At 40.5% G+C, this 144,179-nt stretch overlaps 6 protein-coding genes and 1 long non-coding RNA gene across 11 annotated transcripts; 2 read left to right on the forward strand and 5 right to left on the reverse strand.

The window, feature by feature from the left end:
* Positions 1-9,878: 9,878 nt before the first annotated feature.
* LOC307004540 (interferon-inducible GTPase 5-like) lies at positions 9,879-11,112 on the reverse strand (the record flags this gene model as incomplete). Its single annotated transcript, XM_079623858.1, has 1 exon — positions 9,879-11,112. The coding sequence occupies one exon, from the start codon at positions 11,110-11,112 to the stop codon at positions 9,991-9,993; it is 1,122 nt and encodes a 373-aa protein (XP_079479984.1). The 3' UTR covers positions 9,879-9,990.
* A 34,313-nt stretch (positions 11,113-45,425) lies between these two features.
* On the forward strand, positions 45,426-52,409 carry LOC307004239 (uncharacterized protein). Its single transcript, XM_079623340.1, has 10 exons — positions 45,426-45,695; positions 47,571-47,761; positions 48,079-48,199; positions 48,327-48,433; positions 48,547-48,609; positions 48,901-48,984; positions 49,116-49,253; positions 49,460-49,680; positions 50,437-50,596; positions 52,245-52,409. The coding sequence occupies exons 2-10, from the start codon at positions 47,572-47,574 to the stop codon at positions 52,379-52,381; spliced, it is 1,221 nt and encodes a 406-aa protein (XP_079479466.1). The 5' UTR covers positions 45,426-45,695; position 47,571; the 3' UTR covers positions 52,382-52,409.
* Positions 52,410-53,901: 1,492 nt separating this feature from the next.
* Positions 53,902-84,353, forward strand: LOC307004198 (uncharacterized protein). Of its 2 annotated transcripts, XM_079623295.1 has the most exons (7): positions 53,902-54,014; positions 55,147-55,294; positions 75,071-75,466; positions 80,374-80,730; positions 81,636-81,920; positions 82,629-82,645; positions 82,940-84,353. In XM_079623295.1, the coding sequence occupies exons 2-7, from the start codon at positions 55,210-55,212 to the stop codon at positions 83,792-83,794; spliced, it is 1,995 nt and encodes a 664-aa protein (XP_079479421.1). In that variant the 5' UTR covers positions 53,902-54,014; positions 55,147-55,209; the 3' UTR covers positions 83,795-84,353. The 2 variants fall into 2 exon arrangements, with proteins under 2 accessions (XP_079479421.1, XP_079479420.1); XM_079623294.1 differs by having other exon boundaries at positions 82,629-84,352.
* On the reverse strand, positions 69,303-70,131 carry LOC307004018 (putative nuclease HARBI1; the record flags this gene model as incomplete). Its single annotated transcript, XM_079622959.1, has 4 exons — positions 69,303-69,442; positions 69,537-69,648; positions 69,745-69,860; positions 69,930-70,131. 4 exons carry the CDS (start codon positions 70,129-70,131, stop codon positions 69,303-69,305), a joined length of 570 nt encoding a protein of 189 aa, XP_079479085.1.
* Positions 72,075-73,647, reverse strand: LOC307004090 (uncharacterized protein). 3 transcript variants are annotated; one of them, XR_013798911.1, is made up of 5 exons: positions 73,530-73,647; positions 73,266-73,442; positions 73,114-73,175; positions 72,480-73,031; positions 72,075-72,381 (listed from the first exon to the last, which is right to left on the reverse strand). XR_013798911.1 is itself a non-coding variant. In XM_079623039.1 (5 exons), exons 1-4 carry the CDS (start codon positions 73,591-73,593, stop codon positions 72,945-72,947), a joined length of 390 nt encoding a protein of 129 aa, XP_079479165.1. In that variant the 5' UTR covers positions 73,594-73,647; the 3' UTR covers positions 72,075-72,770; positions 72,923-72,944. The 3 variants fall into 3 exon arrangements, 2 of the variants coding, with proteins under 2 accessions (XP_079479165.1, XP_079479164.1); XM_079623039.1 differs by having other exon boundaries at positions 72,075-72,770; positions 72,923-73,031; XM_079623038.1 differs by having other exon boundaries at positions 72,075-73,031.
* A 5,935-nt stretch (positions 84,354-90,288) lies between the features above and the next one.
* Positions 90,289-91,960, reverse strand: LOC307004364 (uncharacterized protein). Its single transcript, XM_079623506.1, has 2 exons — positions 91,704-91,960; positions 90,289-91,199 (listed from the first exon to the last, which is right to left on the reverse strand). The coding sequence occupies exons 1-2, from the start codon at positions 91,839-91,841 to the stop codon at positions 90,783-90,785; spliced, it is 555 nt and encodes a 184-aa protein (XP_079479632.1). The 5' UTR covers positions 91,842-91,960; the 3' UTR covers positions 90,289-90,782.
* Positions 91,961-118,499: 26,539 nt separating this feature from the next.
* Positions 118,500-133,305, reverse strand: LOC307004734. 2 transcript variants are annotated; one of them, XR_013799125.1, is made up of 4 exons: positions 133,141-133,305; positions 119,109-119,324; positions 118,861-119,017; positions 118,500-118,614 (listed from the first exon to the last, which is right to left on the reverse strand). It is a non-coding gene; the product is annotated as an uncharacterized lncRNA (long non-coding RNA). The 2 variants fall into 2 exon arrangements; XR_013799126.1 differs by lacking the exon at positions 133,141-133,305 and having other exon boundaries at positions 119,109-119,398.
* Between the last annotated feature and the right edge of the window lie 10,874 nt (positions 133,306-144,179).

Raw genomic sequence — 144,179 nt, forward strand, 5'->3', positions numbered from 1 at the left:
TGTAGAGGCTTGCACAGGGCGCTGGATGGGGTGCAGCAGCTGTGGCGCTTTGGTAGGGATTCCTATTTGTCGGTCACGACATACGTCGTAGTGACCGACTGATAGGGAACGTCTCGGTTACGTATGTAACCCTCGTTCCCTGAAGGAGGGAACGGAGACGTATGTCCCGTCGCCACATCTGCTGCCGCCCGCCGGGGTGGCCAGGTTATCAGGCTTGGCTCCTCAGCAAAAAACTACAGTGCAATCACCAGCTGCTCGTTATATACCCGCGCTGCGAGGCTGCGCAGCTGATGCAAATGATTGCACGCCAATGTGTATTGGCTTGTTAAGTTTCACTCGAAGTAGATTGGCTCTCTAGCGAGATTCCTATTTGTCGGTCACGACATACGTCTCCGTTCCCTCCTTCAGGGAACGAGGGTTACATACGTAACCGAGACGTTATTTGCCTAAACAAGCCTGACACCAGCAACAGACTGTCACTTGATGGCACCCTGTCATCTATCATGACAATGGAAATGAGCAGCCTTGAACCCTGCTTCAGATATGAGCTCCTGCGGAGGTAGTGAAGCAAGCCAAAACTGCCACTGTGGCAGTTGTGTGAACAGGCCTAATGTGTGAAAATTGTGTGAACAGGCCTAATGTGTGAAAATTGTGTGTTGTGGTTTTCTGGGGAGGTGGAGTAACTATTATGTGTCCCTTTTGTTTTGAGATTTCTTATTGTTTTGATGTTGTTGTTTTACATGTTTGTTATTTAATCACCTCTATCTTTATTTTTTTTATAGTGCAATCAATAAATTAGTTGTACATTTTAAAAAAGCGTTTCCATTCTATTATTATTATTTTATTTGTTTTGTTCATAAATCAGGGTCTATACTAAGTAAACAAGGACTGACATTTTTTTAAATAAGGGTTAGGGTTACCAACATTTTTCTCAGCACGCACTGAAATTTTACAGAGTCTCACTCCAGCCAAAGTCCCGAAGTTGGCAACCCTGTATACATTGATCATCACTCAGTGAGTTATTGTGTTAGACACATCACCTGCATCACCTACTGTATTTTTGTTTGTATTTAGTGAGCGTAGTTTATATTACGGTACGTTCACACGGGGCGTGAGCGTCAACGCTTCCCATTGACTTTGAATGGGTGACGTCAAGCGTTGCCGAAATGAATTGTGGATCCGTCGGCGGCGCTTCACTGGCGTTGCTCGCGGCAGAAGTTGAGAATTTTCCAACTTCTGCCGCGAGCAACGCCAGTGAATCGCCGCAGGCAGAAGCGTCAGCCAATCAGGATCGCTCTATGCAAATACAGTAGCCAGGCGGCAGCCAATCACGTTCATCACGTTCATCCTGTCATTCCTGTCTAATTTCATTGGCTGACGCTGCTATGACCATGGCGTCGTGTCAAACTTCAGCCACGCCTTCCGTCAAGCGTTGACGCTCACGCCCCGTGTGAACGTACCGTTAGGGTATCTCTTTAGACTGAATATTTTACTTTCTTCTTTTCCTTTTTAGTTAGTTTAGTCCTGGATTATGAGTTATAGGGTTATGTTCTTATGATTTATTTTATTTGATTGCCACCCAATTCTTCTTTTCCCCAGCCTGGGTATCTTTTTGTTCTTTTCTTTTGTGTAAATATTATTGCAAGTTGTCTTGGTTTATGAACCGCTGTATTATTGTAAATAAACACTTGTTGATTGCCTTAAGCGCTTTGGTCTCAGTTGCTTGCATTGACATCGGTCCGTAGTCAAACTCAGAAAGTTAATGTTATTCCCTATACTCCTTAATAACTGCAGGGGACGTAACACTAAGTTCTACCACTCGACCACAAATTTTCTCTCTGAGAAATGCCCAGAAGTTCGGTTGACCATCAGTTAAAGGGCAAGTTCGGTATTTTACACTTAAAGCCCTGTTTACAGATCGTATCTGATGAAATGAACGGTTAAGAAAAAAATTTGGACACATTCTCCTGTCCCGAGAATTTTAGGTTTATTTAGCTTTTGTGGACCTATTTTGCCAAACGCGTCACACCCGTGATTCTTCCGTTGAGAGCTTGAATAATAGACACTCTAATGTGTATGACGAGGTTACCATCAAAAGTGGGCTAGGCTAAGTTACTCTCGATAACAGATTTACCGATCATGAAGTAGCCAATTGCTTTAAGATTACTTACCGATCTGATAACTGGCCATTCAACCCCTCTGGCCTAGGACGCTTTTTCCAATTATGTTTCGGGACGTAGAAGAATGTCTCGATAACAGGTGTCCTGAGCAAATCCCGAACATCACGATATGTGACAAGTCGGCGAGACCTCGGTTTCGTCAACGGAGACGTTTAGATTCTCCATCCACTCTGTAACCAGTAGGTCCCATTCGGTGCAGCACAAACTCTCCTCTTCTGTAGACATCTGTCTACACTTTCGACAGGAACACCACCAAGTGCCTGTAAGCCTTGAGACAGCAGCAGCTTCGGCAACAGGCGTAACACTGGACTCCGTTGTCAACTGCCGTTCAAACTCTGCCTTTCTTTGCAGAAATTCCTCCTCTGAATATTCAGGCTCAAACCTGTAACCCTGTCCATCAAAATCGATCTCAAAACCGACTCATCCTCCCATATAAATGTCTCGGAATCCATTTTTAAGTTGACACAGATAGCTTCGATCTTGTAAAAATGTTTAGATAGGTTAGCCTGCGATACCGCGTCCGCGACTGCATAAGACTACAAAAAGCATACAAACAAACCCATTTCCGTTTCCCGCGGCGGAGTAATACCGTACAGCACACAGCGAATCCAACTTAATGGAGTTGGACAAAAACTAAGATAAAACCTGTTGGAATGCATCTTTTTCAGCGATTGTTGAGTGCACATACCAGTGAACACCCCTGACCACTCGGTGAGTTTCACGTCTTTGTAAACGAAAGTTTAATGTGTTTTAGGAAGGAATCTTCCAGTGCACATAGACAACCATTGTGGGGGTGGGGGGGGAAAGCAAAATAAGCCTAAAATTCTCGGGACAGGAGCATGTGTCCAAATTTTTATCTTAACCGTTCTATTTCATCAGATACGATCTGTAAACAGGGCTTTAAGTGTAAAATACCGAACTTACCCTTTAAGTGTTCGCTCACACGAGAGAGAGCGCTCTTCATTCGTCTTATTCCTCAAAAGAATAGTAAAAATAATCAGCATCATTGCACCTAATTTATTTTCACTGACTGTGAGATAGGCATATGATGGTCTTTTGGTGTATTTTTTGTTTGTTATCGCGCTGCTCCCCCGAGGAATAGGCTTCTGTTGCCCACTGACATCTACAATATTAAAAATAGGCTATATTGTTGTCATCTCTATTTTTTACTTTTTATTCTATTTTTCTGTTCTAAACGTTTTTTTCTATTCTGTTTAAAATGTACTTTTACATATAACATTTTTGCTTTCATTAAATTTAACCTAATATGCATATTTTAAAAAATCTTGTTTTTTTCTTCTACGTTTTTTCTATTCTGTTTTGTTTGTTAATTTTTTTTTAAATAATGAAAAAACATTTTTACAAGACCTTGTGCTGTGTATTGTTTTTAATAAACAGATAGCATACAAACAGAGATATATAATTGTTGACTGTTCATTAGGGCTGACTTCTAATAGTCGAGGATTCGACAATTCGATTCGGAGAGGTCTGATTCGACTATGAACCTCATGGTCAAATAGTAGTTTATGATGCCCCCCACCCCGAGAAACTTCGTCTTCAGGAGGCACACGCGCGCGGTCTCTTGCTCTCTCTCTCTCCCTGTCTGCGGTGCACGCGCTACGCAGTTTGGAGCACAGTCTCTGTCTCGCGGGCGCGCTCGCTCTAGATTCCGGAGATTATAACTACTTCGTGGGCATCAGTGAGCCGCTATCAATATGCGGGAGACTCCCGGAAATTCCTTAGGGATGTCTGTATTTATATACTGAAATAATATCGGCATTATAATTATTGATTTTTCATTAGGCTATTTTTTTTGGTGCCCCCTCAGCTCTTGGTGCCCTACGCACAGCGCGTAATGCGCGTGGTGGGAGCGGCGGCGCTGAGTGTTATGTAACCAATGAGCAGCAGCACACTACATGCCTAACGTCCGGACCGCATTTGTTAGCATTTACGGATTTATTGGCTCACAATGGCTTCTAAAAAATCATCAAAAGTGTGGGAGTATTTCGAGAAGGTTAAAGATGATGACCCAAATAAAGTTAAGTGCAAGCTGAAGGCTGCGCGTGAAGCGTCTCAGCAACGAAGACATCCTTTCCTTTTTCTTTTTTGCTGCATGTGCACTTTCTGAAGCCCATTCGATTATGACTTATATTAGGCCTATGTTTATTTTCGTTGTTGTGCAATTGTTTTTATTTATTCAGGCAGGCTTATTGTATTTTGAAAAATTTTTGACATTTTGGACTAGTGCCAGGCTTTTGCGCTAAGTTTAATTTTATTTATTTATTTTATCCCGATTCCCGAGTGTGAACTGTGAATTAAAAGCCAAGAAATAGGTTCCTAAATGAGAGATAAAGGCATGTTTTGGCACGTTGTTGTTTTAGAAGCCAATTTGTTCCTATTTTATGTGAAATTTTCTGATGTTTGATATATGTGTGATATAAGTTCATCTGGCTTTAAATGAATAAAAGGTATTTGTTACACACCATGTTTTTCTAAAAACAACAACAACAACAAAAAAGTTTGACTATCAGTCGACTACGGCAAAATCTAACGAATCAGATTCAACTATGAAAATCCTTAGTTGAAAACAGCCCTACTGTTCATACAAATAATAGTCTATATGTATGTATACTATGTAGACTATAACTTGTATATGATCGTTTGTTAAAACAACATTAACCAAATATTCTTTATTTATTTAATAATAAAATTATTACTTTATAACATGCAGTTTCAACTCCACCAAATTTTAGGTTGTTTCATTATTGTACAGCAAATGTCAATAGCTCTTCTTTTTTTCATGTTTGTTGTAGGCTTATTTGGAAATTATCATAGTTGTAGTATTTCATCCTTACTGTTAATTGACATTAGCTCCACTTACATTTCAAAATGCGGCAATTTCTGCTGTTTAGCACAATGTCCCTCTGCGCCACCTGGCGGTCATTTCACAAATGACTTGGTTTAAAAATGCGACTGGTTTCTTTTTGCCACGTTGCCTTTGCCGCGGCGGTAATAGGCATTCTTGGTTGACGACTGTGGTAGATTTTTCTCATTTCCCACCTGACCTAAGTCTACCTGCGTCTCGTCTACAATCAACGTTAGTTTTTTATAATATTTATACTCTAGCGCGTCAACAGTCGATGTCGGCCGAGTCCTCTAATCCTATACTCTAGTGCGTCTCCTCATCGACATCGGCTGAGTCTCCTAACTCTATACTCGAACTTACTTGCTGCACAGCAATAATAACTGACAGACTTCAGACAATGCCTTCAAATATGCTTTAATCACGGCCGGAGGATCTCAGACAAATTCAGAGAGAATCCCACCCGCAAAAGGAATACAACCGTTTTTATAGAGAGATACAACCGTTTTTATAGAATAGGAGAGACACAACCGTTTTTTATAGAATGGCGAAAATGACATGAAACATTACATAATTTCCCTACAATTTGATTGGTTCTTCATAGGCAAACCCCTTCTGTTACTAGGTAGAAGCAAATTCTGTTTTTGTGATTACTTCATAAATAACAAGTTTTCTGTCACATCTGTCTAGTTTCATTTCCCCTATATGTTAATTATACACTCAAAGTCACAAGTTTCCAACCAAAGGGTTTAAGAAAACATTTAAGATTCAAAGGCATATGAATGTTATTCATGCAAGAAAAATAAATGTTAGTTATTATTAATTAAAAAATCCATCACACTACCAACTGTATACAGTATGTCTCAAAGTGTGAATGCTCTTTGTAAACTGTGGGAAAGTATTTGATACCCAAGGTTTGTGTGCAATTCAAAAACAATGTTTTGTCTTAAACAAATGAGGACCACACTGTTCTTGGAATTAACAATATGATTTTTAATTGCCAGCATCACATAAAAATTATAGTTCTTGTTAACAAACTAAGTAAAATGCAATGAATGATATGAATTAAATACCATCACCAACCAAAAAAGTCTCTACAGATTTGAGAAATATGAACACAAGGCATCTCTTGTGGCATTTGACATGGTGTTTGAATGAAGAGGATTCCATTCACAGGTATCATTTTCTTCATGAACATTATCATCATGTTCCTCACTATTAACTTCACAAAAAATTGTGAAACGCAACATGCTGAGATAATAGTGTTGACGATGACGACTACGTCAAAGTGCCGGCTCACCATTGGCTAGCTCCTGCGTCAGCATCCCACGCATGCGTCGTGGTCCTCACGTGAAGAGCATCAGCCAATGGTAAGCAGGCAATCTGACTTAGAACTTGGAAGCGCTGCATTAGCATTTAATACATGAAAAGCGTAGCAGAATGACACAGACATGAAGAAATTGTTGAATAAAGTAATTATTTTTTGGGTGGGATTGCGCACAAAAAGTATTCTTGTCGCTTCATAACATTACGGTTGAACTGCTGTAGTCACATGGACTGTTTTAACAATGTTTTTACTACCTTTCTAGGCCTTGAAAGTTGCAATTATGTTGCTGTCTATGGAGTGGGTCAGAAAGCTCTCGGATTTCATCAAAAATATCTTAATTTGTGTTCCGAAGATGAACGAAGGTCTTACGGGTTTGGAACGACATGAGGAAGAGTAATTACTGACAAGAATTTGAATTTTTGGGTGAACTAACCCTTTAAGGTCTGCCTGAGGTGTTGTCCTTTTTTCCCTGTTTTGTTTTGTTTGTTCAGTTGGAACTTCAATAACAAAAATCTCAATAAAAATATTCAATAAAAAACAACAATGGGAAAAAAAGTGTTATCAACTAATTAAATAGTCATTTGTTCCTGTATACAGTTTACATTCATTTTAGCATCTATTTTAAAACTATTAAGTCAGTGGTAATCTCTATTTAGCATACAATCTAACAAACAACATCCTATGATTTAGCCCATGACAAAAGCAGAATTTGCATACATGCTCTATAAGAAATAAACTAAGTAAACAGATGTATTTCTAAAGCCCGGGATACACTGCATGATTTTCGCAATCCTATAAGATCATTACAAATCACACTGTACGACATGGATATTATTAAACATGGGTACAACATGCATGTAGACTGTACGATGATGACGCGTATTGACTCGTAGGCTACGATGCAAGTTTCTATAGAAGAATAAAACATTATCAGCATGCGGTTAACAAAAAAGACCAGGATGAATCACACTTTGGCAGTTGTAGTTTTTATGTGTGCTGAAAAAACCTTGAAAGAGGAAGAGAAAAGAGCTTGAGATAAGCAGTTTTAAGTTTTAGCGCTGCAACAGCCCATAGTCCTGTTACTAGGAATTATAGTAGCTTGTAGTACTACCACAGTCCTTAGGGGCTCCTAGCTGCTCACCTCCTCTAGCTTATATCCAAGTGAAGTAGTAGAGGAAGGGAAGTGTTATGGTGCGTTCACACCAGACGCGAATAGCGTGTCAGGCGCTAGTGATTTCAATGGTAAGTCAATGCAAAGACGCGTTATGTGCGTAAAAAATTCCTGCGGCGCGGTAGACGCGAATACGTATCATTCGCACGTCAAGATCGCGCGAATTGAGCGCCTGCCGCGTTTATAATGTAATTTTAAATGTTTGGCCTCAATAAATTATTTTGTAATGACTAAATGCCCGCGTGAAAGAAGGAATGACATTGTTCAGATGTTAAAGGACAAGTTCGGTATTTTACACTTAAAGCCCTGTTGTCAGATCGTTTCTGATGAAATAGAACGGTTAAGATTGAAATTTGGACAGATGCTGCTGTCACAAGAATTTTCGATTTCTGTGGTAGCACCCCCCCCCCCCCCCCACCTCCACAATGGCTGCATAGGTGCACTGGAAATATCCTTCCTAAAACGCATTAAACTTTCGTTTTCAAAGACGTGAAACTCACCGAGTGGTCAGGGGTGTTCACTGATATGCTCACTCAAATATCACTGCAAAAGATGCTTTCCAACAGTTGTTTTATTGTAGTTTTTGTCCAACTCTATTGACTTGTTTTGGATGTGCTGTGAGGTACGGTATTACAAAAACTACGATAAAACCTGTTGGAAAGCATCTTTTGCAGAGATTTTGTGAGCATATCAGTGAACACCCCTGACCACTACGTCATTAATGTATTTTAACTTATATGTTTCATATAATAGAACCAAAGCTATAGATTGTGAATTTAAACATTTCTCATTTACCAGCGGCAAACATCAGGAGGACTAGCCGAGGTAAGGCTGTTCCAGGGGGGTTACATGAGCGCTGAGCGCCCGGTGATCGCCTGGATTGCACAACTCCGAAACCTCAGATACATTTTTAAAAATAGGTGCTATCTTTATAAATAAACCTTTAAACAACTACATTCTCGACTGAACAACTCTTAAAACTACATTTTGTCACACAATAACAGTAATATTTTTAAATTTCACGGCCTTTCTTGCAAACAGACCACCGCCTAGCACTTGCCTCTCCCAGAAGAAGCGGATTTCGCCTCGGAATGCATTCAAAATGTTCAAGCGTCAAACTAGACGCGGTAGAAGCGAATTTGACGCTCTATTTGCGTTTGGTGTGAACGCAGCATTAGGATAGGAGGAAGCATGGGCTGCGTTCGAAACCGCATACTTCCCTACTATATAGTAGGGGAAAAGCAGTAGGCGAGCGAATATGTATGTACAAATCCTTAGTATTCATAAAAGAGTAGGCGAGTGAAAGGAGTAGTATGTCCGAAACATCAGTATTAATAAAAGAGTAGGGGAGAAGTTCCCGGATGGCTTACTGCTTCCGCCCAGATTCTCGAGTGCTCATCCGATGGATGGATACTTTTCTATCCCATAAGGCCACGGGAGAGGACACGTCATCATCACGATATCATTAAGGATAAAACTGTTAAGTAAGTACTTATTGAAATGAAGTACTTACTCGGTGAGTATGCAGTTTCGAACGCAGCCATGGTTTTCAACTCTGGCTATCAGCTATACTAAGAGTCCAGATTGAGAACATTTGTGTTTCAAGCTTAATCAATGTAAGTGTTTTCCATGTTTTTTTTTTTTTTTCTCAGTTGGTTTGTTTGTTTTCTGTGTCGATCATATACAAAGAGTTGGAAGTTGTTTTACATGTTTAACCTATGCTGTTGGTTAGCAAGCAAATGCCCTGTTGTATATCTTGTTTTAGAAGGACTCTTTCATATTAGTAGTTTGAATACTATCGTTTGTCATTTACGGAACTGTATATCATCATCATCATCATCTACACAAAGTACGACAGACATTTTACAAAAGGACATGTGCACTTCTCAATAGATAATGGTCAGATAAGGTTTTTTTTTTTTATCCATTATTCTCACCTGAAACTACATTGTTTTCCATTATGCCAACTGGTGTCGTTCATACAAATTTCTATTTCATCCTCTCTTATTTTTTTTATGGCAGTTATAACTTTACAATAATAATTTTGTATAACTCACCTGTTCGCTTATTTGGATTGTGTACAAACTTTATTTCAGATAAACACTTACATTTACTTCTGTGGAGATATCTCCTTAAGCATGGTTTAATATTATTTAAAGTATATATATTAAGCGTGGTTGGTGGGCCCCTCCCTTAAAATTCAGACAAATACACTGTGCGATGAACATGCTGAATTTCTGACACTGTCAGAAAATTATCTTAGGCTATCTTTGGACAACGACCGTCTTTGAACCTCTCTCATTGAACGACACAGGACCACCGACTAGGAGCCACGATTGTTTCACGGTGGCAATCATTCGTCTGGGACAGGTGAAAATCATGCAGTGTATCCCGGGCTTAAGACCCCAGACATTCTTCAACAAGACGTGTTCAGGCCAGCTAGCAGTTATTAGATTGTGTCCAGCCCAGCTACTTTTCTGATTACTCGAGCAGTATTTGCCAGATCATTTAATCCTTCTGTCAAGAGGTACTGAGTCGAAGCTAAGGACAATCCTGCAGCAAAAACACTGCCCACACCTGGAAAGAGACTGCACAAATCTGCAACGGTGGACATTGCTACGACCGAAGCACCAACATGTATTGTGGTCACTTCTTTTTTTTGGATGGCATTAGCGAACTTTGATTCGGCCCGATATTTCAGCAAGGGCATGTTCACTTTTTTTGAAAGCCTTTCCAGTGATCTGTCATCCAAACCAAATGCATAATAGCACCTTAAAAGGAAAAGAAACGCAATGGCTGCATCACACGCTACTGATGTGCCCGGCACAGGGATCACTGTTAAACCAGCAGAAGTAAGAGATGCAGCCCTGATAAGCGCTTCAAATGACTTGATCTTCTTCTCAAGAGTTGCAGCAGAGCACACTGGCCAAGCTTGAAGAAGAGCAGCTCGTTTATGGTCCGGAAGATCATCTGTGAGTCTGTTTTGAAGCTTTTCAAAATCATATTTCCCGAAATCAACGGACGATATCAAGAAAATTTCAGCGGTTTCCAGTTCATTCAAGCTGCTCACACAGTACTTTCTTATTTTGTCAAGAACTTCCTGCTCATTAAATCCTGGTCTGTTTCGCTCTTGAGAGATGTCGTTGTCAATCTTGGAACGAACAAAGTGAAATTTTTTGTTCCGTTTTCTTATTTCTTTAGCCAGCATGATGTCATTCTCTGTGAACCTCTCTGAGTTAAGGATAATGAAAAAATCATAGGTTTTAAATTCGACGGATTTAATGTATTTATTTGCTTTGAAATTTGGAGTTCCTATTCCAGGCAGGTCCCAGATTTTCACATTTGGCATTGTAGGATGCTCATACATGGTAGGCTGTAGTGTAGTTTCTGTGACACCAGTAGGTGCTGCTCCAACGGCATAGTCACTTAGGCCTCGAATGAGATTCACAAAGGAGGATTTCCCAGATCCTGTCTTTCCAGTCACAGCGATGTCAAGTGAGACATTTAAAAACTGGCCAATTGTTTCTTTCACTTTTGCTGCATTAGACACAGCACAGTCTTGAGCTGCCATGTTTTAAACTGCAAAAGTTATAGAAGTACCTTAAGCATTACTTTATTCTTGAAAGTTGAATGTAAGAATATTCATAATTTCTGTTATTACCGTATTTTCCGGACTATAAGTTGCTAAACTATTTTTTTCATAGTTTTGCTGGTCCTGCGACTTATAGTCTGGTGCGACTTCAAAATTAATTCAATCTGACTGAGATAAACCAAAAGAAAAATTTTCCGTCTACTAGGGCTGGGACGGTATGGATTGTTTCTTACCGTGGTTGAAAAGCAAGAAATTATAGAAATATAATTTTTGTATAGAAATAAACCGCTTTAAAATATATTTTATAATCAGAGGATTTGCCAGCATGCAGAATTCAGCACTGAACAAAAAGTCCGCTTTGAGCCGTGAGGGGAAATGCTTCTGATTGGCCATTGCATTCAAGAAATCAACACATATGTCTGTGATTGGCTACATCGCTCAACACTGCAAAAAGAAACTCTGGCCTGTGAATCGTTTCCATTTTGTTTTAGCTGTTCTTGTTGCTTTTCTGCAACAGATGAATAACAATGTATTTGTTTGTATATGTTTTATTCATGGATATTTCTATTTAATTGTTTTATTCTCCCGCGCTCGCACTCGGTCATCAAATCTAGTCCCGCGCCACACGTCTCTAGATCAAGCGCCCGGCCCGAGTATAGCGGCGGGAAATATCGGGTTCGGGCAGAGAATCTAAGCTCTAAACAGGACAGAGTAACGCGACGGATATTTTTCATATATATTTTGTTGACGACGTAGTTAAGGCGGCAGGCGTGTGTTGCTTAGGCGGACGCCTTATTTCCAAAGTGCTGCGGGAAACCCTGTGTTATGTTAACATGCCGGACACCTATTCAGCCTGTTCTTCTGTGTTCTGTTGTGGAGCTGAATAACTTGCCTTTCCAGATTAAATGTCTGTTCTTGGTCTTGGATTTTGTGAAATAAATTTCTAAATTCTAAACTTATAGTCCAGTGCGACTTATATATGTTTTTTTCCTCTTCATGAAGCAATTTATGACTGATGCGACTTATACAACGGAGCGACTTATAGTCCGGAAAATACGGTACAGTAATCAACAGTTTTCTGTAGTGTGATCCACATTCAACCCTGATGCTCCTTGTTTAACAAATGGAGTCAGCAGAAAGCATTGATGCATTTAAAGGCAGATAATAACTTATTTAGGATGTACATTACAATTAAAGTGATCAAACAGACATAGCATTTGATGGTTACAGTATACTGACCTTTTGAGTGGAGAGCTTCTAACCTTTTTTTTCTTTTTTTCTCTGCCCTGTCAGTGGAAAGTAAAACCACGTTTCATAAATTAGACAACATTTATAACGGGTCAGTTTACATAAACAGCACAAAACTACCATCACTACCACTAAGGGTCAACTGATGCTGTAGTAAACCCACGATACGTTGCAGAACCAGCTCGGGGTCCTGACCCCCCTGACAGGGTTTATTTTTATTTGATTTTTGTGTATTCAAAAACTGTATCCACACTGTAAAAAAAAATCCGTAAAATTTACGATAAAAAACTGGCAACACTGTTTGCTAGAAATTTACAGTAAAAAATATGGTAGCGACATTTTATGTTTTACGGTTTAATTAATGAACTGTTTTTCACCATTGCATTTTTACTGTTAAAATCACAATCATTTTTTACAGTGCATTGTGGTGTGCTTTAAATTATATATGGGTTAACTGTAATGTGGTGTCAAATATTGGCTACATAAAGAAATGTTGAAAGTGACAAATCATACAATTACATTTAATAAACTAAAATAGTGTAAATTTAAAGATACTTGGTTGTTACTCTTCATGAGAGACATATTACTTGTATGTCTATAGTTACCTTAAATTCTTGGTTCCAGCAGTAGTGAGACACCTGGATGCTGACAATATTTCTTTGCAGTGAGGTTTGAGAAAACAAGTTTACAAGGAGATATAGAGTCTGACAATCCTTTTAATTGAGCTATGAGCTGCTGTAAAATTATTAAAAGACAAATGAAAACCAATTAAAACCAATATGAAACTAAATATATACAATTATATATCGGTTATATATTATTATCTAGTCATATAGAGAGGTGAATTTTGAACATACCTTGAACTTTTTCAAAACATATAGTAGATTTCCATAAACTTGTGTTCTCTAACAATTAAAATGTAATAATGCCTTTAGTTCCTGCTGCTGATTTTGACAATTGGTCAGCTGCAGCCTAGCGATCTTTTAAAAGGTGAACGGGGTGGGCCGTCCACCAACGGTTAGGGCTTGGCAAAGCCACCCTGGGGCTTTAACTGTTGTGGGGCTTTCCCGGGACTTTAACTATTCAATGAACTGACCTACTTCCTTGTCTCCTAACAGCTGTTAATACCAGGATCTATTAAATATATCCAGCTGCAGCCCTGTAGTGCCCAGAGATATTTCAGGACACACAAAGCAGGAGGCAGGAAGTGAAGACAGACCATATGGTTTAGAGCAGGTTTTGTGCCACCTATAGTTTTATTAGTGTATTTATTTAGTTCGATGTATATTTTATAAGCTATTTGATGGATATATCATGGATTTGATAGGATTTATATATGTACAATATTAATAACAAAACCTTAATTACTAAAAATGCTTGATTGACTGATATAAATATGTACTTTCAGATCATATCAAATATGAATGTATATTAATGCAAAAAGATGGCATTTTACAAAGATAAGCTGTTTTGGTGGAATCATTCATATACTGTATATATATATATATATTTCTAGCCAATGGCGATTCTATTTCCAGTGTGTGTGTAGAGAGCTGTGCTTTATGGTGAATGTGACTTCATATGTTTATAGAGTCAAAAAATTTTTTTTCTACATTTGAATTGAGATTGTGTGAAAAACCTGGGACTTAATTTTCTCTGGCTTAGTTGCTTCTGATGAGGATCCCTGGAGAAAACATCTGAGACCCAGAACTCAGAAATTTTCTGGATTTACATTTACTTGTTATGTTTCTTTTGTTTTTGTTCTTTTTCTCTTTCTCTTCTTCTACACCGTTTTGTGACCAGTACATTAAAATACATTTTGCAGTCAATAAAACAAGATTTTTATGGCTCTATGAATGTCAGTTTTTTTCTTACTTTTGCATACAGCTTTGGTTATTTTCTACTGGGACTGTTTCACCTCTCAATCACTGTAAATAAACATCACACCTTATAGGACTGGGAGGATTGTCATCATTTTTGGAGGTGATTTGTGTGTGTGTGTGTGTGTGTGTACCCAGTTTCGCCTGACAGCGGGCCTGCGAAGACACGTCTCACAGCACTGAATGAGCATGTCCCTAAATGATTAAAAATGGGTGTGACTTTGTGTCTTCTTTCAAGATGTCATTCCATCTGTGTGTTTCTATATGTGTGGCCCGTCTGACAGCCACGGTCACTGCCTCACATGTCTGGGTCATAAGCACGCTGAGGTAGTGTTTGTTGATGAGACATATACCCACTACTGGAAGGAAGTGGCCACTGGATCCTTCAGGAGATCAAGACACACTGAACACATGAACTCATTCTGAGAAATTCTGGCTTTTTACTGCATAAATACAGAGACACACTACAGCTCAACTACACTTCAGTTTCCCTGAACTCACGTGATTCTAGTTTCCTGGTTATTTGGGTGAAGTGTGCAAAACAGGTGTGTCTGTAAAGCATCTTTCTCATTCCTGGTCCCACACACATTGTGTTTAATCAGTTTCAGACACACACTCAAAGAATAAAAGGTAAGAGAGAAGCAAGACAACACCCTTAATAGTTCAGTAATTCTGTATCCTAAATACTACACTGGCACTGCAGGACTGAAAACTGTCCAGTTCCTTTAAGGCACCATGAAATCAAAATGGCAAATGTTGGCGAAAAAGATGCGTCTTCAGTAGTTTCTTGGAAATGGCTAAAGACTCAGCAGCACGGTTTGAGACAGGCATGTCCCTACAGGCACAAATAAAAAACAGATATAATACAAATGAGCAAATGATAAAGCTTGGGTTGCTGAATATTCGATCTCTTACTTCAAAAGCGCTAATAGTTAATGATATGATTTCAGATTATAACCTAGATGTGCTGTGTTTGACAGAAACCTGGCTAAAACCAAACGATTACATTGCTTTAAATGAGTCAACCCCACAAGATTACGGTTATAAACATGAACCTCGTCTGAAACGCAAAGGAGGAGGTGTTGCTGTAATTTATAGTAATATTTTCAAAACCACTAAGAAATCTAGTTGTAAATATAATTCTTTTGAAGTGTTGGTGCTTAGTGTAAAAATATATAGTGTAAACGATAAATCACGTTTGAAAATTCTACTGGCTACTGTATACAGGCCACCAGGGCACCATACAGACTTTATCAAAGAATTTGCGGACTTTCTATCAGAATTAGTATTGGCTGCAGATAAAGTCCTTATTGTTGGTGATTTTAATATACACTTAGATAATGAAAAAGATGCATTGGGATTGGCATTTAAAGACATTGTAAACTCAATTGGAGTTAGACAACACATGTCAGGACCTACTCATTGTCGTAATCATACTCTAGATCTAATACTATCACATGGAATAGATGTTGATGCCGTTGAAATACTGCAGCAGAGCGATGACATCTCAGATCATTATCTAGTCTCGTGTAAATTACATTTAGCCAAGGCTGCAAAGCCGACTCCGTGTTATAAATATGTTAGAACGATCACTTCTGCCACTAAAGATTGCTTTATCAATAATCTTCCTAATCAGTTTCATCATCTCAGCATCCCAGGTAACTTAGAAGAACTTGATATTGCAACAGAAACCTTTAACTCTCTCTTTTCCAGCACTTTAGACACAGTTGCTCCGCTGCGCTTAAAGAAGATTAAAGAACATAGTTCAACACCATGGTACAACGAGCACACTCAGGCCCTTAAGAGAGCAGCCAGAAAAATGGAGCGCAACTGGAAGAAAACAAAACTAGAGGTGTTTCGGATTTCATGAAAGGAGAGCTCGATTGCTTACAGAGAGGCTTTAAAAGCTGCTAGATCTGCTTATTTTTCAACCCTATTAGAAGAAAATAAACATAATCCTAGGTATTTATTTGAAACAGTGGCTAAACTAACGAAAAAGAAAGCTTCAAGCCCAGAAGTTTCCAAGAAACACAGCAGTAATGACTTTATGAACTTCTTCACTTATAAGATTGATAATATCAGGGACAAAATTATAACTATGCAACCGTCTAATACAGTATCGCATCAGGAAGTGCATTGTAGTCTCCCTGAGGGAAAATTTGATTCATTCGTTGCTATAGGAGAGGAAGAATTTTGCAAACTCGTCAAATCATCTAAATCGACAACGTGTATGTCAGACCCTATACTGACTAAGCTGCTGAAAGAGATGCTTCCAGATGTCATAGATCCTCTTCTTAATATCATTAATTCATCTTTGTCTCTAGGATACGTACCAAAAACCTTTAAGCTAGCTATGATTAAACCGCTAGTTAAAAAACAGCAACTTGATCCTACAAAACTAGTCAATTACAGGCCGATCTCTAATCTGCCATTTCTGTCAAAGATATTAGAAAAAGCAGTATCCTCACAACTGTGTTCTTTTCTTGAAAGAAATTATATCTGCGAGGATTTTCAGTCCGGATTTAGACCGTTCCATAGTACCGAGACAGCTCTCGTTAGAGTCACAAATGATTTGCTCTTATCATCCGATCGTGGTTGTATCTCTCTATTAGTATTACTTGATCTTAGTGCTGCATTTGACACCATTGACCACAACATCCTTTTAAATAGACTCGAACATTATGTTGGCATTAGTGGAATTGCACTAGCATGGTTTAAATCATACTTATCTGACCGTTATCAGTTTGTAGCAGTAAATGAAGAGATGTCTTATCAATCACAAGTTCAGTATGGCGTACCACAAGGCTCAGTACTAGGACCACTGCTGTTCACTCTGTACATGCTACCATTAGGAGATATCATTAGGAAACATGGAATTAGCTTTCACTGTTATGCCGACGATACTCAGCTGTATATTTCTTCAAAACCTAACGAAACCTACCAATTCACAAAATTAACGGAATGCATAGCTGATATAAAAAATTGGATGACTAGTAATTTCCTACTACTAAATTCAGAAAAAACAGAGATTCTAATTATTGGACAAAAAACTTCCACACGTAATAATCTAGAATACTGTCTAACACTTGATGGCTGCTCTGTTAAGTCTTCGTCGTCGGTTAGGAACCTGGGTGTGCTCTTTGATACCAATCTTTCATTTGAAAGTCATGTGTCTAGTATCTGTAAAACCGCTTTCTTCCATCTTAAAAATATATCTAAATTACGTCATATGCTCTCAATGAATAATGCAGAACAATTAGTTCATGCGTTTATGACCTCAAGTCTAGATTATTGTAATGCTCTACTGGGTGGTTGCCCTGCACGCTTAATAAACAAACTACAGCTGGTCCAAAACGCAGCAGTTCGAGTTCTTACCAGAACCAGGAAGTATGACCATATTAGCCCCGTTCTGTCAACACTGCATTGGCTGCCTATTAAACATCGTATAAATTTTAAAATATTGCTGATCACTTACAAAGCACTAAATGGTTTAGCTCCGCAGTACTTGAGCGAGCTCTTAACGCATTATAGTCCTTCACGTCTACTGAGATCTCAAAATTCCGGCCAGTTAATAATACCTAGAGTATCAAAATCGACTGCTGGCGGTAGATCGTTTTCCTATTTAGCACCAAAACTTTGGAACAGTCTTCCTAACATTGTCCGGGAAGCAGACACACTCTGTCAGTTCAAATCTAGACTAAAAACACATCTCTTCGGCCTAGCATACACATAATGCATTTTAGACTTCTATAATTAGGCTGCATAGTTTAGAACAGCCGGGACCGGGAACACTTCCCGTAAATCCTGATGTACTTGGTACATCATAAGAAGGATGGCGTCTACGCTAATATTAGTCTCTCTGTCTATCCTGAGGTTTACCGCTGTCCATCGGAACCAGGCCGTATCCAGATCTGATGAAGGACCAGCGCCAGGACACGACAACGCCGCTGACCTGAAGTGTCAACCAGTCTCTCCTCCTCTCCACTCCGTCTTCACCAAACCGGAACTGGACAAATACTCTGATTCATTCTGACTTTGGACCTGTAATGCTCCTGAATCATAATCATACACTGTTCGCTCATTGGCCAGAGGAGAACTGGCCCCCGACTGAGCCTGGGTTCTCCCAAGGTTTTTTCCTCCATTCTGTCACCTGATGGAGTTTTGGTTCCTTGCCGCTGTTGCCTTACCTTCTGGCTTGCTTAGTTGGGGACATTTAATATTCAACAATATTATAGATCTGCCTTAAAGGTGGACGATGATGAAATTGTTTTTTGTATTATTTTCATTTTATCACTGTGAAGCTGCTTTGATACAATCTGTATTGTAAAAAGCGCTATATAAATAAAGGTGACTTGACTTGACTTGACAGGCAGGTCATTCCACCAGCTTGGAACAATCAACGTAAAGATCCGTGAACATTGGAAATTATAACATTATGAATTACATTACATTAAACATTATGGTGAATGACTCTAACACCATGTCCTAAACAGACGTGATGCGATAATATTCCAGCGATAAGCAATTTGTCTGTCCACATCAGACGTGATGCGACTTCGAGATGTGACAAAATTAATCAGAAACCACAGCCAATCAGAACAGCGATCAATGGGCTCTCACAGCAAGGGCACGGCCCCAGAGATTAATTTTGATGGAACTCGCAAGGAAATGGATAAGTACATAATCAAATTCACAAATATTACACAATTATTTAAATACATACTGAGTGTAAGGATGCTGGAGCTGAAAAGAGGTCAAGCGAGGTGGATCTATGTGCGAAGGGTTTATTGAAGATACAAACACAAGCCAAAAACAAAGGGAACAGAACCATCTACAAGAACAGCAAACATTTACTGTGTAATGGAACATTTTTATTTTCATTGATCTTCAACAGATCAATGAAATGATCTAGTCACTTGGACTAATGTGAGTCACAAGTTTCTATGTCCGTATTGTGGTATTTGAACGAGAGATATATCTATGTTTGTATACCTGTGGGAGTGCCTAAGTGAGACACTTTAGGAACATCTGGGAGGGGACCTTTGACACTATGTGAAGTCTAGTGTTAATTTCGTCAGACGAGACGAGACGAAATATGTTCGTAAACGACTTTTTTTTCCATGACTAAGACGAGACGATGACGAGACTGCACTACTGTTCAAAAACGCTGACTAAGACTAAATTAACATGCATTATTGTTGACGAAAAAAGACGAGACGAAAATGTTTTTTTTATAAAATAAAAAATAAGATAAAATCTCTCTTCATTTTCGTCTACAATCGTCTCTGCTTTTTCATCAGCTGTTACGCCTTTAAAATATTCCGAATTAGTTCGCGCTGTTGCAAAAAAATAGCCTCCTGGAAGTTCCGGGAGTCTCCCGCATATTGATAGCGGCTCACTGATGCCCACGAATTAGTTAAAATCTCCGGAATCTAGAGCGAGCGCGCCCGCGAGACAGAGACTGTGCTCCAAACCGCATAGCGCGTGCACGGCGGAGAGAGAGCAAGAGACCGCGCGCGTGTGCCTCATGAAGTATCATCATGAAAAAAACTCAGCACCGGGGTGCACCCCAACCTGAAACGTCTTCCCGCGCCTTTGTAACTTCAGTCGTCTGTTGGGCCCCAGCTTTTGAATTGTGTTGGTTAAAATAAAATACTCTTCAGAACAGGTTCCTCATTTGTAAATGTGTCTCCTCAGAAATTGAAAACCAGACATGTTTAACAGTTGCATTCAACAAAAATCATTCAACAAGTGTATTTTGTCAGGTTCTGACATTTAACCAATATTTGAGATATGTGAAACACTTTTATACTGAAATGTTAATCAGAAATAATCTCAGTAATAATGTGTTATTAAAAAAAAAAGACTATTTTTTTTTACTAAAACTTGACTAAAATGAAAACACTTTTAGTCGACTAAAACTTGACTAAGATACCTTAAGTTCTCTTTTGACTAAAACTAGACTAAAATGATGAGACTTTTAGTCGACTAAAACTAGACTAACAAAAAAAGATATGTGAATGACTAAATATGACTAAGACTAACAAGGACATTTGGCACAAGACTAAGACTAAGACTAAATTAAAAATAGGTGACAAAATTAACACTAGTGAAGTCTCAGTCTCTATGGTTTTAAGAGGTTTCAACCCTGGGGTCGTTCAGAGGTCCTCAATAAGTAGGAGGTCTGTTTTAGATCCTTTGTCTCGGGATCAAACAACCTCTGCCGTTATCTTGGTGGGTCTCGAGCTGTGCCATCTCTGAACCAATCAATCTTTTCCAAACTATCTAACGTTGACAACGTTCTTCCTTTAGTTGGGCTCATCTCTTTGAAGCTTGCATGTTTAAAAGGCCTTTTACATATGAACGCCGTTTTGGATTAAATAAAAGGACAGTCAAATAAAACACGTTTTATCTCCTGTTTAGTTGGTAACACTACAATAAGATACCATTCATTAACATTACTTAATGCCTTATCTAACATCAACACATTGAGTGAACAATATATTTTTACAACATTGATGTATGTTTGTGAATGTTATTTAATACAAACACTTGATTGTTCATGAACAGATAAAACTTTTGATTTTAAAAATGTATTAGTAGGCTACATTTTTTAATTACCCCAAGGAGAATAACTGATTCAGTGTATAACTGTTGTTAGGTCATTTTATCTAATGTTATCTAACAAATGGATATACACTTTAATATATGCAAATTTTATCTAAATTAGCTTTGGTACCGAAATTGGTACCGAGAACCGTGGATTTTCACAGGTATCGGCACCGAATACTAAAATTTTGGTACCGTGACAACACTAGATCCAGTAGTACGAGTACGATCCGGTCGGTATGTGGATACCGCGTGGCGAGATTTTCCCTCCGGGAAAGGAGGAAGGATCCTCGATTTCTTTATTGGCATATTTCTCAATGTGTGCTAGAAGGAATGAGGAGACCATAGCCGCCAGGCTCGTACAGGAGACGGTAACTTCCCCAGAGATGGTAGGTTCGATGCCACCGAGACGCCATCATGGACGGAGGAGGAGGAGGAGACACAGCCCGTCTTACCAGTCAGAGACTGTTCACGTCACGTCTGCCCAGTCAGAGACTGTTAACGTCCCGTCTGCCTAGTTTGAGACAGATCTAGAGATGCCCATTTGTGGGGCCGCCAAGGCAATGATGAACTATTTGGAGCGTCTGGCTCGGATCCTGGACAAGCCAGTGTCTGCTGTTCCAGAGCCGGAGCCAGTGTCTGCTGTTCCAGAGCCGGAGCCAGTGTCTGCTGTTCCAGAGCCGGAGCCAGTGTCTGCTGTTCCAGAGCCGGAGCCAGTGTCTGCTGTTCCAGAGCCGGAGCCAGTGTCTGCTGTTCCAGAGCCGGAGCCAGTGTCTGCTGTTCCAGAGCCGGAGCCAGTGTCTGCTGTTCCAGAGCCGGAGCCAGTGTCTGCTGTTCCAGAGCCGGAGCCAGTGTCTGCTTTTCCAGAGCCGGAGCCAGTGTCTGCTGTTCCAGAGCCGGAGCCAGTGTCTGCTGTTCCAGAGCCGGAGCCAGTGTCTGCTGTTCCAGAGCCGGAGCCAATGTCTGCTGTTCCAGAGCCGGAGCCAGCGTCTGCTGTTCCAGAGCCGGAGCCAGCGTCTGCTTTTCCAGAGCCCGCCGTCACGTCACGCCCGCCGAGCCTGTTCCTGAGCCAGTGCCCGTGTCTGTTCCTGAGCCGGCGCCCGTGTCTGTTCCTGAGCCGGCGCCCGTTGCTGTTGCCGTTCCTGAGCCGGTGGTGTCTGTTCCAGTTCCTGAGCCGGGGGTGTCTGTTGCTGTTGCAGTTCCTGAGCCGGGGGTGTCTGTTCCAGTTCCTGAGCCGGGGGTGTCTGTTGCTGTTGCAGTTCCTGAGCCGGGGGTGTCTGTTCCAGTTCCTGAGCCGGGGGTGTCTGTTGCTGTTGCAGTTCCTGAGCCGGTGGTATCTGTTGCTGTTGCAGTTCCTGAGCCGGGGGTGTCTGTTGCAGTTCCTGAGCCGGGGGTGTCTGTTGCAGTTCCTTAGCCGGGGGTTGCTGTTGCAGTTCCTGAGCCGGTGGTGTCTGTTGCAGTTGCAGTTCCTGAGCCGGTGGTGTCTGTTGCAGTTCCTGAGCCGGGGGTGTCTGTTGCTGTTGCAGTTCCTGAGCCGGTGGTGTCTGTTGCAGTTCCTGAGCCGGGGGTGTCTGTTGCTGTTGCAGTTCCTGAGCCGGTGGTGTCTGTTGCTGTTGCAGTTCCTGAGCCGGTGGTGTCTGTTGCAGTTCCTGAGCCGGTGGTGTCTGTTGCAGTTCCTGAGCCGGGGGTGTCTGTTGCAGTTCCTGAGCCGGGGGTGTCTGTTTCTGTTGCAGTTCCTGAGCCGGGGGTGTCTGTTGCTGTTGCAGTTCCTGAGCCGGGGGTGTCTGTTGCAGTTCCTGAGCCGGGGGTTGCTGTTGCAGTTCCTGAGCCGGGGGTGTCTGTTGCTGTTGCAGTTCCTGAGCCGGTGGTGTCTGTTGCTGTTGCAGTTCCTGAGCCGGTGGTGTCTGTTGCAGTTCCTGAGCCGGGGGTGTCTGTTGCTGTTGCAGTTCCTGAGCCGGTGGTGTCTGTTGCAGTTCCTGAGCCGGGGGTGTCTGTTGCTGTTGCAGTTCCTGAGCCGGTGGTGTCTGTTGCTGTTGCAGTTCCTGAGCCGGTGGTGTCTGTTGCAGTTCCTGAGCCGGTGGTGTCTGTTGCAGTTCCTGAGCCGGTGGTGTCTGTTGCAGTTCCTGAGCCGGTGGTGTCTGTTGCAGTTCCTGAGCCGGTGGTGTCTGTTGCTGTTGCAGTTCCTGAGCCGGTGGTGTCTGTTGCAGTTCCTGAGCCGGTGGTGTCTGTTGCAGTTCCTGAGCCGGTGGTGTCTGTTGCAGTTCCTGAGCCGGTGGTGTCTGTTGCAGTTCCTGAGCCGGTGGTGTCTGTTGCCATCCAAGGGGTCGTCTTCGTCCTGGTCGTCGCCCGATGGACTGTCTGTTTCGCCCTGGCCGCCGCTTAAGCCGTTCCCCCTTGTTCCTGTTCCCCTCCATGGACCTGGCCCCCCATCCCACCCCCTGATCCTCCACCTTTCCACCTCCCGCCTGGACTCTTGTTTTGTTTGTTTCTTGTGGTCTTGGAGCGTCTGGTAGCCGCTCCGTAGAGGGGAGGTTATGTCACAGTGTCTGGTGGTTCCCTGGGTTTAACACTAGAGGTCTCAGTTTTCACGGTGTCTAGGCATTTTCACTACATTTCCCATAATCCTGTCTGTCACTGATTGTTCATTTCCTTCAGCTGTTTCTCGTCACCTTGTTTGCACTTGTGTATATATACCCTGTCTGTTTCAGTGTTTGTCACGGAGTCCTTGTATATTGTCCCCACACTTCCGTTCATGTCTGTCTTGTGTTCTTTGGACTGCCTTTTGATTTCGACCCTACAAGAACACACATTAACACACAAGAACTATATACATCATGCACACACACACACACAAACACATGCTGTAAGAGAACTACAGAATACATAGCTTTCCTTTCCCAAAGAAACACTGAACAAATAGTAGGTATAATGACCTACTATTAGGGTAATATGTTTTACCAATCAATAAAATACATGCATCTTTCATGCATATGTCAGGTGTAACATGACACTCGATCTGTTTTTCAATCCTGGTCTGACTCAGAGTTGTCATCATCAGATAAGTACTGTTCATCTGTTACGCTATCATCATCTGATTCATCTTCCTCATCCCTGCCACTCACAGATTCAATGATATCTGCCAATTGCTGTGGGAGAACACATCCCTCATACCACAGAGGCTCAATCTTTTGGTCAACCAGTGTCCAACCATGTCCATTGCAAGCATCAGGGATGTCAGGGTTGGCAATATGGGCCACCTTCCATATTCCAACCTGGTAATTAACCCTCCTGATGTGTTGCTCTAAACTCCTCCCACATGGGGGAAGTGTAGCCAGGTCCACATTTCTTGAGTGGGCTAGATGCTTGTCATCTTTGGAGCACAGCTCACTCATTCGCAAGAAACGCAACTCATCAACACTTCGTACTCGTGGTCTACTAAACAGAGCACAGGTGAACTCATTGAGGAGATCAAAGAGATCCCTCGGTACAACCCATGTGTCTCCCAGCCTGGCAAGAGTTTCTCCAAACTTTGGCATCCTAGAGAGGGTTTTCAATGGCCTGACTTTGCCTAACCCCTTGAATGCACTAGTGGTATCACAACCACTGAAGGCGTGAAGTGCCATTAGTGCTGTCAAATGCTGCTGAGAGTAACTACGAGACATTTCACTCACATCAATGAGCCTTTTCTTGTTTCCTGTGCCAGTGTGAAACATAATATTAAGTCTGACATTGCGAGAGCATAGTGTAACAAGATGAAAAATATGTCAGTATCAGGACTCTTAACGACAACATTGCAGTAGTTTTTGTCTCTGGCAAAGTCACAGTAGAGAATGACTCTAGAATCTGTCTCTTCTTGGGTAGACTTAAGGCTCAGGACTTCTGTTCTGCATGTTGAGCTGCCATCTTCAGACGTTAGCAGATATGCTGTTCCTTCACAGGTTATGATCACTTGTCTCCCATGTAGCTTCCTGGCATATGAGTCTTCACTCCAAAGGCGGGTGAGTAGTGCAATAAATTGTTGCTTGTTTTCATCATTGGCGAGGAACTGTTTCCAATCTGCTGGCTTTTTGGTATTTTCACCTTTTATGATAAGCTTTTGACCACAACCCCTCCTCTGTCTTTCCATTGTTTTCACAGAATTGGGGAAGTAACTATCTGTGCTGAACACAACATTGCCTGTCTTTGGCATCATGTCAAACACCTTACTACATATCTGTTTGAAGTTGCCTGGTACCTCCTTCAAGAAGTAAAAGTTGGCATTTCCATCAATAATTACAAGATTTTGATCTGTGGATGGTAGGGCAGCATCATTAATGTCTTTTACCAGGTAAGCAAATGACTTTGACTTATCTGTTTTGGACAAGAAACCATCAGCAGTGCCTATACTGTACGGCACAGGAGTCAAGGGGTACGTGAGTAGTTCCCTCATGTCCAATTATAGACCTTGCTGTTGGGACTTCATAAACAACTGGAAAGCAATGTTCCCTTGCTGCTGATACTGTATTACTTTGTGTGTTGTTGTTGTAACTTTGCTCTTTTTGTTCATGTCCGCGAAGGTTTTGAGGCCAAGGCGCTTGATAGGCTCAAAGAAGTCACAACCTTTTTCAAGGCGTGTCGCAATAAAAACATCCTTGGCAACCTTGCCTGCTTGTTCAGCTCTCAAAACATCTCTTTGGACCTCAGCAGAAACAGCAGCACCAGAAGAAAGAATAAACAAGTTGTCAGTGCTTCCCAACTCAAAGGGGTTAAGGAAGCTCTCCACCGCCTCAATTGTTTTTCTCACCAACTTTTCACTCTTCAACATCTCAGCTGGACGAAGCTCATGATGCTTGGTTTCTGCAGCTGTTCCAGACAGCATGTCAGCCATACTGAGGGTTGCATTAACATACTGAGATCTAGGATGGGTTGTTCGTACCCAACGTTGGTAGGCATCATAATTTGTCAGAATTCCTGACACACCAAAAGCATTTCCACCAGCACCCCCATGAGATTTAGCATGTCGCATGAAGGTCTCCTCCATAGTTTTGTCTACGGCGCAACGGTTACCTGGAATGAAGGAACGTGGAACGCTAATAGCCCCTCTTTTCAACAACTCTGTGGCTCCAGGATGTGACACTTCAATGTTCGCAATGAAGATGGAGAAGTAAGAGAGATATCTGGCATAATTCTGGCCTCCAAAGCTGAAAAACAGGTCTGCCATAAGGTGCAAACACTGAGCATAAAGGAGAAAATCATTATGTTTCACTGCATGGATGAGAGACAGTACCAACCAGATGTGGTCCATGTAAGATGTCCACAGCTGTGCTGTCTTCCCTAGATGTCCAGCTTTTACACTCTCTCGAAACTGTTGATATCCTTCGATGTACTTCTGCAGTGGAACATCATTTCTTGTTGCATCTAAGGCTTCTTTAGAAGGAGCTTTCAGCAGTTCATCTAGTATCCCCTTTGATCCCTCTGGTAATTGAGAGAATACTTCTTTCTCTCCAATACTTGTGAGGTATTGTGATAGGAGAAGTCTTCCAAGACATTCCAATACTGTCTTATGACAGTGGAGTGATCGGTCATACCATGTTTACCAGTAAGGACACCTTGAAGAGAACCTGATGCAATCAGCCCAGCTTCCAACAAGATATCAGAGAGACCCGATCCATCCATTTTCTTGCCCACCATCTTCAGATATGCGCAAGCCAGATGAAATGTACCAATCAATATTATGTGTTTGTCATACCTAGGTTGATCATTCCAAATCAGGTGATATGCTTTCATGCATACCCCCAAGTTGAATGTTGTAACAACATACTGTTGTTGGATTTCTGCTGTGGCCTCCTCTGCGTATCGAAGGCATTATTTTACTGTCTTGTAGTCTGTAATTGGGCTTGGAATAACAGGGTAATAATCAATTGTTGTCAGACTTTCAGGGGTTCGTCCTGTCATTGTGATGAAACCTGTCCATCCTAGAAATTGTTGATCTGATTTGCTGCATGCTGTACGGATCAAGACCCACAGAAAGTGCTTCATGGTAGCATCTTGAAGAGCCCTCTCACCATCAGGAATCACTCTTTGGTGTATGGTTATTTGAAGACTTTTCCGTTGTGTAATATAGCAGTCAGGAAGAGCTTCAGCTGACTCCTGCTGAAAAGAACGTCGTTTCGTTTTCCTGGAAGTGGATGGAATATCGATACGGACTCCGCCATGGTCCTACGGCTTGCCTTCTATGTCCTGTAACATAATGCCATGTGCAGTGTGAATTGAATCCATTCCAGTTAAGTTGTTGAGCAACTGATCAAAATTATCAAATTCTGAGTGTAAAATGGAAGGGGCTCCTGGTGATCTAATGATTTGTGTAGACAAAAGACTGATTGTCTCAGCCACAGTCTCAGCAAGTGCAGTTTCCAGTTCAAGGGAGAATGTATAATTCTCTGAATGGCCCAATCGATTAAATAGGGTAATTAATTTTTCACTCCTGAAAAGGTGTCTAAGTGTCATATGAGCATATGCTATTCGAAGTTTCCATTCTCCATTTGTTGTGCCGCGACATATGTCTTGCCCTATTGAATTCACAAGCCTGTTCATTTTGCACATATCACATGACACAAAAATGTCTCCAAATTAGATGGAATTACAATGTTCATGCTTACAAGATCCTGGGCAGAGGGTGGCCATCTCAACTCATCAGCTTTTGCAAAGCTTTCCAGAATCTCCTCATGTCGATAATGGCCAGTCTCCTGGATCATGTCTTTGCAACCAAGTTCATATGCACACTGCACTAGGTTTGTAATGTCACTTAGTGAGTTGTACACAATGTATGTCGAGAAACGGCCTTTTTTGTTTAGCTTGCAGAATGCCACCTTTTCCTTGTATTGTCCATGTGTTTCTAGCTTAGCTTTGAGCTTTTCCCCACGAAATTTGGGATTGTAGCTATGTAGATTTTGGTCAGATCAGTAAATTTCATCATTTTGTTGCTGCCGATGATTTTCTTGTCAATTACTTGAGATACAGCACCAAATGCCTCACCATGCGCTTGTCTCGAACAGAGGGAGTGGCCAAGAACGATGACGTTGAGGTTGTGCGCTAGTTTGAGTCGTCATACGTCATGACCAAATGTTAGCGATTGGTTATGGCAGATCCAGAGTGACTCTAGGCAGATCCAATAGTTTTAAACTTCAACAGAGTACCCGCCTTCAAGGAAGTTAACGCTTGTCAATGAGAGAGGCCAGACTCTCTGTACAAATTAAATGTACAAGAGTCTGGTAGAACCAGGCTAGGCCAGATGAGCCTGTCACGTTCTGTCTCTGTTTCCTTCTACTACTTCGCTGTCATCGTTAACCTTTCAGTTTTGTTACTGTATTCTGTTATTATCTACCTTCACTACAAGTCGCATGATCCTCTCCGACTTACACCTGCACTCACTTCACCATCATCCACACCTGCCAGTCACCATCATCACAGCTGTCTGTTATTGTCTCATTTTCTTCTGTGTACTTAAGTTCCTGCTTGTGTGTTATTCTGGGCCCGGTCTCGTTTGTGTTTGGTTGTGTCTACGCTAAGCTAAGCTATTGTATACCCTGTGGATCATTAAAATTGTATTGGAAATAGGGCTGGGATAAACGATTATTTTTTAAACGATTAATCTAGCGATTATTTTTCCCGATGCATCGATTAATCTAACGATTATTTTCCCCAGTCCGATTCGATTTCGATTATCGATTATCTGCCCATTAATTGACTATAATAGCAATTTATACATGTTGATTTACATGTCTGAATAAAAAAAAACATGAATTCCTTAACATTGCAATAGCCTATATGTTTATTGCTCTTAAAATTCCAAAATAAAACATTGTACAAGTGCATGCGTTTCTTAGTCAGAGGTAGCATTCAATAAAACCTTGATTAAATATCAACAAGTAGGCTAATCAAATCCTATGTGTGTAATATAAAGATTTCAGATTAATATATTCGTTTTCCTTAAAATTTGAATTAACAGAACAACTTAAACACTTTGCAGTTTGAATGATGTCCTGTAAACAAAATGACGGAGTATGTTTTTGTTTCCACTGTTCGATCGCGCCTCACACTCACACACACACACACACATAATTAAACACTCTGCGACTTTGCGATCGCGCCTCTCTCTCTCTCTCATACCCCTTTTCCACCAACAAGAACCAGGTGCTGGTTCAGAGCTAGAGCTAGAGCCGGTTCGGAGTTGGTTCTACTGACGGTTCTTCTAAGAACCGGTTTGCCTTTCCACAGGCTAGAGAGCCAAAACAGAGCCAGATCTTACGTCACTGTGTATACATCTCATGTTGCCCAGCAACGCTAGTGCGGCAGCGCCAAACAAAAACACACCAGGCTTGTTCGAGATGGTTCGGCTTCTCGCAGACCGATCGCCGCGTGACATTAAAGCACTGCGAAAGCGATCCAAAAGCACAAGGAGTCGTATGCTCTCCAAACACTCCCGGAGCTCTGATCGGTCCGCGCCGCTCCGATGCATCTCGAACAAGCCTTACATCAACAATGGCGTTCGTTGCGTTACTATTGATGCTCAGGGCTTTGCGAAACTACATCGGCATCCAAACACGGTGAATCCAACGCGTTCGTGCAGCTCGCCGTACCTTGCATAGACGGAGATTACAATCGAGCAGCTATTAGCTCGATTAGCAGCTATTTAAAAAATGGCGGTCACAAGTTTCTTTTCGTCTTGTTGGTCAGGGTAACCCCGCCCCCAGCCCCTGACGCAAGCGGTTCTTACTTCCAGCCCAGCAATGTTTTGGTGCTACTTAAGAACCACTTTTACTGGTTCGGAGCTGGTGCTTTGGTGGTCGAAAAACAAAGAACCGATTTGAAACTAGGCTCTGGCTCCGAACCAGCACCAGCTCTGCCTTGGTGGAAAAGGGATATCACACACACACACACACATAATCAAACACTCTGCGACTTTTCGATCGCGCCTCTCTCTCTCTCACACACACACGCGTACACAAATATAATCAAACACTCTGCGACTTTGCGATCGCGCCTCTCTCTCTCTCACAGACACACACACACACACACACACACACACACACACACACATAATCAAACACTCTCAGACTTTTCGATCGCGCCCGCGCCTCTCTCTCTGCCGTGGTGCTAGAATGGAAGGCCATCTCCATTTTGCAAAGACGACATATCAGGGAATTGTTTCCTTTTTAATTAAAGAATTCCCACACTTTAGAGGAACGAGTGCGTGCCGCCTTGCACTTCTGAAAGTCTGAGGAGCGAGTGGTGTTGCTACTACTCTCCGACGCCGCCATTTTTGTTTTGGGTCTGACGAATCGACGTGCATATTTTGCGTCGACGTATTTTTTGCGTCGACGTCATCGATGACGTCGACGCGTTGTCCCAGCCCTAATTGGAAACCTTTTCATCTTCATCTTCATCTTCGTGCTTTCATCACCTGAGCGACCGTGACAGAAGACCGGGCCAAGACGTACTTTATGGATACAGCGTCCATTAACATTGCCCCTATGTGGGGCGACCGACTTCTAGATGAAGGGACAATTGTTATTTTTCAGAATGGCAGAAATTTGGAACAGTATGTGGAGGTTATCCACACCAGCCACTGTGCCGCATGTGATGACGTCTGCCTGATGGAGGGATTCAGGTGTGGGCTGGATGATGAGTTCCGCTTCGTCATACCCCAGGGAGATCGCGGCTGGACCCTGGAAGGCTATATAAATGTTGCACTATGGGAGAGTGGGTCCGCATATACAGTGGGCGAAGCAGAGGACAACAGCAGACATCTCGCAGCCTGTCCTACCGGATCTTCAGGTCACGCCTCCTGTCTTCTTCCAAGATCCAGAGGAAATTGATTTAATTGATTTCAATCTGGATCCCAAAGTCCTTCGCGTCATATTTGCAGAGCCTACGCTCCACACCAGCCCTGCCGAGCCTACGCACCACGCCAGCCCTGCCGAGCGCACGCTCCACGTCAGCCCTGCCGAGCTTCCTTCACCGCTTGTCCCGTCCTGCCCAGAGCCTTCACCGCTGGTCCCATCCAGTTCAGAGCCTACGCCTCTCGGCATGCCCATCGAACCTGCGCATCACTTCAGTCCTTCAGAGCCCATCCCAGAATTCCCGCCCAGCCTCCCTCTCCCTCTCACCGCCTCTCATCTGCCACCTCTCAGCCCTTCCACCGCTGCCTGACAGCCCCTCGGCTCTTCCTGCTACCTTCGGAGATGTGGAGTCGCCGTGGGTCTGCCGGCCTACAGCCTTAGCCGGGTCGGTAGATTCCCGGTCTCCGTCTCCAACCTCCTCAACCACTACTCCGCCTCAACCCATCAGCTCCACCTTAACCCATCAGCTCCACCTTGGCCCTTACCTCCCTCAGCTCCACCGTGGTCCTTCAGTTCACCAGTTCCGCCAGGCTCCCTCGTCCCCCCGGATTCACTTTGGTCCTTCGTTGATCTTCCCTCGCCTCTGGACTTCTCTCCTCTGGCTTCGCCTCATCCCTTCGTCCCCCCGGCTCCCTTGGAGTCCTTTCTGCTCTTCCTTTGTCCTCAGTCCCTCTGTCTCCACCGCGCCCTTCAGTATCCCTGCCTACGCCTCAGTCACCAAAGCCGCCGGCGTCGCCTTGTCCCTCTCGATCCTCTGCGTCCCTGGCCGCCCGAAGGGCCGTCTCCTCCCTGGCCGCCCGAAGGGTCTTCTCCGCCATGGCCGCCCAAAGGGTCTGTGGATCATTCAAATTGTATTGGAAACCTTTTCATCTTCATCTACGTGCTTTCATCACCTGAGCAACTGTGACAGACACGTAATTCCAACCTGTTCCAGTATTAGGCCGTTGGAAAGAATGAGCCCGGCCCACGTCCGCTTTAGCGGATCTGCGCCAAATGCTAATGAAGACCTGGCCCAAATACTGGGTCTGGGTATAGATTATTTTCATCTACAATATGCTATACATTCAGATTGGTATCCTGAGACAAATAGCATCGTAGTATTCAATGACATTTCCAAAATCCACAGGACCTACCATTAAGCAAATTATATTCTTGTATCTGTTACGTGCATTTGTGAATTATTTTTGTCCATGTAATATTAGCATGCATTTCTGAATCGCAATGTGGATTTATATATATATATTTATTTTTTTATTTTTTTTGGACAGTGATGGAAAATGGTAGCCAGCAAATCTGCCATGGTTGCAAGGAGGTTGTTTGCCCACCCCCTACCAGGGCACCTCACACCTTCAAGTCCCCCACACCCTCTGTTGGTGATTCTGTGAAGCCACACAGAGCTGGAACTCCCAGCAAGCAAACCAGAGGGAGGTCTCATTCTGTACTGGGGAACAAAAAGGTCAGCAAGTGGCTGTGCCATCAGAGGCTGATGGCACAGAAAGGTGGAATGACTGCAGTGTGGAGGATGACGTTCCAGCGCTACCAAATTTCCTTCCAAAACGAAACACGGGAGCGCAGCTTGTAATGGACAGGATCTTTTCCCCTTTGCAACTCTGTCAACTCTTCTTCACAGGCTCTGTGGTGGACACCATTGTGAAAAACACAAACACCTTTGCACAAATGAGGTTGGAGGTTGGAAAACATTTCCTTTGAATGCAGGAACTGTATTCATACATCGCACTTGTCATCTACATGGGGCTCCTCGGTGCAAAAAACATGATCGATTACTGGTCTGGTAAAGAAATTTACCGCTTACCCTTCCCAAAATCTGTCATGTCCAGGTCCAGATTTCAGGCCATTTCTTAGAACCTGCATCTTTGCGATCCTGGGGATGATAGAGACAACTCGAGAAAAGATGGGACTGAAGCCTACAACAGACTTTTCAAAATCAAGCCCCTGTACAACAACATCATCTCGGCATGCAAAACATACTTCCATTCAGACAGACAGCTAGCAGTGGACGAGAGGATGGTGGCTTCAAGGGCGCGAATCGGCATCAAGCTGTACATGAAAAACAAGCTGACCAAGTGGGGCTACAAACTGGAACTTCTTCGTCTATGAAGGCAAATCTTCCCTGGACACTGGAAAAGGGCTCAGTTATGATTCTGTCATGCAGCTCCTGGATCTGTCACTTCTAAGCAAAGGCTACCAGCTTTTTATGGACAACTTCTACACAAGCCCATGCCTTTTTATGGACTTGCTCACGAAGAAGACTCTGGGGTGTGGCACAATACGCACCAACCAGCAGGGCTTCCCCAAAATCAAGGCAAATGACATCAGTCGCAGAGCCCAAAGGGGAACCATACGATGGCTCGGAGACGGTAAGCTTCTCTTTGTAAAGTGGATGGACACACGAGAGGTTACAATGTGTTCAACAATGCACAAGGCGTATGACGGTGATGAGGTCCTCACGCGTGTCAAGAATCCAGAGGGTGTATGGGAAAGGCACAGAATCCCGATTCCAGCAGCAGTGAAAGACTACAACAAATATATGGGAGGTGTGGACCTGTCAGATGCCCTCTTTGAGTACTATAATGTCCTGCACAAAACAACGAAATGATACAAGACTTTTTTTTTTCCATTTTGTTGACATTGCGATGGTAAACTGTTTCATTCTTCACCAGCACCTCTTCAAATCTCAGAACAAAAGTCCTCTCAGCCAAAAGGAATTTCACCTCTCAGCCACACAGTCCAGCACCTCAGATGCCCCAGAGCCATCCGCATCCACATCTCATGCCCCAAAGCCATCCGCATCCACATCTCATGCCCCAGAGCCGTCCGCATCCACATCTCATGCCCCAGAGCCGTCCGCATCCACATCTCATGCCCCAGAGCCGTCCGCATCCACATCTCATGCCCCAGAGCCGTCCACATCTCATGCCCCAGAGCCGTCCGCATCCACATCTCATGCCCCAGAGCCGTCCGCATCCACATCTCATGCCCCAGAGCCGTCCGCATCCACATCTCATGCCCCAGAGCCGTCCACATCTCATGCCCCAGAGCCGTCCACATCCACATCTCATGCCCAGAGGCGGACAGAGTTCACAGCTTCATTACTTGAGTAAAAGTACATATACCTCTTGCTAAATTTTACTCGAGTACAAGTAAAAGTACTACAGTCAGATGTCTACTCAAGTAAAAGTACTGAAGTACTTGTTTTTAAAAGTACTTGAGTATCAAGAGTACAAGAGTACATTTTCTAAATATTGCATTACTACTGCCACAGTGCTTACATTTATGTACAGAAACGTCCTACATGGAGTTATGAAAAATGTTAATACCTTGGAGAATGTAAAAGGAATTGAAAGTAAAATCAAGTCATTTTCATCTTGCCTTATTTAAAGGGATAGTTCACCCAAAAATAAAAATTCTATCATCATTTACTCACCCTCAAGATGTTTCAAACCTGTATGAGTTTCTTTCTTCTGTTGAACACAAAGGAAGATATTTTGAAGAATGTTTGTGACCAGACAGTTGCTGGACCCCATTGACTTCCTTAGTATCTTTTTTTCCTACTATGGAAGTCAATGGGGTCCAGAAACTGTCTGGTCCCCAACATTCTTCAAAATATCTTCTTTTGTGTTTAACAGAAGAAAGAAACTCATACAGGTTTGAAACAACTTGAGGGTGAGTAAATGATGACAGAATTTTCATTTTTGGGTGAACTATCCCTTTAACATTAAATAAAGGCAATACAAGGCAATAGCACAATGGCAACGCTCTGACAAACCTCTGCTAGAGTTTTAATGGATTTTTTGCACCCACATTTGAACCTGACTGTGTTAAACACACCGCATACTCAAGAACATCACAGCAAATGCTCAGCTTACATTAATGTGTAATATCAGAAAAGAATATTCAGCTAACAATTGTGTGTACATGTGAGTTTCTCTGTTTTTTCATCAATCAAATCAATAAATCTAAACCAGCAAAGAAGGCAATATAGCAATGTTCTGACACACCTCTGAACCTCTGAAAGGTGATTGCTGATAGGCTGTCCCAATCAGTGGCGCCTGCACAGTCCAGTCACGTTTGAGAGGGAAACAACAAATTGAGGGTTTCCGAGATTTTTCTTTTTTCCTTTTTAGAAGAAGTAACGGGTACTCAGTACTCACGGTTATGGATAGAAATGTAGTGGAGTAAAGAGTACAATATTTGCCCCTCAAATGTACTTGAGTAAAGTCATGAGTACTCCCAAAAAATGATACTCGAGTAAAGTACAGATCCCTCAAAATTGTACTTAAGTACTGTACTCAAGTAAATGTACTCCGTTACTGTCCGGCTCTGAATATAAGTAGGCGAATTGTGACCCAGCCTGAGTTTTAGGCAGTGATATCACAGTCTGGCTGCGTCCGAAACCGCGTACTTCCCTACTATATAGTAGGGGAAAAGAGTAGGCGAGCGAAAAAGTATGTACGAATCATAAAAGAGTAGGCGAGAATTACCTGGGTGACATACTAATTATCGCGAGATTCGGACGTACGTATACTTATAGTGCGTTCGAATATGCCTACTTTCCTACTATATAGTAGGCGAAAACAGTACGTGAAAGAAGTACGTTCGAAACATCAGTATTCATAAAAGAGTAGGCGAGAAGTTCCCGGATGGCTTACTGCTTCCAGCCAGATTCTCGAGTGCAGACCGATGGGTAATCTTCTATCCCTGGAGGCCATGCGAGAGGATACGTCATTATCAAACATCACAGAGATCAGCGACGCGCGGGTTTCAAATGTGAGTAAACACGGTTCCTTGTGTTAAAATTAGGGATGTCATGATCAGGTTTTTTTGCCCTCGAGTCCGAGTCATTTGATTTTGAGTATCTACCGATACCGAGTCCCGATCCGATACTTCTATAATACGTAGGCCTACATAAAAAAAAGAATAAAGAAGAGCGAAAAAACAGATCCAGGATGTTCCTTATTTTTTATTTAATTCACCTTATTTTAACATTCAACAACTCTGTTAACAAACAGAGCACTTCTGTGAGGTAGCTTAAACAATCAAGTAATAAATAACATAAATTCTTCACTTTTGGTGATGTCAACAAAGTGATGTCATGCAGCACGCGTTGCTGTTTCTGTGTGGAGTCAAAAGGGTCTAACTCTGTGCCATCGCATAACTATAGATGTGTTAAAAAATAATGAGAATATTTATACATTACATTAGGGCTGCACGACATTGGAAACAAATTACATTGCAATATTTTTTCCCCAACGATATCTATTGCGATATTGAGAGCCATAACTCCAGGCTAAAGACAATAATTACCATTCCATCATGATATTAATAATTTCACTAATAAGCAAGCTTCATTAAAAGTGACAAAAAGGTCACTTAATTTTTTATTCCAAAATTAGAACATTTCTGTAAACACAAAAGCAGAACACATTTTTGAATAAAACAGCAGCTTTACACCAACCCCCTGATTGGTTTACAACAATATAACTTAAAATAAATATATTTTTTATAAAACAACTTAAGATTTTTGGTTCACAATCTTTTAAGTCAACTTTTCTTAGCCAAAGTGCCAAAGTAAAACAGTGTTGGTGTTGGTCATCATAATCATATGAAATAAACAAAATGATATAAAACTTGAATATATTTTGTATTAAATCTTCTAAACAGATTAGAGAACATGTTTCTGTAAACAGAAAAGCCGAACACATTTAAACAGCAGCTTTACCGCCTCTGTCCGCGTCGCCGCTCCCACCACGCGCATCAAGAGCTGAGGGAGCACTAAAGCAATTGCCTAATGAAAAATCAATAATTCTAATGCCGATATTATTATAGATACAGACATCCCAAGTCTCCCGGAAGTTCCGGGAGTCTCCCGCATATTGATAGCGGCTCACTGATGCCCGCGAATTAGTTAAAAATTTCCGGAATCTAGAGCGAGCGCGCCCGCGAGACAGAGACTGTGCTCCAAACCGCGCAGCGCGTGCACGGCAGAGAGGCAGAGAGGGAGAGAGAGCAAGAGACCGTGCGCGCGCCTCATGAAGTGCGTAATATCTTCCGCTGGTGCTACTGTGCTACTACCCTTCACATCGCATGTTCCGGCGATGTGACTATCGCTCACTCGCACACCGTGATGTCGATGTTAAAATCGAATATCGTTCAGCCCTACATTACATATATATCCGAGTCCTGATCGGGAGGTAACGTCCGATTCCGATTGAGTCTGAAACCACGTGATCGGGCCCGATTTCCGATCATGTGATCGGATCTGGACATCCCTAGTTAAAATTGCATGTGTTAAACTACTATAGAGTAAACGTTTTAACTGTTGAAGGTGTAAAGGAGTTACTGTTGAAGGTGTAAATAAGTTAGACAGTATAGTATAGTTGTGATTTTGCTGTAAAAACACGTTTCATTATGTAGCCTATAGCTCTAGCTAGGGGAGCTCCAGTAAGGACACGTAAGTTACATCTCTAAAGTGGATTTACATAAACCATAAACATCTTAAAGACGCTTATTTTAAACGTCTATTTACATCTGACAGGAACATATTTTATAAGTATTGCAGAAGAGCACATCACAACATGAAATATACATCTGAGTGGTATGTGCATGTGCTATTATTGTAGAAGAAATCTATAAAGTAACTAAACATAAATTGTATTTGTCCATTAGTACTGTTGATAAATTGAGGAACATGTATGTTGGATAAAAAGTTAAAACAACCTCAAATTGTAAATGTAGTGTTGAGCTCATAAATAACAGAGGTTATGGGAGTCTTGTCTGGATGTTACAGGGACAGATGAACAGATGTGTGTTTGAGGGACAGAAGAACAGATGTGTGTTTGAGGGACAGATGAACAGATGTGTGTTTGAGGGACAGATGAACAGATGTGTGTTTGAGGGACAGAAGAACAGACGTGTGTTTGAGGGACAGAAGAACAGATGTGTGTTTGAGGGACAGAAGAACAGATGTGTGTTTGAGGGACAGATGAACAGATGTGTGTTTGAGGGACAGATGAACAGATGTGTGTTTGAGGGACAGATGAACAGACGTGTGTTTGAGGGACAGAAGAACAGATGTGTGTTTGAGGGACAGAAGAACAGATGTGTGTTTGAGGGACAGATGAACAGATGTGTGTTTGAGGGACAGATGAACAGATGTGTGTTTGAGGGACAGAAGAACAGATGTGTGTTTGAGGGACAGATGAACAGATGTGTGTTTGAGGGACAGATGAACAGATGTGTGTTTGAGGGACAGATGAACAGACGTGTGTTTGAGGGACAGAAGAACAGATGTGTGTTTGAGGGACAGAAGAACAGATGTGTGTTTGAGGGACAGATGAACAGATGTGTGTTTGAGGGACAGAAGAACAGACGTGTGTTTGAGGGACAGATGAACAGACGTGTGTTTGAGGGACAGATGAACAGATGTGTGTTTGAGGGACAGATGAACAGATGTGTGTTTGAGGGACATGTATGAGTCCCTCCATCACTCCACCGGCCCTTATGAATCCCTCCATCTCTCCACCGGCCCTTATTCAATTCAATTCAATTCAAGTTTATTTGTATAGCGCTTTTCACAATACATATTGTTTCAAAGCAGCTTTACAGAAAATGCATTTCAAAAATATACACACAAAATACAGTTAGTTAATCATAAAATTTAGGGCATAACATATTGCCGGCGTTGGGTCGTCTCTTCACAGGCGTCGAGTCGTCTCATCACAGGCGTTGGGGCATCTGAAGTCTCCATGAGAAGCTGGATACATAACTGGAGCTGACGAACTCTATTTGACAGGCGTCCCGAGATAACAACAAAAAAGGCAGATGGGAAATAATTAGCGTAGCTGCTGTTCTTAATATGAATGCATTTGATCTAATTTAACTGTAGTATAAAAAGGTATGAGATGCATCATGTGAATGCTTGGCTAAAGAGATGCGTCTTTAATCTAGTTTTAAACTGGGAGAGCGAGTCTGAGCCTCGGACAATATCAGGAAGGCTATTCCAGAGTTTAGGAGCTAGATGTGAAAACGCCCTCCCTCCTTTAGTGGACTTAGATATCCTAGGTACGACCAGAAGCCTCGAATTTAGCGATCTTAAAGAGCGCGATGGATTATATGGCGATAGAAGATCTCTTAACCCCCTGAGGTCGGCAAACGCGCGGGCGCGTTTTGCTCGTTTTTTTTTACATAGCAGCAAAATAGACCTAAATACTCCGTCGGTTTTGGTCATACAGACTTAAGAAATATGAAAAAATAAGCTGTTAAATGTCTACTTTTTTATGTGTCCACTTACAATCGAAATAAAACATTGTGCTTTTGTAAAATAAAGAAAGTAAACAGGGAGTGCTTTATGCCTCTCCGTCTCCGTGAACTTTTTTTCTGAAGCACTTCTCTAAACTCAAACAAAACTCAGCGAATACTATTCACTCAGACATGAGCTATATATCTCTATAATCATTTAAGTGTGTAGTTTTAAATTATCTAATTCAAATCTAAAACAAATATTCTCTGTTTATGTAATCTATATAAAAAGAGCGAGAGATCAACTGTGCTCATTATCGTTCTCTCACCTCATTACTCCGCTAATGTGACACGCCCATCGAGAGCGCGCGCTATTCAAACGCAGATAATCTGGAGCAACACATGCAAACCAGTCAACGCCCACAACAGCTGGACAACACACTCGCTGTGAGGAATAGCTCTGCTAATAATATCGTGATTATCCTGGAAATTTTACCTCAAACGTGCTGGAGTAGCCGAACAACGGACCCAGCTGCAGATCATCAGTAAGTGCTTTGTTCTAATCGCGATATGAAATGGTGTCTGTAATCCGCAAAAGACTGTTTAAATTTGAATCGCGTTTCTGTGTTTGAATGAATGAACGGCACACGTGCATGCGTTTGTTTACTAACGTTACAGCTCGCGCGTGTCTGTGTTTGAATGAATGAACGGCACATGCTGTTGTTTACTCCAGCTCGCGCGTTTCTGTGTTTGAATGAATGAACGGCACATGCTGTTGTTTACTCCAGCGTTTCTGTGTTTGAATGAATGAACGGCACATGCTGTTGTTTACTCCAGCTCGCGCGTTTCTGTGTTTGAATGAATGAACGGCACATGCTGTTGTAACTCCAGCTCACGCGTTTCTGTGTTTGAATGAATGAACGGCACATGCTGTTGTAACTCCAGCTCACGCGTTTCTGTGTTTGAATGAATGAACGGCACATGCTGTTGTTTACTCCAGCTCGCGCGTTTCTGTGTTTGATGAATGAACGGCACATGCTGTTGTAACTCCAGCTCACGCGTTTCTGTGTTTGAATGAATGAACGGCACATGCTGTTGTAACTCCAGCTCACGCGTTTCTGTGTTTGAATGAATGAACGGCACATGCTGTTGTTTACTCCAGCGTTTCTGTGTTTGATGAATGAACGGCACAGACGCATGTTGTTGTTGTTTAGCATGTCTGTGTGTGAATGAAATATATTGCCTACTGAGATGAGTAAAAATCGACTGAATACGTTGAAATAAAATGTCTTTGTATAAGCAACATTTTAAACTGCAAATTAACATTTATGCCCTAATATAGGCTATATTATAAAAGACGATATGTTACAGACGAAATATGAAAGACAACATTTCGTTTTGGATAGATTATAAAGTTTGTAGGCTACTGCCACATCAAAACCTAATTTACAAGGTGCAAACAAAATCTTAAAAGGTCAATATAAGCCTTCTCTTTAAATTATTTTTGTGTTTTATTAGTGACAAATTTGGGGAGAGGATAGCCTACATAATCCAAAACTTTCTGAAAATACGAATGAGAATTAACTGCACAATTACTAGAAATGTTTACCTTGGATATTATACAATTTGCAAGCATAGGCCTACACAGTTTGTGGAAAAATACACTTTTTTTTCAAGATGTTTCCAACTCTGAACCAATTCTGTAGATGTGTGTGTGTATGTATGTTTATATATATATATATATATATATATATATATATATATATATATATAATGTGTGTGTGTGTGTGTGTGTTGTCTTTGCATTCTTTGCATTCTGTGTGGCTCAGTGACACACTCAGTGAAATGCTCATTAGTATGCAGCATTAGCAGGTCGTCTTTGTCTCCAGGTGTGAATGAGGACATTATTCATGACCTTGTTGGATCATTCACGCCCCCCTGCATATTGCCTTTCCAAACAATAAGTGTCTTACAAAATTTAAATCAATCTATTGTTTAATGTGAACGATTAGCCCGGATGATTTTCAGATCATTTTGAAGTAAATACTCTAGCCGACCAGATCCATTAGTCAAAAGTATTGTGGGAATATGTGAAGTTGGTCGTTTGTGGTCTTATATCAGAACATTTAAGTTTGAGTTTTTTGAATAACCACGCATAAATAATATTCTCTCAAAAATGCAAACATGTACATACATGTTGCTCACATATTATGATAGTCATGTTCGTGCTAAATAGAGTGTAATTACACCTTTGCCATTAATATGTTTATAAGCAACTGAAAAAAATACAAATATCAGGTCATGTCAAAACATCTCAAGGACCCCAAAAACACCTTAGACTCCAGAGGGTTAAATACACAGGAGCTAAACCATTTAGGGCTTTATAGGTCAGTAACAATACTTTGTAGTTGATACGGAACTTAATAGGTAACCAGTGTAGAGATGATAAAATTGGTGTTATATGATCATATTTTCTTGACCTAGTAAGAACTCTAGCGGCTGCATTTTGGACTAACTGTAGCTTGTTTACGGAGGATGCAGGACAACCAGTTAATAAAGCATTACAGTAATCTAGTCTCGAGGTCATGAATGCATGAACTAACTTTTCTGCATCAGAAACTGATAGCATATTACGTAGCTTAGCAATGTTTCTAAGGTGGAAAAAGGCTGTTCTTGTGACATTTGAAATATGATTTTCAAAAGACAAGTTGCGGTCTAGTATAACACCCAGATCTTTTACTGTAGAGGATAAAGTAACAGGACGTCCATCTAGATTAAGGTTGTATTGTAAGAGGTTTTGTGGGCAGTTTTTTGGACCAATCAGTAATACCTCCGTTTTATCTGAATTTAATTGAAGAAAATTACACGTCATCCAATATTTTATATCTTTAACACACTCTGTCATTTTAGATAATTTAGTGTTATCATCTGGTCTTGATGAAATATATAATTGAGTGTCATCAGCATAACAGTGGAAACTTATTCCATGTTTTCTTATAATATTACCAAGTGGCAGCATATAAATTGAGAATAGCAGAGGGCCTAACACAGATCCTTGCGGCACTCCATAATTTACTGACGTTATCTTTGATTTTTCCCCATTTAAATGGACAAAATGGTAACGGTCTGATAGGTACGATCTAAACCAGCTTAATGCCTGTCCCTGAACACCAGTGTAATTTTGAAGTCGATCTAAGAGTATTTTATGATCTATAGTGTCAAACGCAGCACTAAGATCGAGTAAAACTAGTATTGAGATACAGCCTTGGTCAGAAGCTAAAAGTAAATCATTTGTAATTTTAACCAGCGCAGTTTCTGTGCTATGATGTGGCCTGAATCCTGACTGAAATTTTTCATAGATATCGTTTTCTTGCAAGAAAGAGCACAGTTGAGCAGACACAACTTTTTCTAGTATTTTAGACATAAATGGAAGATTTGAGATGGGTCTGTAGTTTGCTAGGTTATTTGGATCTAATTGTGGTTTCTTAATAAGAGGTTTTATAACTGCCAGCTTGAATGTTTTTGGAACGTGACCTAAAGATAGAGACGAGTTAATAATATTGAGAAGAGGCTCTTCCACTACAGGTAACACTTCTTTCAGTAGTTTAGTGGGTATTGGATCTAATAAACATGTTGTTGGTTTAGATGCAGTAATAAGTTTATTTAGCTCTTCCTGTCCTATAGTTGTAAAGCGCTGTAGTTGTTCTTGAGGGGCGATAATTGAGGCTGAATCATAAGACGCTGTCAAAGATTGTACATTTACAATTGTGTTTCTGATGCTTTCTATTTTCTCAGTGAAGAAATTCATGAAATCATTACTATTAAAATGTAACGGAATATTTTGTTCAGGTGATGTCTGTTTATTTGTTAATCTAGCCACAGTGTTAAATAAAAACCTTGGATTGTTTTGGTTATTTTCTATTAGTTTGCGGAGATGCTCAGCCCTGGCTGCTTTTAGAGCCTTTTTACAACGTGACATACTGTCTTTCCACGCGATTCTAAAGATCTCTAAATTAGTTTGTTTCCATTTGCGCTCTAAGTTACGAGTTTCTCTCTTGATAACATGCGTAGCACTGTTGTACCATGGTGCTTTAGTTTTCTCTCTAACCTTTTTTAATCTAATTGGTGCAACAGTTTCTAATGTACTAGAGAAAATGGTGCTCATACTGCTAGTCATTTCCTCTAGCTCATCTGTTTGTTTGGGTTCACTGAGAAGCTGAGATAGATCAGGTAAGCTATTCAAGAATCTATCTATAGTAGTTGGAAGGATTGTTCTGCCTGGTCGATAACGCGGCGCAACATGACACATTTCAGCCGTACGTAGTATGCAAGTTACCATGTAATGATCAGTGACATCATCACTTTGCGGTATAATATCTATATCGGTTGGATCGGTTCCATATGATATAAATAAATCTAGAGTATGATTAAGACGATGAGTGGGACCACTAACTTTTTGCTTGACCCCAAAGGAGTTTAATAAATCTGTGAACGCAGCCCCTAACGCATCATTTGTGTTATCAACGTGTATGTTGACACGTCACCGTCCTAGGTCGAATTACACTACTCGAGTAACTGTATTTAAATAGGGAAAACGTGGAGGTGTTTGGTAGCTTCTCTGCTTGGCCCCTATTGAATGAACTGGGCTAAGCTAAGTGCTATCTAATGTCGCGGAGCGCCAGAGTGATTAAGTGCACGCACTGAGACGAGAGAGGTATGTATCAACTCGTCTTAGTTAAGGGAATAACATAGTTTAATATGAAAAACCGGTAGAGTATCCCTTTAACGAGATTTGGCTATAAAGTACCTACTCTTTTAGCGCTCGTTAAGGAAGTACTCATTGAAATTAAGTACCTACTTATTGAGTATGCGGTTTCGGACGCAGCCTATGTGACTATTTTTCGGGATTCTGATTGGCTAACGTGGGTTTGAGCTTCTCGTTACACTGCCACCTACAGGTTTGGCATGCTCTTGACGGCATATGCACGGGTTTGTGTAAACTAAAACTTTTCTGAAAACTGACAGGTGTGCACAATGTTATTTTTGAAAACAGAGAAGGGGGTGAAATGTCCGTTTATGAAAATAACCGGCCACGTATAAATCTCAATAACTTTTCTTTAGGTGGTGATATCAAGAAGATTATTTTTTTCCCCTTTTTACTGCCACCTAGTGGAATCAAAATAAACTTACTGAAGGGACATAGACAAAACAGGTCCAAAATTAATTAAAAAAATATAAATATATTTTTAAAATATATATTATAAATATATTATAAAAATATATCAAAATATGACTGTTTATGTGTTTATCATAACATTGTGAAAAAATACAATAAAATATATGCAATATTCCACCACTGTGTTACAAGTTTTCTTAAAAATGAGACATTTTACAATTTCAATTCATCAATTTACTCCAATGTATGTGGGTAGGACGCTCTTTTAAATTCAGATATGCCTAATTCTCTAAAAAATCCAAAATATGTTGCAAAAAGTGGTTAATTGATCGAAGCACCGCAAACAAAATGGCGTCTGTTACGAGGGTTTGGTTTATGAGATCTTTGTTTTCAGTGGGCGGAGCTTTTCCCAGACAGCACGTGCACAGATTTTTTATTAATTAAATTCTCAGCTAAGGATTAAAAAATAAAATAAAGGGTATAGGCCTGTATAATTTCGGTGTGGCGGGATTTTATGCCTAAACTGTTCATTTTGTTTTATTTGTTTTTGCATTTGACCAGGCATTCTCGTGATAAGCAGCAAACTCAACTTAATTTCAGTTATTTTATTAATTATTATCATTTGTTGAATGCAATAACTGAAATAAACCTGTATAAATGTGTCTTGGACTAATGGTGTGTTCTTAAAGTCTTGTTAATTTATTAAATATAAGCAAAATATGAAGAAGAACCCAATTGTATGTTCACAAAATATTTTTATTTAGCCTACAATACAGCAAAACATCTAACAAAATCACTTTTAGATTAAACTTTTAACTTTTTGATTGAGAAGTGAGCTTGTGCTTATGCCTACACTGTTTTATTCCTAATTATATTTTTCATTTTTTAGGTCAATGCCAGAAAGGCTACCTTGTACCTTATGTTGTGGCCCCGTAGAAGCCGTTTTTGTAAAAATAGGCTAACGATTGCGTCATAACCACTCGACTCTGTCGCACAGTCGAGAAATTACCGTATAGACCGGTGGAGAAGCTCGCAAGCAATCGGGGGGACGTGTAGGCATAAAGTCTGATAAAGTCAAGGGAGAAGCCCATAGAGTCATAAAGTTGCTCCTGCTGCTAGCTCATGGACAGCTAATGCTCACACTCTCCGTCTCTGCGAGATTCGGAAGGGATGATTCAGGTTGCTCACGTCACATCTACGTCGTCAAGCTCAGTTTGAGCCTGCGTATATACCCACACAGCAGGAGACTCCTATGCGGATCCGCGTTCAAGTCGCCAAACCCGCGCGACTGTCAAATTCGTTTTGGCGCCGCCCAGAGGATCAGCTCCGCCTCCGGGAGGCTCCGTAAATTCTACTGTCAAACAGCGGGTCCTGAGCGGACCCATATCGGATGCTCGGACGCGGACGCGCCTTTTACTGCAACGGTTGGACTACAGTACGTCACCAAGAGCCGATATATCAGTCGAGAATATTTTTGCTGTGACAAGGTTGTGTTGAACCCTCTTTTGAGTAAGTATATTGATTTATTGATATATTGCGACATTCACAGTTAAACATTGGTTTTTAAATCACTTTATACTAATGATTGTAATGACGTTGTTTGATATTGGGACAACTTAATGTTCAGCTAGCTGTGCATTATTAAGTTTGCATTTTGCCAATTTTGGTCTCATGTGTGTGTGTCTGCCATCCTCTTATATAGGCTAATGAAAATTAAGTTACAGCATTTTAATCACTTGAGTCGGTTCAGACAACTATGCCGCCTATTTGAACGTCAAACTCAAAAGTGCGGGCTTCTGCTAATGTTAGTTATACCGTCTACGTTACATTGAAACCATACCTTGTGAACATTTAAACATTTCTTGTGTCGCCTGGGGTCTGATAAACAGTAACGTTAAGTTAAATTAATCAAATTCAGTGTCCACACGGGACCCGTGAGTGGGGATTTCATGTCACGGCTTTCGTCGCTGTTTGTCACTTTCCCTATAGGCAAATGTTTATATTATAATATATTATATACAATATACTGTTGTTATTTGGTTGCCATAACTTCGCGAGTGACGACGTCTTGTCACTGTTCTAGTTGCTCGAGGGAGCGGATGACATTTCGCTTGAGTTCAGTTAGAGCAGACAGCTCTGCAGAGTCGTGTAATTACGACTTTATGACTTTTCATAAACAGCGGAAGGACACCTAATGACTTTTATATTAATTACATTTATTCATATAGCAGACGCTTTTATTCAAAGCTACTTACAAATGAGAACAATAAAATCAGTTAAACGAACAGTAACAATATACAAGTGTTATGACCTTTCTCAATTAAATTTGTGTTCCGAGAGGTCTCGTATTACGGGAAAACTCCTTTTCTCGAGAATATTGAAGCCAATTTTTTTGTGACGCAGTAAAGTTGCATAGCAGACACACGAGCGTCTAGAGCGGTCATTGGTTGTGCTGCAGCAAATGCTGCACGAACCTATGGCGAGGCGGCTCAGACGCTTGAGCCAATCAGGGCACTTCCCGCCCTGGCACGTCAGAGACCGCCTAAATAGAGAGCCTAAGTCCCTCCCCTTCCGGTCAACAGCCATGGGACCTCAATGGCGAGTGACAACAAATATTTTAATCTTGTTTGAATTGTGCCCTAAATTACACATATGATGTTTTTCAATTTAAAAGATACATTTTAAAGTCAAGAAAGTCGCAGTAATAAAACGTAACAGCACCGCTGCTGGAAAAATTTCTAGGGGAAACACTGTATGTATATATATATAATTATTTAACAAACATTTACACTCATTCATAAATTATATCTGGGTACAAATTTATAATTTCAAATGTAGCTTAATGTTTGCTTTTTTGTATCATGTCTATGATCTTCGTTACTTGATTTATATTTTGTAAAACCTTTTTTAATAAAATAATTACTGATAGAAGTAGGCCTTGTTTATTTAAATAAGTAAAAGAAAATTATATAAATTGATATAATAACTTATTTGCCTGGCTAAAAGCGGTATCCACCTCCGACTTCTGGTTATTAACAGGTTTTATTGGTAGGTATGGTCAGCTCAGCTGCTGATTTTTCGCAGAACCCCCTCTCATGACATAATATTGTTACAAATCAAATCCAACGTTTCAAATCACAAGGCCTGTTATACATCAAACAAATATTAGGTCTTCCTATGAAATTAATACCTATTTTTTAATTGTTAAATAAATACCAACTTAATATAATTATTTTTAAACAAACTAAGGAAATGTCAAAGCCAAGCAGATAGTCCACGAAGGACACGAATAATTTGTATACACTGTACACTTGTGCATGCTTTAGTCATGTTATTCCTTTTTGATGATTAATAAATACCCCTTTTCTTTCTTTCTACATTAAGGATGCCTTTTCACCTAATTGAGTTCCAAGCAAGCAAGGACATTGCTGTTGTTCCAGTTGATTGGCATGATGATGGGATGGTGTACTGGCCCAGCTTTAAGAGCACTGAACGGGTGAAAAGGGCAGCCGCTAACAATGAGAAGCATGAGCCAAACTGGCCAAAATATGACGTTAAGGTCGTCAGAACTTGTGGTAAGCCAATTCATAAAACTCTTGTTTAAAAATAATTTCATGGTTGTTTCTCCTTCTGCTTGAAATAACGTATTATTTCTATGTTCTGAAAATGCCCATGAAATTGTCTTTGCCTTGCATTGTTTAAAATATTCCATATATATCTACTGATGCTATTCTTGGTCAGGTCTCTTTTGTAAGAGATATTTTTGTGTTCTCAATGAGACCAACCTGGTTAAATAATATATTATTATAATCATCATCATCAATAATAATAATACTCTGTGCAACTCTACTGCTAATTTGAAACTCATGTTCATTTTAACATTAAATTTTAGACAACTACAAAGACGCCATTAGGCTAATGAATCAGTATCAGACCGGCTGCAACACCTCTGAGCTACAGTCTGACGCAGAGCAGGAGGGGGAGCTGCCGGAAAAAAGATTCAGGAAGCCAGTGTAAGTGTGTTCTGTTCTGTTTTGTTTTTGTTATGTTTATGCAGTAATAGGAAGGTTATTTCCCGTAACATTCAAAAATAGACCAGAGATGCTTGTACTATGTATATTTGGCAATTTTTTTTAACAGCCATCATTTTGGAGACTCTGATGAGAGTGAGGAAGAAAATGGTGACTTTACATCTCTGAGGATGCCTGGTGTATCAGCTGAAGCCTCAAGCCAATTGCACTGGCCGAGTAAGGAATAATCTCTTAACATCGAAATAACATATCATAATATTAATATTAGAGATATGGTTAACATTCTTAGTGCTAAAGATATTCCCCTCTCCTTGTATCCATTCCTTCAGCTCCACCATCTCGCCGAGTGCCAGGCAGCAGAGTAAATTCTCAACCTGGAGAAAACTGTCTAGGTAAACACTGTTCTCCGAAATAATATTGAATACAGTGGCCCCATCAATATTAACACAGCAATGGTCACTCTGTTTCAAATTAATAGATTTAATCTGCATTACCATCTCAGATTTTCAATGTCAATCCATTCATGGGGTTGAAATAGGTAGAATACCAAAATGTTGAAACATAAATTCATGTTCAGCATGACCAGAGATTTTTTGTTTGCCATTGTTTGGCCCTGTAGCTTGCAGCCTTGCAGCCTACCATGGTTAACAGATCACAGCCATTTACCAATTTCTCTCCCTTAGCACCTGACTATGGGGCAGGACAGCAAAACCCTTTACCACCTCAAATCCTTGCACCTGCATTTAACATGCGCAGAGTTACTCAAGGTAGGGACTGATTTCTGAAATATTAGTGAATAGAAAGGCCCCATGTGTATTATCAGTCATGGTTAACAGATTACTACCATTTAATAAAAAATGTCCCCCTCTCACACACCGCTCACCTCACTATGGATCAGGAACGGCAGTCCCTCCACAACTCCCTCCACCCCCCGCACCAGCCCTCAACATGCGGCCAACAGAGGAAGCCTGTCCAAGCCTGACATATAGACCAACATGGCGAGGGGGAAGAATGGCTGATACCATTCCCTGCTCTGGTGAGCAATAACTGACAAATACTAGAGGGTCATTCTGTGCCAAAGATTTTGGAAAAAACTCCCACAGCCATCACATATTTTCTTCAAACTTTGACAATAACTTTTGTCATTAACTAATATCAGTATTATGAGTAATGAGGATAAACACTGAAACATTATATATTTTAATATACTACATTTTAGCTATATTTCATGTTTGTCAACAGCGGCTGAGGTCCACATCCTTAGCCTGCTGGAAACCATCAAACAACAACAGGACCAGCTTGTGGCAAAGGTGAACTACCTCACCAGCAGGCTGAACAGCACCCCGGGGCCAGATGTCGAGATGCCTGAAAATATCCAGTTTCCCCTGGAACAATTGGAGGCAGTGGAGGCATTCGAAATCTTTTTAAAAGAACCATCAAATGGCCCAGCTCGACAGAGAGTGGTGAGTTTTCTTATTTAATATGAATGGTGCCATTAGGTTTATTGATTGTCCATGATTATTGCAAATATTCTATTGAAGCAGTGGTAAGATTCTGTCTGTGAGCGACAATCTCACTGGTTTGACATTAGCCGCGTTTCCACTGTCGGGCCAGGGCTTTAAATGGGTCGTGCCGGGCTAATAGCCTCGGAAGTGACAGTGGAAACGCGACTGGCCCTGGCACGCACTAGTCTGGCTCAACCCTGGCCCGACAGTGGAAACGTGGCTAATGTGTTTAAAGGTGACACATGAGGGTGTGATCCAAGTACATGTTTCACGAGTTCACACTTACAATTAGAGGGGGTAAAGATTAATGTGTATATGGCGTGCTGTCCGGGGGGAGGGCTCCGAGCTCAGAGTTCGGCCCAAACACAGAGTACTACTCCCTCCGTATGTAAGTAGTTAGGACTATAAGTGTGGAGAAGGGGGGGCAGAGGGATGCTGCTAAACTGGCAATGGATTGAGGTGAGACTGCTGAATCTATACACCTCTCCACCCATGTTAATTATCTGAACGTGCTCCTCCCGAACTTTAATAAAACATTATAAGATTTTTTTTCTTTAGAGAAAAAACTAGAAACATAGAAGTTTTCTATCTTTTTCTACATTTCTGGACGCTTTCAAAAGGAACACAAATATTTTAAATGCACCTTTAAATTCAACTTGAGCTTAGAAATGTTTACCTTGCTGTCTATTTAAAAAAGATGTCTTTGCCTTTTAGATTTCTTCTTTGGCCACCATTGGAGGCCAGGATGTGAAGAGGGTGACCTGGAACATCCTGGGCAGGATCTTCACAGATGAGGTGTCTCATCAAATTAATTGGAAGGGGGCTAATAACAAAAAGTCCTTCAATAGGATGACAACAAAGACCTTGCTTTTCAGTAAGTATATAATTCAAAGTAATATTAAATATGTTGGAAGTCAATAGTTTGTAAATGTTAGGGCAGCCGTAAAAATCACAGCAACTATCTTCCCAATATGACAGTGTAGCCTTTTTTTTTAGACTGGATCCTATACCATAGACTTTTTGGACGTTTGATGTTCTCTTTTGAACTTTATAATAACGTTTAGTTGTATGTCATTTATAAGTGGTTAGTTATTGATGAACGAATCATTTAGAGAAAGGAGAAGTTCTGCTCTGTGTGTCGTTGTGAAGATCTGTATTCCGCTGTTGCTGTCCTGTGGTAAGAGAAGACTCAGTTATTAACTGCTGGATTCTGTACTCACCATTGTTGTTCTATGAACAGAGAGACCCCATTGTTCCTGATAAAAGGATCTAACGTTTGATGTGTAGAAACTGGGGCGATACAGCTTTTAACACGCTGCAGCGCTCCCTTTGCGTGCTGGCTTTCGGCTCATTCAAACCAGCAAATTTGAGACGAAACGCGCTTCAGGTGTCTTTCACTTATAACGAAGTTATAGTAATACATAGCTTATACATTTTAGCAAGCTAAACTGTTTTTAGAGATAAAACTATTTACATTCAATAATCATGAAAACAAATCTCAGATAACGGTTGACTAGGTAACAATGTGTAATTAGACCAAAGGTTCATTTTGCGCCGGAGTTCTCCTTTAATGGCAGTATATCGCAATATATATTTATTTGACATTTCTAATTTAAAGTAAAAAAAAAATTGTTTCATCAGTCATCTCCATCTTCAACTGCTGTGGCTTGGTTACTTAACACCGCGTGGCCAAAATGATCTCGTCGCCACGATTTATCACGTTCCCACGAAGTGTCTCGTGGCCACGACAAAACTAAGTGAACCAAACGTCCCCTCCCGGTTACCATCTATCTACAACAAGCTAACTTACCTGATTTAAAACACACATGACATGCCAACTTGAATTGAGATGTCTTCATGACACAGCTTTCCTGACGATGTCCCTATCCAACCTCAAACTTGTTTTGTACAGCTTAGGAAATTCCGACACACACAGTAGAGTACTAGTCGTTCATCCATTTTGATTTCCGTGCTTGTTTGGATTCCCCAATTCTATTGGCCGCGTTGGCAATCGTCACAATTCGCAGCGGCAAAAGTTGAACTTATGGCTTTCGCTTGCGCTTTTCGACGCAGCAACAAAACGTCCTTACGCGGCGCAAACAAGTGAAATTATTGGGTTTTATAGCACAGCGGCGCGCATTCCGCATCCTGTGTGAAAGGCCCATGACACATAGCTGTGGTGCGCGAGCTGATGAGAGAAAAACGCGCAGTGGATTGAGCGCGCAGCGGCACAGACGCACGAGCTGATAAAGCCACATGCCTTTAAGTTTGTTGTTTCAGTCGGATGTCAATGGCAAAGAAAATAAATCGAGGCATGTAGCTTATTATTAACGTTACCTGACGAGAGAGAGCGCGCGTGCAGGATGCGCTCGGCCAGTTCGCGCGTCTGTCCCGCTGCGTGCTCAATCCACGGGGCGTTTTTCTCTTATCAGCTCGCGCACCAAAGCTATGTGTTACTATATTTCGTTTAATATTCCACCTATACATACCATAAACATAAACATATCTGTCTGTTTTATTAGGTGCTGTGAGGAAAAACACAGTGACACGCTCAGCCACGGATGCGGAGGTCATCAAGCACGCCATCAGGTGGTTCAACCTGGCGGCAGATCGGGCAACGAGGAGACGTGTCCCGCCTCCATCCACACAAACTGAGTGATAGAAGTGATTCAACAATAAAACATTTTTATTGAACCTCTTGTTGTTCACTCCCTTTCTGATAGTTTAGCTGTGCATCGTGCAGAATTTCATTGAAGTTGTAGCCTAATAGATAAAATATTTTATGTTTGCACCGACCTTGGCCTATTAAATTAGGTTGACTGCAAAATGAATGTAGATAAGCCAAGCCAACATATACTTAACAAAAATGGCATAGCCTTTAATCTACAACTTTTCATAAATGTAAATGTCAATTTTATATTTCCATTGAGTAGTGATTACTTTTGTACAGTAAATTTATGTCTTGTATTGGAACTTTTCTGTTAGGCCTATAAATATTGTTAGGTTAAAAATACAAGGCAATTCAATGCAGATTTTAAGCTTAAGGTCTATATGCTGTAGTAACCTAGGTTACTTAGGCCATAGTGATAGTTTTGGTTTTATCCTATAGTTTAGTTAACCATGTTTTATCCTAGCCTACAGTAAGAACAGAAGGGATTTTAAAAATTAGATAAACGGGTCCAAAATGGACCCGGGCCAAATGAGCCACTATTTTTTGAGTCCGTTGCGGGTCCGCGGCGGATGTGTATCAATAATCGCGGATGCAGAGCGGAGGCCGTACGGAGCCACGGCGGGTCCACGATCCGCCTTCGTTGCGGATCCGTCACTGCGCGCAAGTGGACGCCGATACGGGTCCGTTTCGCGGGTCCGTTCCGGAAGCCGCGATACCTCCGCGGCCGATCCGCCGCGGAGTCCTTTTGCTGTGTGGGTATATATATATATATTTTAAATTGGCAAATGTATCCATATATATAATCAGACTCTTCTAATTATATTGAGATGATATATTTTTTACTTGTAAATCACATTTTTCATTGTGTGCATTTTAATGAATATTATTATTCTTTAAAAAAAAAAAGTATATATATTATTAATTATTCCATCAACAAAAACAGAATTTGGTAAAAAAGCTTTTTCATCATATGCACCAAATGTCTGGAATGAACTCCTTAAATTTAGAATCAATATTCATATCATTCTATAGATATTGATCGATATCATCTATTACTATTTTTAAAAACCTTTTAAAGTTAACTTTGATTGAACGGTGTACTTGTTTTTAAACTAGGTACCCTTTTAAATGATATGTTTAATATAAAATGTTTTGTTTGTATATGTATAAAGATTTGTTGTGTAGTATGACATGTTTTGTCCTGTCTTTTTTTATTTGCAACTTTTTGGCCGACTATCTTGGCCAGGACTCCCTGGGAGAAGAGTTATAGTAACTCAATGGGACCTTTTCCTGGTTAAATAAAGGTTAAATAAAAAAAAAAATGCTGGTATAAATGGTTTTTGCTCCCAGACTTTCAAGTTTTGCCTTTTAGAAAGAATCTTAAACTCTTTCATTAGTAGTTCTTAACATGTTAAATACATCAATGGACAATATGTATTTCACAAAGAAATCAAATCGTAACTCCTCTAGCATCTATAATATAAATGTTCTGTGCACTGTTGTGATTTTACACAGCAGCGTGTGAACAGGACTTTTATTTTGGTGTGCCGGTGTGACGTCATAAGGCTGCGTCGACCCGACCGTCGAGCTCCTGCATCTGCTGTGATTCGGCTGAAGAAAGGTCTGTGTTTTAAGCGTTTTAAATCAATCCAACCAGTTCAGGCAATTATATAGTTTTTACAAACGCTAATTATTGTTGAATGAAACATTGAAATACTTTATTTCACATCGATAAACGTTATTTTTATGAATGAATCGAATTGGCACATGAAAAGACAAGTCTCATTTCGCTCCCTATCTCGTGAATAAGTTCATCAAAAACGCAAACTCAGACACTGGCGAGCAGTGATGGAGAAACAGAGTATTATGAAACTTAACTAACGTACACAAACATCTGTAAATGATCGCTTTTACACATCAATAGCAATACCAACGTTTTCTTGGAAATGTAAAACACAAATGCCTAAATATGTAATGTCTGTATAGTTTTGAGTTCTTTAATTAGTTTTTAGTGTTACTTTGGAGAGTTTTTAGTCTAATCAGGTCATTTAAGTCCATTAATTATTGAGCTATAATATGACAATACTAGCCATTTGAATTATAGACAAGTGTAAATGAACAAAATTGAATACTTTGTGGCATTTTAAATAGTTAAAAAAATACTTGAATATTAAACATTTTAAATTTAGCACAATTTACATGTATTAATGGCAGAATTTTATAGACGCGTATTTTCAAACAGTGGATTTTTTTCTGATTTTTTTTATTGCAAATATTCAGTTTTTAAGAATACAACTTCAAGTTTTCAAGATGAAGAAATAATGAACCTCAAATTCCAATATTCTAACATTTAAAACGCATTAATTCAGATTATACAAAAGGTAGGTCAGAGGTCATCCAGACCGAAGAGTAGAAGAAAACAAAAAAGTAATAGAAGAAAAGTAGAAACGGAGCATTTCGGCCAATTACAGAGCTACGTACGCAATGCTTAAACATTTATATGTTAGGTTAGCGTTCTCCGCACGTGAAACATTTGTCTAAGCGGTCTCTGGTGTTTGCTTTGTTTTAAAGTGTATTTGATGTGAAAGTGATTAGCATGCCACCGTTTTATTCAGCTGTTATCGAGTCTGTGCACTTCTATAACTGTCTGGTTTGGGTCAGCCTGCAAATCAGATCTAAGACTGCAACAGACTGTGTTTAGATAAGTAGTTTGGATAGTAGTAGTAGTCTTTCTGTATTCTCTTCTTAAACAGGACAAACACACAGAAAAACTCCTGGTGAATCGACTGAGATCCACGTGACACACCATTATAAAGATGGCGTTTATTAAAGAGGAGAGTGAAGACTTCAAGATTGAAGAAACATTCAGTGTGAAACAAGAAGAAACTGAGGAACAAACAGGTCGGTTTCATTCTCAAATTCTCGCTTCATTCTCAAAGCTGAACTCAGTCATTTGATCCTTATCAAAATGTCCAGCTCTACAGAGTAGGGATGGCGAAAACTAAAAAAATTCTTGACCGACCACCGAGCCTCATTAGCCGGTTGAAACCGGTTAACCGATTAGTTTAAAATGTTACGCTATTTGAAATAACAGCCATTTCGAACCGCGCCTGCAATTTCACAACTCTGTCGCATCTCTCCGCCGCTCTGCCTCCCGCTCACACACACACACACACACACACACACGGCGCCGGTGTTGTGCCGAATTTACACCAGCGCCGCCCTTCCACTCAAGTCACTTTTTAAAAATCCCCAACAGCGTGAAACATGAGTCCCGCAAACGCGGCGCTGAGGAGCTTGTATGTAATCGGCGGACAAATGGCTCCTTAGTTTCGAAATTGTTTGGATACAAGGTGATCGAATAGAAAATAAAGGCGTTTGTCTAGCATTAGAAGCTCATTTGAAACATTGCCGCGGCTCATTTCAGAAAATGACAGCTCCGAACCGAAGAGACGCCGCTTTAGTTTGAGGTAGTGCTACAGATGGTACTCAACCAGAATGAGACTTTTACCGCCGCCGTTCCCGCGGCGGTAAAATTGCGGGTGTGTAGTTGCTGGCTTTGACCGCTAAGAGGCGCTACAATCGCAGACTTTGAAAAGTGTCAGTTTATTCTCTCTATTGTGTAATCTGCCGCCGCGCCGCGGCTCATTGAGAGTGTTTGAAATGTGTTAAAACAGATCAATTCAAGTTAAACATGTAGTTAAATGAATTCATATAATCACAAGACTGAAATTAAATGTAGGCCTAATACATTTAATAAATAATGAAAACATTTCAACACAAAACATTGCAATAGAAAAATATTAGGCTACATCAATGAGGCTTTGCAAGAGCAGTGTCTCATCAGCGGACCGACGGTAGTGCAGTGGACAACGCAACAGCACGAGCTTCACGGAGCTTCAAACGATGCGAGATCGAATCTCACTAGCTTTGGCTGACAGCGTTAGTTTTACCATTCTTGATGCTTAGATGGGTAACTGTTTATTGAAGTCAAGCGTTTTGTTTAATTATCAATGGCACATTACAACATACATTTGCTACATCCCAGTAGAGCCGCTGCACAGACGACAAAACTGATGAAGGATGATTATCAGCCGATCGTGTCAGAAAATGAAAATGACGAAGCTATCTTTAATCTGCTAAATTATTGTTTTGTGAATCATCCACGAAATTGAGATGACTGACAATTGATACCCGCCATAGCAAAGGAAGAAATTTTTAAAAACAGATCCTGGACATTTCAAGGTTTAAATAAAGTGTCGGGGCAGTTTATTTATTTAAAACAGGGTTGCATCGAGTTAGAGTTTATTAAGTAAGAAACAGAATCTTATTCTTGCAACATTTTAAATCTGTATTGCCAAAGAAATTGCAGCTAAATAAACAATTAAAACAGTAGGCTAGTCTACAAAACGAAAATAGTTCAAAGCAACATAAATTAAGATTTTCTTTGCTTCTCTCGCGCTGGATCTCTTTTATTTTAGTTTATTTAGTCTCTGCACTGCGCGCGCCGGGTCTCTCTCGACATTAAACGAGATTTCAGGGTAAAACCCCATTATACAGCTGATAATACTGATGTCGCTGTGTGTCATCCAGACAAATCACGAAAAAAAAACTGTAACATGATTGAGTCTTGCTTCAAACAGAATGCCTGGTTGAATTCACCGTACAATAAAACGAGGTGGATCGCGAATAAGCGCTCTGTATCTGCTGCTCACATGCATTCGTTTAGTTGGCAAGAACGCGTTTCGTCGATAGTTCATGTTTAGATAATGCCAGATTGTTGACACACACACTGCTCAAACATGTTAAAATTCTACAAAACCAGTTGAAACAAATGGATTGAACACTTCAACTGAAAGTGTGTGTGAAACCCCTTTAAATACAATACATAAAACTACAATATTTATAATTTAAGGGCCTACATTTGGACACATCGAGAGATTTATCTTTAAAAGTATTTTGCCTTTGCCTGGTCATCAGACTCACTCTGCATATGAAAGACGGAATATTAACACCTCCTGAACCCCCAACCCCCCACAGGCTATCCGAGTCTGAGACAGACTTAAAACAAAGAGAAGTCGCAATTCACACTTAATTCTAGACATAGAATTAGGCTAGTAAAGTGTTGATAATGAAATAATTTAATTATTTAGGCTACATGTAGGCTAATAGGCTAATATTTCTGTCATAAAAGTTTATTAATAAACATTTAATTATTTCAATAGGCTAATTGAAGAAATAAAACGCTACCTCGGTTTGGGCAGCTTTTTCCAAGCAAGCCTAAATACAAACGCATGTTAATTTGTTCAAACGCATGTTCATTTGTTGTCATGAATACAATGTTCAACTCAATGTTAAATTCCACGGCGATCTTTGGATCCTTACAACCAGGGTGCGCGATTTGTGAATTATCTATTATTATTTTTTTAAATATAAATCTCGAACCACAGTGCTTTGTGCTGCTGCTAAACTAAATAACATTTATATAATATTTATGAACTTAAATGAAACAATATCGCAACATTTCGACAAATAAATTATCTGATCTATTTTTACAATTTAATTCAGGGCGATTTAGCCTAGACTACATTTAATTATAGCGAGATTTTCACCCTTGTCCGTTCATCATTGGGAAGCGCTCACAGCTTTTGAGTAGATCCTCTGCACCTCTCGGTTTCATACGGATTACCTAATCAGATAACATTTATTAAATATTTAGACATTTAAAAGCTTTAGACATAGCCGATTTCTTATCGTGACTGAGCGGAGGAAAGTGGCTTTCGGTTCATTTTTGTGACGCGCAGTTCCCGAGACAGAGACGACAGATAAACTTTTGAATAAAAGTTTGAATATGAATACAAGTTTACAGTTTTGAACGATGTAGGCTACTCTACTCTGATCTGTATGACTAAAAAAACTACGGAGTAGCCTAAAGGGCCTAAGTTATTATAGCTGTCTGTTATGAGAAAAATAAATCCAAATGAACGCGCAGCCGCGTCTGCCGAACACTAATTCAACATGCCAGAATAAAACCCGACTTTAGAACAATGGATAGCGCCACTCGGCGTGGTGTGCCAAAATACTTAATTATAAACTTCAATATTTCATTCAAAATAATCTCAAAACGCTTTGTGACATTTTGAAAGCCGTGCATGCATTAAGGCACTGGAACCATGAACGTAACTGAAACTGGTTCTGATTTTATTGTTTGTCGTTTAAACGTGCCTGTTGCATATCTTTATTTTATATATTTTAAATGGTCTATTGGTGAAGTAATTTATAGCATTGGTTACTGTGGAGGGAGGGGGGATTAAAATAATTCAGCAGAAGCAGGGATTTTTAGACCAGAAGGAAATCCCCGTCCCCCCTGGCAAATCACACCTTGCTTAAAAACATGTTTTACAAACTCTATATGAACCAAAAAAAAGGCTATCCTGTATAAAAAAATGTTTTGTTTGTTTGTTTGTCTGCATTAATAATAGGCTATGACATGCATTAATAGGCTAATACAAAATGTACAATAATCTTTGTTTGTACGGAATTCGTGCCCGTGTCATCCAAATGACCGATACGTAAGTTCTACCACTCGGCCATGAATATAGGCTAGGCCTACTCATTTAAAAATGCCCGGTTTATCCAATCTGTTCCAGAGAAGCGCTCATCACTCTATCGTCTCATTCCTCAGTTGAGTAGTAAACAAATAATCAGCTTCTTTGCACCTAATTTATTTTTGTTCGTTATTTTTGTTATTATTATTATTTTATCACGCTGCTCCCAACGGGCAATAGGCTTATGTCACCCACCGACGTCTAGGTTACAATATGAAATAAAGGCTATATTGTTCTCGTCTCTATTTTAAAATTATGATTCTATTTTTCTGTCCTAAACAATGTTCTATAGTAGCCTATTTCATCTGTTAATTGACATTAACCCCGCTTACATTTCAAAATACGGCAATAGCTGCTGTTTTGCACAATGTCCCTCTGCGCCACCTGGCGGTCATTTCGCGAATGACTTTGAAATGCGACTGGATTATTTTTACCGCGGTAGTTTCGCCGCGGTGCCTGTCGCGGCGGTAATAGGCATTCTGGTTGAGTACCATCTGTAACAATAATAAAGAAAGACGATGATCATCATCACCTTATCTGATACCACTGAAATGTATTTGTAATGTATTTTCATATTTAGCACTGTATCACACAAGTTGCAACTTACGTTACATCTGTGTGATTCTGTTTGGTGAAATGGTCCCACACACACACTACTATTTTCTGCACGCTTCCTCCTGTCGTCTGCCCTGGCGCTAACCTCGAGTGTGTTAGCCTGTAGCCTTTACTTTCTGCAAACCTTGTGAGCGCGCGAACCCAAACGCTGTGACCTCGCGCCAAATGTTTTTAATAAGTACAAACCACTGTCTATGGTACAAACGGGCGAGTTATGAAAGATTGAGTGAGAGGGATTTGTTCACTTCACACAAAAAGATATTGGAATGAGATGCTAACTGTAGTAGCGTTTAGTCCACTGTCTATAATAGACTAATTTAGAGATCACTTTTTTTTTTTTTTTACTGACTGCCGAAAACTTTGATCGGTTAACGTTGATACGGTCAACCATCGGTCAAACGGTCATCGGTTAACATCCCTACTACAGAAATGTGATATTTTTGAAGAATGTCCTCAGTGGCGATTAATTATTTTGTTGACTCGACACTGTTTTATTTTGCACTCCGCAAGCTGTGTGAAAACTAAAATGTACAGTCTCTGCTCAAATTTTTATATCTAGCTGTGTTTTTATTAGGGATGTCAATTTTCACAAATTCCCATGATCGATCGTCGTTTAAATTAACAATCGATTAATCATTAGCCTTAATGCTGCAATATGCGTCTGCTGCATTATTACGGCCAACAGCGTGACAGGGTCGGCAAACCTGCTCAAAACAATGTTCCTCACCAAATAGGGCTGCACGATTAATCGAAAAAAAATCACGATCTCGATTCAAACATAAATGCGATCTCATTTCTTAATGATGGCGATTCACTTCCGTGCAGTGCTTAATTTGTAAAGTGGGAGGTCCCGGAGCGCTATTCTATAAATAGGCCTATTCTAAAAGATGTAGGCTATTATTAATAATAATGTTATTTCAACACAATATCTCGTTATTTTGAAATAATATGTGTGCGTGCATCTGTAAATCCGGTGACACGTGTATTGATTTTTATTAATAAACAAGTGTTTTCTCTGAAATGAAAAAGTGTCGACTCGGCTTCAAAGATGAAGTTGACGATCGCCATCTCCGTGTGAACGCGCTTATAGAGAGAAATGCACATAAGCCTAATAATGGATTACTACATAATCAGAGAGTAGCCTTCTTTTTTCGTTTTGAATTATTTCGTTTAAAGACATTTCAAGCTTTGTGTATTTGGTGTATTTGTCATGTCTGTGTGAGGCATACACTGAGTTTCGTTAAGTTAGGATGTGCTCTAGTTTACGTGCAAGTGAGCGCGCTGGCGCCTCCGTTAGGCTATATTTGTTTTGTTGGCCTATTCATTAAATACAGGCAATTGGTTGATGAAAAATTGATTAAAATTAAGATACAATTTATACAAAACGAAATTCACTTTAAAGAAAGGCTTTCTATAACAACTTCAACGGTCAAAATCATGTCTGACCCGCTCCATGTCTCATATTGCGCATCCTATCTTACTCGGTCGTGCTGTTCACTTTTCATAAATCAACATAAATGAAAAAAAAAACATTATAATATTTTAACAAATATGAAACGCGCTTTTTTAATGGCTACAACAGTATAGTAGGCCTACATAGCCTACTCTCTATTTGTACAAATTTCTGCACATTAATTTAATTCTGAATTTTGCACACACAAGTTGAAAGGCATTTGTTCAAAAAAAAAAGTTCACGGATAATTGTGCATGCATTTATTAGCCTAATCATTATGATACTAAAATCCTAACAAATAGCCTAGGCTATGTACAAAAAATCAGATGAGCCCATAATATGAACGAATTATTTTCTTTAAGGGGTCTAAAATAAAGAAAAGAGAGTAGAGACGATTTTTTGTTACTCCTGCAGACCTGCACTTTATTATACTGAATGTCCTGTGTTTTTTTGTACTTGAGTGCAATACATTTTGGTTTAAAATAATGAGAATCGTGTAAGAGAATCGTGATCTCAATTCCCATGGAGAATCGTGCAGCCCTATCACCAAATGAATGAGAATGGTTTTTAATCTAATAAAGGGCTAGATTGTAAAATGTTTCGATGTTATTGATCATTTAATTATTTAATAATCAAATATAATAACTACTAATACAACGCGTCACCACTAGGGATGCATAACCATTAATCGCAATTAATCGTTTGCAGAATAAAAGTTTTTGTTTACATCATATATGTGTGTGTACTGTGTAAAATAATTATGTTTATAAATACACACACATGCATGTATATATATTTTAAATATTTACATACATTTTTATATTTAAATATAATTTATATTATAAATACTTCTATATATAAATAGATTTTTTTCTTAAAATTATACATGCATGTTTGTATATTTATATATGCATAATTATTATACACAACACATATATGATGTAAACAAAAACTTTTATTCTGCAAACGATTAATTGCGATTAATCGTTATGCATCCCTAGTCACCACCGCCGCCTCAGATGCAGAATGTGTGACTGTGGACGAGCTCTCCCTGAACACCGCACTGAAGACGGCAACTAAACTAAATGCATTCACAACGGTTTAATACAATAGTGTTCTCATGTTATGTAATATGTCAGTCCATTTAGTCCTGCATTTCTGTTTGAGCTGCGCGCGCTGAATGAAGGCTACCGTTAAACTGGAGCACTTAGTTTGCTAGCGCGTTATTTAACTCAAAGAAACGCATCCTATATGAGATTAATCCAATATATTCAAAATAAACAATGATTTTGGAAAATAATCTAATTGCGATTATTTTTACCAATATTGCGATTTAATATGCGATTATTTTTTAAGCTCTTTATCTATTATATTATTCAACAAACACAAGCAATAAATCATTGTAAAATATGGATGGGAATCTTTAGGCACCTCATGAGCCGATCAACTTTTATTTATTAATTAATCTTATTAATAAAACTTTAAATACTTTTTTTTAATTACATATGTAATTATAAGTAGGCTACTTTTAAAAATAATTACACATTAAAAAACAAAATTAATACAGTTACATGTTAATAATTTTAAATAGGCTATATAAACGAATAGCTTAAAAACATAAAAGCTATCAATAACAAAGAGGAGAAAAAACATTACAAGCAATAAACAGAGTGCATAAGATGTGGTTTGTCCTGTCGGTTTAATAACTTAAGACATAACTGACTGTTTACATTAAAGCTAGGGTAGGTAATGTTGGAGAGCTAGCCAGATTTGAAAGTGGCACCTCTTCTAAGCTCCGCCCCCTCCTGTCAGTGCTCCGTCCAAAGCTACGCCCCCCCACTAGACATGTGCCGATTTTCGGTAATTCGATAAATCACGATAATGAATATACACGATATTGTTATCGTGGGCACTTCAAAATACCGTAAAAAATAATAGATCCGAATTTTTATTTTTAGAACGTGCATTATAGCTTATTTTCCATCAACCGCTTGAACAAACACTGCGTATATGCTGCGCAGAACACGTGAGCGCACCCGGATGTAAACAGTGTTCACGTCACATGTAGAATCACACTGCACGCAGTGCGCGCCACGGCCACTGACGCCGCATTCAAATTCTCACATGAAGAAGAAGAATGGCGGAAGGAGGAACGCTGCCGACAATTTATCCCCCTTCAAAACGGGTAAAGTCAGATTTTTGGAAATATTTTGGGTTCCAAAAAAATGCAGAGGGATTGCTGATCAAAGACAGTTTCCCTTTGTGTAAGACATGTGGACGGAAAGTGGCTGCAAAACAAGGGAACACGTCTAACATGTTCGCTCATATTCGTGACAACCATCCACTGCAATTCAGGGAGATAAAGGATATAATTGTTCAGTTTACTTTTATATTTTATATTGTTTTATTTGTATTTATTTGTATTTAAATGTTTGAGTTACTTTTAGTTCATTAAAAAGTTATTAAAGTTACTAAAAGGACAAAACTGAAGTTTGTTTCTTTTTTTAACCTGTTTCTCTTGTAAAATTACAATACCATGATAAATGCTCTCTCAATCGCAGCATGAAAAAGTGATACCGGCACATGCCTACCCCCCACAAACATGAACGCGCATCCACATTTGGAGTCAGCTGCATGTACCTACCAGTGATGCGCGGGTTGATCCAAAATGAGCGGGTGCCTGCGGTCACCCGCGGTTACGAGTCATCCAAAAATATTTTTAATGATATTCGGGTGCTCGGGCACGAGACATGAAGGCATCTGATTGGTTCTTTACATTCGCACCGAATGGCAGTGATTGGTCAGAGTTTTTACTGTCCTACAGCTGCTACAGAGGTCAGATTTTTTTCATTCCTTTTTCTGAACACATAATGTATTGACTACTATCAGAATGGAAGGACCATTTCACCCAGTATAAAAAAAAATGTTTCTGAAACAGGATTACCTACCCTAGCTTTAATTTCGCGTCATAACAAATTTTGAGATGCAAGTAGATTTAACCACGTAAACAGAGTCGCTCACAGCCGCATGTGAGAGCGCTCTTCACAAAGCGGGCGTGAGTATTTGAAATTGAAAGCATCAATAACATCAAGCAAGCATCAAGCGTCATGGCAACTAACTTTATAATGTTATGTAATATGACAGTCCTCCCAATAGTCATTATTAGTCGTGCAATGCCGTTTGAGTCGCGCGTGCTGAAGCTGATCACGTGCACTACAGCGTTAATTCAAGGGATGCATCCAATATAAGATAAATCAGATATAGAGGCATACACAAAATAAACACAATATTACACTTACATTTGCACAAAACAAAACGCTGCGAATGAGCACGCAAACTTATAGTCATAATGGTGTAAATGGCGCTCGCTTTGTTTCGCGGTTGAGCAGCATGAACCTGCTTAATCGATGATCGAGAAGTTGTATCGATTAAATGTATTATCGACAGTTAATCGATCGTCGATTAATCGTCAACATTCCTAGTTTTTATAGAGCGGCGCGGACCGATCGGAGCGGCGGGAGTGTTTGGAGAGCATATGACCCCTTGTGCTTTTGGATCACTCTCGCAGTGCTTTGATGTCATGCGCCGATCGGTCTACGAGACGCCGATGCATCTCGAACAAGCCTGGTGTGTTTGGCGCTGCGTTGCTGGGCAACATGAGATGTATACAGTGACATAAGACATGGCTATGGTTCTCTCGCCTGTGGAAAGGCAAACCGGCTCGTCAGTTGAACCAACTCCGAACCAGCAATAGCTCTAGTTCTGAACTAGCTCCAGATTCATGCTGGTGTAAAAAGGGGGTATTAACCCTCTGGGGACCAAAAACGCGCCGGCGCGTTTTCCTCGTTTTTTTCTCACATAGCAGCAAAATAGACTTAAAATACTCCCGTCATTTTTTTGTCATACAGGCTTAAGAAATATGAAAAAATAAACTGTTAAATGTCGTCTTATTTATGGGCTCACTTAAAATCAAAATAAAACGTGCTTTTGTAAAATAAAGTAAACAGGGTGTGCTTTCTGCCTCTCCGTCTCCGTGAACTTTTTTTCTAGTGCACGTCTCTAAACTTAAACAAAACTCAGCGAATACTATTCACTCAGACATGAGCTATATATCTCTATAATCATATAAGTGTGTAGTTTTAAATTATCTAATTCAAAACTAAAACAAATATTCTCTGTTTATGCAATCTATATAAAAAGAGCGAGAGATCAGCCGTTCTCATTATCGTTCTGGCAGCTCATTACTCTGCTAATGTGACACGCCCATAGAGAGCGTGTGCTTGATAATTCAAGATAATCTGAAGCAACACATGCAATCCAGTCAACGCCCACAACAGCTGGATAACACACTCGCTGTGAGGAATAATAAGATTGTGATAATCCTGGAAATTTTACCTCAAACGTGCTGGAGTAGCCTAACAACGGATCCAGCTGCAGATCATCAGTAAGTGCTAATCGCGATATGAAATGGTGTCTGTAATCCGCAAAAGACTGTTTTAATTTGAATCGCGTTTCTGTGTTTGAATGAATGAACGGCACAGACGCATGTTGCTGTTTACTACAGCTCGCGCGTGTCTGTGTGAATGAATTTAGCTTTTAGCAAACTATCTATATTGCCTACTGAGATGAGTAAAAATCGACTGAATACGTTGAAATAAAATGTCTTTGTATAAGCAACATATTAAACTGCAAATTAACATTTATGCCCTAATATATATTATAAAAGACGATATGTTACGGACGAAATATGAAAGACAACATTTCGTTTTGGATAGATTATAAAGTTTTTACTGCCACATCAAAACCTAATTTACAAGGTGCAAACAAAATCTTAAAAGATCAATATAAGCCTTCTCTTTAAATTATTTTTGTGTTTTATTAGTGACAAATTTGGGGAGAGGATAGCCTATATCCAAAACTTTCTGAAAATACGAATGAGAATTAACTGCACAATTACTAGAAATGTTTACCTTGGATATTATACAATTTGCAAGCATACACAGTTTGTGGAAAAATACACTTTTTTTCAAGATGTTTACAACTCTCAACCAATTCTGTAGTAATATATATATATATATGTGTGTGTGTGTGTGTGTATTGTCTTTGCATTCTTTCTTGTGGCTCAGTGACGCCTGAATAAAAATGCTAATTAGTATGCAGCATTAGCAGGTCTTTGTCTTCTCAGGTGTGAATTAGGACATTATTCATGACCTTGTTGGATCATTCACGCCCACCTGCATATTGCCTTTCCAAACAAAAAGTGTCTTACAAAATTTAAATCAATCTATTGTTTAATGTGAACGATTAGCCCGGATGATTTTCAGATCATTTTGAAGTAAACACTCAAGCCGACAACATCCATTTGTCAAAAGTATTGTGGGAATATGTGAAGTTGGTCATATGTGGTCTTATATCAGAAAATTTAAGTTTGAGTTTTTTTGAATAACCACGCATAAATAATATTCTCTCAAAAATGCAAACATGTACATACATGTTGCTCACATATTATGATAGCCATGTTCGTGCTAAATATAGTGTAATTACACCTTTGCCATTAATATGTTTATAAGCAACTGAAAAAAAATACAAATATCAGGGCATGTCAAAACATCTCAAGGACCCCAAAAACACCTTAGACTCCAGAGGGTTAAGGGATCTGCTGCTAACATCTTGGTGCCAGATACCACAGCACACCTTCAGGGGTCTAGTGAAGTCTATGCCTCGACGGGGCTTGTTTGGCAGCAAAAGGGGGACCAACACAATATTAGGAAGGTGGTCATAATGTAATGCCTCATTGCTATTATACATGCATTTTAAATAATTTAAAGGGCTATTGTTTGCTTGGGTCTTTTTTTTACCACAACAAATTATGAGATTAATCGTCAAAATAATTAATCAATTAACAAGATAATGTGATGGGCCTAATGTGTTACACTGGGCAGGTGAAGGAAGGAGGAGCAGTGGATCCAATCACAGCACTTTTATTTATCTTAAAGGCCAAACAAAAACAATGAGCATTTGAGAACAGGGGCCTGTTGCACAAAACTAGGATAAGGGATTAAGCCAGGATATCTTGGTGATCCTGGCTCAATTGATCCGTAATCCGGTTGCACTAAAGCTGGATAGGGGGCAGGAGGATATGTTATGGTATAAATTACCATGGAGATTTATTCTGTGGTGCTAGCCTGCTCCAGACCAGGCTAAATTCCAGGATCTATTTAATCTCATCCCTAATGTCAGTCAGCAGTCCCCACAAATGGAAACCAATAGTTATTTCACTGCTCACTATACATTATCACATATAACTAGACCCACTGTCATTATTTAAACGTTTGTGATCATTAATTTCAATCATTTTGGATAAATAATGATTTTTAGATGATGTTGCTATCATTAGATAATTTACAGTTTCCCATAGACTATAAGGCTATATATAAAATGATAGAATATTAGGGCCACAGAGGGGAAAAAAAGACAAGTCATAATATTGTAACCAGTTGTTTTAAAGGAGGACAGTTGTTAAAATGACAGATGTGGGGCATTTCGTGAAATTGTACTTCAGTATGGTTTCATAAACAAAGACATGCTGATGTACCAGAATATTAAGTATCACATTGTCATAAGTATCAAAACTGTAAAAAGAATATGTAGCTTTTCTGCAGAAAGAACCAGCCTCATAAATTTATGACTTTATCCTTTTTCCTCAGTGTGGCCCTAGTACTCTGTCATATAAACAAATACACATTTCATATGAATATAAAAACACAATGTGTAACATTATGTTCCTTTATTGAATAAGGACAAAACAAAGCAGGTAAACCATCAGCTCCTTTCGAAACTGAAGTCACAGTTACTCTACAAGATGGAAAGCACAGAATCAAAGCATATTATACTATTATACACATACTAACTAAAATAATTCAACACATATTGGTCCCTCAGCAGCCGACCACTGTCGTCATCAGGGAAGATTGCCGGATTGTCCCAGTCCATGGCTGGTGGCACTCTGGGGGCCCTCTCCTTCCTCAGGCAGGCCACATTGTGGAGGACAGCACAAGCCACAGTAATATCACATGCCCTAACATAGGGATGGGCGATATGGCCTAAAATCCATATTGCGATATACATTGCAGCCTCTTGCGATAACGATATATATCACGATATATATAAATTATAATAAAACCATTTCAGAACAGGTTACACAGACCCTAAGGAAAGCCAAAGGCTTTCTTTTAAAGAAAGAAAGAAACAGTGTACGTAGTTTTGAGAACATTTATTGTGCAAAACTGTAATTATACAACATAATGTTGCAGATAAATAAAATTCAAGAACACTAGCTGCAGAGACTTTAAGTAGCCCTAATGTTTATATTATGGCTAGCAGCTTATGAAACCCCAAATTCACAATAAGAATATTGTGAAAAGGTTTTCATAAAGCTGTAAGCCATAATCATCAAAATTATAACAAATAAAGGCTTGTAATATCTCACTTTGCATGTAATGAGTCTATATAATATATTAGTTTCACCTTTTACTTTTGCATGATATTCTAATTTTCGAGTTTCACCTGTATACAGTACGTCAACTAAAAAAAATGCTTCAAGTATAAAAGTTTATTTACAGTAGTGCCATGCCATAGACAGTAAAGTGCAGAACAGTGCAGAAGGCACTCCAAATCAAATGTAGTTTTAGTTTGCCTATTTTTTTAAAGGACACAAAAGATGCAAAGAGCAGAAAAACTGATGTCTTCTCAGTTAAAAAGCAACACAACAACGAATCTTAAAATCGGGCACACACAGAGATGATGTGTTTACACCACTATTTTGTGAATATGCGCTGGTATTCAGTGACATGTTTCGTGTTGAGGTGGTAGAACAGATTAGTCGTGTGTGTTACCGTCGGACGACTTAAATCCGAACCAAGTCCAAATAATGGATGTTGCACCGATCTTTTTCACCAGCGCCTCCGTTTCGCTTTCAGCCATGTTTACTTAAGATGACGACGAATATGATGCATTTCAACCGGTTGCAGCTTGTGGCTCTAAATTTCGCGGGTAGATTGCATCATCAACATGCATTATCGCGATAGTGCAATAGAATTAAAATCTCTATCGTAGGCCAATGTTGTATCGTTTATATCGCATATAGTTTATATCGCCCATTATTACCCTAACAGGGCTGACCCTTAATTTGTGAAGGCAGTGAAAGCGTGCCTTCAGGAGGCCAAAGGTCATTTCAACTCTGGTCCTGGTCCCTGGTCCTGGCATGGGCATGGTTGTAGGCCTGCTGTGCTTCCTGGGGGTCTGTGAAAGGTGTCAGGAGAAAAGGCTGGCAGCCATACCCCCTGTCTCCCAGCAACACACCAGAGAATTCACCTGTCAACACAAAATCTCATCATTACTACCTCATAAACACAGTGATATTCTTGACACAGCCATGATGGTTATAAATAGGGGTTGTGTGGCTTACCTTGTGATAGGCACTGATAGATTTCAGAGGCCCGAAAGATTCTGGAGTCATGGACTGAGCCAGGCCATTTTGCCACAACATTGCTGATCACAAAGTCAGCATTGCAGACCATCTGAAATCATAAGATGAGGAATATTACACCAATCAATGCACATCACTGGCAATGCAGAGTGTTCGTCAAAGGACAATATCAAAAAGTTATGTTCACCTGAACATTAATGCTGTGAAAGGATTTCCTATTCACAAAATCGGCCTCATGGGCACCTGAGGGGGCTTTTATCCTTATGTGTGTGCAGTCCACTGCACCAATGACATTGGGGAAACCTGTCACACAAAGTAATGAGTATCCTACTATGTGTTAACAGTTGTCCTGTAATTTGTAGGTCCTCTTACCTGCAATCCTATAGAACTCCTCTTTGATGTCACAGAGTCTTCTGTGGCCAGGGATGGAGATGAAGACATCTGCTAATGCTTTGATAGCCAGACACACACTCCTTATTGTGCGGCAAATTGTGGCCTTGTTCAGCTGTTCTGCATCCCCCACTGAGTACAGGAAGGCTCCACTAGCAAAAAAGCACAAGGCCACACAAACCATTTGCTCCACACTCAGTGCATGGCTCCGTGCAGTGCGGTGCTTAACCCCCTGGGGTCGGCAAACGCGCGGGCGCGTTTTGCTCGTTTTTTTTTACATAGCAGCAAAATAGACCTAAAATACTCAGTCAGTTTTGGTCATACAGCCTTAAGAAATATGAAAAAATAATCTGTTAAATGTCTACTTTTTTATGTGTCCACTTACAATCGAAATAAAACATTGTGCTTTTGTAAAATAAAGAAAGTAAACAGGGAGTGCTTTCTGCCTCTCCGTCTCCGTGAACTTTTTTTCTGAAGCACTTCTCTAAACTCAAATAAAACTCAGCGAATACTATTCACTCAGACATGAAATATATATCTCTATAATCATTTAAGTGTGTAGTTTTAAATTATCTAATTCAAAACTAAAAGAAATATTCTCTGTTTATGTAATCTATATATAAAGAGCGAGAGATCAGCCGTCCTCATTATCTTTCTGCCAGCTCATTACTCCGCTAATGTGACACGCCCATCGACAGCGCGCGCGCTATTCAAATTCTAATCTGAAGCAACACATGCAAACCAGTCAACGCCCACAACAGCTGGACAACACACTCGCTGTGAGGAATAATAATATCGTGATAATCCTGGAAATGTTACCTCAAACGTGCTGGAGTAGGCGAACAACGGATCCAGCTGCAGATCATCAGTAAGTGCTTTGTTCTAATCGCGATATGAAATGGTGTCTGTAAACCGCAAAAGACTGTTTATATGTGAATCGCGTTTCTGTGTTTGAATGAATGCACGGCGCATGCTGTTGTTTACTACAGCTCGCGCGAGTTTCGCTTTTAGCAAACTATCTATATTGCCTACTGAGATGAGTAAAAATCGACTGAATACGTTTAAATAAAATGTATTTGTATAAGCAACATATTAAACTGCAAATTAACATTTATGCCCTAATATATAGTAGGCTATAAAAGACCATATGTTACAGACGAAATATGAAAGACAACATTTCGTTTTGGATAGATTATTTATAAAGCTTATACTGCCACATCAAAACCTAATTTACAAGGTACAAACAAAATCTTAAAAGGTCAAAACAAGCCTTCTCTATAAATTATTTTTGTGTTTTATTAGTGACAAATTTGGGGAGAGGATAGCCTACATAATCCAAAACTTTCTGAAAATACGAATGAGAATTAACTGCACAATTAGAAATGTTTACCTTGGATATTATACAATTTGCAAGCATACAGTTTGTGGAAAAATACACTTTTTTCAAGATGTTTCCAACTCTGAACCAATTATGTAGTAATATATATATATATATATATATATATATATATATATATATATATATATATATATATACTGGTATATATATGTATGTATGTATATATGTGTGTGTGTTGTCTTTGCATTTTTTCTTGTAGCCACAGTGACACCTATGAATTGCTCATTAGTATGCAGCATTAGCAGCTCTTTGTCTTCTCCAGGTGGGAATGAGGACATTATTCATGACCTTGTTGGATCATTCACGCCCACCTGCATATTGCCTTTCCAAACAAAAAGTGTCTTACAAAATTTAAATCAATCTATTGTTTAATGTGAACGATTAGCCCGGATGATTTTCAGATCATTTTGAAGTAAATACTCTAGCCGACAAGATCCATTAGTCAAAAGTATTGTGGAAATATGTGAAGTTGGTCGTTTGTGGTCTTATATCAGAACATTTAAGTTTGAGTTTTTTGAATAACCACGCATAAATAATATTCTCTCAAAAATGCAAACATGTACATACATGTTGCTCACATATTATGATAGCCATGTTTGTGCTAAATAGAGTGTAATTACACCTTTGCCATTAATATGTTTATAAGCAACTGAAAAAAATACAAATATCAGGGCATATCAAAACATCTCAAGGACCCCAAAAACACCTTAGACTCCAGAGGGTTAATCCTGGGACCCAGTAGTCTGCATAGATACCTGATGCCATCTGCAGAAAACCTGTATCTTTCATATAGATGGTCATCAGGGAAGGCCAGTGGGTCCAACCGGTCCCTGAAGACCCTTTCTCGCCTGAAGGCTCTCCTCAGCACAAGTGCTTCTTCATCCACCACATCTCGCAAGAATGGGCATGCCATTGTCAGAGCAGAAAGGAACACACAATTTTGGGCCTTCATATAGGCTAGTGGCCACACCTGGTGCTGGGGGGGTGGGCAAAAGAGGGCGGTGCCTTATAACGATGACTTGGTTGTACTGATTGCTGGGAAAATAAAACAAACCTTAGAAAGATGCCACAGTTCTGTGTGCTCACAATAAGAGCTCATATGTCATGGCTCACTTGACTTTACGAGAATATACCTAATTTTTATTTTGAGCTGTGTCATCTTCTTGGAGCTGGGGGAGGAAAGAAAAATAATGATTAATACATTTGTGTTACAGTTAGCATACAGTGTACATTGAAGGCATATCTCACCTCCCTCTCAAGTTTTTTTTATTTCAAGGTCCAGTTTCCTAATTGTCCTCTTTTTTTATTTCGGACTCCAGTGCAAGATTTTCCATCTTTTTGTTCTTGTACTGAATGTCTATGTCTGCCAGTTCTATTTGGCGCCGGAGGTGGTTGCCATACAACTTTCTGATAGCTTGTGAGCTCTGTGAACACAATACAATTAGCGCAGCTGGAATTTGGCAGGATGTGGTGTCCTTTTATTAATACGCACTATGTTGCCAGGCTGGTTTTCCCACTGTATAGCATCTGGGTCCTGTAAAAGAAATTAGATTTTTTGATTTTGATGAGGACTCACCATTGTAGAGTAAATAGTACTTTCACAGTCTTCTGGAATCCAGAGAGATGGTCTCCTCCTCCTCATCGTCTCCATCATGTGCTGTTGCTGCTGCACTGGGGCCTTCACCCTATCACATTTAATCGGATTCATATTGAAGCTAGTAGACAAGACATGCCAGGCCTACAGTATGCCTTTGATGGAGTACTCACTGGATCAGCATCGTCTGGTGCTTGTGCTGGTGGCTCTAACAGGAACACAGTGCTGCCAGACACTGCAAGGCAATAGGTAAACCAAAGTCAGACAGTCCAAATTGATTCAATATGAATGTGGTTGTATCCCATGTAGAGATGGAAGGACATACCTTGAATGAAGCGGGTGGCATCTTGGGAGGAACCTATGCTCGTCTCTTTCCCCCCAGGGATCCCCTCTAAGACGGGCCTGCCTTTATTTAGCTCCAAGGCCATGTCCTCTGCTGGGGTAAGGTCAGCCTTTGGTGACCCACCACCCGTGCCTTGTCTGTGGGTATTCTTTTTCACTGCTAAAACAGTACAGACAATGTGTGAGCAGGCACCTTCTGGGTACAATATATGCTTGTGCTTTGTTAAATATTAGTCAGGGACCATACCATTCTGCAGAATGTTCTTGTATTTGATTTTGACCTGCTGCCATGTCCGTTTTGGCCCGTTCATGTTTAATCTACATCACACGCACACACACACACACACGCAAACACACACACACACACACACACACACACATTCTTTATCACAAGAACATTTAATGGAGTCACACTGCAAAAAATGACTTGGTATTTTTGTCTTGTTTTCAGTAAAAATATCAACAAAAAAAAATCTTAAATAAAGATGTATTTTCTTGATTTGCTAAATGACCTAGCAAAATAAGTATAGTTTAGACAAATATAAACTTTAAGTAAATGTGTGCTTAAAACAAGCAAAAAAATTAAAAATCTGTCAATATAATAAGAAAAATTCTCTTGAAATAAGTTTACTTTTTCCATAAACATTTAATTTTAGAAAAGTTCTCTTGTTTCACTGGCAGATTTTTTTGCTTATTTTCCTAGGTAATTTTGCGATTTATTTAATATTTAAGATTTTTTTTTTCCTGAAAACAAGACAAAAATACTAAGTAAGAAAGACATTTTTGCAGTGCAGTGAGCAACCGACCTTGGGTCCTTTGAAAGGCGCTATAAAAATTAAAGTGATTATTATTATAGCTCATCTATTTATTCAATTAAATTTTATTTATATAGCACTTTTCACAATTGTTTCATTCTGTCGAAGCAGCTTTACATTAATAAAAGCAGGAGAAACACACAAAAAAAACGGTGGACAACATAAGAACAAGTACAAGGGCTAAGATTAAACCGTACTGAGCGTAGTAACGTTAAATAATAATGTAAGGCTTTAATAATAATTTATCATAGCTTTATACAGTGTGATGGAGTTACTTTACACAATTTCACTCATATCTGCAGTGCATTTCAATTAAAAATTTAACCGTTTCATAATTACAGTACAACTGCGTTTTTGGAGATGTGAATTAAATATTTGAAATGTAATTGTGATGTTTCAGCGGAGCGGTGAGTGTGTAATTGTGCACTACTTACGCATTCAGGCGGTCTGCAATACTTTGCCACGCTTCTTCTCTTTGCTTTATCACTGTGGCGGTGTTGCCTTTCTTCTTAATTATATATTTTACCTCCTCGTATGCCTCCATGAGGATTTGTGCTTCCGACGGGGAAAAGTACGCGGCTCTAGTTGCCATGGTAAATCAGTTAATCTGTGATCTGTGGCGGGGTCTATTTGAGTGAGCCGTGAGCGCGCACCTATCCAGGATTGGTTTCACCTGGCTTAATGAATCCGTGTCTGCTCATCCTGGCTTGGTCTTTGTGCAACCAATTAAGCCTGGACGCACATGTTTTGGCTTCATTGAGCTCAGCTGAGTCATTTATCCCGGATGTCTTAATTCTACTTTTGTGCAACAGGCCCCAGGACTGAAACTAGGGGGCTTAAATACATGGTGAACTCCAGTACCGTCGCACAGTGAAGAGGACTCTATTTTTCTAATATTAGATCTGAATGGCAGATTTAGGATTGGCAGCCATCAAACTGCCATTAACTTGTATTTGTCTTTTTTTCTCTTTAGACCTGATGGCACTGAAAGAAGAGAATCAAGAACTGAATGAAATAGAGGAGAAAGATCAATATAAGAGAAATTTCATGGATGTAGAAAAATCCATACAGACTCAAACGACTTCATCACAAATAAAAGTTCAGAAGACCGAATCTATCAGTAACTTCACCTGCCCTCAGTGTGGAAAGAGTTTCAAACACAAACCTGACCTTAAATTCCACATGAAAATTCACACTGGAGAGAAGCCTTTCAAATGTGATCAGTGTGAAAAGAGTTTCAATCAGAAAGCAAACCTTAATGCCCACATGAGAGTTCACACTGGAGAGAGGCCGTTCACCTGCCAAAAATGTGGAGTAAGTTTCACTCAAAAAGGACACCTTGATTCCCACACAAAGAGCCAACACTCAGGTAAGAACTGTTTTATATGTCATCAGTGTGGAAAGTTTCAGACTTAAAGGTCCCATGACATGAAATTTTCACTTTCTGAGGTTTTTTAACTTTAATACGAGTTCCCCTAGCCTGTATGTGGTCCCCAAGTTTCTAGCTCATCACGGCAACATTTTATATGATGGGAATAGATCTAAATACTTTAAAAACTTCTGACGATTCGTTAATCTCGATAGATGTAATAGTAAAAACGTATAATAGCTGTAATAAAAGTATTCGAGAGAGTTTCACATGTAATACGTAGCTATTTCATATGCAAGCATGTCAGCCAATCACAGCAGTGGCCGGTTACACTGAATCTCACAGCAGACACGCCCCTTCAAATCAGAGGCTAAAATCAGGCTAGGAAAAATGCCTTTTATTTCTACATTATGACTATTTTTTTATCTAAAAAACACTAACATTATAAGGGCAATCCAGGAAACATTATAAAATAACATTATAAGGGCGACCCAGGAAACATTATAAAATAATCCCATGTCATGGGACCTTTAAACTAACCTGTGATTCACACAAATCACACAGGAGTCCTTAAAGGGTTATTAGTTGACCCAAAAATTAAAGTTCTCTCAGTAATTACTCACCCTCATGTTGTTCCAACCCCGTAAGACTTTCGTTCATCTTCGGAACACAAAATGATATATTTTTGATTAAATCTGAGAGCTGTCTCACTCTTTTCTCTTTTTTTTTGGGTTGAACTAACCCTTTAAACCTGCAAACTGGGATCCACAGAAGTGTGATATTCACTACTGTTAAGTCAAGTGACATGACTGGAGGATGTTTATTCCATGCACTGCGTGCAGACGTCATTATTAATGAAAATCACCAATTAGTTTTATTGTTTATCAATTATTTTCAGTTTGTCGTCGATGTTATGAGTTGGTTGCTACAGCTGCAAAATCAAAGAAAGAAAAGAAAACTGATATGGATGAATGATAACAGTAAGCTCTGCACTTAAACTGCAAGGGTAAATGTGAGAGACATTCCCAACAATCAAATCAAAATAATAATACAATACCACAGAGCAGAAAGATAAGCAGTTATCATGTTCAACAATAAGATTGCAAACTGTAGCAACAGGCTAAGCTAGGCTAGGCTGGGACCATACCAATAAATCATTTGTTTCTAGACGTAACAAGCTATTAGCACTAGAAGAAAGATGTACTCATGATTAGATGCCAAAAGCAGGTCATGTATCACTTTAATAAATGATGGTGCTTTAAAGCTGCAGTAGGGAGTTTTTAGAAAACTTTGACTTAGCCTGACAATTTGAACAAGCACAACTTACAGGTCACTCCCCCTTGCTCTCTGCTGCGCTACAGCCCTCCCTCCACAGCTCCTCCGTGAACGCGCAGGCTAGTAAGCAGGACCGATGACGGCGAATAAACCGTTATGGCACATTCACTCAGTGCCGCCGCTCCCACCACGCGCTGTTCGTAGGGCACCAAGAGCTGAGGGGGCACCAAAAAAATTGCCTCCCGGAAGTTCCGGGAGTCTCCCGCATATTGATGGCGGCTCACTGATGCCCGTGAATTAGTTAAAATCACCAGAATCTAGAGCGAGCGCGCCCGTGAGACAGAGACTGTGCTCCAAACCGCGCAGCGCGTGCACGGCAGAGAGAGCAAGAGACCGCGCGCGTGTGCCTCATGAAGCGCATGTTATATCATCCCCGCCGCCGAAGTTTCTCGGGGTAAAGCGCATCATAAAGGAATTATGCAATTATGCCTAGGGCACCAAAATGGCTAGCAGTGGCACTGCATTCACTGGTAGGGACGAAACATCGACAATATGCTTTACATTGACTATGGCCTGCCCATACTTTGACTACAAACTTGGTCCTCAAATCATTACGTATTTATGTAATGTAACTTTATAACGTTGCACTCTTTCTATAAGTTATAAATAGCTAAGATAATATAACAGTAACTGACGTTACAGTATGCAATATCGCTAGATAAGGTTTGCTAGTACATTATTTCAGCAACATGACAAGCCAGTGAATTAGCAGGTTTTAATTGTTGCTTTGGACAGTGCGTGACATTTGATCTGTATGTTATGCGGCTAGTTTTGACACCGAGTCAATGGTTTCGACGAGGAATTCACCCACACAGCGTGTAGTTCTTATAAAATGAAACAAATCAAGCAGGGATACTTACTTGTCAAGCAGAAATATGGCTAACTCTGCATTGGTTTTTTAATCCTTTCAGGACACGTAACGTTAGCTCCCTCCACCTCTGAAAAGCCGCTCCGATGTTTACCTTCGTTTTATTTGGGCTCTGTTTAATTCTTTCCTTTTCGCTTGTTTATCGTCATCAGTCTTTTTGTTTCTTTGTTGTATGAGCAGGTGCCACTCGAGAAATTGGCAGTTTTGTTTGTTTGTCCAACATTAGCACAGCTGCGGCACACCGGCAATCTTGATTTTGAACGGTACGCGCTGTGCAAGAAAGGGGTCTGATCAGCGCGTACACGAGCTTGATTGATCAGCGCGTACACGAGCTTGATTGACACTGCTAAGACAATCCTCCTGGCTCTGATTGGTTGTTTTTGACGGGAGCGGTGCATTTCTGCAAATGGCAATAGGACCACTGGGACGCCTGATTTACACTGCACACATCTGCGGCGCATTACGGCTGCGACACGGCTACCGGAGCTGATCGCGCCCATTCTAGTCAATGCGTGTGTTTACACCGGCCGCGACGCGTTTCAGAAGCTTCCCAGAAGCGGCTCTCCGCGCCGCTTCGCTAAATATAGGCGCCTAGTCTATTTTTGACGGATGCGCGTCCAAGTCACACCGGAAATACAAAATAAAAGTAAAAAAACCTGTCAATTTCAAAATAAACACTCTTTGCAGACTCCCAGTTGTATTGCACACCAATATATCCTTGGTAGAAACAATTTACTGTAAGGTAGAAACCCCAAAATCAAGAAAAAACACGCCGGACAGGCAAATCACGTGGTCTCGCGCATCCAGTCGCTTCTGAAATGCTCCTGGTGTGAGTTGTCACCGCGTGGAAGACGGAATAAAACCATGTCGGAGCCGTGATGCGCCGCACACGTATGCAGTGTAAATGAGGGGGGAGGAGCCAGAGGAGCTTGCTTTTTTCTGATTATCTGTCTCATATTCTACTATCAGGACATAATGACAGTTTTAACAAATATGGAATAAAACATTTTTTTTCAAATGTTACCTACTGAAGCTTTAATCCTGACTTAAATTGTTCACAAGTACTATTACATAGTGAAAATAACTCTATTTTTTAAAATATTTTAGACCTGATAGGCAGATTCAGGATTGGTCTATAACAATGCAGTTTTGTTGCACACTTTTTGTTTTGACAGGAAACTACACTGCGACCAAAATGGTTGCATATGCGACCTTTTGAAATGCTATTGCGACCCTAATTTTTAATGGGTCGCAAATGTATCACTGATTATTTTTGTTCCTACCTTATGTTTTAGGCAATATGCTATGATTTACTATGAGCATTTATTAAAACAGAAATGTGTCTTTTAAGAATACGTTTTATAACGTGCTCTGAGCATTCAACACAAAGTTGGCTTCAGCCCCGCGACTTATAAAGTAATCGGGTTGATGTGCGCGTTTATTTGTCACACGTTTCCCGCTGTTCGCGCATAACCATTCTCCTCTATTGGCTCTTTATTTATTTTAAACGGCAGACGTAATATTAATCCGTCTCTGGTCATGATTTGGAGACATTGAGCATTGAACCGTTTTGCCGTGCTGCTTATATTTATCACGCAGTAAAAATGCCCCTCCCCGCGGCCAAAACCAGTCGTCTGTGGATGAGAATCCAAAACAATTAGTGGGACGTTGTCCTGCTTCACTTCACAGACGCTGAGTGAAATGAGAATTTTAGAATGACGGGACACTCATTTATATGACACTTTATTCAACAGGAAGAACAGCTCGTTCCGCGCGTCATACGTCATTGTACGCGCAGTCCTTTCAGTTTCGGTTTTCAATCCGATCAAGTGTTGACATGTTCTCTCGATCGCATTACAAAAGGAATAAACCACCCCTTTCAATCTGATCGAAAATGCATTCGGATCGAGCTCAACCCGATCGATCAAGGCGTTTACATGAAGATTTTTTTAGTCCGATTGAGCCGTCAATCCGATTATAAGTGTCCATGTAAATTGAAGCTTCACAATGACAGTATGAAGCACGCGAAATGTATAGACATGTACATATCCCATGACGCAGCAGCCCTCCCTACTGCATTTCGGCGTCAAGCAAACCGAGCAAGTGAGGAATCTGAATTGATAATTAGGCTAAGTTCAATGTAGCTTATAATATAGCCTTATTTGTGGCTTATTATATTTCACTTAATTGTGAAGTAGACTTGCATTTTTGTATTATCTTTAATACCAAATAGTCAATAGCTGCTGAAAATCTATTATTATTTTATGGATTATATTTATTTTATTTTAAGAGTTCAGGAGTCTGCCCATCTGTGGCAACCATAGCATGTTGAAATCCAAAATAAATTAATTTAGCACATTATTGTGTACTGTATTTTCTATTGCAGTAAATCTATCCCAACCAATGTTAAAGAAAACAAGGCGGCATGTGGTTTAAAAGATGGAAAGTAAAATAAAAAGCACACCTGTATGCAATACAGTTTCATTATTGTTCATTATTATCCAGAGCGGCTTACTATAAATAATTTGTGCGACCAAATCATGTTTTGCGCCAGTAACTGAAAAAGTTAGTAGCGCAAGTGCCACCAGTGGAAAAGGTTAGTGTAGTTCCCTGTTTGATGTTTTAATACTTTTTTCTTGGTTTTGATGTCTGTTGCTTTGAGCCATTAAACTGATGTTAACTTGAAGTGGTCTTTTCGCTTTAGACCTGATGGCACTGAAAGAAGAGAATCAAGAACTGAAGGAAATCGAAAAGAAAAGAAAAAGAAAGAAAGATCAATATAAGGGACATGTTCAGAAGACCGAATCTAACGGTAACTTCACCTGCCCTCATTGTGGAAAGAGTTTCCAACACAAACATGACTGTATATCCCACATGAGAGTTCACACTGGAGAGAAGCCGTTCACGTGTGATCAGTGTGGAAAGAGTTTCAGTCAGAGAGCAAACCGTAATTGCCACATGAGGATTCACACCGGAGAGAAGCCGTTCACATGTGATCAGTGTGGAGAGAGTTTCAAATATAAAGTAACCCTTAATTCCCACACAAAGATAAAACACTCAGGTAAGAACTGTTTTATATGTCATCAGTGTGGAAATGGTTTCAGACTTAAATCAACCCCTTATTTACGCATGAAAAGTCACACAGGTGAGAGTCCTTACTCCTGGCTACAAACAGTGTGGGATCCACAGAAATGGGTTATTCATTAAGTGACATGACTGGGGGATATTTATTCCATGCACTGAATTATTGCTTATAAATCATGTCTGCATGCAATGGTGATTATTTTCATGATCAATTATTATGTAGTTTGTCAATATTTTCAGTTAGATGATACAGCTGCAAAATCTACAAAACTCTATGCTAACTTGAACAGTTTCATCATTTTGTGAGGAAATGAAAAAAAGAATTATATCGCAAAGACAAAGTGAACTCTAATGATAATGTCCTTCAGGGACAGCATACATTAGGAGAAAAGCAGAGGACCTAATACTGAGCCCTGCTGCACTCCATACTTGTGTTTGATGAAACATCTGTTTGTTTACACAAAATACTAGCAGTAGGATAGATTTGACCTAAACCGTGCTAATGCTTATCCACAAGTGAAAACATAATTCTAAAGATATCAATAATAATGTTGTGATCTGTGTTGTCTAAAGACCTAATAGCACTAGAAGAAAGATGTAGCCTACTCATGATTAGATGCCAAAAGCAGGTCATGTAGGCCTTTAATAAATGATGGTGCTTAAATCCTGACTGAAATTGTTCACAAGTACCATAGCACAGTGAAGAGGACTCTATTTTTCGAATATTTTAGACCTGAAAGGCAGATTCAGGATTGGTCTATAACTATGCAGTTTTGTTGCACAATGTTTGTTTTGATATTTTAATACTTTAATCTTGGTTTTGATGTATGTTGCTTTGAGCCATTAAACTGCCATTAACTTGTATTTGTCTTTTTGGCTTAGACCTGATGGCACTGAAAGAAGAGAAAGATAAAAATGAGAGACATGATTTCATGGATAAAGAAAAATCCACACAGACTGAAACGACTTCATTACAAACAAAGGTTCAGAAGACCAAATCTAACCGTAAATACAACTGCCCTCATTGTGAAAAGAGTTTCCCTCGAAGAAATATCCTTACATACCACATAAGAATTCACACTGGAGAGAAGCCTTTCGTATGTCCTCAGTGTGGAAAGAGTTTCAGACTTCAATCATCCTGTGATTTACACGTGAAAAGTCACACAGGTGAGTCCTCACACATGCAAACTGTGGGATCCACAGAAATGTGTTATTCACTACTGTTAAAGTTACATGACTGGGGGATGTTTATTCCATGCACTGTTTGCAGACATGATTAATAAAATATAAAATTCATAGGTGATTATTTTCATTATGAATTATTATTTGTTTGTCTGTTATCTGTTGGTTGATACACTGCAAAATCAACTTGGGCAGTTTTATCATGTTGTGAGGAAATGTAAAACAAGAGTATCATTGGCAAAACATAGTGAAATCTAATGATAATGACCCTCAGGGACACCATGCATTAGGAGAAAAGCAGAGGACCTAATACTGAGCTCTGTTGCACTCCATACTTGTGTTTGATGAAAAGTCTATTTGTTTTGACCTAAACCGTGCTAATGCTAATTGACAAATGACAACGTTCCTACCCAAAACAATGTTGTGATCTTTCTTCTAGTGCTATTATCTCTTTAGACAACAAAGATGTACTCATGACTATATGTCAAAAGCAGGTCATGTATCACTTTAATAAATGATGGTGCTTAAATCCTGACAGAAATTGTTCACTAGTACCATAGCACAGTGAAGAGGACTCTCCTTTTCCTCACTCTTTTATTTTAGACCTGAAAGGTTTTAATACTCTTATCTTGGATTTGATGTCTTTCTTTGAGCCATTGAACTGCTGTTAACTTGTTTTGTTTTTTGCTTTAGAACTGAAAGACTTCATATGCAAACAGTGTGGAAAAGGTTTCATTCACATGGGAAACCTTAATTCCCACATGAGAGTTCACACTGGAGAGAAGCCGTTCACATGTGATCAGTGTGGAAAGAGCTTCAAAAGGAAAATATCCCTTAATTCCCACATGCAGAAAAAACATTCAGACGAGAACTCTAGTAAAGTAAGCCTCAACTCTCACACTGCAGAGAAGCCTTTCACCTGCAAAAAGTGTGAGAAGAGGTTCACATATAAAGCAGGTTTAGACTCCCACATGAGAAGTCACAGTGGAGATAAACCTTTCACCTGCAAACTGTGTGGGACTAGGTTCGTGCACAAAGGAGGTCTTAAGTCACACATGACAATTCACACTGGAGAGAAGCCATTCACTTGTGTTCAGTGTGGAAAGAGTTTCAGACTTAAAACAATCCTTGATTCACACATGAAAAGTCACAGTGGTAAGCGTCCTTACACCTGCAAAGAGTGTGGGAAGAGCTTCTCATATATAAGAACATTTAATGCCCACAGGAGAGTTCACACTGGTGAGAGTCCTTACACCTGCAAACTGTGTGGGAAGACCTTCTCACAAAATGGAAATCTTACAGCTCACATGAAAACTCACACTGGAGAGAAGCCATTCATGTGCCTTGAATGTGGAAAATGTTTTACACGTGCAATAACACTTACTTACCACTCTAGGCTTCACTCAAGAGAGAACTGTTTTAATTGTCATCAGTGTGGAAAGATTTTCAGTCAGAAAATATCACTTAAGATTCACATGAGGCTTCACACTGGAGAGAAACTTTTCACGTGTCTTCAGTGTGAGAAGAGTTTCACATATAATAGAGACCTGAAACGTCACTTGCAAACATGTTGTGGAAAGAAATCGCAGTGCTCTGAGAGTGGAAAGATGCTTAGAAAAATGAGCAATTTCAAAAATGTTCAGCGTATTCAATCAGGAGAACGGAAATTTAATTGTAATCAGTGTAATAAAAACTTTCTTTTGCCATCACACTTACAGATTCACTTGAAAAGTCATGCAGATGTGAGACCACATTTGTGTTCTTGGTGTGGAAAGGGATTTAAATGGCTCGGCGGTTTAAAATGGCACCAGAACATTCGTATCTGTGTGAGAGTAAGGTTACGTTCACGCCGCAGCTGAATGTCGACCAAGTGTGATTGTATAATTTGTATTAAATTTTTTGTCTTATACATATGAACTTCCATTGCTGCATCTGACCATCTGCTTTGCTTTAGTTCAAATAGTGTCATTATCTAGCTCAATTCAGTTTAAGCTTTTGTTCTCATTTTAAAGTGTCAGTGCAGTCTAATTGACTTAAATGAGCTCACAGTTTTGAATTAATACATTATTAGCTGTGTGGTTTGTATAAAAAATTCAGACACCTCTGATAACAGATCACTCTAAATTGAAATGTAGACCCATACATTTTCTGTACATACAAAGCTGCTTTGAAATTATTTGCATTGTGTTAAGCGCTATACAAATAAATATTAATTGAATTGAAAATCTTTGAATATTGTCATTCAAATCTGAACTAAGTAGGACAAAGGCAAGGAACACACACTCAGGAACTACCTTGACAGTACTGGAGAAAAAAACCTGGGAAAAACAAAATTTGTCCAAATACACAAAAGCACATTTTAGTCATCTTGCCCAGTCGTGGTAAATCAATTATTTAAATCTTCTGTGGTAGTGTGATCTTACATGGCAAAAATGTCAGCTTTTAAACAATATATTCAGGTGTATATCATAAGAGTTTTCTACCAACATGGAATCTGTGTAGGCATTAAAGTAAAGGAAGAGTTCTCGCACCGCACAAGTGAGTCTATTATTGTAACGTAATTTGGAGTCATTTGGGTTGTGGTGATAGATTGCCTAATGGTTATAAATAGAATCACTTATGCAACACAACGATTTTCACCTAATTTTTCCTTACTTGCCAACTACAGTTCATCAATAAGGTGAACCAGATATAAGCTCACCCGTTCTAATCTCAAATGTTCTCGAATGAACATTCGCATAATTATTGTGATGTTTCAAGCAGGGTTACTAGGTTTTCACGCAAAAAATCTGCACAATTGTGTAGGATTATCTGTGAACAGGCCATTTCTCTGAATGAACCGAACACTGCATTCCACAGTTCGGAACGATTCCCCATCAAACCATTAGTAAGTCATAGAACACATTCATGTTGCCGAGATGGCTAAAGGAGATGTCACCCCCCTTTCCCTTTTTGTGCCTGTCTAATCTCATACCAGTGATGCCAGGACAGCAGGAAAAGATTTCTCTTTGTTCCTCAAACTTAAGACCAAATGGCCAAGAAACCCTGTGGTGACCCCAATGCATAAATCCACAGCCTTGTCAGGAAACAAAGGATGCTAAGACATCCCCATGGCCCAGAATCACCTTAAACTTTAAACCAGGGACACCTCCTTTCTGCAGCTGTAAATTCCAGAGACTTTTGTCTCCAAAACCAATAGACTGAAATTAACCCACTTGTGATTTAATACAAACAACAGTCTCAAAATTGCTTGCAATAAGCTGAATTGATCACCAGTGTTTACCTCACATCATTCACGGCGCCAGGATTCCAGTTTTGGATGGGGCAGACCAATTGTGGGTGGGCCTTAAATTAAAAACGTTATCGGTAACACTTTACAATAAGGTTCATTAGTTAACATTAGTTAACTACATTAGTTAACGTTAACTAATAATGAACTACACTTATACAGCATTTATTCATCTTTGTTAATGTTAACTTCAACATTTACTAATACTTTATTAAAATCTTGTTAACATGAGTTAATGCACTGTGAACTAACATGAACAAACAATGAACAGCTTTATTCATATTAACTAACATTAACAAAGATTAATAAATACTGTAATAAATGTATTGCTCATCGTTAGTTCATGTTAGTTAATACATTAACTAATGTTTAATAAATGAACCTTATTGTAAAGTGTTACCACGTTATCCAATCACTGTTAAACCGAAATAAAAATTACTGACTAATATACTGTTATATTATCTGTACGTATACATGATATAGATTTTAATAGCTTGATGTTCTTTAAATATTTTGTAGCATAGTTAAAAAGTTTCGGTGCATAGGACGGACCTATCCGCGATCGCTCTCCTTGGTTCTGATCAAGAAGAGCGCTTTGGAATCTCCATTACGCATCACCTGGGCTGTGTTTCCCGACAAAAGAAAAAGCGGTGTTCTTTATAAATGAAGCACTTCAGAAATAGTTGAAATTGCATTTATCAGGACTCATGGGATATTATAAAAAATAATCTAAACTATAATAGCCTATATTTAGATTGTAAAAGAGATCAGGAATATAATATTTCCCCAAAACATAGTTTAGTTCTGCTCGTATAACATGAGGCCGAATATTTCACAATTCTTCTTAATTGTTTTAAGTTTTCAACAATACATTACAGATCAACAACACTGCCCGACAGTTTCAATCAATACTCGGGAACAGAACTTGTTCATTAACAACGTCATCTGTCCATTTATTTATTTTCGATTTCATTAACAACAGACTGACTTATTATACAGAGAAGATGCCTTAAAATGTAACCTATACAATATCAACAAGTTATCTGCATTGCAGAAAAACAACAACAACAAAAACATTTCAGAGGCCATTAACTTATCAGGCTAAAAAATAACAACTGAGTAGGCTAAAAGACACTCATAAAATTCCGGGAAATTACCTGCGTTTTTTACCTCATCATTCTCCCGGTTGCCACGCAGGGGTACTTCTTGTTTGGCACAAGTGATCAGAACGTCCAGAATGACTTTGATGTGCTCCCGATTCCTCTCTATGATTTCACCCTGTCTACCATCTGTGTTGTTCAGTTGATGGATGACAGAGCTGCGCTCAGACATTGACAGTCTGTAATTGGTAAATTTATTCAGAGCAAATGTGTGCGATTTGCTATTCTGGTGCTTTAAACTAGCGTGATTGAGGTGCTTCCAGTCCCGGTATCCAGTCTGGCTAAACTTCTCCTCCCTGCCCCGCTCACCAAAGTGCCTGCACATCTTACAGAAGACTGCATCCTTCCTAATGCTGTACTCAATGAAATTGTATCTGCTATACGAGTTTGTGGAGAAACTCCTTGCTTTCTCACCTATCACTGTGACCGGATACTTTAGCACTGGTTGAGTTGCGGGCTCATCCACGGAAGACAGATCCACAGGGCTATCATCCACTCGCGATGCGGAGGCGCTGAGAGGCAGAGGTGCTGGCGCCCTCCTAGCAACAGCGCTGGTCGCACTAGCATCCTGCGGTGGCAGAGACGAAGATGTGCTAGGCGATGTGGATCTCAGCTCTCCTTCATCTCCTGGTTGCAGCGATGACTCAGAGACTGTACGTGCGCGTTTAAGGTACCTACACAACGACTGTTGCAACATTGTCCTTTACTGGAAATTATTTTCACACTTTCACAAGCTAACGATAAGCGCTGGAATGCGGCGGGGGCTGAGCGAGGGCTGGGTTGGAAAATATGTGACGTCATTATGTTTTTTAATGTGTCTGGAGACATGGAGTGGGTAAAACATTATTTTGACCACTTCATTGAGTTTTGTTTTGTAGAAAGACTCTTTTTAAAAGATTTTCGTTTTGTATAAATTGTATCTTAATTTTGATCAATGTTTTATCAACCAATTGCCTGTATTTAATAAATAAGGAGCAAATATATAGCAGACAGTGTAATGCTCTGGCACGATCACTTGCATTGTAGACTACGTGAACTGGAGGGCGCCGAAACTCAACTTGTGCCTCAAAGATTTGTGAAATAGGCTATCTATTATAATTATAGAAAGCTTGAAATGTCTACTTTTAAACGAAAATATTCAAAACCCCCCAAAATAGGCTAGCCTACTCTCTGATTATGTAGCCCTAATCTATTTGAAATGAGCATTTCTCTCTGGCGTTCATGGCGAATCCGTATCGTCAACTTCATCTTAGCAGCGACACAGAAAACAAAAGTTAATTAATAAATTAATACTTTTTTTATAATTCTTGACAAAATTAGAATATATGAAAAAAAAAAATTGAAGCAAAGTTTTGGGTGGGCCTGTTAAAATAGTCACCCATAACGCCGTGCCTGCCTCACATATATCTTAAGTGTCATGTATGTTGTATATAACCTGTGGAATTCTTTCTGTGTGTTTAACCTTTACTACAGCCTATTCGTAGGGTTTTCTACCTCAGTTATAAGCCCTAATCGCCAGAAGTTGCTTCATATATGTGTATCCTCTGTATTATGTATGCTTTATATTACCTAAGTCTTTCTGCGTGTTGAACATTTATCACAGATAAATGTTTATTAACCTCTACCTCAACTATGGGAAACATATGTTATTTGGTACCTACTTGATGGGTAAATTATTTCTAGAATTTTGATACAACATAGAATTGTGTAGAATTTAAACTATTAAGTTGGCATTATTACAGCGTTTAACTAAACTCTCAGGAGTTTGGGCACACGCGATCACGTGGACATTACGCTAATTACATGCAAGAACCAGAGAACGGGGCGCAGGTCCCGCCCAAGACAATATCTGATTGGCTGACACACTCGGAAAGACGGGTCAGATGGACACGCTTATAACCCAATGACGAGCAGCTATGCTTTGCTTTTTGCCTTGCTTTTGCAGTGACTTTTGCTCTTGCTTATGTTTGTGCTGACCTTTCCATCGTCCAGCGTGTACGCTTACATACTCTTCAAACCACCAAGAGCTCACTCAAAACTCATAAACTCTTCCGTAAGATCCTTCGTTGAACTTCGTCAAAGAAAACAGCCTTATTTAATTATATTAAATAATTAAGGGGCAAAGACAAAACCAGTTCAATTTAATTTACTTTATTTATTTATTTTCCGCCAACCTCTCCAACAGCAAAAAAAAGCGGTTTGACCTCTCTCTGGCCTCTGCTTCCCTCCTCTCATCTGCCTCCCTCTGGTATTTCATATCCTCTTTTAGTAACTGTAGGATTGGATCCTCTCGCTTCCTTCTCCTTTTCTCTCCTCTGTGCCCTGCTCTCTCTTTGCTGCTGTCACTCACTCTCTTCTCCAGTGCTTGGCCCTGGTTTTTCCTCTTGGATCGAGGCAATAAGGCAAGGGGGCGAGACTGCTGCAGACTGCCCTAATGCCTCGTCCATGAGGGCAAACCAGGTCCAATTTGCTGCTGTTGCCTTGCCATCCTCTGTCCCTTGACCTGTGGCAGGACACTTACATTCCTAAACAGTGAAGATCAGAAAGTTGTGATGATGTACACTACCGTTCAAAAGTTTGAAATGAAGCTATCCCTATTTCTTGACCGCAACCTGGGAGATTCAATTTACCGGTACTAGCACTTTAATCTTAGTTTGTTTTCTTAATGAAATTTGCACCAGTTCAGCCAGAATTAGGAGATTGTGTACTTGCGTTTGGATGCTCCTGTGAGCTGTGTGTGTGTGCGTTCCCTTCTGTGACGAAGTTGCTGGAGGGAATCTCTTCGGCACTGATTGGCTGGCAGTCGGTCGATGATTTGTTCTGAGGTACAGCACTCTATGGTGAATGGTTGGTTGGCTTTGCCGGGTGGCGCTTCGTGTGCGGGATTTCCTGGATTGAGGGTTGCTATGCAACGGAGTTTCCTCTGAGTCTGGAGGAGCTGCTGGAGCGACTCTGAGAGGGTTCTCTCTGTTACCATCAGGCAGACGTTTCCGCAGCATTCGATCCCGTACCAGCCGATTGAGAGACAGCTTCTTTCCTGAGGCTATCAGGTTAATGAACAGCCAGAACTGATACATCTTACACACGCCACTATATCCCCTGCATACATTGCCATACATTGCACTTACTCAACACCTCTTTTCAACACTGGACTCCACAACAGCACACACTGCACTTATTGCAGCAGCACTACACAGCACACAGTGCACTGCATTGATCAATACAATAATCCATATCACCGAAATACCAATCATGCGCATCATACTGTACTGTGTATATCTGTATATTTATAATTCTAACTTATATATTGTTATAATATTATATATGGGTATAATATTACACTGTTAAAAACTGTAAAGTATGTTATCTGCTACTATTTATATTAAGCTATACTGCATATTGTACATTGTCATCTGTATATTGCTCATATATGTTAATTGTAATTGTATATTTGTCTTCTATGTAAATTGTATCCTGCGCTGTCTGGAGCACGCTCTTAAGAATTTCACTCACTACGGCACATGTGTTAGTGATGTGACAATAAAGAATTCAGATTCAGATATAAACTGCATATCCATTTTTTTAAAACCTTGTTCTTTAGACTGCAATAGAAAGAAAAACTTGGTAACAAATAACTAGCATGTGAACCTAAAACAATGTTTTAACAATATCCTCACCCTTATTTACAACGTTTTGTGATTAGGCATTCCAAGCTCTACAAAAAGCATTAATTTCATCTTTGTTACATACATTTTTTTTATTTAAACATTTCTATATTGACAACTATATACATGAAGCAGCAAATTAATTTAACAACATTCTCATATCTACAACTATATACAACAACTTAAACATTTACAACTATATACAACAACTTAAACAAGTTTTGTTATGGGCAAAAATATTCATGGTCCAGAGGTGCCTCGTGGAGTGCAGACACCTCGTTGGTCAGCGCAGCCCGCCAAGCAGCTCCACTCCGGCTCTCCACCATCAAGCTCCACAGGTGGCTGGTTGTCCTCCTCCTCCACAACCTCTTCCAGCACATCCCCGACACCAACACAAATGTTGTGCAAAATAACACATGCCGTCACCACCTGTGCACAAGGCAGAGCAAAAGGATACTGTTATGTTGAGTATACTATGCTTTGATTAAGAAATTCACAACAGAAATATTGCAATGATTTATTACCTTAGGAACAAACAGTGTATGTACTTCAAGTGCTTATAAAAAGATGCACCTGAAGTGGGTTTTCATCATTCCAAATGCACGCTCAATGATTGTGCGACCTCTGGAATGATGGTAGTTAAATAATGGTCACAGACTGCCTGGAGCACCACTGAAGGGAAGAGCTTTCTGTTATTATAATCGTGACCATCAGGGCCGCCGGGACATTTCATTCAAATGTGGCTGCCGTCTACTGCCCCTGCTGCCTTGCCAAATGCTTGGTGATTAGCCAAATGAGCGAAACCATCCCCAACCACTTGGAGCTCCTCCTGTGTGCGGGGGAAGTGAACAAATTTGGGGAGCACAGCCACCACCTCATCCACCATCCTGTGGACAACCCTGTGCACTGTTGGAAGTGGCATGCTAAAGACCCTGGAGACAACTCTGTAGGCTGAACCGGTGGCCAGCCAGAACAGGAACACGAGTGTCTCCAGGGTCGGGCCCCATCCGTGCTGACTGTCTGTCTTCAGGGCCACCATCAGCTGCTGCATGGCCTCTCCGCCCAGCCTGAAGTCTGGCCGAGTGTCCTCCCCCCCATAGTACCGCTGCAGTACTGTCACTGTGGCATTAATGGCACAGTAGCGCCGAGCCTGTACAACATGAAGAAGAGAGGAAGGTTAAGTATAATTACAGTTTTGCCATTTATTTAATGTTTGTTAAACTATTAAACATATCGGCTCAACTGATTTGCAGGGGGGGATTTAAAGCTGTTCCCTTTTTACTGGTTATTCACCTTGTAATTTTTACTTCATATAGCCTTTTTTTGTTGATCACATATTTTACCATTGCATGTGTTTTAACAGCTAGAACGTTGCTATGGACGCAGTTCTGTTCACTCAGGCAATACAATCATTTTTAAATCAATAAACTCCTTTTTAAATCAATATTTTGTCTCAAATTATTGATTTATTATTATTGATTTATTTTGTTAGGTAGGCAGCCATGTAATAAGCGGGATAATGTATAGCGAGCCGTTTTTTTACAGTAAATACAACCCTTTTAGGTTTATTCAAGACCCCTCCGCTTCGCGTTAGAGTTCGCGTGGTTGTATTCGCTATAATTTATTTATAAATTAATGATAAGAGCGTACTTACCATCCCACATCTTTGACGCCAGAGGTGGCGACAAATCAACATTCTCCTCCTGCGATCCTGACGCCGATCCTGCCTCCCAATTTCCATCTCCATCTCCACAAAAATGCTGTACAACAAACAAGCCAGTAGCATTTCCATTTTTGCTATTTTTTGCCACGCTGAAACTTACCTTTTCACTGACGGACGCACTTTCTAGAATGTTCCATTTACGTGTTCTCTCGAATCCTAAAGAGGATCCTCGTCTAGCCTCTGAAGGAAATGACTTGGAAGGATGCGTCCTGCCAAGGAAGTATCCTTGACATCGAGAAACACCTAGAGACTGTTCACGTCATGTCTGCCGAGCCAGAGACTGTTCACGTCACGTCTGCCAAGCCAGAGACTGTTCACGTCACGTCGGTGTCCGAGGGGTCGTCTCCGCCCTGGCCGCCAGATGGACGGTCTACTCCACCCCGGCCGCCTGTAGGGTCGTTTCCGTCCTGGCCGCCTGATGGACTATCTGCTCCGCCCTGGTCGCTTGCACAGCCTGCTCCGGCCTGGTCGCCTGCACTGCCTGGTCCGCACTGGCCTCCCGTCCTGCCACAGTCTCCAAGCCCTCTGCCGCTCCATGGGCCTGGTCCTCCATCCCGCCCCCAGGTCCGCCTCCACTCCACCACCCTCCTGAACTATTGTTTTTTTTGGGCGACGGGAGCCGCCCATAGAGGGGGGGTTATGTCATGATTCATGTCTGTGTTCCCCTGTCTTGTCCCATGTTTAGTAGTTCCCCATTATGTAGATTAGTCTTGATTAGCCCTGGTTTCTGATGGACCACGCCCCCTTGTTATCTCGTTTAGCTTGTTTCCTGTGTATTTAAGCTGTGCTTCAGTTGTTGTTTGTCGGTCATTGTTGCTTGTAGCCTGTACCTTGTTCCTGTCCTGAGTTCTATGTTCTGTTGTTTGCCCTGGATTCCCGGTTAGTTTCATTAAAAAAGTGCTTGCATGTGGATTCTCTCTCCGCTTCGTCCTTGCCTCAGCGTTACAGGTATAAAGGGACATAGCAAAACAAACTCCCGCTCGAAGTCACTCATTCAAAATGGAGGAGAAACTAATTTTAGCTGTGAGTGGTCAATTATAGCAGCCCCTGCTGCTGAACCTAGAGGTGTGTGAAGGCAATAGTACAAACAATATTTCAACATGTGAATTGCCTTCTCATCTTCTCAGAGCTCGTGGGCGGCCCCGTGAGCGGTCATCGGATGGTCCGTCGGAGGTGGAGCAGCGACTTCTTGCGCTCCTGTCTCAACCTCAGACACGACCTCCAACACCCCCACCGCCACTAACCGCAGACGAGCACTTCCTCCAATGTTTTCTGCCTTTTGTACAGAGCATGCCGCCTCATCTTAAAGACAATTATAAAATTTAATTATTTACATATGCAATGGAAAATAGCTACACTGTGCTAAATTCGGAACAATTTGACAGTGGCTCCTCTCCCGCGCCCCTCACAGCAGGTGCCTCTCTCCCTTCCGAATACCTCATGAAGTTGTGGAGAACACACGTCGCCTTCACACACTTCTCTGCAACTTCAGGGTGGACCTCGATGAGGCGGCGGTACATCTCCCATTGTGAGGAGAGGATGCCAAAGGCATTCTCCACCACCAGCATGGCTCTGGAGAGGCGGTAATTGAAGACACACCTCTCTGGAGGAAGCGTGCGCCCAGGGAAGGGCCGCATGAGGTTCCTCCGCAGCGGGAACGCCTCATCAGCCACGAAGACATGGGGCTGGGGTCCTCTGTCTTCAGCACCAGGTAGAGGGTGGTCAGGAGGCAGATGATGTGTGCCAGCCCGGAGAGCCTGTCCAAAGGCGGAGTTTGACAGAATCCTACCGTCACTGGTCCTGCCGTACCCCGCAACATCGATCACCCGGAAGCGATACTTCGCATCCACAACTGCAAGTAGAACGATGGAGAACATTCCCTTGTAGTTGTGGAACTGGGATCCTGAGTTGGGGGGTGCCTTCATCACCACATGCTTCCCATCCACCGCTCCAACGCACAGAGGGAAGTTCCACCGCTCCTGAAATCCCTCTGCGATGGACCTCCAGTCATCAGTGGTGGGCACAGCCATGTAGTCCTCCACAAGGCAGTCCCAGATGGCAGTCACTACCTGGGCAACGATCTGGCACACTGTGGAGACACCAACCCTGTAGCTGGACGCTATCGTCCTGAATGAGTCCCCAGTGGCCTTCCGTCCTGCCACAGTCTCCAAGCCTGGAGTGGCCTGGTTACTTCATCCTGGCTGGGAAGCGGCGCTCCCGCTGTGGCGCTTTTCTCTGGTGACGATACACGGTGTGCTGTCCCTGCTTTGGATGTTGTAGCCGCAGTTGGCAGGGACCTGCCTCGGATGCTGTTTGGGGAGCGCTCCTGTCCACGAATGCCAGGTAGCGGTGAGTTTCAAACGTTGACTGCTCCACCCTCACAAGAAAACAAGTCCAACCAAACCGCAAATCCAGTTAGACAGCCCTTTCTCAACCGGCAACACTGGGGACTAAACCCGGCGATTCGGAAAAATCGAAGAATTAACTTTTTTAAAACTCTTAATCATGCAAAAATGATCTGGGATCCGCAATCCAAACCCAAGGGATTACTCGGCGGACATTTAAATATACGAAGCATTGTCTCTAAAAGCAATCAGCTAGAACACTTATTGTGTCACTCTAATTTGGACTTCCTTGGTCTGTCTGAAACATGGCTTAACAAGCACTCGCCTGAGGCTGCTTTTGACATTTCTGGTTATAATGTGTTTAGGAGGGATAGAAATAAGAGTAAGGGTGGGGGATTGCTAGTATATGTTAAAAACACAATAAAATGTAACCTCATTGAATGGTCACAGGAAATAGACATGGAGTATATTGGGTTGAATATGACACTATCTCCTCAAATGTCTTTCATTGTTATTTGTCTATATCGACCACCATCAACCAATAACATATTTTATGAGCATCTCCATAATATTCTTAAGCAATGTGATGGTAAAAAGGAGTTAATACTAATGGGCGACTTTAATATAAATTGGGACAAAAAAATGAGAGAAAAAAACTTAAAGAGATAACAAATAAATTCAATCTTTCCCAACTGATACAAGGTCCAACAAGAATAACTAACTCCTCCCAGACACAAATTGATCTAATATTTACAAATAGACCTGAGAGAGTAACTACATCACATAATCTGCTGACTGGTCTGTCCGATCATAATATTACACTGCTGGTAAGGAAACTAACCAGAAAAAAAATAGTAAAATTGACCTCAAGTAATCAATTCTATGAAAAAATTCCAAAAAATGAAACTATCAACTTGGAAAAAGCTATAAACCAAATTGACTGGTCTGACCTTCTAACTAATAGAGATACTGAAATGAGCTGCAGCGCTTTTTTTCTACTGTTACAGAGATAAGAGCAGCCTTCACAAGAAAGGTGAAATGTAAACATGGGCAAAAGACCATCTTACCATGGCTAAATGACACTCTCTGGCAACAAATGAAAGAAAGAGACGCTGCTTTAAAGAGGGCTCTAAAATCAGGACATAGTAGCGACCGGCTCACTTTTACAACTCTCCGGAATAAGGTTTTAAGGAATTTAAGAAAGTCTAAGGCAGAGTTTTTTATTAGAATTATTAATGAAGCTCAAGGAAATGGGAAACTTATTTGGAGAAATCTTAATAAATTAACTGGTAGGAATAAAGAACAAAGGATAACTTTACCTAAACTCAAAGTGAATGGAATCCTGACGCAAGATACTGATATGATAGCAAGTACATTTAACGATTTCTTTATAAATTCAGTCAGGGAACTGGCTCAATGTATCCCAACTGTAACTATACCATCTATCCCTATTGATAAAACTAAACCAATTTTTAAAATAAATGAAATATCTGAATCAGAGGTTATAAAAATTATAACCTCGTTAAAGAATTCAAAAGCAAGGGATTCACATGGTTTGGATACCTCATTTTTAAAATTACACAGGGACGCACTTGCTCGCCCTATTGCACATCTGATCAACCTGTCAGTTAGGCAAAATACTTTTCCAAGCTCCTGGAAAGCAGCAGTAGTATCCCCGATCTACAAGTCTGGTGATAAAACAATGGTGTCAAATTATAGACCCATTAGTATTCTATCAGTGATATCCAAGGTGACAGAAAAATGGGTAGCAGAACAGCTGAAAAACCATCTAAACTTGGGCCACACCCCTTTGCACCCAATGCAATTTGGATTTCGCACAAATCACTCTACAGAGACAGCAAATTGTTTCCTCCTTGAAAATATCAAGTCAAAATTAGATGAGGGTGGTATAGTAGGTGCAGTGTTTCTGGACCTTACAAAGGCTTTTGACACTGTGAATCACCAGATACTATTATCAAAATTATCTTTTTTTAATTTCTCAGAAGAGGCCATGAAATGGATGGAGTCATATTTAACTAATAGGAAACAGAGCGTACGTATTGGTAATTCTCATTCTTCATACCTCGACTGTAATATTGGTGTACCCCAGGGGTCAGTATTGGGCCCTATCCTGTTTAGCATGTACATTAATGACTTGCCTTCAGTCTGTCATTCAGTTAATATACAAATGTATGTTGATGATACAGTTCTTTATTTGCATGCCAAGAACAAACAACAGGCTGCAACTAAATTAACTGAAGCACTGGTGCATGTCTCTGCATGGCTAAAAATGTCAGATCTGCATCTAAACATTAACAAAACAGTCTGTATGTTCTTTTCCAAGAGGTCCTCAATTGTACAACAGGCTGATGTTTTTATTGAAGGAGAAAAGATCATGGTTGTGTCCGATTTTAAATACCTTGGTATCATTTTAGATTCTAATTTAACTTTTAAAAAACATGTTAAAAAGGTGTCTAATACCCTCAAATATAATATGGCTAACTTTAGACACATAAGGCCGTATTTAACCATAGAGGCAGCCAAACTTTTTATGTATGCCATGATTTTTTCCCACATATCATATTGTTTTACAAGCTGGTCCCAAGCAAATGTGACAACTCTTAAACCAATAGAAACTCTTTATAAGCAAACTTTAAAAATTTTAGATAAAAAACCTATCGGCTATCACCACTGCAATATCATTACTAAATATAATTTATTTAATTTTGACAGTTTCTTACATTACCTAGATGCCTGTCTTATTTTCAAAATTTTACATGGGCTTGCACCTCCACCACTGGGTGAATTTATACAACAGAAGAACAGCAGTGGCAGGGCAACTAGGGCAGCTACCAGGGGAGACTGTGTTGTACCGTATAGACGTAGTAAGTTTGGCCAAACAGTCTTCTCAGTACGGGCTTCAAATTATTGGAACTGTCTCCCTACTAAACTCAGAGAGAGCACCAGCTATTTCTCATTTAAATGTACACTTAAGAAATGGATTAAAAACACTCAAAACTGCAATCATCAATAGTTAGGTTTACCTTATCCTAGGTACTGCCCCTTTTTGTATTGTACTTATTATTATCTATTTATTTTCTTCATTTGTTTTCTGTTTTTCATGTATTCTTTATGTACTATGATGCTGTGTTGATCTGCCAAGGGACTACAGATGAAAATTAGCCCTCTGGCTAACTCTGGCGCATTTACATTTTGAGTGTAAACAAAAAATGTTGATTGATGTGCATTGTCCCTTTTAAATAAACAATAAATTTTTTTTAAAAAAAGTGGCAAGAAACCTAGAAAACATTGTTATAAATATTATTACAAGTACACTTGTAGTTACATATTCAACTATACAATCAACAGGTATACTATTAAATGGTTTATGGTATATTAAAATGCCAATAATCAAGCACTACATATTGCTTACAGATAGAGATATTTAATTTCTAGGTTAATGTCTAGGTTATAGCATTTAACTCAGTATCACTAGAAAGATCACTGTATTACAGAGAGAGACAACAGTATCACGTCTGCCAAGAGAATATTTTAATTTCTAGGTTAATGTCTAACGTATTACTAGAAAGAGCACCAACAGTGGTATCCGTACCACAGCTTTAAAAAACATTAATTGCATAGCATATGTTATGTTAGCATATTGAATATACTGTATTTAAAATATCATATACATTTACTAACCGAAGGCAGATGGACAGGCGCTCCGCAGCTGGGATAGAGTGCCTGTAGTTGGTGTCCTGGACGGTGATCCTCGCTCCGATGCGGGACAGCAGGTCATCAAACTGGGCGCGGGACAGGCGGAAGTACCGCTCAAAGCGGCCGTCATCCAGGCGTAGCTCCTGGAGCAAATGGTGAAACTCGCCAAACTGGGTTCGCCTCCGAAGGGTCTGGTGGACCCAAATGCGGCGACGATGATCCCTAGGCCGCTGATCTGCTCTCCAGAGCAAATACAGAGCGGTGACTCTCTCGATAAATGATCGATCAACATCAGACATCTTGTAAAAAGATGGCCGCCAACGGGTTTCGAAACTTTTGCGCGAATGGACACAAATTGGTCAAGCGTATAACTAGACGCGGCAGGCACGAATTTGACGCGCTATTCGCGTCCGGTGTGAACGCACAGTTAGACCACCAGAAAGTAAATGCACCCTGACCTCTAGGACCAAAGGTCCCTTCTCAGCTGTTCCCAAGTGTCTCACTCCTGCACTTCCACATGTATACAAACACATATTCTTCAACTATGGTACTCTTTGAGCTAAACCGTTTCAAAAAAGAGAAAATATTCTACAAACAGTTTTTTTGTATCAGTTGGTTTCTCAATCAGTAGAAACCTTCCCTTAAGTTGCCTGTGATGATTTGTATTGAATAATATATATATATATATATATATATATATATATATATATATATATATATATATATATATATATATATACAGTCCCCTCCAAAAGTATTGGAACAGTGAGGCCAATTCATTTATTTGTTTTGTAGACTGAAACCATTTGGGTAAGACATCAAAAAATTAATATGAGACAAGAGATCAACATTTCAGCTTTTATTTCCAGGTATTTACATCTGGATCTGATACACAACTTAGAAGATATAACCTTTTGTTTAAACCCACCCATTGCTCATGCGACCAAAAGTATTGGAACAGATTAACTTAAAATAGATTAAAGTGAATAAGACTTCATATTTAGTTGCAAATCTTTTGCTTGCAATAACTGCATAAAGCCTGTGACCCATTGACATCACCAAATTTTGCAATCTTCTTTTGTAATGCTTTTCCAAGCTTCTTTCAGTTGTTGTTTGTTTTGGGGGGTTACTACCTTTAGTCTCTTTTTTAGCTGGTAAAATGCATGCTCTATAGGGTTTAAGTCTGAAGATTGACTGGGCCAGTCTATAACCTTCCACTTCTTGCCCTTGATGAACTCCTTTGTTGTTTTGGAACTGTGTCTTGGGTCATTATCTTGTTGCATGATGAAGGATCTCCCAATCAGTTTGGTTGAATCTTTCTGTAAATTGGCAGACAAAATGTTTCTGTACACTTCTGATATCATTTTGCTGCTGCCATCATGTGTTCCATCATCAATAAAGATTAATGAGCCCGTCCCAGAAGAAGCCATGCAAGCCCAAGCCATGACAATACCTCCACCGTGTTTCACAGATGAGCTCGAAGCCTCTGTACTTTTGTTCATGAAGTCTTCTGTGAACAGTAGATTGAGATACCTTCACTCCTGCCCTCTGGAGGTTGTTGCTGATGTCACTAACAGTTGTTTTAGGGTCTTTCTTTACAGCTCTCACAATCATTCTCTCATCAACTGCTGATGTTTTCCTTGGTCTACCCATTCGAGTTCTGGTACTTAGTACACCAGTGGTTTCTTTCTTCCTCAGGACATTCCAAATGGTTGTACTGGCTATGGCCACTGTTTGTGCAATGGCTCTGATTGATTTTCCATTTTCTCTCAGCTTCACAATTGCTTGTTTTTCGCCCTTAGACAGCTCTCTGGTTTTCATGTTGGTTACACGTCTAATTATAAATGTAGTCTTTACAGGCAAAACCCAAATCTGAAACTGAGCGCAGACATTCAGTGCTATTTATTGTTTGAATAATCAATGTAACAGGACACACCAGGGCAACAAAACACACCTGTCAGTCACATGTTCCAATACTTTTAGTCGCATGAGCAATGGGTGGGTTTAAACAAAAGGTTATATCTTCTAAGGTGTGTATCATATCTAAATGTAAATACCTGGAAATAAAAGCTGAAATGTTGTTCTCTTGTCTCATATTCATTTTTTGATGTCTAACCCAAATGGTTTCAGTCTACAGAACAAATAAATGAATTGGCCTCACTGTTCCAATACTTTTGGAGGGGACTGTATATTGCCATTTTTATCTGACAGTCCAAGAAAATCATGTATTTCTCAAAGTGTATACACATATCTTACCCCTAACTTCACAATTATCAACACCACTGAATATAGTTGGGTTGATTGTATGTTTTTTATGTTTTACTTTTAAATATGTGTTGTGGTGGAAATGACATGGCGTGGCGGAAGAGATGGTGTGTGTGGTGGAAATTACATATGTATAAAAGGCTCTGACATTTCTGGGTGCCTGCCGCTTTAAGACTCTTATTCTGTGGTTACGGAAGAGGAAAAAAAGGGAATGTATGATTAGCGTGTTAGATACCTGTGTTGTGCAGCTTCTTTAGTCCCTTAGTTCTTTAGTTCTGAATAATCCAGCTTCCAATGTTCATGTGTTGAGTTAATGACGGGAAGTAAGTGACTGTTACTTTGCTGTGTTCGTGTTCTATTGTAGAATTACTATGCATTACCATGTGCCAGCGTGACGAGTGAGATCTATAGTGATAGAGCGATGTATATGCTGAAAAACACTGTAGGAAATAATATTTTAACTGGTGTGAGTCTTTTGATGTATAAGTTACGTAGTAACGTTTATAACATTGAGTTAAAATAAGTTAATATCGTGTTCAGTAGACCATGTGTGGACGCGGTTTGAGTAATAGCCTTGTCTGGCCACAGTATGTCGCCATTGCTCCTTCTGAAACCTGTTTAACTATCCTTCTGTTGAATTACCCTTTAAGTTTCTAATGTAAACTTGTCAGTGAGATAAATGAAGCTCATTATATTTCTTCAATGAGTAATATCCTCGTTTATTTAATTGTAGATTATGTTTAATGGGGTATAGGAATGTTTATTGAGATATTTATGTTTGATGATCCTGATTTGTATTATGTGTTTATGTCACAGGTCGGAGCGGACCGCGTGAGTACCGCTCCTCCCTTAGTTTCCACCTCGGGGAGGTTCCCAGGGATACCCCAAACGACCAGACACAACGAGGACACTGGAATGGAATTTTAAAAGACAACTCTTTATTTATCTACTTAAAATCGGGGGAGGGGGTTAGGGTTAGGGTACCCTAACCTCTGGTCCTGGCTCGTGTCTTCCGCTGTGGAATCATCCAGGGTGCATGGTGCTGTGTCGGTGCCGGAGTGAATGAAACCAGGGATCGCGTCCTGTGCAGAGAAGCAAGCGGAGTAGAAGAGGACGGAGTCGAAAAGTTACTAACCACTGACTTGAGGATCGGCGCGTGATGCTTCAAGCGCTGATCGTCGGTCTCGCAGCTCGGCCTGCCTCCCCAGCAGATCACGGATCTGCTTCTCCACGAACTCCAGCTCCAACCGTACCGAATGCAGCTCAAACGTGTCCTCACCTGCACTCAAAGGTAGAGACACATCCGATATATTCGCCATTATAACAGATGAACAATAAATTAGCAGTGATACTACCAATATCACTACTAATTTAGGACTGAAATCATGGATAGAACCCGTATCCTTTCAGTGATACGAGTGTAAATAAGACGATCGATAGGCGAGACCACGCGTGCAATGCTAGCAAGCTAACGTTAAAGGTAGTAATGGAAGTTCGGAAAGTTGGATATAACTAGCGATATCAAAGCAATCCGATTGTTTTTTATAAAGAGTATTATGGGAGATATGTTCACACGCTGGAAAAATAGAAAATGCTCGTTTATAAATGAGTGTAAAGAAAAAAATCAAGGATTTAGGAATCAATTCGACGGAGCTCCAAACACAAACAACGCGCTCAGTCGCGACGCATGTTGGTCTATACATTTTGTTCAAATCAAATTCCTGATGGAATGCATAAGTCTAACTTTACTTTATGTCTCTCAGATCACATACCTTGGAGCTGCAACAGATAACAAGGCATCCACTGGCCTCGGTTTTTTCCTTCAGTCAGTGGAGAGACATGGGTTTCCATTGAGGTAAGACAACTTACATCATGAGTGTGTATGAATGCTTTGTTACCTCCAGTAATGATTGCTTCTTTTGTGAACGTCACTTAAAAGCGTAAGCTAAATGTAAATGAATCCCTGCTTGTTTAAACAAGGTTAACATAAGTTTTTTTAAATACTGTTAGGTTTCTTTTCTAAAATACCTTGTCATATTTAATTTTTTACATTTAGAGTTCGAGGAGACCAAGGCGTTGAAAATGTAGAGATTGCCAGATGTATGTTTTCTGTGCGAGGTTGTGGCAGGGGAAGCTACATCTCAGGAAAAAGCGTGCATATCCAGCGGTAAGCAGCAATATAAATTAGTTAAAGCTTGATATGAATTTTAAAGGGTTTGAAATGATTTGTTAAACATTACAAACTGTTTTCCATTTTTAGCATTGAGCGCCTTTGGCGTGACATATGGATGGCAGTTACAAACATCTATTATGATGTTTTGCACAGCCTTGAAGAGGAAGGATTTCTAGAGCAATTTTGGTGTTGGTACCATGTATTAAGTGAAAACAAGACAAATAACAATAACCACAATAATTCCAATCTGCAGAGAAGAAAACAAACAAACAAACAAAATACAATTCAAAACAACTGGAGAGTACTCAGATTAAAGACACAACAGGAGGTGTTACACACAATAGGACTGTATTCCTTGTTCATAAAAGATGAACACCATGTCCACTTAACGTGAATGGTCCGTGAGACGCAAATAGTCCATAAGCCAAAGCTTAGTGAATGGCTATATATGTGTATACGTGTGAATGAGAGTGGAGGGGGGTTGAGCAGAGCTGCACAGCCTCCTACCAAACCCACAGGGGGCGATGATGTTGTTGGGGCAGGTTCTGTTCCAGGTAATAATAGCTCGCCATCAACTGGCCCGCAACTGGCCGCACCTGGCCTGTATTAAATAAACAGGACCCATGGTTTAGTCACTACTCATAATATAATGTATCTACTAGCTAGTTTTATATTCTCTATTTTATATTTTATGTGTACACAATAGTATTCAAAATACTGCATAAATAATCGTCATAATTATATTGAATGACAATAACAAAATCATACAAAGATACTCAATTGCATGGAAATAACTACCCATAAATATCAGGATTATTTACAACATAACATTCCATTCAACACAATTAATTATCTTGTCATTCAGTATGTAAATTAACCATTTAAATACTTAAAACCATAGCATTGAAACAAGTGCTAGGCTTACATTATAATTCATTAAACTCCAATAGAAACTCCATAGGAGCAAATGGGAAGCTGATGCTACTAGCCACCACAACCCACATAAATACATTGAGATGGCTTAATGCTGTTAGCATTACGCTAGTGGAAACCTTCATTAGAATACATAAGGATGCCGATGCCAATGTCAACATGCTAACGAACACAACAAACAGACTCACCAATTCCCGCAGATATTCGACACACCGCGGTACCAGTCGACTTCAAAAGACAACGGTGGTGAACACTACAAATACAAAATCGCATGCTAGTCAACCAACCATTTTAAGATGGAAAATAAGCGAAAATAGCTTTGTGTAGAGACATACCGAGTCCAGCTGCTCCGGTGGCTTTCCCCCTCACACTACTGATTGGGGAAATTCACCGCAGCTTGTAAAGACGCGCTCAAGTGCTATGATTGGTTGAAAGCGTTCACTGAGACTACCATGTGACTCCTGCACAAATATGCGAATGAAGGGCGTGTTCAGGTGACTGGGAAACTAGAACCATGAAATTTTACCCTGGGTTACACAACCAACAGCCTTCACCCTTTTGTTGTCAGTTTGTGTTCCTGCCTCGTCTCCAGGCCAGCCTTGACTCCTTTACTAGCGGGTGGAATAACCATCCTCTCCGCACAGAGCGTAATCGAAGCCCAGACCAGTTGTGGGAAATTGGACTCCTGCAAAACCCTGTCACTCCTCCAGTCCTATCTGAGATATTTTAAGAATTTGTGTCTTTTAATGCATGTAATATTTTCATGCAAGATATTGCCCCAATGTCCATAAACTATTAACAACTTTTAACAGATTGCACAAGGCGACGACTCTGACTGGGACACAGACAGTATCTCTGACCAGCCGTGGACAGGAATTGTAGTTCCTCCAGTCGAATGCCCCTTAACTGAAGAACTTAAGGCCCAAATTCAAACTTTTTTTAACCCAACCTCACACTCTCAAAACTATGGAAGAGACAAGTATTTAGAAGTTTTAAATTTTGTGCTGCTTCATTCTTAATTGACACTAAATCAATCATTGAAGTGACCAAATGATCCATTTAGAAGCAAATCAACATCCAATTCAATAAAAAAACAAACTTAAGTTGACATTGCATGCTTGTTTTATTTTCTGTATTGGCTATATTTAAAGTTAGGGTTGGTAATCCTGTTCAGAAACTTTTTTTATACTGGGTGAAATGGTCCTTCCATTCTGATAGTAGTCAATACATTATGTGTTCAGAAAAAGGAATGAAAAAAATCTGACCTGTGCAGTGATGCGCGGGTCAATGTATAAACAACCCGCACCCGACCGACGTTTTCAACTAACCCGCCCGCAAAAAAAGAAAAAGAAAATATTGTACCCGACCCGCGTTTTTTAAAGTAGCTATAGTAAATGCTCATCGTAGCGTCATGGGCCATAGACGGAGGAACTAGGGGTGCGGGTGCTGTATGATATCGCCAGTGTTTTGTAATAAAGGCTTGATTTATTCATTCATTTCGTTTCATTTTCTTAACAATTAAGATGCTGCATGTGTTTATCCAGTCTAATCGAAGTGTGCGTCTCTCCCCCGACTTTCCCAACAAAAATCCTGCCCCCTCTAAGCAAATAGGCTACATAAAACTGACATTACTGAGCTATATGCGTTTAAAAGTAGCCTATTAAAATGGCACAATGGCATTGCTCAGTTCAACGCGTTGGTAAATCGGGCATTTTGTCCCGCGTCAGCTTTTATTCAAAAGTTAATAACGCGCTCAACATTCAAAAGGTAAATAAGGATTTCCCACTGTCATCTCTGCAGACTGAGCTCGTGCGTCATCCTCGCGCATTCAGCCAATAAAGTGTAGACCTATGCATTTCATAGAACATTGTGTCTAGTACTATATAAATTACAAAGGTAAACGACCCGACCGACCGCGACCCAAATATCATTAAAAATATTTTTGGATGACTCGTAACCGCGGGTAACCGCAGGCACCCGCTCATTTTGGATCAACCCGCGCATCACTGGTAGGTACATGCAGCTGACTCCAAATGTGGATGCGCGTTCATGTTTGTGGGGGGGCGTAGCTTTGGACGGAGCACTGACAGGAGGGGGCGGAGCTTAGAAGAGGTGCTACTTTCAAATCTGGCTAGCTCTCCAACATTACCTACTCTAGCTTTAAAGCAGAAAAAGACTTGTTTAACAACTTGTGTTCTCTTAACACATGCATTTAGATTTAAAATTTTACAATATGTAACACGTTGTGTTCTCTACACATACTCAGTAAATTTCAAAACCATAAGAACATTTACCAATGTATAAAAGGTTTTTTCCTGGACATGTACAATTCCATACATTTAGTAGCATTTTAAATTCTGTTAAAACCGTCATCAAACTGAATGGCTTGCAACATGACTGATTTAAAAGAACTGTAGTCACCCATGTGTACCGTGGGAAATGTAATTTTTCTGGCACAGGCACTTACAACTGGGAAGCATATTTTATGTTCTGGCATCCTCTGCATACACTCATGGTCAAAATTAAGAGAAATTTTGAACTCTTTAAGTTCTGACATTAGAAGAGGTTTGTGTCCCTGGCCAGTGAGCCATTGCATTACACGGGGGACAGTTAAGGGCAGGATGTCTCCGTCAGGGTTATCCTCTACAGTGGTTGCAAAGGGACTTATCTCTAAAAGGCAGAGTGTTGCTTACCAAGGCTGAAGGGATATCCCGGCTTACATACGCAGCTCTCTCTGAGCTTGGACAGTAAAATTTGTAAAGATATTGATAGAATGCTTTTTGACTTCATCTAGAGAAATCGTACCCATTATATAAAATAAAGTGTTGTTATGAATAATTATGAATCTGGTGGACTCAACTTTTTGGACTTTAATACTCTAAATAATACCTTTAAGATTAATTGGGCTAAGCATTTTCTTAAAAACCCTGTCTCGATTTGGAATTTTATTCCCCACTATATATTCTCTCGCTTTGGTGGTCTGGGCTTTATTTTGAACTGTAACTACAATGTGGACAAACTCCCTGTAAAACTGTCCACTTTTCACAAACAGGTCCTTTTAGCTTGGTCTCTAATTTATAAGCATAATGTTTCACCTCACAGGTAACTGATTTGGAATAACAGAGATATTTTATATAAGAACAAGTCACTCTTTTTTGAGAATTGGGTACTCAATCAGATTCTGCTGGTGGATCAGCTATTTAATGGTGAGGGGCGACTTTTCTCCTATACAGAGTTTTTATCAACATATAACATTCCAGTTACGCCAAGAGAATTTGCAATTGTATTTGACGCCATTCCATCAGGCACAATTATGCTTTTTAGGTATACTGGCAGACTTCCACCTACTTCTGTCTCCCTCCCCGATGTGGCTGAATCACCAGTTGGGAAAATCTGTTTTTCCCAACTTCCTCAAAATAATAAGAACATTCGTGCATTATTTCAGAAAGAAATAGTTTCTATTCCAAATGTTACATTTTATTGGAACCGATTTGTAAATGACATTGACTGGAAGAAGGTTTGGATGATTCCTCACAGATACTTGATAGTAAACAAGGTGAAAGAAGTGTCGTTCAAAATAATTCACAGATTTTACCCTGCTAATCATTATATGGTTAAATTTAAAAGAGACATCAATACAAACTGTTCTTTTTGTGAAGACCACCCAGAAACTGTTTTGCACCTCTTTTGGTATTGTCACCAGAACATTTTGGCAAAACCTCAGCAGATTCATCATTGACCATATTTATAAAGACTTTGCCTTATTGTGGGAGAATGTTGTATTTTGCTTTTATAAAAGTCAAAATAAAGATAAGATGTACTTCATTATTAATTTGTTAATTATTTTGGCAAAGTTTCATATTCATAAGCGTAAATACAGCGCTAAAAAAACAAATTTTGTACTTTTTCTACATGAAGTTATACATTATATTAATCTGATTTCTGATTCCAACAACAAAAAGGCAATTAAAACTGTCAGCATATAGTCCTCTTTCTCCTTGCAATGATCCATAAGCTACCCTGGCTAAATTGTATTGTTTTCTGTTTTTGTGTCATATTCGTGTATATGGCTTATGTTATGTATATTTTGATAAGTCACTTGTGATTTGTACCCTTATTTTCCATAAAAAAAAATAAATAAATAAAAAGTAGATATAATTCTAAGCTAATGAAAACAACGGTTCATTAAGTAAGGTCTTTATACACCACTGAAAACATGATATTGCATTTTTGTCAACAGATCTTCCTAAATATTACACAATGCAACTTTAATTTACTTCTATACTTTCTGTTTCTATTTGAGTGTAAATGCCTTTATTAGTCTTTAGATACTCTAAAAACGTATATGTACATTTATATTTTGTATATAAAGCAATAATATATTTTGTAAATAAAGCAATGATAACTGAATGTGTTTGTGTGTTTAATAAATTATTACCATGCAGGCTAACTTTTTATTGTACAACATCGTTTCACCCAACTGAAATCAACATAGTTTCAACGTTATGTAAGCAAACCAATTCGATTAATTTTATGTTGAATGTGTGTTCCCAGTAAACAAAAAAAAGGTCCCCCGAACGTCCCCTAAATGGCCTGTGCGAACGTCCCCGAGTAGGGTCCGCTTGATGTCCCACGGATGTTCGCGAAGACATCCTCCGGACGTTCAGGAGGACCACCAGCGGTCATTCGGTACATTTAGGGGACTTTCGCTTAATTCGTTTTATTTTACTTTTCGGCAAGCCAAAGAAAACAGACACGTGAGACAGCAAGGAACAAAGTACATTTATTTCAACTGAACAATCATAGCTCAAAGGTGATAAGTGGTGTGTGTGTGTAGTGGGTTTTCTTCTGCGTTGTGTTTGATTTTTAAAGAAAGAGATCCCACACAATGATGTACTTTTGTTTTTCTTTACTCTCAGCCTCACAATATCAAAAGAAATAACAGACACGATCACACTTAAATCACCAGTAATTGGCATTTCTGGCCTAGCAGTGCCTCTCGCCACGACATCCAGCGAAAGAGAGCACTTAACAATTATAGAAATAACTTCAATAAGAAAAATAATGACATTGCTTGTCAAGTAAATCTGCCTGGGTAAGTTTATCGAGTGAGCACTGCCCCGCATCCTCCAAACCCCTTAAATGCTGCACATAAGCCACTGCTCTAACAGCTGCTCCTTCCTCCCAGTGACGGTGAGAGCGGAGTACAGCGGACTTCTCTTCACAGGACACCCGCCCCCCAGCCAAACACTGAACCATGTCATCGACCTCATGACACTTTTGCAACCCAGATATTTTCTCTATAGCTACACTCTTTGTATGTTCACAGGACTGAAACATATCCTGCACCCGCTCAACCTCAAATGCATCTGCTTCATGCCTCAAGATATCATAAGGCGTTCTGGTAAGTCTGTGCAAGATCTTGGGAGTAGCAAAAGGTTCCCGGCTCAAAGCATCAGCCACCACGTTTTTTGGTCCAGGAATGTACTGGATATCAAATTCAAAAGGAGCCAACTTCGCAACCCACCTGTGCTCACAGGCATTAAGCTTTGGTTTGGTCAAAATATACTTGAGCGGGTTGTTATCCGTCCAAACCGTAAACCTATGCCCACGAAGCCAGTGGCTGAATTTATCGCAAATGGCCCATTTCATCGCCAAAAATTCAAGCCTGTGCGCCGGATACTTTGACTGAGCATGATTAAGTGACTTTGATGCGAAAACAATTGGCCTTGCAACCGCACAACCCCCCTGAACTTGGGAGAGCACGGCTCCAAGCCCACTGGTTGAAGCATCAACCGACAGTAAAAATGGCTTAGAGAAATCAGGATGGGCAAGCAAAACCTTCTTTACCAGTGCAGCCTTCAAATTCTCAAATGCACATACATTCTTCTGTCCAATCAGCAGGTGTGAGCTTCCGAACAGCCCCTGACCTTTTTCCAAGACCCCTCGCTTTCCTAGGTTTCTTCTGGCCAGACATCAGCTGAAAAAGAGGCCTCGCAATCATGGAACAATTCTCAATGAAATGTTGATAGTACACAATCATGCCCAAATATGACCTGATTTTACCCACAGATGGGGTAACCCCATCAGCTTCCATCAAGTCTTTCTCTGACACATTCACAATGGCCTCTACATTTGTTGGATCACTCGCCACACCTTCCTGTGAAACAATGTGATCCAAAAATTTCACAGATCTCCGCAAAAATATACATTTGGAAGGTGACCGTTTCAAATTATGATCCTTAAGCCGTTGAAACACCATTTCCAGTCTCTGCAAGCTCTCCTCCTCAGTTTTACCAAAAACTAACAGGTCATCCAAGTAACAGAGCAAACTCAAGAAATTTTGATCACCGAAAATAGTCATCATCATTTTCATGAACGTTGCAGGACTGTTGCACAGACCCTGCGGTAAGCGGTTGTACTCATGCAACCCAAGAGGAGAGCTGAAGGCTGTAAATTTCTTGTCCTCTTCATGTAAAGGGACGTTATAGTACCCAGACGTTAAATCCATGGTACTAAAGATACCATTCAACCCCAGAGCTGCTAACACATCTGCTTGGTGAGGGAGGGGGTGTGCATCCTTCACCGTACGAGCATTCAACCACCTATAGTCAGTGCACAACCGCAAATCACCGTTCTTCTTTCAAACTAACACCAACGGTGATGCAAATTCACTGGAAGATTTCCTAATGATCTCCTTCTGTTCCATCTCATCAAGCGTCTCCCTCAACTTGTGATAGTGCGCTGGAGAAAGTCTACGGTAAGGCAGACGAAAAGGTCTATCATCTATCAAACGAATGCGATGACAGAACCCCTTCGCTTCGCCACAATCCAACGAGTGCCTAGAGAAAACACACTCTTTTTCTTTATCAGATCAACCAGCTTGTCCCTCCAGAAAGGCGACACCTCACAGTCGTTCACATTTAAGTCTTTGAGACCCAAGCCATCCAGTTGAATGTCATTCACCTGTCTAACACCAGATACAGAACTCTTTGCTGATAAACTACCACAAGAACTGCCACTGTGGATGGCTACATTCTGGAAAATCCTTTTCTCTGTCACATGATCAAAATCTTCCAAAGCGATGCATGGGTAGACATCAGCCAATTTTGCATTTCTGCGCAGCACAATTTCAGAATTTGTCGGGTTTATCATTTTCACTGGGAGCCAACCGTCGCCCCACAAAGGCGAGATCACTCTACCAACAAGGACATTACGGTGAACGCAACGAGACGTACTCGGCTCAATCACAACTGTGCTGCCCACTGAAAGTTTCAATCCTCGTGGCAGCCGACCCCAAACAAGATGTTCACTCATAGGCTGCAGGACCACAGCAGACTTGGATTTTAAAGTGCCCACCATGTCAGGGATCGTACTACCCCTCCACCTCTCAATGCTTGACAGCATACGCAGAAACTGACAATCCTCACTTGAATTAGACTGGTCTGGTTTATCCAAAACTCTCCAGAACCCCTCATTCGACTTCATTTCTCTAATCAGTGGTTTCAACACATTTGTTCCGATAATAAGCTGGTCTACCCGCCCACTGACAATAAGGACTGGGACACTAAAACTGAACCCATACACCTCCATTTTCAGATCACACGTACCTTCAGGACAAGTCTGCTTCCCACCACACCCAACCAGGACAATGTCTGATGGGGAAAAGAACTCCTGATCCAGGACTCCAGCTTCTAACAGTTGAGGTACCATGTCAGCACTCAATGTAGTCGCCATAGAGCCACTGTCCAGCGTCCCCTTCAAACGAACTTTGTCCTTTACTAAAACACTTGTATAAAACAGACTGTCATTTTGTGCAGAACGAATAGTATTTTGAAAAACCACAGTTTTGTCTTTGCTTACATTCTCACAAAAAAATTAATAGACAGACTCAACATCACTATTCCAGGAGGAACTCTCATTTTGGCCCACATCCCCCCAATGTAGGCGTTCTAGTTTCCCTGCGGCGCATCATCTCCTCGTCTGCCAGTGCCTTCCCTGGGCCCGGTCATCTCACAATTGAAACTCCTGTGCCCAGACAAAAAACACTTAAAGCAGAGATTGTACATTTTGCAATGAGCAGTAGTGCTGTGATCTTTGCTGCCACAAACACAAACTCTACATTCACGACCCTGTTTGTTAGGATTTTTGGACCAACCAACACGCACAGATTGGGCATTGCACACAAGAGCCTTTTCCAACATAGTCAAGACCTTGTCCAGAGTGCTATTGCCAGTTACTGGTGTGGCAGTTTCTGACTGAGAAGAAGACACAGAAGATGATTCATTGTTAGACTCAAATACTTTGGCTGTTTGTTGGCACGTAATTCACTTAGTGGCTTTCTGTTCCCTTAGCATCTCATCTAATCGCTCTTGGACCTCAGACGCGGTCCATGACTGTGCAGATTTGCTTTTGAACACCAAAGAGAGTTCCTTATCAGGACAGTGTCGAATAAACATTACAGCCAGTTCTTTGCTCCGATTTTCCAAGTGTCTGCCCTCCTCCCTAAGGCTCCGCTCAGCCACCTCAGCTGCTTTGTTTAACCTTATCCAATAGTCCAAAGGGCTTTCATTGGAATAAGGTTTCACAGAGTAAAAATCAGCTAAAGGCATCCCTGAGCTACTGGAATCACTGAAATGATGTCTCAAGACTGTGAAAACCGCGTCTACAGTCGGGGTTACCAGTCTATTACTCAGCCAGACTTTTATGATATCCCTGGCCCTCCCCATTAGTCTGTTCATCACTTCCTCAACTCTGTCAGAATCTGCCACTTCTTTTTTGTTAAGATACACTCGCATCAATTCTTCCCACTCCATCATGGAGCACTTATCTGTACCATCTCCACGATAATAGGGCGGTGAGGAAACTTCAGACTTCAGTACCAAATTTAACTTGGAAGCATCTATAATGGTTGCATTCGATACTTTTGTGTCAGAAATGTTAGTGTTATCTGCAAAACGACCACTAGATGGCAAACTTGAACGTCCAGTCTGCAACAGAGTGTCCCTGATGGCTTCGACCGATTTCAGAACCAATTTGTCTAACCAGGTCACTCATTTCATTTGTAAGTCCTGATTCAACATTAGTATACTCTGGTTTAACCGGTTTTGCGATGGGACTACAGCATATGTCTGGACTAGTATCACCCGATGGTCTAACTGCTTTACCCCTCCCAGTGCTTGTATGTGTCACGGGGTGACAAATAATTCCCGGAACTATTCCCACCAGAGAAGTGTTCCAGCCGGGGCACTTTTAGTGTAACACTGTCCCCGGGCTTGTGTGTGTGTCTGTCGTCATGACAACTAAACGGCAGATTGGCAACAGGTGTGGGGACTTCACTCTGAGTGTCTGATTGAGGTGGCGCCAGTGTTTGGAGAGGATAAAACACAAGGGGAAGAGAAGGCTGTGTTCTCTCTCCGTGTTGTGTTGTTGTTTCTTCCCCCATCGATCTGGTATGGTTGTCTCCCGTTGGGAAATGTTTGTAGAGTGTTGCAGCTGAAGGATCATCGTGAAAGAAGAGGAGTGTTGCTTGTGGGATCTGAGGGCAGTTTTTGAAGAGTGGAATTCGTCGCCTGGACTGGAAAAGAGTGAGATGAGTGATTGACAAATTGAATCTCATAAACGCATGTTTTCTACACTAAATTGGATACTGGTTTGGAGTGCTCGGATCACGTTGTACACCTCGCACTGAGTGAAATATACTGATTCCTTGTCGATCTCTTGCCTCCTCCTTGGCCATTTGAAACAGCGAAGTGAAGCCCGCTTGTAGTGGTGAGGAAATTATTCAGAACATCTGTCCCAACTCTGACGATCATCGGCTCTTCAGATCGAGACCTCTGGGTGAGTGTTGGCCTTATTTTGCACTTGAAGAGTGGATTTGTAGTGCTGGAATTGACGTTTCCCATCACGTTGCATGTTTGGAGTTGGACTGTCGTGTGTGTGTGGAAGATTTATTTTTTATCGCCGTGCACTCCCCATGTGTCATGCCGGTCTACCGTTCATCATAAGAGCCTAGTAAGATCGATTGTAGTCACCTGTTGGATGTCAGAAGGAAAAGCCCCCGTGTGCACACTACACGTGAGAACTGTTTACCTCTGCTTGAAGTTTTTTATGCTGTCTGTCCCAGTGAAAGCCCCACTCAGCTTGTGACTCTGTCTCCTGTCACCTATGTGAGAGCTGTTCACCTCTACTTGAAGTGTTGATTCTGTCTGTTCCAGTGAAAGCCCGCTCAGCTTGTGACTCTGTCCCTGCAACACACGTGAGAACGGTTTACCTCTGCTTGAAGTTTTTGTGCTGTCTGCCCCAGTGGAAGTCCCGCTCAGCTTGTGACCCTGTCCCCTGCCACCCATGTGAGAGCTGTTCACCTCTATTTTGAAGTGTTGATTCTGTCTGTTCCAGCGGAAGCCCCGCTCAGCTTGCGACTTGAGTCTGCTGCAGCCCTGAAACCCACCTGTAAGGTACGAAGTATCTGTCCCCTGCAACCCATGTGAGAGCTGTTCACCTCTATTTGAAGTGTTGATTCCGTCTGTGCCAGCGAAAGCCCCGCTCAGCTTGCGACTTGAGTCTGCTGCAGCCCTGAAACCCACCTGTATGGTGCGAAGTGCCCGCCCTTTACAACCCACGTGAGAACTGTACATCTCTGCTGGAGGTCCTGATCCGGCCTGTTCAAAGAGTTCTGCTCCGCCGACGACCCTGAGGTTGCTGTGGCCCGGAGGCCCCTTGTGTGGTGCTCGTCACTTACCACTGTGAGTCTGGTACTAGTGTCAGGAGGAAGTGACCCCTGATCCACCTACTCACCTGTAACAACCACCTGTTTGTCACTTACCACTGGGAGTTGGCACCAGCGCCAGAAGGAAGTGAGCCTGACCACCTACTCACCTGTGATACCCACCTGTTCAGTACTGACCACTGTAAGTCCAGCACCAGCGCCAGAAGGAAGTGAGCCCTGACCCACCTACTCACCTGTGATACCCACCTGTCCATCACTTATCACGGTGTCGCCTTGGATTCCTGGGAAGAGGAAGGAAGAGGATTTTAGATTAGGATTTTCAAATTACTTTTAGACATTAAATAAAGTTTGTCATTCTTTCTATTCCTGTCTCCTGCCTCCTCCTTTGACACGCTCCTCAGGGTGATCCTGGTCTAGGGGTGGGTGCAGTCTGGCTTGGCCCACCCCGACCTGTGACATACTCAGGACCCATAAACTGGAAATCTCTGTCAGGTGTGCCCAGTAATACACCTCTTCCTCTACCAGCCATCATTACACTTTGACTTTTTTTTCTTTTTTTTTAATAACTTCGAAAAATAACTGAATTTGAAAAATTTAAAAGAAGCTAAATACCGATCACTTTATCTCTGTAATAATTTCCCCTTCAAATAAAACATGTAAAAAAAAATAAGCGATAAATGAAAATGAACCAATTTCAAACTAGTCACTAATTAAATACTCCAACCATGCAGAACATCCACGACGATGACACAGTCCCCGCAGACGATGCAGATTATTCACGACGATGACACAGTCCCCGCAGACGATGCAGATTATACAGGAGGACGACGACAGTCCCAGCAGAAGATGCAGATTATTCAGGACGACGACGACAGTCCCAGCCGAAGATGCAGATTATTCAGGACGACGACGACAGTCCCAGCAGAAGATGCAGATTATACAGGACGACGACGACAGTCCCAGCAGAAGATGCAGATTATTCAGGACGACAACGACAGTCCCAGCCGAAGATGCAGATTATTGAGGACGATGGCGACAGTCCCATCATCAGATCCCAGGTGGTCAGCAATCAGCGAACCAAACGACGGGTCAACGGCACCAATTTGTAGTGGGTTTTCTTCTGCGTTGTGTTTGATTTTTAAAGAAAGAGATCCCACACGATGTACTTTTGTTTTTCTTTACTCTCAGCCTCACTGTATCAAAAGAAATAACAGACACGATCACACTTAATCACCAGTAATTGGCATTTCTGGCCTAGCCGTGCCTCTCGCCACGACATCCAGCGAAAGAGAGCACTTAACAATTATAGAAATAACTTCAATAAGAAAAATAGAAAAACAACAATAGTAAATGATCCATCTACATACCTGTATCAAAAGAAATAACAGACACGATCACACTTAATCACCAGTAATTGGCATTTCTGGCCTAGCCGTGCCTGTCAATCAACGATATCTCAATGTAAATTCATACACAGAAAATACATTCGAACATTGCATGGATCCTTCAAAATAAACAAATACAACTTTACACAATTACAAATGTATAACTCATTAAATTCAACTGTAAATGTTTTAACGAAAAATATATCGTTCTAAACTCACAAGCTTAGAGTAAACGATATATATAGAGAATATATCGTTCTAAACTCACGTGCGGTATACGTGCAACTGCGGCCATTAATCAAATTCGTACTTCGATCAAACATACTCTTATAACATTTATAACCCAGATTGTTGATCGCTCAGTACAGAAAAGACAACAAATAAACTCATTACCTACAGAAAATCCCTATCCAACACTCAAAGCACATTTACACACTTCTCTGAGGAGCAGATAAAACGTACCTCTCGCCACGACATCCAGCGAAAGAGAGAGCGCGCACGCAAGATACATCAGCATTACCCTCACGCAAGACGACGCTTACGTAATAGTGCTTCCTTAATTTAGTGCAGAAATATTTATCAAGAGTGAAACCAAAAACAATACAAAAAAATAAGAAATATACATGTATGAAGAATTGAAAACTACGCAAATTATTAAGTTTATGATCACATGACCATTGACAACTGTGCAGTTTCCAAAACAAACGTTTTCAAAATAAGAGTCCCATAAAATAATACGGTTATTGATTAAATTGTGTCAATAATCTAGTGTAACAACATACACTCGTCACATGTGTGTGTGTGTGTGTGTGCGTGCGTGGCGTGTGTGCATGTGTCTGTTGGGTCTGGTTGTCAGCTGTGGCTGTGTCACTCCGATGGAAATTATTCCCGTTGGCTTCTAACCTGAAATAACGAAATGAGCAATTAGTAATGAGTAATTGGTAACTGTTTACATGCTATCATTGTGCATATGTGAAAATGCAAACATCATACAGCTCGATCTCGAGCTCATAATGTAGGCTAACTAGCATGCACGGCGACTTTGTCACTCACGCAACTCAGACATAGGCTACATGATATATAGCCTATATATCATGTATGTCTGAGTTGCGTGAGTGACAAAGTATATATATATAATATAGGATATATATATATGTGTGTGTGTGTGTGTGTGTGTGTGTAGCCTACACATACTTAAAAATATACCCTCTATTCTTGTTTTACTGATGACATTATAAGTAGGCTAATGTAAGTTATCTAATAATATTTATATATTTTTTTATTAAGATCTTTGATATTATTGGGATAAAGCGTAAAGCGAAAGCAACTCTTTGTTAAGGGCATCTTTTGGCACTCGATTGCGCGCATTTACGCTTTTCATCCGATCAACTGGGTGGATGACATAATTGTTCCAAAGCAGTTCCCAAAGGAGTCCCCCGCAAACCAAATCCATAGTATATCCTCCTGGGACCCAGGAATAGACTTTTGTCCACTGTAGTGGACATTATATTTTAGTGAATTTCTCTGACACCATACATGTCACATGTCACAACCTGGGTGTCCTGTAAAGAGCACATACAGGGCTGTTTAGAGGTTTCACCATGAAAACACATTCCATTAATTTAGTGATCAAATGTAGCACTCTTATGGAAATATGATAATATATTGTACTTACAATTTAAATGACTAGGCCTACTTTTCAAATTGTATTTCATAAACATCTCAGGAAAACGTTATGGGGTTTCAAATAAAAAAAAGACTTTCTGTTACAGAACAGGGCATTGATTTCATACATGTCCACTGTAGAGGACATCAGGACTAAACAATCATATTTATCAGCCATTTTGGGAGACACAAGAAGTGAATATGGAAATTAATTATACATCAATATTCCTATGAAATATTAGACATTATTATTAAAATGTTGCTAATTATTACACACTAATTACACACAGGATGTGTTTTTTTGTGCGTGTGTCATCTGAGCCTCATTGGTCTGTCACTGCTCGTCAATGTCAGAATATTTGAGATGACCAATCAATTCAAAGTAGGCTAGGCGGGCCTTATACTAACAGACGCTGAGCGCGAATTTTAGCAGCGCGACTCCACAGTCGACACGTGTGTACGCGGTCAAGTGCGAGATAAGATGTAAGTACAGTACCTAAACTAAACATTTCATATTTGACAACTGTTAGATTCTAAATGTTAAACGTTATAATATTTTGAACTGAAAATGGGCCTTTGTAACGTGATTCATGTAATGCAGCCTAATAATTAGTTTACTGTCATTGTGAGGGGACAAGAAACATGAAGCCGTTTTCATCATGTTAGGCACAAGATTAATTGTGCATGTGTACATATTAAGAATTAGTATAATACAATTTGTAGCCTTCAGTAAATTCAAAAAGTTCAGCTCTATGCAAAGACTGAGAGAAAATTAAAGAGTGATGGATAACATAAGAGGTGATAAGAGTATTGACAAATAATCTATTGCTCGCTGACATTGTTTTAAAGCTATTTCTTATCCTTTTTTGATATTCAAATGTCTTGAAATGTATTTTATATGAAAAATTTAATAGTTGTATTTTATTTACAAAATATTATAGTTCGTTTTGCAGTCTATATATTTTTTATTAGATCAGATAACATTTTAATCTGTCATATGGTCATGTTACAATGTACCTATTGTCACATTTCACTTCCATTCTTTCAGGGTGTATCAAGAAAAAACAAAACCACATAATTGTACTAGACATGTGAAATTAATGTGGTAAAAAAAATAATTATCTGAAGTAAAAAAAGTGTAAGGTTGTACCCTGTTCTCCCCTAATTTTGGACAGTTGAAACAAAATAATATTTTAGTTAATTACATTTGGAATGTTTGGTAATCCGGTTTAAAGTGTGACCCAAAACTATAATGCCGAAAAACAGGTACAAATATAATATCTATCTATCTATCTATCTATCTATCTATCTATCTATCTATCTATCTATCTATCTATCTATCTATCTATCTATCTCTCTGTCTATCTATCTCTCTCTCTCTGTCTGTCTATCTATCTATCTCTCTCTCTCTGTCTGTCTATCTATCTATCTCTCTCTCTCTCTCTCTCTGTCTATCTATCTATCTCTCTCTCTGTCTATCTATCTGTCTATAACTGCTAGAATTAAATGTTATAATGCACTTGCCTGATTTGCTGTTTTTTCACGATCTGGGGCATGTTTCAGGGTCACCGCAATCATTTCCTCCACACTCAGGTTTTTTTTTGGTGTGGATATGCCTTACTGCAGGCACCTTCATTACATACAGAGATCACAGTTATTAAAACTTGCAATCAGATAGATGTCGAAAGTTCTATTAAAACGCTTCAAACATTAATCTTGTTTTCAAAATAGATATAATAGACCATACTCTGAACGCTATGTACTGAGACAACTTTTATATTTACAATGAACAAACTTATTTACATTCCAAATATTGAGATCTTGGGGATTGACACAGATACATTATTAGTCATTAGTGGCAAGTTTTGAAACTTACGTATGATCACATCATTAATTAGGAGCTGCTGAAATTTACGCTTTCCCTTTCTCCCTCTGTAGCTATAATGTTTCCATAAGGAGTTATCTCCAATTTTTTTTAACATCCTTACTCCATCTCCCAAGTTGCCTCCACTCTGAAGACACAGATAACGAATCTACAAACAACAAAAATCAGCAATTAATCACAAGAGTGGATTGTTTTTTAAGTATTTCAGGTTTGTAATGTTACTCGTGTTGTGGCACTACCATCTTCTTTCGAAGGTCAGCATCCTTTAGCTTGTCACACAGCTCTTCTAATTCCTCCACATTCTTACTAGGTTGCTCTAGCACCTGTGAGATCAGAGACAGCGCTGCTTGGCTGGCTCATATTCTGCATTCTGATAGTTGATTTCATGTTTTCCTGGATTTCGTCCAGTTTCAGTACGATTCTCCTCTCCAAATTCTCAAATAATTTGTAGATTTCTGTTCAGAATTTGTTTTGAAACATTAATGGCATTACTAACTACAGCAATGAAAAAAATTAACACCTATGTCTGTTTGGGAGACAATTTCCCAGCCAACATGTCCATGTGGGCCCCCTGTGGGCTTTTGATGGGCTATAACTTGGGCCCTGCATGGGCCACCCAAATGGGGCCCAGATAAATTTGTCCATCGGCTCCACATGGGCCCCATGTGCGTTAGCCCATATGGGTTAATGATGGGTACACAGTGGGCTCCAAGTTGGGCCCATGTAGGAGTTAATTTTATGGGCCCACTTGGGTCCCAAATTATATAATATTAATGGGCCGAAAGTGGGTCCCATACATCACCCTTATGGGGCCATTATGGGTGATCTCACTGGACCACAGTGGGCCCCATTTATTAAGTAAACCCGATTACCGTGGTTCAAGTAAATGAGCTATACTGCAAAATTAACTTTCAAATCACTCCAACTTTGTTACTGCTTTGTGAACCAGTACCTGCCCAAACCAAAAATGCATCAATTTGTGTTACTTTAACATTTTAATATCTAAGAAATTGCAAAATATTTGAATTGCAGGGGGGAAAAAATGACTTCAATTCAGACTGTGAAAATCGAGGTTTCTTTTATTGAAGTTAATGTCTTCAAGATAAAACCTCAAATAAAGGTTATCAGTCCTGTGCTTGTACAGAATCCTCAGCTTCAAACCTAAAGAGTAAAGAAAGAAAAGACAAATAAATACTTTAAAAATCCTAGCAGAACTTAAAAAAAGCAGTTTTACATGAACATTTATTAAAGAAATGCATGAGTATAATCTAAATTATAATCATGCTTCACGCTCATACCCCCCCACAATAATCTGAGCAAATACAATATTCTAGATTTTGGTGCTTGAACCCCTAATAAGAAAATTTGAATATAATAAAGATAATTAACAACAATAAGAACACTACCAAAATGAATAGGTGCCTATGCACCCTCAATTATTGGCCCCTAACAAATACAATAAGGGTCTTCCTTTGCAGTTTGACCCCTAAAAATCAGTGCTGTTGATTATTTGATTCTGATTGGTTAACTTAACAGAAAATGGACATCAGCATAATGTTTCTTCATGCATGACCATTGTTAATAATTAAAAATGAAAAGAATAAAATAAAATACTTTTTTTACCTGATTAACCTAAAGGCACAACTATGACATTAGTTTAGGATCATTTTTAAACGATCAATACTGATTAATTGAGATAACATTATTAAGATAACTTACATCTATCGATCCATTCTGTATGTGGAGACATCTCATTAGGAACTGCTTGACCGGATCACTTAATCAGCGAGTCAACTGATTGACTTCAAATGAGTCATTCTGATAGTTTTGTGATTTTATTCAACAGGTTCACTAAAAAGAACCGATTCAAAAAACGAATCGTTCATGAAAGGGCACAAATTATTAATGTTTCTTAAACTACGATGAACAATTTCGATCTGTCCCTCAAATAAAACTTTCCTGAAAACTTAAACTGAGTGTACGGGTACTATGCATTATTTTATGGGACTTTAAGCCGGGTTTTCACCGGCTGCGAAGCACAGAAAGGCCTAACGTTAGCTAGAAGCGCAATGACGCATTCTTGCACGATAACGTTATTGCCTCGGCCATTATTATGAGACCGAGCGATTATGAAAAATACGGTAAGCGTGTAAAAGGGTGAAAAGTCGGCGAGAACACTTTATTATATAAAATTTGATGGTTAACCAACTTCATTTTAGTTAGCTTAGTTGTTTGAGCTCAGCTGGCTAACCTTCGTTAATGTTCGTTATAGCTATTGATTCCGAAATATCTAGTTTTATAAAATCTTAAGTAAAACTAAGTTAATACAAAATACAACGTATACATATCTTACCTTGCTAGTGTTCAACAAGAGATATCTCGATATTTGACGGTGGTGATGCTCTAGAAACTTGTCAGGAGAGAATGAGACCGTTGTTTTTTTTTTCTTTTTCGAATGAATAAATGCGGGAGGAGGCAGGCAATCTTAGCTTGTGGGGGAGGGGACAGTATGATGCAAGTGCTAACATTACTCTTTTAGAAAATATAGTTTTAAGCATTTTTTTGCACATAGGCTACCAGTATACATTACAAAATTATAAGGCCATGAAATGTACACAAAAAAAAAAATTATTTGACAATGATGTGCATTTTGTATCAAATAAAAAAAAACCTAGTCAAATATTTAAAAATGTTTTTCATTTTCACAATTATGGCAATTACACAATTATGGCAGGTACTTTTTAAACAAATACAAACCAAATAATACAAATTTAGTCTAATATAGCACAATTGGGGCCCAAACAAGACCCGCAAATAAACAATAATGGGCAGCCTAGCTGGAGCCCACAACCTAAACCAAACTGGGGCCCATAATAACCCCATCAAAGTGCCCACTCTGAGCCCATGCCCACATTTGGATTGCTCGGAGATCGATTGCTCCTGTCTGCCTCGCTGTGACTGCTGCTGCTGTGAGTTTGTTTGCTGCGTCTAAGCCTCGTATTAGCTTCGTATTTCTTTCTGTTTTGAACCATCATTTATTATAAATTCTAGTTGTTTATACTACTAAATACAGCTTACTCAACATCTCAGATTAACCTGACATTGCTAGCTTCCGTTATTGTCAGCACAACACGCTAACTCGCTAGCCTTTTACCGCACCACCCGTGCGCTCAGTTATTTATTTTTCTCTCGCGCGCCCGCGCCTTTGAGTTCATAAAAGCCCAGGTGAGTGAGAATCAGTCAACAAACACGGTGAGTAATGTCTTCTCCTGTTATTGTCACCTGCACTTCATGTCACATGTTTACCATAGCCTTCTCTGTCGGCAATATAGGATTTATATGTGATAAATGCAAGGAGACAGTCAGGCTGCCAGAGAAGATTTCAGAACTAGAGACACGCATCCAAACTTTAATCGAGAATAGTAAGAAGAGTGCTAGAGCTTTAGATACTATTTTGGATGCGCCTAGCCTCGTGAACTCTTTACATGAGTCGGTTCCGGCTGAAGTAGAGCCCGTGCAGCAGGGCAGATGGGTGACAGTGAGGGATCGCTCTAGTCGCGGATCAAAAAACCACTTTTCCGTTCCGATAACAAATCGATTTGCCCCGCTCAGTGAAACACCCACTGAGAATTATTCTGATTGTGCCCTAGTTATTGGCGATTCTATTACACGGAACGTGAAAATAGAGACACCAGCCACCATAGTCACATGTTTGCCGGGAGCCAGAGCGCCTGACATCAAAGCAAATTTGAAAGTGCTGGCTAATGCTAAACGTAAATTCTCTAAGATTATTATTCACGTCGGCACTAATGATGTTCGACTCCGCCAGTCGGAGATCACCAAAATTAATATTAAAGAGGTGTGTGAACTTGCAAGTACGATGTCAAGCACTGTAATTTGCTCTGGCCCCCTTCCTGTTCGCCGGAGTGATGAGATAGTTAGTAGATTGTGTTCACTCAATGGCTGGCTGTCTGGGTGGTGTCCACGAAATAATATAGAATTCATAGACAATTGGAAAAGTTTTTGGGGCAAACCTGACCTGTTGAAAAGAGATGGTATTCATCCCTCCTGGGATGGTGCTGCTCTTCTCTCTAGTAATTTGGCTCATAGTCTTAGAGATAAAACATGACAATCTGGGCCTCAGGTCAGGAAGCAGACAGACTGGCTTAACCGACCGTCTGCTAGCGGCCTCACGTCACCAAGGTCAGATAAATCCCATCACATAGAGCCTCTTTCACCTAGATATCATCATATAGAGACTGTGTCTGTTCCCCGAACTTGGAAATCAAAAATACGTTCAAACCCATCTAAGGTTAAAAATTTAATTGATCTTCAACAAATAAAAAACAGATATAATACAAATGAGCAAATGATAAAGCTTGGGTTGCTGAATATTCGATCTCTTACTTCAAAAGCGCTAATAGTTAATGATATGATTACAGATTATAACCTAGATGTGCTGTGTTTAACAGAAACCTGGCTAAAACCAAACGATTACATTGCTTTAAATGAGTCAACCCCACAAGATTACGGTTATAAGGCAAGGCAGGCAAGGCAAGTTTATTTATATAGCACATTTCCTACACAGTGGTAATTCAAAGTGCTTTACATAGAAGAAATAAAAATAAAAATAATTACATAGATAATAAAAGAAATAAGAATAATTAAAACAGTTTAGAAAATAAAATACAGTGCAAACAGTCGGACGAACAGTGGCACAGTGCTCATTCAGTAAATGCAAAGCTAAACAGTGGTAATTCAAAGTGCTTTACATAGAAGAAATTAAAATAATCAAAAGAAAAAAGAATAATTAAAACCGTGTCTGAGATGGAAGTGATTGAGCAGGTTTGCGGTGCCACTGGACCTACAATCCAGGGACGTCCTCTGCTGGGGTGGTGTACCACACCAGTATTGCCCCACTGGGCCCCCACAGAGCACGTTTCACTTTTGCTGTTTTAAACAAACAGCGAACCTCTATACTCTCCGTAGTATAGATAATCTTCACTCGCCTCGTCGGAGTGAAGCTCTCCCGTTCCCCTTCAAAATCTCTTCCAATCAGACAGCCCTGATAATTAATAATCACCCCTATCTGAGATGGAAGCGATTGAGCAGGTTTGCGGTGCCACTGGACCTAATCCAGGGACGTCCTCTGCTGGGGTGGTGTACCACACCAGTATTGCCCCACTGGGCCCCCACAGAGCACGTTTCACTTTTGCTGTTTTAAACAAACAGCGAACCTCTATACTCTCCATAGTATAGCTAATCTTCACTCGCCTCGTCGGAGTGAAGCTCTCCCGTTCCCCTTCAAAATCTCTTCCAATCAGACAGCCCTAAAAATTAATAAAATCTTCCTGAATCACAGTTTGGAAAATAAAATAAAAAAAATAAAATACAGTGCAAACAGTCGGACGTATTTTATATCGACCGGTAGCTATTATAGATCTTTCTTTTAAAAGGATCTTCTTACGACTTACATGCATCAACTTTCTTTTCTCTTTCAATCTTCTTACCATCTATCAACTTTCTATTCTCTTTCAATCTTCTTACGACTTGCCATGTATCAACTTTCTTTTCTCTTTCAATCTTCTTACCATCTATCAACTTTCTATTCTCTTTCAATCTTCTTACGACTTGCCATCTATCAACTTTCTATTCTCTTTCAATCTTCTTACGACTTGCCATCTATCAACTTCCTTTTCTCTTTCAATCTTCTTACGACTTGCCATCTATCAACTTCCTTTTCTCTTTCAATCTTCTTACGACTTCCCTGTATCAACTTTCTATTCTCTTTCAATCTTCTTTAATTCTTTAATTCTTTAATTCTATCAACTTTCTATTCTCTTTCAATCTTCTTACGACTTCCCTGTATCAACTTTCATTTACTTGCACATTCTTTTCACTTTCCTTAGCCCAGCATTCACATTCTTAGCTCTTTCTCAGACTAAAACTTTAATATCGAACAGTGGCACAATGCTCATTCAGTAAATGCAAAGCTAAACAGATGTGTTTTGAGTCTGGATTTGAATGTGGCTACTGTAGGAGCACACCTGATCTCTTCTGGAAGCTGGTTCCAGCTGCGGCTGGCATAATAGCTAAAAGCGGACTCTCCTTGCTTTGAGTGAACCCTTGGTATTTCTAGTTGATGTGATCCTAATGATCTGAGTGATCTGTTGGGTTTATATTCAGTGAGCATATCTGCAATGTATTTAGGACCTAGGCCATTAAATGATTTATATACCAGTAATACTACTTTAAAATCAATCCTAAATGTGACTGGAAGCCAGTGTAAAGACCTGAGGACTGGTGTGATGTGTTCAAATTTTCTGGTTCTGCTTAGGATCCTGGCGGCAGCGTTCTGTACGAGCTGCAACTGTCTTATGGTCTTTTTGGGAAGGCCAGTAAGGAGTCCATTACAATAATCCACCCTGCTGGTGATGAAAGCATGCACAAGTTTTTCTAAGTCCTGACTGGAAACAAAGCATCTAATTCTTGCAATATTTTTCAGATGATAATATGCTGATTTGGTTATTGTTTTGACATGACTACTGAAGCTAAGGTCTGACTCTAGAGACACACCAAGATTCCTGACTTGATTTTTAGTTGTTTGACCTCTAGAGTGGAGGTATGCGTTCACCTTGAGAACTTCATCTTTGTTTCCAAACGCAATGACTTCAGTTTTGTCTTTGTTTAACTGAAGAAAGTTTAGGCATATCCAGCTTTTTACTTCATCAATGCATTGGAACAGGGAGTCAATGGGGCTGTAATCGTTTGGCGATAGGGCTAAGTAGATCTGTGTGTCGTCTGCATAGCTGTGGTAAGAGATTTGGTTCTTTCTCATTATTTGGCTCATTGGAAGCATGTACAGGTTGAATAGGAGTGGCGCAAGAATTGAGCCTTGAGGAACTCCGCATGTCATGGATGTCCACTCAGACTTATGGTCTCCTATACTCACATAGTAACCTCTCTCTTCTAAGTATGACCTGAACCATTTTAGGACTATCCCAGAAAGACCCACCCAGTTTTCCAGCCTGTCAAGAAGTATGTTGTGATCGACAGTGTCAAAAGCAGCACTGAGGTCGAGTAGCACCAACACTGATAATTTGCCTGTATCAGTATTTAAGCGAATATCGTTAATTATCTTTATGAGCGCTGTCTCTGTGCTGTGATGCGATCGGAAACCAGATTGAAAATTGTCAAAGTATCCATTCGAGCTTAAGAATTTGTTCAGCTGATTGAAAACAACTTTTTCAATGATCTTGCCAATGAAAGGAAGATTTGAGATCGGTCTATAATTGCTTAATATAGTCTTATCCGTATTACTCTTTTTCAGGAGGGGTTTGACAACTGCAGTTTTCAGGGAGTTTGGAAAACTTCCAGAGAGAAGTGAGGCATTTACCACTTCTAGCAGATCTGCTTCTAAGCTGTTTAACACACTTTTGAAGAAAGATGTGGGAAGAGCGTCAAGGGCGCAGGTTGATGTTTTAAGGTGCTGTACGGTTTCTTCTAACATTTTGCCATCAATTTCTTTGAAATCAGACATAGTAACTACTTTCTCAGGTTGTGGTCTGATCTGTCTGACCCCAGTGCAACTCAAGGATGTGCTGATCACCTTTCTGATATTATTGATTTTCTCAGAGAAGAAAGAAGCGAACTCACTGCACTTGCTGTCTGAGAGCATTTCACTGGGAATCTGGCTCGGGGGGTTTGTCAGTCTCTCTACAGTAGCAAAAAGAGTGCGTGTGTTGTTTAAGTTGCTGTTAATAATATTTGAGAAGAAAGTCTGTCTAGCTTTGCCTAATTCCATATTGAAAGCATGGATGGTGTCTTTGTAGATGTTATAGTGGACTACAAGTTTTGTCTTCCGCCACATGCGCTCTGCTTTTCTGCATTGTCTTTTCATATTTTGCACTGCTGTTGAGTTTCTCCAAGGTGCTTTTTGTCTACCACTCTTCCTGACTTTCACAGGAGCAATATCATCAATTACACTTTTAACTTTTGAGTTAAAAGAATCAAGGAGAAAATCAACAGAGTCAGCAGATATGCTTGGTGTTGAAGATATAGCCTTCATAAATAGTACACTAGTGTTCTCATTTAAGCATCTCTTTTTGACAGACACAGATCTAGCTTCAATGGCAGGAGAGATCAATATATCAAAGAAAATACAGAAATGATCAGACAGTGCTACATCCTTAATAACAATCGATGAAATGTTTAGACCCTTACTGATAAGTAAATCTAGAGTGTGTCCACGATTGTGTGTCGGTCCATGTACATGCTGAGTCAGATCAAAAGTTTTTAAAACAGTTTTGATTTCTTTTGCCATATTGTTTTCTGCATTGTCTATGTGAATGTTAAAATCTCCAGAAATAGCAAAACAGTCAAACTCTGAGGAAATGGTTGATAACAGTTCTGTAAAGTCCTCAGAAAAGGCTGAAGAGTATTTTGGAGGCCTGTAAACAATTATAAGTAAAATGCGTGGAGCACCTTTTAACACAATACCCAGATATTCAAAAGACGGGTAATTACCAAATGATATTTGCTTACATTGATAGACATCTTTAAAAAGAGCAGCTACTCCCCCACCTCTCCTACCCGCTCTGCAGACACTCATAAAAGTGAAGTTAGGAGGGGATGTTTCATTGAGGACAGTTGCACTGCAGTTGTCTTCTAGCCAAGTTTCATTTAGAAACATAAAATCCAGGTTGTATGTGGTTATTAAGTCATTGACTAGAAGTGATTTGTTTTTAAGTGAGCAGATGTTTAAAAGTGCTAACTTGACAGTCTTACTTTTTGTACACACAGCAGTCTTAGTTTGGCGTGTAATAGGCACCAGATTAGATGGGTTTGCTGTACGGCTTTTGAAGGCCTTAGACTTTCTATCATGTAATCGAACAGCAATAGAGAAAGATACAGGCACACAGGGTTCCCGCTTGTTCTGTAAACATTTGAGAAAGTTACTGTTATCATAGCGGGGACCCGGCACATATCACTGAGAGCTGGTATCAGTTGTTTTTAGTTCACCTCGAGCAGAAGGAGGAGGGTGTGAGCCCTGTCGTTGTGGCAGAGACCGAAGAACTCTTGCAGGAGGAGGGGGAGGGCGAGCGGGGCCTGCAGGCTTTGGTGGTTTTAGGGCCTGCTGTTTTTTGGTTGATATCTGTGGGCTTGCAAAAGAGTGGGATAGTTTGGTTCCAGCATAGACCAGTTTTTCCATTTTCTCTGAGAAGCCCAGAAGTGGAGATGGTGGAGATAGAGATAGCGTGTCTGGTGAGAGGGGCTGTTGCTCTGGTGTTATCGGAGGCTGTAATATGCTGTCCTGGTTTCCCTGGCTGTTTTCCAGGAAGTCGTCCTTGGGTGCTGAATCTTGGAGCAGTTCTAGTATGTCACAGTCTATCTGTGGTGAGCTCTGTGGGCAGGGCTCAGCTGAGATTGTGTCCGTGAGCAGAAGTTGTTGTGGCTGAGTGGTGTTATCATTGTCCTTGTGTGACGTGTCAACCGCATGTCCATTCAGGTGCTGGAGTGAAGTCCTGTGGTCATTCATACTGTATCCAGGTGTGTGCGTGCCATTCAGGTTGAGTGGATTGGCACACACTGCAGAAGGATGATTGAGGGAGAAGTAGATATTGTCCTTTAGCACTCTTGAACCAAGTTTGTTTGGGTGGAGGCCGTCCTGTTGGAACAGTTGCCTCTGACTCCAGAAAAGATTGAAGTTGTCAATGAAGTTCACTCCTTTTATATTGCAGGTTTTTTGGAGCCATGTATTAAGCCCAAGCAACCGTGAAAACCTGTTTGTTCCTCTTGCTGGGAGTGGTCCACTGATGAATGTTTGTACTTTCAGTCTTTTCAGTGTTTCAAACAGTTCATTGAAATCCTTCTTAAGGAGTTCTGACTGCTCTTTATGAATATCATTTTTCCCCACATGAATGATGAGTCGATTTGCAGTCTTATGTTTCATCAGAATGTTCTCAAGTTCCCTGTTTACATCAGAAATTGTTGCTTGTGGAAGGCAGCACGTAGTTGTATCCCTGCTACTAGTGTGTCGGATAATGGAGTCACCCACTATCAGAGTCGTGTGCTCGGCTGTGCTCTGCGCTGAGTGCCGCTGTCTGCTCGACCTTGAGCGCAGGTTAGCATCAGTGTTAGCTACTGGCTTATCCAGTCTGTGTTCGATCACATTCATCACGTTTGGAGATTCCTCATTTACATTCATTAATACTTCAAATCTATTCTCAAGATGTATAGGCGGTGGTAGGAGACCAGTGTTTGCAATCCTTGTCAGAGCCGTGTCTGGGGTAGAGGATGCTATTGCGGCAATATGTGATACTCGTGACAATCTGATGTCTCGAGTGCCTTTGGGTCTCGCTCCCTGATAGTGCCATCGATTTTGTAAGTCGATCGGCTTGTTTCTCTACACTCAGTATGGCCTGTGGAGGAGCAGTAGATTCATGAAACTCACCGGCTGTATGCTGAGGGCGTCCATGACGGAGCTCTGTTGTGTGTTCCGTCTGGTTTGGTGGTCCCGCAAATAACTTTGTTTCAAGAACTGCAATCCTTTGTAAAAGTCTGTGGCAATTGCTGCAGCAAGTAGATTCCAGAAGAGGCATTTTCTCTTATCCTTATGCAGTTGTGTTTTCTCTTCCCCGGAATGTAAACTTTCAGTGGGAGGCTGGTCGAATAAAATAATTCAGCTTTTTTGTTGTAATCCAAGCGTTTGAGCACTGTGCTGATTTGCTGGAGTTGAAATTAGTTGATAAAAGAAGATAAAATATAAAAATATAAGAGCGATAGAGCAAAGCGCGGAGCAGTAAGCAAAAGCGTCCGAACAGTAGCTGAGCAGTAGCTGAGCAGGAAGTCAGTTTTCAGTATAAACATGAACCTCGTCTGAAACGCAAAGGAGGAGGTGTTGCTGTAATTTATAGTAATATTTTCAAAACCACTAAGAAATCTAGTTGTAAATATAATTCTTTTGAAGTGTTGGTGCTTAATGTAAAAATATATAGTGCAAACGATAAATCACGTTTGAAAATTCTGCTGGGTACTGTATACAGGCCACCAGGGCACCATACAGACTTTATCAAAGAATTTGCGGACTTTCTATCAGAATTAGTATTGGCTGCAGATAAAGTACTAATTGTTGGTGACTTTAATATACACATAGATAATGAAAAAGATGCATTGGGATTGGCATTTAAAGACATTATAAACTCAATTGGAGTTCGACAACACGTGTCAGGACCGACTCATTGTCGTAATCATACTCTAGATCTAATACTATCACATGGAATAGATGTTGATGCCGTTGAAATACTGCAACAGAGCGATGACATCTCAGATCACTATCTAGTCTCGTGTAAATTACATTTAGCCAAGGCTGCAAAGCCGACTCCGTGTTATAAATATGTTAGACCGATCACTTCTGCTACTAAAGATTGCTTTATCAATAATCTTCCTAATCAGTTTCATCATCTCAGCATCCCAGGTAACTTAGAAGAACTTGATATTGCAACAGAAACCTTTAACTCTCTCTTTTCCAGCACTTTAGACACAGTTGCTCCGCTGCGCTTAAAGAAGATTAAAGAACATAGTCCAACGCCGTGGCACAACGAGCACACTCAGGCCCTTAAGAGAGCAGCCAGAAAAATGGAGCGCAACTGGAAGAAAACAAAACTAGAGGTGTTTCGGATTTCATGGAAGGAGAGCTCGATTGCTTACAGAGAGGCTTTAAAAGCTGCTAGATCTGCTTATTTTTCAACCCTATTAGAAGAAAATAAACATAATCCTAGGTATTTATTTGAAACAGTGGCTAAACTAACGAAAAAGAAAGCTTCAAGCCCAGAAGCTTCCAAGAAACACAGCAGTAATGACTTTATGAACTTCTTCACTTATAAGATCGATAATATCAGGGACAAAATTATAACTATGCAACCGTCTAATACAGTATCGCATCAGGAAGTGCATTGTAGTCTCCCTGAGGGAAAATTTGATTCATTCATTGCTATAGGAGAGGAAGAATTTTGCAAACTCGTCAAATCATCTAAATCGACAACGTGCATGTTAGACCCTATACCGACTAAGCTGCTGAAAGAGATGCTTCCAGATGTCATAGATCCTCTTCTTAATATCATTAATTCATCTTTGTCTCTAGGATACGTACCAAAAACCTTTAAGCTAGCTATGATTAAACCGCTTGTTAAAAAACAGCAACTTGATCCTACAAAACTAGTCAATTACAGGCCCATCTCTAATCTGCCATTTCTGTCAAAGATATTAGAAAAAGCAGTATCCTCACAACTGTGTTCCTTTCTTGAAGGAAATGATATCTGCGAGGATTTTCAGTCCGGATTTAGACCGTACCATAGTACCGAGACAGCTCTCGTTAGAGTCACAAATGATTTGCTCTTATCATCCGATCGTGGTTGTATCTCTCTATTAGTATTACTGGATCTTAGTGCTGCATTTGACACCATTGACCACAACATCCTTTTAAATAGACTCGAACATTATGTTGGCATTAGTGGAATTGCACTAGCATGGTTTAAATCATACTTATCTGACCGTTATCAGTTTGTAGCAGTAAATGAAGAGATGTCTTATCAATCACAAGTTCAGTATGGCGTACCACAAGGCTCAGTACTAGGACCGCTGCTGTTCACTCTGTATATGCTACCATTAGGAGATATCATTAGGAAACATGGAATTAGCTTTCACTGTTATGCCGACGATACTCAGCTGTATATTTCTTCAAAACCTAACGAAACCTACCAATTCACAAAATTAACGGAATGCATAGCTGATATAAAAAATTGGATGACTAGTAATTTCCTACTACTAAATTCAGAAAAAACAGAGATTCTAATTATTGGACAAAAAACTTCCACACGTAATAACCTAGAGTACTGTCTAACACTTGATGGCTGCTCTGTTAAGTCTTCGTCGTCGGTTAGGAACCTGGGTGTGCTCTTTGATACCAATCTTTCATTTGAAAGTCATGTGTCTAGTATCTGTAAAACCGCTCTCTTCCATCTTAAAAATATATCTAAATTACGTCATATGCTCTCAATGAATAATGCAGAACAATTAGTTCATGCGTTTATGACCTCAAGGCTAGATTATTGTAATGCTCTACTGGGTGGTTGCCCTGCACGCTTAATAAACAAACTACAGCTGGTCCAAAACGCAGCAGCTCGAGTTCTTACCAGAACCAGGAAGTATGACCATATTAGCCCTGTTCTGTCAACACTGCATTGGCTGCCTATTAAACATCGTATAAATTTTAAAATATTGCTGATCACTTACAAAGCACTAAATGGTTTAGCTCCGCAGTACTTGAGCGAGCTCTTAACTTATTATAGTCCTTCACGTCTACTGCGATCTCAAAATTCCGGCCAGTTAATAATACCTAGAATATCAGAATCGACTGCTGGCGGTAGATCCTTTTCCTATTTAGCACCAAAACTTTGGAACAGTCTTCCTACCATTGTCCGGGAAGCAGACACACTCTGTCAGTTCAAATCTAGACTAAAAACACATCTCTTCGGCCTAGCATACACATAACACATTATAGACTTATATAATTAGGCTGCATAGTTTAGAACAGCCGGGACCGGGAACACTTCCCGTAAATCCTGATGTACTTGGTACATCATAAGAAGGATGGCGTCTACGCTAATATTAGTCTCTCTGTCTATCCCGAGGTTTACTGCTGTCCACCGGAACCAGGCCGTATCCAGATCTGATGAAGGACCAGCGCCAGGACACGACGACGACGCCGCTGACCTGAAGTGTCAACCAGTCTCTCCTCCTCTCCACTCCGACTTCAACCAACCGGAACTGGACAAATACTCTGATTCATTCTGAACTTCATACACTGTTCACTCATTGGCCAGAGGAGAACTGGCCCCCGACTGAGCCTGGGTTCTCCCAAGGTTTTTTTCTCCATTCTGTCACCTGATGGAGTTTTGGTTCCTTGCCGCTGTTGCCTTACCTTCTGGCTTGCTTAGTTGGGGACATTTAATATTCAACAATATTATAGATCTGCCTTAAAGGTGGATGATGATGAAATTGTTTTTTTTTTGTATTATTTTCATGTTATCACTGTGAAGCTGCTTTGATACAATCTGTATTGTAAAAAGCGCTATATAAATAAAGATGACTTGACTTGACTTGACATGACACCCATATAACCCAGAGAAAACCCATGTGGGGCCCACATGGACATGTTGGCTGGGTTATAAAACTGACTGTAAGATAATTATGATGAAATTAAATAGTTACCTTCTCGAAGAGATTGTGGATCATTCACACTTCCTAACAAGTCACAAAAACAATATTAAGATTAACATCTGTATCCATTAGGGATGGGACGAAATTTCGTTTGACAAAATATCGCGATACAAAACGTGACGAAACGCATCGAGGTCGAAAAAAATGGATCGCGAAATAAAGATAGATGGCACTGCTGCATGATTTGCGTAGTATATAAATAATTTTGTGTATTATATGTGTGTGTGTGTATGTATATGGGGAAGACATACAGTCTATGGTGACAGGCTGGCAGCACTATATATCCGGGGAACGGTGCGGCTGCGGTACGTCATCACGTCAAGACAGCGCTGCAACAACAACACTGCAGTCTAGAGCGAGCTAACAAATATTAGCATTAGCACCAACTGCCTTGCCCCCAAACAGCCGACCATGGAGTCAAATAAGGTCGAAATTGAGGACGCTCCGCCTGGATACAAGTCATATATGTCTGGCAGTATTTTGGCTTTCTCATTAAAAAAGACAAATACGGCAATAGAGTAACTCACCAACTCTACCTCCGTCAAGTCCGCGTGCAAAACAGATTGTGTGAGTGAGCCCGTTTCAGTTGTGTGTGTGAGCGCGTTTCAGTTGTGTGTGTGTGAGCATTTCAGTTGTGTGTGTGAGTGAGCCCGTTTCAGTTGTGTGTGAGCGCGTTTCAGTTGTGTGTGTGAGCGCATTTCAGTTGTGTGTGTGAGCGCGTTTCAGTTGTGTGTGTGAGCGCGTTTCAGTTGTGTGTGTGAGCGCGTTTCAGTTGTGTGTGTGAGCGCGTTTCAGTTGTGTGTGTGTGTGAGCGCATTTCAGTTGTGTGTGTGTGTGAGCGCATTTCAGTTGTGTGTGTGTGTGAGCGCGTTTCAGTTGTGTGTGTGTGTGAGCATTTCAGTTGTGTGTGTGTGAGCGTTTCAGTTGTGTGTGTGTGTGTGAGCGCGTTTCAGTTGTGTGTGTGTGAGCATTTCAGTTGTGTGTGTGTGAGCATTTCAGTTGTGTGTGTGTGAGCCCGTTTCAGTTGTGTGTGTGAGCGCGTTTCAGTTGTGTGTGTGTGAGCATTTCAGTTGTGTGTGTGAGTGAGCCCGTTTCAGTTGTGTGTGAGCGCGTTTCAGTTGTGTGTGTGAGCGCATTTCAGTTGTGTGTGTGAGCGCGTTTCAGTTGTGTGTGTGAGCGCGTTTCAGTTGTGTGTGTGAGCGCGTTTCAGTTGTGTGTGTGAGCGCGTTTCAGTTGTGTGTGTGTGTGAGCGCATTTCAGTTGTGTGTGTGTGTGAGCGCATTTCAGTTGTGTGTGTGTGTGAGCGCGTTTCAGTTGTGTGTGTGTGTGAGCATTTCAGTTGTGTGTGTGTGTGTGTGAGCGTTTCAGTTGTGTGTGTGTGTGTGAGCGCGTTTCAGTTGTGTGTGTGTGAGCATTTCAGTTGTGTGTGTGTGTGTGTGTGTGAGCGCGTTTCAGTTGTGTGTGTGAGCGCGTTTCAGTTGTGTGTGAGCAGTGAGCGCGTTTCAGTTGTGTGTGTGTGAGCGCGTTTCAGTTGTGTGTGTGTGAGCGCGTTTCAGTTGTGTGTGTGAGCGCGTTTCAGTTGTGTGTGTGTGAGCGCGTTTCAGTTGTGTGTGTGAGCGCGTTTCAGTTGTGTGTGTTTGGCCAGTTAGGCCTTGTGTTTCCCTGTGTGCAGCTGAAACAAAAATAAATAAGTTGTTGTTATACAGTAATATTTGTTTCTTTTTTTTCCTTTTTTGATATCGTATCGTGACGTATTGTATCGTGACCCTGGCATATTGAGGTGCATCGTATCGTGAGTTTAAGTGTATCGTCCCATCCCTAGTATCCATGTGTCTAGTTATCAAAAATAAATTAAAAAACGGTTTTAATGTACCTTGATTCTGCCAGTTGGCAGAAATGGACTGATGTGGCTGCAGTTGTGATAAAAATGTTATTAGCATATGTGTAAATCATGTGACTACTTTTGAAAACAAGTATACTGGAATATTCCTTTAATTCAATGGAAGTACAACTATATTACTGAAAATATTTAAACTCACAGCGAGGTGTTTCAGGCAACATGGATCTTTTTGGATTTTTTGTATAGGTTGTTCCTCATCTAACATAATTAAAAAAAAACAGTGAGTAGAAAAATCATAATAGAATAAACATATGAAAGTAAATCAGAGTGATTTTATGATTTTATTTTACCTTCATCTGGCTCCTCAGCTAAAAAACAACAACAACAACATTAACAGTCTTTGATTTTTTTTTTTTATTCTAAATGTGTAGGCCTTCTTAAACTGGGTCATTTTTGCACAACATAGAAAGGGACTTCTCTGTACTCTTTAGATTATCATTTAACATTTTATTATAATCAAATATTCATACAGTTAAATTTTTGTAACCCTCTACTTACACTCAGGTCTAATTGCTGTTGATCTTGACCGTTTTTTTGTTTTATTTTATTTGCTCTCGAGCAATCTCATCTTCAGGATCAAAAGCAATAGGGCAAGAAAGAAGTTTTGATATAAATTAGAAACAGATGCAAAATGTCTCTGTTCTAAATCATTTTTCATCCTGCCGTTTAGCCTAACCATTTAACAATATTTAACACCATATTTAACAATGGATGCAATGACAGTAACATACTGATTTCACCTTGTGATGATTCACTGTCCTCCTGAACTGTAAAACAAAATTATAATTTAAAGAAAATATGTATAGACTGACATGCATTTTGACTTTCCTTGATCATTTCAACTTAATTTGTTTTATGCTGTATTTATACTTACAGTGTTGTGTCTGTTGTGCTCTTCTGGGCTGGATTTCTTGTTCTGCAAGAAACAAAGTTAAAACTGAAATTGTCTTTCAATGTGACCGGCCGTACGTTATTTACAGTGTTAGCACAGACCTAATACCTCTAAATCGTCTTGGTGGGATGATCTTTCGTACATTGGTTTCATCAGAGTCCGCAACATGAGAGGTTTCCAGTGCTTTTTGGGTCCGGTATCTTTCCAGGTTGTAACTGTCTGTTCTCAAAATAGCACAACTTTTGCTTAATATACATTATATGAACAATTAATATTTTATGAATGGTTGCTAGTATTTGTTGAGAGAGCCTTGGAATTGTTTTTTATACTTTACCTGTGTCAGAAAATACTCTGACTGCATATTTTGTCCAGAGGTGTTCATCTCGAATGGCACATTTTTTTACCTTAGTCCCAACATTTGAATTAGGCCAATAGCAAAACAGTACCTTTCAGACAGAAACAAGGATGTTTGCTTAATGTTTTCTGTATATGGTTGACTTTGTTTTAATGTTTATCATTTATGTATTATATATATATATATATATATATATATATATATATATATATATATATATATATATATATATATATTGTCTAAATCTTACCCCATCGATCCACTCTAGCCACGAGAATGGTGCCACCTCGACCTCATTTTGCTCAATGAAATTGAGTACGACGTAGCGGAGATAAACCTGCAAGTAAAATTCAGATACCTCTTTAAGTTCAGCTTGTAATACACATTTAATGTACACAATTACCTATTAATAGACGATTATAGACTACTTTCTCTAACCTCATACTTAAATTATGTTTTTCCAATGTTGTTTCTTGTTGTACTGGAAACATCTAGGTTTTCAAAAGTTAATGTCGCTGGATAGCAAATCTCTAGAAGACAGGAGGAAGCTGTAGGAGGCAGGAACTCATGGGGCAAATCTTCAGAAGTGTGTGTGTGAATGTGTATATATATATATATATATATATATATATAAATCAGGCAGCTGAAACTAATTATATAGTCTCAGGTCACTGATTTTTTTATTTCATTGCAAAATGTTATAACATTTTTGCCCAGCTCTTTATAAAGTTCAATATTTAAGCATGTCCAACTTTATTCATATTCATACAGCATAATGTATATATAGCAATCGAGGCATGCAGAAATTTAGACATTATAAACATTAACATGATTTTCTGTAAAGCTGCTTTGAAACAACGTGTATTTGAAAAGCGCTAAATTTGACTTGACTAGCACTGCAATGTGGACCAGACTTGCCAGTATATGCCGTACTCTACACGAGACTACTTCTCAACTGAATCACACAACAGTAAGTTTCTCATACATCACCTCCAATGTGATCTCCATCACTCAGCTCCATTTCGAGAGCGTCGTTCTTCCCAAACACCCGTCCAGACTCCAGAGTCTTTGTTAAGCAAAAACATGCCTTTGTTCAACAGGTTGGAGAATATTTCTGCCATAATATCCTTTGAAACAGAAAACATAGCACTATTAAAAATTATTTCTATAAAAAAATACAGTTTGAGCCAAATGATTGTTTGAACAGCAGAAAAACGTATTGTGTGTTATCTGAAGTTTATATTTATAAATCAATTAGAAACCTTTCTGAGCTGTTTTGACACAATGTTGAGGATGTTCTCCTTATCCCAGTGCCACTTGTACTGGGCAGTGGTATGTTGGCGCAACACTCTGGACAGCCTTTGGAACATTGTGGAGGATTGTAGCTGGTTTATCTGAAATATTTATATATCATGGCATAGTATCATCAGAACCGCCTTGTATTTATTTGCCGAATAAACAAACTTAACAAATACTAACAGCTTTAATTTTAACTCTTAAAATTCACCCTTACCTTGTATGCGTTGCCAGTCGCCAGTGTTGCCAGATTGGAAATGTCCAAGTATTGTACCAGAAGCTCAAAATGATCGTATTTGGAAGAAAATGATCGTATACGAGGAAAACATGCGCAGAAAACATGCGCAGACGGGGGGTGGGGGGCTTCTGAATAATTCGATTGGTTGGGTCCTTACCATAGACTGTACAAAAAATAGGTCCTTACATGCGCTTCGTGAGACACACACGCACACTAGCACACATACGCAAGGTCTCTTGCTCCCTTTCTCTGCTGTGTGCGCTGCTCGATCAAGATTCCGGGAGATTTTTTAACTAATTTGCGGGCAATTCTGAAATTATCGTACATTATGGTTTTTTTTATTATTATTGATCGTACATCGTACAGAGGTCAAAATTATCGTACAAATACGATCTAAATGTTAAGACCACCATATACACAAGATAGTAGAGCCTAAAAGACAGAAAAGGGCACATTTAACATTTATTTTCAGATCACTGTGATGGCTTTAACAGCAAATAACATGGTACATATCAAAAATATCATATTGTAGCATATTATACAAGTTAAGTTTTAATTTTAATTGTAAGTGTAAAATTTTATCGTAAAATTTTATATTACTTGTATTTATTTAAGTTGAATCGCGTGTATTAAAAATGTGAAATATACATTTAAATTGTGTTTGTTTTTATTAAGATATTATAAACAAATATATATTTGTTCAGTGTTATCTTCTGTCATTCATGTTCACTCAATAACCGTCCTGAATAAGTTATTGTTAACAGGGCCGGAGTGGGGCCACTTTTCATCCCGGGAGTTTCAGGCCCAAGACCGGCCCACTTTTTCCATGGTGGAATTCCGAATTAGCCTTTTTTCCATATTGGATAAATGAAGTACCAGTTCAGCTCTTACTATTGTGTAGTTTTTATTAATACCATGTTCAACAAATAATGTAAAGGTTAAATAATAATTCACAGAAGAAGTTAACAAAAAAATATTTCTCTATTCCACAAGAATAGGTTGATAAATTAACAAAAGCAGAAAGAAAGAAAGTAAGAATGAAAGAAAGAAAGAAAGCATTTGAAATGTATCCCACTCTTCCACAAAGAGGCATATTGAACTAATGTTTACAGTTCTGCTGCTCAGAAGATACAAAAAATAATTAAGAGGTCATTTTACTGCATGACACAGAGCAAGCTTGAGTTTTGTTATCAATATTAAATTGTATAATATTTGCAAAGTCTATGAATCGCCATGACATGTGTTGAGTGATACAAAAAGGCTAATATTTTAATTAAATTTTATATTTTGCTTATGAATAGGTTGACAACGATACAATGGTATTAGCCGAATAATTACGTTGCAGCGCTGCTATTGCTAATCATTACTAGGCTGATCTCTCTTTACCTGCTGTTTGTCCTAAACATTATTGCACTTTAATAAAATAATGTCTGAAACCACCACTCACTTTTAAGTTACTATGCACATTAATGGGGTCGCTGGAACATACTTCTGCTTCAAATAATGTGCATAGTAACTTAAAAGTGAGTGCTGGTTTCAGACATTATTTTATTAAAGTGCAATAATGTTAGTGCCGGGACGAATATTGGCGCGCATTATTCGTCAGCGTTTTTCAACGCGTTTTTTGTGTTCACACCCAAGCGATTGTCGCTGACGATGAGCCGAGTGAACATGCAAATTCGTTCCCTGACATTAGATGGCGCTTAATGTAAAATAGAAATACCCCACGTAGTCGCTGGCACGTTTGTCATATAACGTTAGTTCTTTATGTTCCAACACCAACGAGACCAACAGCTCTACATTCATCTTGTCTTGCATCTTCCTCGTCTTATTTCTTCCCGGCAGTGTAGACGCTATACTTGGCGTATATCTTCTTCACGTTACGCTCGGCAAGACCGTTTTGTGTTTGAGCGCCCCCAAGTTGTGTTTTACTGTAACTTCAGAAGCTCCAGACACGTGAGCAAAAGCGCCAATGTCACTGGTCGGATAGTTTTTGACGCGGCGCGTCAAACCAAAAAAACGAACCCGAGGCGTTTTTTAAAAAAATGACGCTTTTACGCGTGGCGTTTTACGCGTCGGTGTGCACACTCACATTGGCGCCCTTTGTTTAGTCACGAGGCGTTAAACGTCGGCGAATAACGGGCGCGAAATTCATCCCGGTGTGAACAGGCCTTAATATTAAAGATGTTTACTATTATGGTAATATAATTTATTTAATTTTTTTCCCCAAAAAACATTGATGCATTATTAACTAGCACTTTTTTGTTCTCTTATTATTTTCATCAACAATGAAGTAATTTCCTTATTGTCTGTACAGAGGCGATTCCATTTTATTTATCCATGGCACAGGCATTTTGTTTCTTTCTATATATATATATTCAGGTCCTTCTCAAAAAATTAGCATATTGTGATAAAGTTAATTATTGTCCATAATGTAATGATAAAAATTAAACTTTCATATATTTTAGATTCATTGCACACCAACTGAAATATTTCAGGTCTTTTATTGTTTTAATACTGATGATTTTGGCATACAGCTCATGAAAACCCCAAATTCCTATCTCAAAAAATTAGCATATCATGAAAAGGTTCTCTACACGAGCTATTAACCTAATCATCTGAATCAACTAATTAACTCTAAACACCTGCAAAAGATTCCTGAGGCTTTTAAAAACTCCCAGCCTGGTTCATTACTCAAAACCGCAATCATGGGTAAGACTGCCGACCTGACTGCTGTCCAGAAGGCCATCATTGACACCCTCAAGCAAGAGGGTAAGACAGAAAGAAATTTCTGAACGAATAGGCTGTTCCCAGAGTGCTGTATCAAGGCACCTCAGTGGGAAGTCTGTGGGAAGGAAAAAGTGTGGCAAAAAAACGCTGCACAACGAGAAGAGGTGACCGGACCCTGAGAAAGATTGTGGAGAAGGACCGATTCCAGACCTTGGGGGACCTGCGGAAGCAGTGGACTGAGTCTGGAGTAGAAACATCCAGAGCCACCATGTGCAGGACATGGGCTACAGGTGCCGCATTCCCCAGGTCAAGCCACTTTTGAACCAGAAACAGCAAAGAGAAGCTGCACTGGACTGTTGCTCAGTGGTCCAAAGTACTTTTTTCGGATGAAAGCAAATTTTGCATGTCATTCGGAAATCAAGGTGCCAGAGTCTGGAGGAAGACTGGGGAGAAGGAAATGCCAAAATGCCTGAAGTCCAGTGTCAAGTACCCACAGTCAGTGATGGTCTGGGGTGCCATGTCAGCTGCTGGTATTGGTCCACTGTGTTTTATCAAGGCAGGGTCAATGCAGCTAGCTATCAGGAAATTTTGGAGCAGTTCATGCTTCCATCTGCTGAAAAGCTTTATGGAGATGAAGATTTCATTTTTCAGCACGACCTGGCACCTGCTCACAGTGCCAAAACCACTGGTAAATGGTTTACTGACCATGGTATTACTGTGCTCAATTGGCCTGCCAACTCTCCTGACCTGAACCCCATAGAGAATCTGTGGGATATTATGAAGAGAAAGTTGAGAGACGCAAGACCCAACACTCTGGATGAGCTTAAGGCCGCTATCGAAGCATCCTGGGCCTCCATAACACCTCAGCAGTGCCACAGGCTGATTGCCTCCATGCCACGCCGCATTGAAGCAGTCATTTCTGCAAAAGGATTCCCGACCAAGTATTGAGTGCATAACTGAACATAATTATTTGAAGGTTTACTTTTTTTGTATGAAAAACCCTTTTCTTTTATTGGTCGGATAGGAATTTTGGGTTTTCATGGGCTGTATGCCAAAATCATCAGTATTAAAACAATAAAAGACCTGAAATGTTGGTGTGCAATGAATCTAAAATATTAATTTAAAATGAATATAAATATTACATATTTTTATATTACCTAATATTTTATATTACCTAATATTACACTGAGACGGAGCCAGTGTCTGCTGTTCCAGAGCCGGAGCCAGTGTCTGCTGTTCCAGAGCCGGAGCCAGTGTCTGCTGTTCCAGAGCCGGAGCCAGTGTCTGCTGTTCCAGAGCCAGAGCCAGTGTCTGCTGTTCCAGAGCCGGAGCCAGTGTCTGCTGTTCCAGAGCCGGAGCCAGTGTCTGCTGTTCCAGAGCCGGAGCCAGTGTCTGCTGTTCCAGAGCCGGAGCCAGTGTCTGCTGTTCCAGAGCCGGAGCCAGTGTCTGCTGTTCCAGAGCCGGAGCCAGTGTCTGCTGTTCCAGAGCCGGAGCCAGTGTCTGCTGTTCCAGAGCCGGAGCCAGTGTCTGCTGTTCCAGAGCCGGAGCCAGTGTCTGCTGTTCCAGAGCCGGAGCCAGTGTCTGCTCCTGAGTCAGTTCTGGTGGTTCCGATTCCGGTGGTCCGGAGACGGAAGAGAAGGAGAAGGACCTCTTCAGCGGACCGTCCAGTGGTTCTTAACCCAGAGACCATCCCAGAGGTGACTGCCATCCCTGACGCGCCGGTTAGGCATGCTGCTCTGCCGGCCCCGCCCGAGCTGCTCGCCTTGCCGGCCCCGCCCGAGCTGCTCGCCCTGCCGGCCCCGATCCAGCATCACGTCACGCCCGCCGAGCCTGAGCTTCACGTCACGCCTGCCGAGTCTGTTCCTGAGCCGGTGGTGTCTGTTGCAGTTCCTGAGCCGGTGGTGTCTGTTGCAGTTCCTGAGCCGGTGGTGTCTGTTGCAGTTCCTGAGCCGGTGGTGTCTGTTGCAGTTCCTGAGCCGGTGGTGTCTGTTGCAGTTCCTGAGCCGGTGGTGTCTGTTGCAGTTCCTGAGCCGGTGGTGTCTGTTGCAGTTCCTGAGCCGGTGGTGTCTCTTGCAGTTCCTGAGCCGGTGGTGTCTCTTGCAGTTCCTGAGCCGGTGGTGTCTCTTGCATTTCCTGAGCCGGTGGTGTCTCTTGCAGTTCCTGAGCCGGTGGTGTCTCTTGCAGTTCCTGAGCCGGTGGTGTCTCTTGCAGTTCCTGAGCCGGTGGTGTCTCTTGCAGTTCCTGAGCCAGGGTCTGTCTCTGTTCCGCCTTGGTCTTCACCGCCATGGCCGCCCGAGTGGTCGGCTTCACCCTGGTCGTCTCCGCCGTGGCCGCCCGAGGGGTCGTCTCCGCCGTGGCCGCCCGAGGGGTCGTCTCCGCCGTGGCCGCCCGAGGGGTCGTCTCCGCCGTGGCCGCCCGAGGGGTCGTCTCCGCCGTGGCCGCCCGAGGGGTCGTCTCCGCCGTGGCCGCCCGAGGGGTCTTCACCGCCCTGGCCGCCCGAGGGGTCTTCACCGCCCTGGCCGCCAGATGGACTGTCGTCTCCGCCCTGGCCGCCAGATGGACTGTCGTCTCCGCCCTGGCCGCCAGATGGACTGTCGTCTCCACCCTGGCCGCCAGATGGACTGTCGTCTCCGCCCTGGCCGCCAGATGGACTGGCGTCTCCGCCCTGGCCGCCAGATGGACTGTCGTCTCCGCCCTGGCCGCCAGATGGACTGTCGTCTCCGCCCTGGCCGCCAGATGGACTGTCGTCTCCGCCCTGGCCGCCAGATGGACTGTCGTCTCCGCCCTGGCCGCCAGATGGACTGTCGTCTCCGCCCTGGCCGCCAGATGGACTGGCGTCTCCGCCCTGGCCGCCAGATGGACTGGCGTCTCCGCCCTGGCCGCCAGATGGACTGTCGTCTCCGCCCTGGCCGCCAGATGGACTGTCGTCTCCGCCCTGGCCGCCAGATGGACTGTCGTCTCCGCCCTGGCCGCCAGATGGACTGTCGTCTCCGCCCTGGCCGCCAGATGGACTGTCGTCTCCGCCCTGGCCGCCAGATGGACTGGCGTCTCCGCCCTGGCCGCCAGATGGACTGGCGTCTCCGCCCTGGCCGCCAGATGGACTGTCTGCTTCGCCACGGCCGCCGGTTAAATTGTCATCCCCTGTTCCTGTTCCCCTTCATGGTCCTGGCCCTCCATCCCTCCCCCTGATCCTCCACCATTCCACCTCCCGCCTGGACTCTTGTTTTGTTTGTTTTTTGTGGGTTATGTCACTGTTTAGCAACATTAATGCGCGTCTCCTCCTGAAGTGACTTGCGATGCGCCTTCGCCGCGTGCAGTGCATTAAAACATTATTTTCAAGCCGCATCCTCACTTCATTCTCAAATGTTATTCTTTGTCTAAACTGGTGTAGAACTATATAATAAACTATGACCAGGGATACTGCCCACGCAGTCTTCTCTCCATAGTAAAAAGAGGTGCGTTGTCTGCCAGATTTTCCTCCTCTTTTGTTTACTTCCAAGAGTTGGAATTTCCCCGCACGTTAATTCTGATTAATCAAAGTGCAGTTATGGAAATACGTTCAAGACTCATCTGGCCAACGAGTGATGTGGATGCTGTCACGTGACTGCATTTTGGTTCG

The sequence above is a fragment of the Phoxinus phoxinus genome, assembly GCF_949152265.1.
Source record: "Phoxinus phoxinus genome assembly, chromosome: 9".
NCBI lineage: Eukaryota > Metazoa > Chordata > Actinopteri > Cypriniformes > Leuciscidae > Phoxinus > Phoxinus phoxinus.

Excerpts from the sequence above, each read along its gene's own strand:
- LOC307004090 (XM_079623039.1), bottom strand. The coding sequence starts at position 73,593 with ATGAACGGGCCAAAACGGACATGGCAGCAGGTCAAAATCAAATACAAG. Across the intron at positions 73,443-73,529 it reads CAAGAACATTCTGCAGAATG|CAGTGAAAAAGAATACCCAC; the intron begins GTATGGTCCCTG and ends GTACTGTTTTAG. Across the intron at positions 73,176-73,265 it reads TGCCACCCGCTTCATTCAAG|TGTCTGGCAGCACTGTGTTC; the intron begins GTATGTCCTTCC and ends ATTGCCTTGCAG.
- LOC307004198 (XM_079623294.1), top strand. The coding sequence starts at position 55,210 with ATGGCGTTTATTAAAGAGGAGAGTGAAGACTTCAAGATTGAAGAAACA. Across the intron at positions 75,467-80,373 it reads CACAAAGAGCCAACACTCAG|ACCTGATGGCACTGAAAGAA; the intron begins GTAAGAACTGTT and ends TTTTCGCTTTAG. Across the intron at positions 80,731-81,635 it reads CACAAAGATAAAACACTCAG|ACCTGATGGCACTGAAAGAA; the intron begins GTAAGAACTGTT and ends TTTTTGGCTTAG.
- LOC307004239 (XM_079623340.1), top strand. The coding sequence starts at position 47,572 with ATGCCTTTTCACCTAATTGAGTTCCAAGCAAGCAAGGACATTGCTGTT. Across the intron at positions 48,200-48,326 it reads AAAAGATTCAGGAAGCCAGT|CCATCATTTTGGAGACTCTG; the intron begins GTAAGTGTGTTC and ends TTTTTTTAACAG. Across the intron at positions 49,681-50,436 it reads GCCCAGCTCGACAGAGAGTG|ATTTCTTCTTTGGCCACCAT; the intron begins GTGAGTTTTCTT and ends TTTGCCTTTTAG.
- LOC307004364 (XM_079623506.1), bottom strand. The coding sequence starts at position 91,841 with ATGGAAATGCTACTGGCTTGTTTGTTGTACAGCATTTTTGTGGAGATG. Across the intron at positions 91,200-91,703 it reads GGCGTCAAAGATGTGGGATG|GCTCGGCGCTACTGTGCCAT; the intron begins GTAAGTACGCTC and ends CATGTTGTACAG.